Here is a 144,179-nt window from a genome sequence, read left to right as displayed (position 1 = left end):
ATTGGATTAAAACATATATATATATATATATATATATATATATATATATATAATGTGAGTAACTAAAATCCTACAATGTGTTTCTGTAAAATTCTTATTTCAGACAAATTAAGAAAAATGAGTTATATCCCTAACGTATGAAATTAAAAAAGATCCTCCCTTTCCCATTAATGACATAAAAATAGAGCTGTGTAGAATATAATAACTCTTTAAAAGATCTTTAACAACCTTGTTACTATATAACTGTAAGGAAAATTTTCCCCAAACCGAGAGAATATGATCAGAAAAACAGTATTAAATCATTTAGTTCAAATATATAGAGAAAAAAACCAATGACAAAAAAATAAAAAAATTAAAAAAAAATAAATAAATAAAATAACACTGCAATTTACCTTTCTAATTTCGATCCAAAAGATAATCAACTACTCGTCGTATCTCTTCTGTTATCACGTGACTTCGATTTCAGGTGTTAATAGAGAAAAAGACAACAAACGTTTCTCAGTATGTTGACCGTAAGTGAGTACATCGCATTTATTTGAACCAATGAATGCAATGATTTCTGTGGCTTATTTGGTTATATGTTATCAGTACGGATTTAAGGATAACAGGTCAAAGTAGATATAAATATAACAAATACACAACCGTTCAAAATTAAACCTTTTAATCAAACTAGCAAATGAATTTTCGATGCTAATGAAACAGCACCTGTCTGCCTGGTAAGTGAAACTTTTATATAATGTTTGTCAAAATTATATAACTAGTGGCATGACGGATGGTAGACAACCTATCTAGTTTTGCTGACTTTGATTAACAAAGTTATCTTTCTTGACACCCACCGGGGAATGTACATAACCTGTTCGGAATGAAGAGTAACATCTAATTATTTGTCTTTTACTTTATACAGACCGCAGGTCCGGTTTGTCAAATCAAAATAACTGGCTAGGTTAATAACTAACTGGCTCGGTAAGTTAAATAACTGGCTACGTTCTTACACTGAACATCAGCTTATGTTTAAAGCAAGAATTACAGTGAGATGACGGTGTTGGGCTTTGTTGGTCCAAGACGCAGCTTAGAGAAATATGCCTGGCCATATTCGACTAGATGCTACTAATAAAATCTGTGAAAAGATCCTTTGGAAGCAAAGAATGCAACCAAACAGAATAATAGCAGACTCGGTTTGACTGAGTTCATGAGAGGCAATTAAATATGTAGCACCTCTCACGCCCCCTAGCAACGGCTTAAGCGGAACTCTATTATATATCAACTGAATGGACTCCAGTATGATCTTCCAGTCTGTCTTCGTACTACTGAAACCAGGTCTGTGCAGTCCATCTGGGCGAAATGCGTTAGCACTGGTATCCGGCATTAGGGGTAAGGTAGCCGCTGTTATGCGTCTTCGTTTCCATATGTCCTGATTTGTGCATTCCATCTCTGTGAACGCCACATTGCATCAGTGTGTACTGTTATTCTTCCCATTCATGAGTTCTAAGACATTGTATGTTCCATGAAAATTTTTCACAATTATCTGTTAAATTTCTATACATTAAATGTTTTTTTTTTTGTTTTTTTTTTTTTCAGACAGTATATGACAGTAAGTTCGAATATACAGGTCAAAATGAAGTGGCCTTACTCAAATGAGAAACGCTGTTAAACAAATCCATTAATATGATTTTCCGTGTTTTATTTCACCAGTTCTATGTCTACGTCACACTCGGTTTTACGTATAGCCTTTGTTCAAAGGAGATAACTCCTAAGGCTATTCAAATTTTGTATAAATAAAATTATGTCCCTTGTCTTCCCAAAACATACGAGGTCAGAATTTTTTACAGAATTATTTTTTTTCTAAAAAAACAACAAAAAACAAAGATTATCTAGTCGGTAGCTAGACTAGGTTTTACGTCTGAGCGTCGTAGATTTTGAATTGAAGAAGTTGTTAAAGGTTCAAAATGGCAATGTCCACGTTTTGATATTTGAACACGCTCTTTCTTGTTGGCTTTTATATTCTTATGACGAAACTAGCCAGTTTTGGGGCCGATACAAAACAACCGTGAAGATTTGTTTTAAATAAAAGTTTGGTTCTACAAGAGATAACATAAATATCCCAGAGGGTTATGCTGTTTATTGATATTCAGTAAACGACGATTTCCCTAAAGTAAGGTAAAATTCAATTTGGGTCAGCAAGATTACAGCTCTTGCAAGCCCGTCGGCAGGATAATGAAAAAGGGCTACCAAAGAGAGTCTTAAAGAGGGGAAGAGATTGGGTGCAAGTGTGGTTTTGAAAATTTAGACTTCGATCAATCTGACGAGCTCTAGGTGCAATATTTACCTTCTGTTCTGAAGTCTCTTTTCTCTGGTTACTTTATAGTTTTTTGAAGATCAGTGTAATATGTGGTAGGGGTTTGAATATTGTGTGTATTAGCATTTTGTATATCTCGAACAATAATATAACTAAACTGAAACCGAGCAATCTGTAAGTTCTTGACGAATTTTTAGTCCCAGTACTAGATTCCCTTTTCCATGGACACAACATTTTAATAGAAGTATTTTAGATGAAGTTAAAGAAATGAGTCTATGAAAATAATTAGTTGAGCGGTTGGAAGATGGTCGATAAAGGGCAATACATACGTTTAACACGTCTAGTGTACATACGCAGGTGTAAATATTTCACACGTTCTAGGTGCGGTGCAGCCAATAAGGCACAGCGCCACCATATTTTACATAAAAGACATTTTACAATCAAACTAATATATCGCAAACGCGTGTTTTGATTTCAAGAGGTCTTAAATCGTTGCGTATTATGTTACTTTCTTTTCGTGTTATTTTTCAGGCAAAAATGTAAGATTCAGATAACGATACCTCTAGAGATGGAAATTCTCCTCTGGAATGAGGCAATGACGCGAAAAGATATTCCGTTCCCTGATGGGCAAAGCCACGCATGGATCTGACAAAATGTCCTCCCATGAAACTTTGGCTTGTCCAGAAGAATTGAGATGTTTCTTCAGAATACCTCATTTTAGAAGTCGTTTTGCAGTCGTAACATTGTAATGTAGAATGTTTGTATAATACTAGTATTTCCCATCCCGTATTAAACGTGTCAAATGCGAAGTCTCATTGATTTCGTCTATAGTCCGTTGATATTCTTCAATGCTTATCATCGCCGGTAAATGTATGATTCCTTGCTGAAGGTATACGATCAGTTGTTACAAGCTGTTCATCTTTGATCTTATTTGAACGATTTTCTTCCCAACATTTAAACTTTTTCCTTTGTTTCCACTGATTCCTCTTTATTGCTTCCACGTAATGTTTGGACAGTCCATCGTATATTTTTTTAAACATTTTCGTTTAGTAGATTATAATGGCGATATTAAAAAGTCATGTGCAGACAAAAATCTGCATTTTATAAACCTTGAAGTGGAAATAGTGCATCTTTTTTTAAAACTATGCATGTCCAGCACGTCTTCATCGCTCCGTTTATTGCATTCGCTTGCTTTTCGTTTGCTAAATTTAAGGAAGTAGGTGTGCAACCACTTCACGTACTGTCCATTGTTTCTGAGGCATATAGAGTTCAAGCCACAGTGTGGACTTCGCTCTAAAGCGCTGTGTATATTTGACATCCAACATTTAAAGAAGTTGTTTGAAACAGTCTCTTTCGACGATATTTATCATTTTCAAAACAGACAGGCGTTCATAAAAAATGAACATGATTTTTTTTATTGATATCAATTTGTTGTTGCTTTTGACAATTGATATTTTCAACTATATATATATATATATATATATATATATATATATATATATATATATATATATATATATATATATATATATATATATATAGAGAGAGAGAGAGAGAGAGAGAGAGAGAGAGAGAGAGAGAGAGAGAGGTTTTATATAAATAATAAACAGTCTCTTTCGACGATATTTATCATTTTCAAAACAGACAGGCGTTCATAAAAAATGAACATGATTTTTTTTATTGATATCAATTTGTTGTTGCTTTTGACAATTGATATTTTCAACGCTATATATATATATATAGAGAGAGAGAGAGAGAGAGAGAGAGAGAGAGAGGTTTTATATAAATAATGTTTTAAATTTACATTTCAAATTTAACTTTCTCTTGGCAATTATGACCTGTCTGCCTCGATTTGCTGTAACATCCGACTAACAAGCCCTTCTCTGATTAGCATGTGAGGAAACTACCTGACGGGCTTCAGGAATGTTGTTAATCCTACTGAGAGGCCTATCTGAGGCCTGTTTAATATCCCAAGCAGCACTTTGTTCTAACTACACCATTAAATGTTGGAAATTCGCCACATGATTGGAAACTTGTTCAAATAACTAGTACAAACTAGTAAACACAACAAAGTAAAATAAAAACAAACAACAAAAAAAAAACATGATGATTTCTTGAAAAGGAATGACTTCTTAATACTTTTCTAAACAACTTGTATCAGAGAAAAGGTGATTTTCCCCCAAAAAAGTGGATCACTGCATTTTTGCATTCCATCTTCAATATGATCATGCGTGCAAAAATATTCTCAGTCGTTACAGAGAAAAACAGTTAACTATTAATGGACACTGCAATAAAGAAAACCATTGTCGATACAGTGAGAACCAAGAAAAACATTACAAAGAAAATTCTGTCAAATATATTCACAACTTGTTTCCAAGAATAGTCCGAGTACATAACTTGTCTAGGTATTTCATCGGCACGTGTTGATTTCTTCTTGTGTTCATTTAATTCTACATCATGTTCAAAATCTGTAATTTTGTTGCGTTCTTGACGTTCACGACACGGTTGGCAACTGATGGTTCGGAGAACAGCATTTATACATCGTGGTACTGGCGTCTTGTCGTCGTCAAAAGAGGTGCATCGTATGAGTACAAGGGCCAGTAACGAGATTATTGTGCTCTGTAGGGTTTGAATAATTAGATAAATGGAGAATATGGCTATCACCTCGGAGTTCTCTGGAAACGTTGAAGAAATGATAGACAAAAATACGGCGAAAGCCAAGAACACCGTTATTGCATAACCCGCCTTCTCGCCACTCTCGCTTGGGAGAACAAACACGAAAATGTTCAAAGTAGCCAACATTATTATTGGCATTATCACCGACAGAAGAACGTATAAAGGCTTCCTCTTTACTTTGACACTGAAGACTACTGACGCCTCACCAGAATCCCAGTCTACGAAGTAACTTGTATCAGTGACATCCCATTCCGAGTTGGTTTCAAATTCTTCCATTTCTATACCCTTCTCTCCGCTCACCATAGTGACCTAGGTGTTATGGAAATATAAGTTTACGTATAAGCTGCTTAAAAAAGGAATTTACGTTAGGTTATTGAATACAGCGAGGAACTAGATTTCAAACTAGATAAACACATGTAGCATGGAAGCAACTGAAATGACATTAGAATGATACCTCGGCTTTTGAATAACTCCAAGCAACGAATTTCAACTTGCATTCTTGAACATCAAAAGGAAAATAGGTTATATCCACAGAACATGTAGACTGGAAAACCTGAAATATATTTGATTGCCGTAAATGATAGACATTTTATTATTTTATTTTTATTTGAAAGATTAGTTACGTAAATGTATTTTAGAAGGCCACGCTTTCTATTAATATTAGTGAGTTACGCACCTAAAATGGAATGATCCCTTCAATTAGACAGTGTTGACGGACGTTCCATTATATATAACGGAGTTGCTAATGAGTATGAGATGATAAGAATTAATAATTTCTACGCATTCTGCTTTTACTGCAGATACATTATGTGGATCTTTAGGTTACCTTACTGTAACTGTTTTGATAAGTATAATAATTTTATGTTATCGAAATAAACTGATTGTGAATGTCTCCAATTTTTGCACAGTTTGGCGGAAGAAACAACACAAAACCAAAGGTGAGGTTAGAAAAGGTTTCAAGTTAATATTGATTATACAGAATGGAACTGGTATTTCAATGTCTAATTATCCCTGTTTAAACGAAACATCAGACTAGTTATTGAACTGAAGTTTTTTCAGACGACAACTGTTTACTCTATCCATGCTTTTCTTAATCATGTTCCAGTTAGATCAAACAGTACATTTATCATATAAAGTTTAATTAGTTCTCAAAGGGGGAAGTACGGTTCTACTTTTGAATTGGATGTGGTCTCAACAAACATAAATAGCTTGTAAAATTACGGTGCTCCTTTTAAAACTTTAAATAACGGAGGTCGGACGGTAACTTCCATGTCGAAAACATAAGCTCCCTGTAACATCCTATATAGCTCCCTTCGGATATAGCTCCTCGGGGAGCCCATACGTACGAACGGCTCGAGAAATCAAATTTATGAATCACCACCTCCGAATGACACAGCAAAATAACCATGTTTTGTGTTACTCGAACAGTACTGTTATAGTATTTTAATTTTATTTGTTTCATGTATAGGCGGTCATATTCGGGTTTGTACATGATTGCGTTCGTTACAGCTCCTCTGTCCCAAGGAGCTATATACGAAAACGTGTTCCGAATACAGCTCCCCGGGGAGCTATATCCGAATGGAGCTATATAGGGTGTGACAGCGCCCTCTTGTGCAATAATTTGGTAACATGCCGCATATAGAGCTCTGTTTTTACATTGCTAAGTGAATTATGTATCGTTCAACAATGATAAACAATGAACACATTCGACTGAGCACATAAGTCGCATACACCCGAGAGTAAACGAATGGAGTTGATGTAACATATTAATTTTCAATTTAACGACGCAGCATGTAAGATTTCAGTGTACATGTTTTTCAAATCGGAATATGAGATGTAATTTTAAAAATCATGACATCAACTTGGCCGGTGGCGACAAAGATATGGAAAGATAAAGCAAGATGTAGGCTTTAAGCCATCATAATTCCTATCCTTTGAAAATGACTAACCTGAAATGGATACCATTCGACAGAGCCAGTACTGTCGACATACTCCCAGTTCCTTGTTCTCCAGATAGGAGTTTTTCAAAGCTACGTCTGGTTTCCATACATCTCCCTTAAATATAATTAATAGCTAATGTTCAGGAATCAATGAAAAGCTTTAAATAAGTTTATTATTATATAATTCTACAAAGTCATCGATTTTTCCCCAACGGATAATGTTTTGTATCAGGTATCTGTCTGGTTCACGTATATTTCATAATCGTTTCTCTAGAAACAAATCAATAATGGCATATTAAATTGATTGTTAATCGAGGTTCTCATTAAGGTTAAAATAAATGCGTTTAAACCACTTTAGCAGATATATCAATACATTTGATAATTTTTTTTCTTCCAGTTACAGATATTCGAATTTTACATTAATTTGATTAAAAAAATTCCTAGAAAAGTGAAATATCACAATATATATTCTAATTCAGTTGGATGTGATGTGATGTTGAAAATGTGTTTTATTAAACTTTTAACTTACTGGGGTTTTGTTACAAGAAATCCCGTTATACATTTCCTTAAGTCACCTTGTAGGTACCGTAATACATGAAACAGGTACTCACTAAAATTTCACGGCATTCTCTGACACTGAAATATTTCAATCAAGATTTACAGATGTCCAGTTATAATATCTACACATTACCTGTGGCCAATGATAATAGTCGAAATCACCGTAATCTGAAGGTGTCCATTTTAGAAACTCGTCGTACCATGTTATCCAAAGGTATCCTGTAGTCTTTAGCGTCTCTGTTGTTTCACTTAACTCATTGATGTTCGACAAGTACAGGCTGACGTACACCTCTAGCAAGTTTAAAGAGATAAAGAACTGTGTAGAGATAAAGAAATGTGTATACTATCTACTAAATGATAAGAATCAATATGCAATTTAAAGTATATGTGAATTTATCAGCAGTATATTTCGATAAAACGATCTTAACCAAGCGGAATCATAGCAGACTGGGTATGACTGAGTCTTTTCTTAAGATGAAATGAACACAAGAAGCGTACCCTAGCACTGGCTTGAGCGGAACTGAGTCATTCAGAAACATTAAATGGATTTATCCTTCCCAAATGATCAGAAAATATAACAATTCTGAGGGGAAATCACGGCACTTAAAGCCTGCTGTAAGGAGATCATTCGAAAGCATAGAACACAGCCATGCAAAATGTTTGACCGAGTCTGTTCACGCAAGATAATCGAATGTGCACCCCCACCCCCACGCCAACTAGCCCTGTCTTTAGCTGATCTCAATCATACAGATAATCTAATAAACTCCATAATTCCAAGAAACCAGAAATAGAACAATAAAACATGTGCAAAGATCCTTTGGAAGCATACAACTCGACCAAGCAACATAATAGCAGACTCGTTTTGATTTAGTTTGTTCTTGAGAGGAAATGAAATGTGCAACACAACCTCGCTCCCAACCCCCACCCTACTACGGGTAAAGCGGAATTCTGTTAAAGCGTAAATGAATGTACTTCATGATCTCAAAAGAACCAAAAAATATAATATCACCGAATCCAAGTACGGGTAGACCTTTTAAATTCGCCACACGGCACTTAGATATTACTGTTGTGATAGTTGGTTTTGTTTGAGTCAATGGAATCTGCAACACCCAACAAACCCCCTAGCATCGGTTTAAACGGAATTCTATTAAAGGAAAATTAAATGTACTCCACGATACCAAAGAACCAGAAAATATAGCCCCAGTCTGTAGTTTAATTATTTTTTAGTTATAAATACAACCATAATTTATTATTTTCAATGGGAATCATGCAGACCTGGTTGCATTGTGAATTAAAAGAAACCGAAATAAATCGACATTTGGGAAGTTGGATGTCATCATGCATGTCTAAAAGTTATCAAAATGAATGCAAAATCTCGAAATGAAACCTTTCATTTATAACATGTTTTTCTGTAAATTATTGCAAGACGGTTTCCTGTTATCTCGAAGTAATACGCTCGATCTCTTGGAATTTGAGATACCGATTTCAATTATATATCTGGTATTTTACAGAGAAAAGCATCAAATATAGTTCCGCAGATATAAGCAAACTGGTAAGAACCTATAAATATGTACAATTAGTTAGAACAGGCAATATTTTCGTTTTTTATTATATATTTGAATTTAGAAAAAGATAGTGTTTTTTTTCTAGGGAGTGTTTTCTTTCGGTACCTTCGATCAATAAGAAGTATTCAAAACGACAGACAGTTGGCCATAGTTGAACAGAACATAATCTAATAACATTTACCAATGTAAATTTCAAGAAACTGCTTGATGTAAAACTTTCAAATAACATGAAAATAAAATAGAAATAAGATACAAAATAAGAAAGAAATTCCTTACCTATAGGGTCAGACTGGTTATTTGTTGGTCTCACTTTCTTGTCATACCCGTCTGTGACAAACAATTTTGTTCTTAGATTCTTAGCGTCTGTGCCGTCAGCGCAAAACCCGTATTCTATACTAAGCAGAGCCAGTATACCGAATAGACAAAGGAATGTCCAGTCCATATTAATTTTTTTTATATTCCTATGCCTTATTATTCTGCCTTTTGAAATATTAATGAAACAATCCTTCTAAAAGACTATATCAAACATTAAATCAATTTACTATTTATGGAACTATTAGGACGTAATTATTTTATTTGAAACTCTTCACATGCTGCGTCTAATATTTATCTTACAGGGGTAAGTTTCAAGTTTTCTTTATACCTACATTTTATAAAATTAAAAAGTAAGAAAGGAATATGAAAATTTAAAACTGTATTCCTTTATAGGTCTCACAACCGATTTTTTCAAAAAATAGGTAAAAGAAAATTTGTATAAGCAATACAATTATTTTATGTCCATATTTGATATTAACAGCTGAATAAGATTTGTCCGATCACAATTCATCTATCATTGTTAAGTTCACTGTATGAAACAAACAGAAAGTTACGGGAAAGGTAGTTACAATATCAAAAAGCACCGATTTCTATGAGAAAAAAATATTCCCTTTTTGTCCTTTTTATCTGTAAGCACAGAATAACGAATGTACACTGACGAGATATGAAAACGCAACAAACATATACCTGTATATATTTTTTACTATAAAAGCATCACCTTGAAATGTTCAACACATACATATCTCGAAACTCTATACCCATTGTGTTAATTTTACGGTCTGTTATGCTGATTAAATTTGAACTCAATGGCTATAAAGTATCGAGATGTATATGTGTTGAACATTTCAAGGTGATGGTTTTTGTAGTAAAAATATATTCAGCCATATGTTTGTTGCGTTTTCATATCTCGTCAGTGTAAGTTAGCAATTATAGGTGATCATCAACACTGATTGATATCCGAGTGAATCAGTTTCAAGTAATCAATGTATTTGTTACCCGCTGAATGACTTCCAATCAAGTTCATATCAAATTTATAAAAACTGATTGTATACAGGACAGATAAATCTGCCAAATAAATACAGAAGAATCAGTAATCCAAACAATTAAAATATATATAAATAGTTGAGCAAAATTTTCAGTAATTTGATGCAAGTTATGTTGGTACGAATAATAAATATTTAATACCTATGTACCATACAGTAACAAAATCAAAGCGCTCAAAGCGCTGATGGTGGCTGCTAATCAATGTGTAAAATATTCTTAAGAAAGCGACATCTGAGGAATTGTTAATATAAACCAGAAGAACTCTTTTTTCAAAATAGCCTTGGTTATAAAATTAATCCTTTTTCACTGCCAGTCATTGTTTATACACACACTGATTCAGTCTTTAACGAATAGTTTTGATCCTTTTTGATTATTTGTGACGAAAACTACAACATAAATTACATCGACGATGTTTTGCTATAAATAAATAATAAGCTTTTTCTCCAAATCATTCAGCTTTTAAGATTTCTTTCTAAAGCTTTTGGACATTGCCTGTCATGAATTATATACACACTGATTTTGTCCTTATCAAATATCTGTGAGATTTTTGTGAATGAAAACAACACAAACATACACCACAAATGCACCTCAGAATGTCAGTTCTGCAACCAGTGTATTTTAGAGGTGCATCAATTATCACTCCATCCGTTATACTAAAAAGTCCGCTATACATAACAGGCTTCGCAAAAATGTTTGATATTAAGTCAGACAAACTTACAACTGAACTTTAGTCAGACCGAGAAAAAATCGAAAAATATGTAACTGGCGAAACGAAACCGTTTTAATTTTTATACATATATTTGTATCAAATCAGATATATTGAGCCGCACCATAAGAAAACCAACATAGTGCGTTTGCGATCATCATGGATCAAGACCAGCTTGTGTATCCACGTAGTCTGGTCAGGATCCATGCTGTTAGCTTCCAAAGCCTATGAGAAACCGTTAGCGAACAGCATTGATCCTGACCAGACTGTGCGGATCCTCAGCTTGATACCTGGGTATCTGCTGGTCACAAATGCACTATGTTGGTTTTCTCATGGTGCGACTCAAATGAATTTAGCTGAAGTGAACAGAATATAAAACAATTTAATTTTTAAGGTGGTCAAATCTGTTATCCGACGACTTGCTATAGACTGCCATTTCAAAAAGGCGAGTATTAATATCATCGGTAATTGGCAGTATCAACGCCTGGGGAAATCCATATCACTGCTGATTGTCGATTTTCTATAAATAGCCTAATTAACATTTGGTCATATTTTCGCGTGTTTGAAACGAAAACGAGACAATGTTGATATTCTTAGATCACTAGGGTTGCATTAATATATCTTACAAGTTGATAGCTATGACGAACATTTAAGTTTATTCTGACATATTTGAAAATTGTTACAACTTGCTAGAAAACTTATGGAAGGTACAAACTGGTGTTGTCTATGGACCGGAAATGTTCGGAAACTTTTCCGTTGAAATTCCGTTTCTATTTTTAGCCGTGGATTATTGCTAGCAGAAGTCATCGTTCTTTATCAAATACAGCCTTATATTTCGGGAGTTATACATGTGACACTGCGGTTAGGAAACATAGATTCCCAGGCTAGATTTCTACCTTTTCTACGTTATAAGCTACATGAACTCTAGGGCAGTACTATGCAATAGCTAATCAATATCATGACATGAGGTCATCGTTTATTCACGTGACCATAAATTTGCATATTTGTATTCATACACGTGGTTGTTTTAATTAAAACGTTGACTTCAGTTTGTATTGATTTTAGTCGCCGAATTTACATTAAAAATGATATTAAGGCATATATTGTAACATTGCATATTATGCACGTTGTGTAGATAATTGTTTCCCTGAAAAGCCTGGAATTATTTTTGGTTGTGTTATTAGGATGGTCTTAAGAACTGACAAGATTTCTCTAACTGAGTATTCTTTTTGACACTGGTGTCAGCAGCCACCAAAAATGGAATTGGCTAGGCAGCATTATAAGCCAAGTTCAGCGAGTATGCATTGTTACCATAAAAATCCGCTGAACATTTTAATATGAAGTTAGGAACGACTTGAAAACATAACATTACAGATATAAGTATATGTAGATTTTGTGTTATTGTTGACCATTTGCTTAGAAATATAACACACATTAACAGCAAAACAGTTTCCTATCATGTCTATCAGCTCCCTTTTATTTCAAATTTTAATAATGTCTTAAATGACAATGAATTTTTACCATATAAGAAAACTAAACAATGATTTTCAACTAACTATAGTCTTTGAATGTAGCTTTCGTGTTAGACTTTTGTCCTTGTTATTTTTTCTTTATACACACAACATCTCTATATCATAATGAGGTAGTTTGAATGGCGTCAAGTATTCACAAAACGGTTCAATATTAAAACTGGTTCGATAAAATTCAGTCAATTTTAATAGTTGCCTGCTGATAAATTAAGATATGTGTTTTAGAGATATTAATGCTTGATAATCCTGCGCCATAACAGGATGATTGTTGTAGGTCATTATGCAATTCTTCAGCAATTATCTCGTAATGGCACAGGGCAAAGTGATAATCAAGTTTAAAATTCCTAATAGCAGAGCCGACAGCATCGCATTACGGATAGACGTGTAAAAAATGAAAATGAACATCGTGTATACTATCGAGCTGAAAATTCGAGGTATTTTTGGAATCGGTGTTGTTCGGTTTTCTTCCATGGCGTACACTATGCTCATTTTTGGTCAGATGGAAGTAACTAACAATGCTTCTGAATGGTTGAAAAAGTATATGGTATTCCGCGGTGTATATTTACCATGTAAACTGATCTCCCATTGGTGTCAAATCTGTTGGATGTACATGTTTCAAAACTATCTTATTTCATAAAATAATATTGTAATCCATGATTACTGGCTAAAATGCATTTTTTGTGTGAGAAATATGTATGTTTTATCAGTAGAGCATTTTCATGAAAAATAAAAAAAATCACTGCCGGACTATGGGTAACCGGGTTCAAAGAGAAAAAAGTGCCCAAAAGTGATGGTCAAGATGTACATTTCTTGCAGTTTTTCGATAGTTCTTGGATAGTTCTTTCATCCTGAGTAGGTGGCATCACAAGTTTAAATGTTAGGAAAGGCCCATGACCGGAAACATTACAATATGGGCCTATGGAAATTGAGTTGGTTCCATATGACCTAAAGGGCTCCCTGAATTGCTATATCGCCATGTTATCTGGGTTGCTGTAAACAGAGAAATACACGCTGAATGTATTTTATTTGCATATTAGTGGCTGTTTTAAAACTTTTAAAACATAAATCTTCACATAGATTTTTTAATGATTATTTTTTATCATAAAAATGGGATTACTACTGGCACTGGTGTGACGGAGAGGTACTTTTCCGCCTCAGAAATCTATATTGCAGCATAGATGCCGTTCTATGCATATTTATACGATTCCTACTGAATTTCAATCTTATATATGCACAATTGTGAATACAGTAAGCAGTAACTGGTACCAGATAACTCAGTGTAAATCGGAAATCCGATAAATGAATATTATTTGGCAAAAAGAATTAAAAAAGCGTACTTTTTTTTTATAAAAAGTGTAAGCCCAGTGAATGTCTGAAATGACACAGCTGGACCTTGATCTTGTTCATTCTCATATATTTTTAATTCATTTGTATAAAATTTAAACAAATCTGTATTTGAAACAGTCGCTGGTGTCAATTTTACTTTATTTTCTGTACTATTTTCGAAAAATGAAAAAAGTATCTCTTTCAAAGGTTTATTTCAGTGGTAAATAGCGGGCTTTATAGTTAACATAACTGCTGATTTATTGAAATATAGTCACGTAATTGCGTTAGCATATCGCTAATTATGTGAGAAATACGGAATGAACGATATTTCACACTAAAGGGAAACAATTTACCATTCGAGATTGACAATAGATGACAAAACGAATCTGAATTACCTCCCTTTAATAATGAAGTACCTATTTTTTGCTTATTGTTATGGTGTCCCGTTTTTTTTTTTTTGGTGTGACTTAAATGACACATTTCGTTAAACTGTGTTGATACATTGTTAAAAATGCATGGTACTTACCCTGTAATGCATTTTTTCTTTTACGGAAACTAAAGAAGGCATTAAAAATAGTGTGCATATGAGAATTTTCCTACTTTTATGCTTTATTTTCGGGACTGCATGAAGATTTATGTGTCATTTTTTGTGAGTCTGGTAAAACGTAAATATCTAATGGTGACATTACTCTTTTAACATGTTCTGCACGTCATATTTTCTAATACAGGCTGTAGAATGTAGCATCAGCAGTCAAATTCCTACAATTTCTGGACGTCAAATTCTTATTTTGACTGCTCCCCGGGTTCCATTTAATGTATATATAGATTTCAATTAATTAATTTTCTTGGTTGTACTACTTATTGCTATATATTTATTCAGTTTCAAGTACACTGTTGCATCCTAATAATGTCTGATAGGCGCATAAGCTGCAAAAAGTATGAAAACACGCGATTTTGGTGGTGGGTGGGGTAAGAAATAGATCCAACGTCGACAGAAATATAAGCGTATTCATAAAATATACACGCAAGCAATTAGACGGGACATTTATAAGTACGCTTTTCTGATTTGAACCATATGAGTAAAATAATAGGAGTATGGTGACTGATATATCATGTTTGTCTTGATTCATTTGAAATATTATCTCTATCTCAGAATACAGGCAGGTCCCGCCACCAAAATGTCAGCATATGGGTATCCGAGTAAACGAGTAAAAAAAGTAATCATATCTCAGTTCGTAAATGTTTATTTTATCATTTTGAGCAGTATTTTGTTCATATAAAAAGATTTAAAAAAATCTATTTAGGTCAGATGGAAGTAACTAACAATGGTTTTGATTGGTTGAAAAAGTATATGGTATTCCGCGGTGTATATTTACCATGTAAAGATATCTCCCATTGGTGTCAAATCTGTTGGATGTGTTTGAAAACTATGTTATTTTATAAAATAAAACTGTAATCCATGATTATTATTCAACTTTACAATATTACACACTGTATTAGATCAATTGCAAACATCATATGAAACAGACAGAGCTAATACAAAACGTAACTGAACCAATATGAGAAAAACAGGGCCAATACGAGAAAAACAGGGCCAATACGGAATTCAAGCATTTTGATTGGTTCAAAAGAGAGGGCCAATACGGAGAAGCCACTTCCGTTAGATTTTTAAATGACGCCATTTTGTTTTACATCAGAGTTATAGATTACATTTTTTTTCACATTTTGACAAAAAAAAATCATCCAACATGTTCATTTAATAACCGAGTATGACTGAGCGGGATGTACGTCTTCAGAGATTACAACGGTACTTTCGCTTATTCGGTAGTGTGTAAAATGCAAGTGTTTCCTGTCAGAAATTCTGACAGTTGTCAAGGAAAATAATATTAGGCTGATATTAGGGTTGAGGCAAGGAGAGAATTAATAGAAGTTTTCAGCCAATATATTCAAAATTCTGGTCGCTTCAGCAGCGAATCGGAATAAACTTCTTCCCAATATTGACATATAATTAAATAAGCAAATGAGTTTAAGCACCAGTTTAAAAAGTACCAAGGATGACAATGATGTGGCAACACATTCGCACTAGAGTTAACAGCTACACGATAGCGAACTAGAACAACAACAACAAGAAAATATGGAAACTCAGATTAATTAAAAGGATGGGACTTATCTTTAACAGACATTTTGATAGTGTTGACTATTTGTGCAATGATAAATAGCGATTCAAGTGCTGAAAAGTGGATGAATAAATTGGCGACCAAGAGTGTCAGTTGTGAACTGCAAACAATTTCGGATAAGAATTAAACGAGGCATGGGACTATATAATATGTGCTTGGTTGGTTGTTTTATCTTGATCAACACATATGTGTATAATTTTGTGTCTCGTTGCTTGCAGCCTAAAAGGAAATGACTTTTAAAGCAGTTTTAATCACAGTTCAAATGATAAGATACTCCCTAAGGAAAATAAATAGGAATTCCAAAAAATAAGGTAAGTTCTAATTACTCTTGATTTTGTCGCATTAAAAATATCTCTTAAAATTATTCTCATGTACCTACATACAACTCATTCTGTTTTACTGGTGAAAATGATCATGATTTCTAAAATACGTCTAAACAACTTGTCAAGATTTTTCACCTGAACGTGCATAGCTGTCATAAGGTAACTCACAGAGTTCTTATACTGTTACCGCCAACAGTTGAAAGTTGAATAATAATAGTATCATTAATCAAGCGATTTCATATTGGCCTAGTTATTTGTCCTCGGGCAGTCGTATTGGCCCTCGGCCTACGGCCTCGGGCCAATACGACAACCCTTGGACAAATAACAAGGCCAATATGAAATTGCTTGATTAATAACATTATATTACTGGCTAAAATAATATGGAATGATGCATTTTGTGTGAGAAATATGCATGTTTTATCAGTAGAGCATTTTCATGAAAAATAAAAAAAATCACTGCCGTGCTATGGGTAACCGGGTTCAAAGAGAAAAAAGTGCCCAAACGTGATGGTCAACATGTACATTTTTTGCAGTTTTTCAATAGTTCTGGGAAAGTTCTTTCATCCTGAGTAGGTGGCATCACAAGTTTAAATGTTAGGAAAGGCCCATGACCAGAAACATTACAATGTGGGCCTATGGAAATTGAGTTGGTTCCACATGACCATAGTAATTATCGGAGTCAGTAGACGCTTGGCGTTTACGGATGTCAAAAGCGTCTCGCTTACTACTTTGAACAATGAATAACAATGTAAATTAGCTTTTGATAATAAAAAATTAGCGCTTAATATATTTTCTTCGTAGAAATAAAAACCCAATAATATAACGATTTTTGTCACGCTGCCGTAACTGAAATGTTATTTGTTATGACGTCATAGTTCCACTGTGGCCTAATGGTTGGCGTGTTCGCTTTGCAATCCAGAGGTCGGGAGTTCGATCCTCTTTACTAGTTTTTTATTGGGTTTATCATAAACTTTGAAAATATTGTAACAAAGGTCATTCATGTGAAAATTTAAAAAGCGTTTTGTTTTGATGATAGGTTCCAATGCACTGCCTGTAGGCTACAGTGATAAGCTTTAAAAAAGTTTTGGGGTAAAAACTAAAAGGCGTTGAACTTTGAAAAGCAGATACATGTATTGCTCTTCTCCCCTTCACATATATTTCATCCACTATTTTTAAAACACTAGGAAAAGAACTATTGGCTATACAATATAATGAGAATTATCAATTATCAATAAACATTAAAAAGGTTCCTACTACCATCCCTACTCTAAAGAGCTAAACGATTAACCTTAAAAATTCTATAGATTGTTAACTTAGCAGTTCAGTAAATTAAACAGGGGTTTTCTGTGAGTAAAATTCTGATCATTAGCTTTTAAAAACGGAATTCAAAAGAACGTAATTTGACAAAGAATTACATTAGTCATGGCATGGCTTCACCAATACTGGCACCACCGGCACCGGTCTAAAAATAGATTTATTTACATAAAGTCCTCATTTCCAAACATTCACACGAAAAGAGACACACTTTCTTAGGCTATAGGCCTAATGAGATTCTGTTAGGTTTAAAAATTTCACAGTCCAAACTTTTCAATTTGAAGCAGTTATCATTTTTGAATGGTTTCTATGATAATAATTTATGTCAAATTGTTGATGCAGTTCGTGTTAATATGAATAACAGAAATTATTCAAGTACGTTTTTCTCTTCATCTTGTTGCAGGCGTAATTCTATACCGAACGTTCTTTTGTTTAGAATATTTGTCGAGTTTTCACATGTCGAGATTTAATCTAATACAGTCTAAGACATAACAAACTTATATTACATTAAGAAATCATGAATTATCATTAATACAAATAATTGTAATAGATCTAATAGAACATAAACTTCCTAAAACGGATCCATAATCCCAGATATTTGCAGCCATTGCAATAACACCACTTCTTTATTTTTTCATGGGGCACTGGTGAATTTTCAAGGGAGCTCTGCCTTTTAGGTAGGACCTACTTTCATATTATTTGATTAAAGGGTAGGGATAGCTTGTTAGTTTTTTACAAAGTTAACATTTTAAATCATATTTCGGGACACTAAACATTACATGTTACATTTATGAATGAAAAGATGTGGCATATTGATCAGCTAACGGGTGGAAAATAGCAGGTCTACATATTAAACTAGTCATTTGATACAACTGACACTGGACTTACAATAGATGATGAGGAAATTTCGTTACTTTTGCATGACAATAAAATATATAACAAAAGATAAAACTTCCCGGAAGCACATAACACCACAAACACAGCCATAGAGCCATGTATCGCAAAGTAGGCCCACAACAAAAAGAAGCTGTAACGGAAATATATTGTAGACGGGTTGCTTCAAAAATCTAACAATATGTACATTATAAATATATGCAAAATACAGAAAAATGGGGGTGGGTGGGTGCGGGGGTTGGGATTGGGGTTGGGGTTGGGGGGAGGCGGGGTTGATAAAAGGATCGGATGTAGGGGGAATGTTGAGCAAGTATGAATATTCAACAGGGAAAGCCACATTCCTTAAATGCAGTATTCCTACAATGTCGCAGACACGCATGTACACACACACACACACACACACACATAAGAAGGAAAAAAACAGCAGTAGAAAAAAAAATAAATACAACAACAAATTATCGCTCAAGCTTAACAAATTATCAACAATATTACGGAGACTACGCATTTTTATATCATACCTATTTAGTCATTAGCATTTGTACCGTCGACCGACAAAATCCTCATCAACACACGCTTAACCCGATGTGTCTGTATACGTTTGAAGGACACAATCGTTTGCTGAAAAAAATAAGCATAGAATAGAATATCATTCAACCTAATTTTAGCAGACGAGATATGTTTGGATGAGTACCCATCCGAAAACAAAACATAATTATGGACAAGCTAATATATGTTGGACGAGCTGATCAAATTTTTTTCCCGAATGGGTACTCGCTGAAATATATCCTAAATGAAATAACCTGATAATAATGAAATTTAATGTTTTTACGAAAGTATGAAATATCTTCGTATCCGTCATGTTACCATTTATATTGTCACAAGTGAGGAATACTTCAGATAGAGTGCCTATAACAAAAAGAAAAAAATGCATCCAATTACAATAATACTAAACCTAGTTTTTAAATGTAAAGAAATTAAAACACCGACGTTTTGACTGAAGTCTCAAAATGACCATTTCAAGCCTATTATGAATAATATCAACTGTTTTCAGTGTCGACAACATATATGAAAGAGATGTACATACATGTGTACACGCGTGGGCTTGAAATTCCAAAGACTTTACGACAACCATGCTCAATAATTATATTATATTATATTAATACAACCGTGTGTTGCTACACTTTCTACAAGAGACCAGTTTCGTTACAAACATCTAAAGCCACTACACTCTGCATCAGCGTATCAAGAACGTTTTCATATCAATGGTTTTATACAAAACATGCTTTGAAGAAACGCATGTATGAGATTTTTGCACATTTTATATGGAAACAAAGAAGGGAAAAAATGACGAAATGATGGCATCAAACTTCATGCGAAGAACGAATCAAAAATTAAGATAAAATTTAATTAAAAAAAACCTTGTGATGAATCAAATGTTGAACTTTGGTAATATGTTTGCACCTAAGGTTTCTTATTTTTAGTAATTTTGTTATTAAGTAAAATGTGTACATGCCCTTCTTATTTCTATATAGAAAATCTGACCGCTATCGATTATTGGCCGGAGGAATATTCTTCGGTATGCTTGAAAATGCAATTGTAAACAGTGTGTTGTGCAATATTACAACCATGTTCTGATTAGATTCTCGACCCTCTATCTTTGCTACTTCGTTACTTCAACTAAACTTCACTGCCGTTACCGCTGCATCGGGAATATTTTGGTTCAGTGTTTTGCCCTGGAGTTATGGCCTTGAAGTTGTGGCATTTTACAGTTTCTGCATGGTAAGTGGTGGGGACATACGTTTTTGTTTTTAAAAAAAAGGTTTTTCTTTACATTGTACACCGCGTTCAATATTTATCACGGGTATAGTTGTATTTGGATACAACAAGGTTACAAGTTACGACAACCTAGGCTGTATTCTCATAGTACTGCAAACGATTTATTCTGTTATAAAGAGGTTACAGAGTTCAAAAATAACTTATGTCCAAAATATGTATAAAGTATGTTCGTGACACCTCATTTCCTTTCACCAAGGTAATACTGCTGTCAGATGATGATAAAATGAAATGAATCGAAAGTTACGGGAATGGCATCATTGATCGCTCATCAATTTGTATGATTAAAAATATTCCATTTTTATTCTCGTTTTTGAAAGCACTGGAATTGCTGAATACAGAATGAAAACTTGCCATTCTAGATATTCATCCCAACTGATTAATATGCGGATACTGCTTCGAAATAAATAAATGTATTAATTACTTGCTGAATGGCCTCTAATCGCACTGTTAAATTCATAAATAACGGACATAACTGTCCATCGCGCGGCCTCCTAACCATGCCCGTGCAGGGATTGTGGCATGCCACCTGCGACATGTCTACGGGCTATTGGCTTACGATTTTTCAAATTTGTGTAACTTTTCTTTAAACAAAATCGTAGAAGTTGAGGAGCCCGTGAATCCGTACTAAAATCGCCCTACCGCCTCCTGCCTCCGCTTTCAAAAGATCTTCTTATAAAGTTAATGTATGATCCGCAAGATCTGTATAGATTTAACAAAAATCATTTAAAAGGGCATTGTATATTCTATGAGCAAGTAGTAAGTTATAACGTGAAAGGCCTCCGTGGCCGAGTGGTCGCTGACCTCGAATCATTTGCCCTCTCAACCATGTGCTTGAAATTTTGCTTTGGGTGTGGGATTCTCTCATGTAAGAAAGCCATCCAGTCGGATTGCGTTAGGTCGTTTGCTCTACCTAGGTGCCCGTCCGTATATAAAATAATGTTCAAAGGGACACCTAGGGTTTCCGTACCACGAAAAGCTCAAAAGTCGCCTTATTATCTTTGATTGTCTCGGAGTGACGTTAACCCTTCATTAATGTTACTAAGTGGGCTCAATATAGCTTACTTACGCACAGGTAATAAATAATACGTGTGCACGTAATAGCTAATACGTGAACACGTAATAACTGATACAAGCGTACGCCAATAATCAATATTGCATAGATAATCCAGGTCGTGAAGCATTACTTTCAGAACTTTGCACAGAAATTAGCTATTGCGTACACATGTTTTTGTTATTACGTGCAGGCGTATCACTCATTTCGTCCGCACGTTATACTTATTACTTAGGAATATATTAGTAAGAACGTGTAAACGTATTAGCTATTATTACATTACTATTAATTACACATTCCGTTAAATTACAGTGGAACCTGAGATTTCAATATTTTTCCAGATTGACGTTCCAGTTTCATATCGGGTGCGACGTGAATTTATTTTAAGTTTTACTCAGGCTAAAGAACAAATTTATATCATTTATATAATGATTACAAGTGTAGTATGTGTATGTAATAAAGAAATCATTAGATTTGCATCGAGAAACATGTACTCGTTCTTTCGCGGAAGAATATTGCGCTCCTAAAGTCGCGCTGAACTCGTGCATATTTCTCGATACAAATCTAATAATCTATAATTACTTGCTCATTTTATGTTGCTTATTTGCATCCTGTGCTTTAAATATTATAATTAAGATGTGAGCACGCAATAGTATAAGTCAACTCTGTGCCACCGTACATATTGCTTTCATTTTGACTAAGATATCTTGGGAAAACCGTCTAATGGAAAAACGAGATCAAATAAACTACTACACACTTTGAACAAATTCACATTTAGACTTGCTGGCATGTTTTACTCAAATATAATTAATGTGTTTAGTCGCAATACTTCGATTAATGTCAGTAACGCTTGCCTGTGTCTTCGTTTAGAGCTGTAACATCATCGGTTAGAGTGAGGAACATGATATTAGATACATATTGAGTGTTTTTGGATAAAGCAGTTGCAGAAATATATTTCTGAGATTAAAACTGGCACTGCATTTAATTTATTATTGACTGTCCATAACCATTGTTTATGAAAACGTGTAATATAAATTTTTATTCTGGAAAAATAGCAAAATACTTCTATTTACTCAATAAAAGACGAATGCTTTTAAAATTTAAATGTTTTAATCAATTTGTGCGATTACTTTTAGAATCTGAATACATGTGTAACAAGACGTCGTTGAGATGTTGTCACATGATATCGTTGAGACATGACTCACGTTGGAACGTACGTCTCACGGAGTGTGTCTGTGTTGTTTTAACGCTCCCTATTTAGTGGTAATTGGCAAGTTTTATTACAGGTCCAATAAAAAGGATATTAACGTGATACATAAAACATTTCATTATTTCGATCAGATTTAATTTGATAAGCTGACAGTCTAGAAATGGGTTTCATGTAAAATAATTTTTAATTTTATATACAATAATTGATTTGTACAATCATTCATGAAAACGTCATAAAAATTATCTCTGTATTAAATCAACACACTTTATAAACATTTTTCGTGACAGATCGTTTTTGTTGTTTTTATCCTTTTCCCCTATCTTATGTTTATCTGTCATCATGATATTGTTTAGTTTTCATGAAATCCCTTATTATTGTTGCGAAAGTGTAAGTTTCAGGTATTGAATTAAAAATCAATTCTTTTTTAAATGCGGATATTGTATTTACATTACAAAAACATTCTTGTGCATCAAAATCCTCCGGACATAATTTTTACCTTTACTAAATAAAAATTCTACATGCAAATAGTAACCTTTCGTTCCTTATTTTAATTTTATTTATAGTCAGTATCACAACGTGGTCGCAACGAAGACGCCATTTCATACAGACATGTGTTATTTGATGACACACCTGATTTCTTTTTGTCTGTTTTACCTTTTTGTACTGTAATTGATCCAAGGGCTACGGAAGAGCATTAGTGCCAGGTGTATGTTATTTATTAACTCGAAATTTCGAGTTACTAACTCGAAATTTCTAGTTAATATCTCGAAATTTCTAGTTACGTATCTCGAAATTTCGAAATACTAAGTCGAAATTTAGTATCTCGAAATTTCGAGTTACTAACTACACTAGTTTACGTTGATGTATAGGTCCTGGCCAGGATTAGGTACCTGGTGTATCCATCGGGTAGCCCTACACGTGGGTTATTGCAGAATGACCCGAGATAGACTTTGCTCTACATGTATGTAGGTTATTTGCTGGTCGTGTTAGAATTAAGAACCATAACAATGTCCGACACCTACAGTCCAGAAGGTCATATCTTTCTCATATTGGACTAGAATCCAAAATATCCATATCTTTTTCGTATTGGACGGGACAACTCTTCCTAAATGCAAGAAGTCGATCGGAATTACTTCCCTTGTGAGCAGACACAGATTAAAATAAGAACGAAATATATAAGTGTGAGCATTCGTTTTGTAAGTTAGATAATTTCTTATCCAATGATCATGATGAACAGTTGTTTTCATTTTTTCGGTGCCGCCGTTTGTTTTCACTGAATATGCAAATTAAGCAAGTCTCCCTGGACCAATGAAAACTCGCCTTATTGTGTTTGGAAAAAACGGGTGGGAAAGCCGGTAAAAAAATCACATGTTATGTCTGTGCCGATTAGTCGAAACATAAAATTCCCCGGTATTTCAGGTTCATATTTCCATATGCAAAATAGTGTTTGGTTCACATGCAAGCTATTTCTTCTTCTTTTTTTAAAGTTCTGAATCTAATACAAGAGATTAAAGGTGTGTGTTGCTCATTTATTGTTAGAATTCTGCCTTAACTGATCGGCAAAAATATTGTTTAAATTATTTTTGGCCACGGTCGAAACACGAAAACCTCGTGACCTGACATAAAATGACACAACAATAAACACAACAAAAGCGTTGATAATTTGAGGCCAGTCTGCTAAAATAACATAAAAGCGCACCAGAGTATTGTGTTGTGACTTTTCAACTGCATAGAAAATCAAGGCTTTATTGTAAAGACACAACTGAAGAAGTGGGCCTCAAATCCTAACAGTAAATATCACGCCTGCACAGGGCGGGCAAGTAAAGCATGTATAAGTAGCACTGTGTTTTTTTTTTAAATATACCAAACTGATGTCTTTAATGTAAATGCGCCGTTTATCTTTTTTTAAAGATATTTCTTGTTTGCGCCTTTTTGGTACAATACTAATTGTATTGAACGAGTACACAGCAGAGTTAACCCATATTTGGACGAGGCGAATAACCATAATATCTACGTTGTTTCAGTCGTGCATTCGGGTGTCCGTATCTGGAGTATGTGTTGCACGCGCCATACCGTATTGAGACGGTGTGTTTGTACTACACGTGCAATACTGTATTGTGGTGGTGTGTTTGTGCTGCACGTGCAATGCTGTGTTCTGACGGAGTTCTGATGGAGGGTCTGTCCTCATGGCCCCTGCAATAATGTACTGTGCCAGTGTGTCTGTGCTGCACGTGCAGTACTGTGTTGTGACGGGGTATAATTGCTGTTTGATCGTAACAACATGATATGATCACATTTTAATGTACTTTTATTGTTGTATATATTACATTAGGATATAAAACAAAAGTCTTAATGTGACAAATGAAATAACCCATATGAAAACAGTGGACGGTTTTGTAAGACCTTTCAATTTCTAATTCATGACAATTGTGTTCATCAAAGATTCAATTCTATACTGCCCGGGGACTGGAAAAATGCCTACCAATTGAAAACACAAACACATCAACTCGATAGATTGCGTCAGTGCGTACATTCAATATAACTTGGAACTAACGAAATTTCCCTCGATACTTTTGTTACCAGCTTTTAAATGAAACTAAACGTACATGTATAAAATACTTCATACACTTAAAAAGACATGTTGTTAATGGCATACAAACATTTCAACAAAATTGATTAGATTGCGAATTCAGTTATGAGGAAGGTAAATCGTAATCTAAATACCAGGGAACATTAGCCTATAGTTATATATTTGCGAACTAAACGAAGTGTTTTAATCTAGTTTAATTTTTCTTATGGTCAACTAAATGTTTGTCTAAATTTCGGAGAAATTTTATAAATCTGCTGTTTGTATTGTTAAAGATATTGCCAAGAATATTGAAGAGGTGTTTGAAATTTCAATTAGTATATATACACGTACATGTGCATATATAGAACAAGAAATATCTTTAAAAATGATGGTCGGGGAATTGAAATAAGGATAGAAGTTTATGAATTTTTCATCTAACATTTTTCAAATTGCTAAACTAAACACCGCACTTTAACAATTTAAATGGTTCTATTTTAATTTTTCGCAAAGGTTTCGTAGGGTTGCAATTTTGTTTCGTTTATCCTTAGGCGAATAATTACAGCAGTAGTTTGATGAAGATTCATGATGCGAGGTCATTAAACGTGTTTATATTTTTAGCCAAATTGGCCCCTATCCCCATTTGTAACAAAATAGCAGGAGACCTTACGATATTGTTACACATCGAGTTTGATAAAAATCAATTACATTTTAGTGGTTAATACGAAGAAAGGCATATCTACTTTTAGCTATAGTGGTCCCTAATAGGGCCCAAGTTCCTATAAAAATCAATTTGGAAGAGGACCTTATAATGATGATCCAGACAAAGTATGACAAAGATCCACCAAGCTGTTCATGAGATCATGAGACGCTGTATAAAGGCATTTCTAGTTTTAGCTCTAGCAGCCCCTAAAAGGGGTCAAATGTCCCAGCTGAACAAAGTTGGCTACAAATCAAATTTGATTAGAATACATGAGAAAAAAATCAATTAAAGGATTTTTTTATTTATTATTTTTATTTATTTCTAAAACAGGCCAACTGATCCCGCTTTAACAAAAGCATATTCGCTATTCACGAATCTTTGGACAATGACGTCACACCTATAAAAAAGTGAAGGTCAAGCAAATCATACAATTGTAATTATTTCAATATTTCTGTTTCATAAGCAAAGTTTGACCATAGTCATATCACATAGATAAACTGTATGCAGCGTACCTTCATTTCAGTGTAATGAGATTCAGTCATTATATAGCATATATATAATAAAACAGATTTCAACTGAGTTCAATATTTGCATACCATACTAAAGAAAAATATTCATATATAATAAATCAGTTAAATAATTTATAAAAAGGAAACAAGTACTCATTTTAATATGCAATCTGAATAAGTCACAGAAGCAATAAACCTTTTCATATACAGACGACAATTGTAACAAGGAAAATCTTTTAAAAAGCACTTCTCTACATAAAAGACTCTTATCACACCCTTATTCATGTGATACGCAGACCGTATTCAGCTCTTTCTTTAATTCGACATATGTTGGTATTTGAACAGGTTTTTATCATATTTATTAAACTTACTTATCATTTTGAGATATATCAATATTCTTGCTAAATAAACTTAGCCAATGTTAGCTTTAAAACTGTGAACAGCGTCGTTTAGGATAAACGCTTTGTCTACATTTCACTCAGCGTAGCACAATCAACAGAGTGAAAGAAATTGACACTCTCGTCCAATCAGGCAGAGTGTTACATAAATCTTCCATTTTGATCAATTTTCTATAAAGCGTTATCAAGTAGTTTGATTTGCAAACTGAAGTCACGTGGCATAGGAAACGAAAACGAATTTAGACGGCGTTCGCCGAAAAACATGGTATTGAAAGTTTAAGTGAGTAAAATCATATGTTTCTGTGGTTTTCTTGGCATTGCAATATCGAATTTCTTCTAATCGTCATCCGATGGAATATCATTCTGCTTTTAATAGTATATTCATAGGCACACCGTAATTATAACGAACAGCACACATTTCAAATTCAGTTAACTCTTATATATTTCCCCATTTTAAGTTTAAGTTATACCCAACATGTGTCGAAATAACGTACATCTGTTTGATTTTACTGTAATTATGGACGCTTCTACGAAAGTGTCCATGGAAGTTTATGACTGTATGTTTTCAAACTACTGTTTACTGAACTAGAACTGTGTAAAGTCCTCCGGATTTTCGTACGCGCCTTTCCATTCCGGTGATGCCATGGAGTCTGCAAGTTGTCCATTCGTTGCCATTTGCACGTCGTTACTTACTGAATATGGTTCCCCGGTCTTTCTTTGTCGGCGTTTTGCTTCCATTTCCGGTGTAACATACTGATAGTGGCAGACGAGACAAATGGTTAATATCTTAACGAAAAATGCCATTGATGCTATGATAGCCACGTTGATTTGGCTTTTGTATTTGTCCAGCATGTTGTGATATTTTGCCTCATGGATATTCAGTCCGTATATCGTTTGACCCCTGGCAAGTCCTTGGTTATCGTAGACTTTACAAAAGTACACCCCATGTACATTCGGATGGATCTTTTTTATCAAAAGTTCAAAGCCGTTTACATTGTCTTTGCTTATTACTTCGTACTCTGTGTCGTTATAAAGGTTTGGTAGAATCCTTTGATCCGGTGTTTGCCAGGTTACATAGTCCGTTTGACTGACATTAAGACCTGAAATATGACACTGAAACCGGAAGGATTCATCCGAGTACCACTGATAAGCCCAGTCCTCCGTGTTAGACAAACCTTCCATTGATGCAGCAAAGCCGATACATATCCAACACATCGTAGCCCAGATAATCATCTTGTTGAGACCTATAAAATACGCAAAAAACCGTTAATGTTACTGTATTTCACTGACTCAGACTTCGAATCTCCTTACAAACACGAACAAAGCATTTCCCCTAAATATCGTATGTGACGAAGAAATACACATAATAAAACTTTCCCTAACATTTTAAAGAGCCCAAAGAAAAAGATGTGAGTATTCAAGAGGTATTTGAAGTGCTAAATCGTTGAAAAAAAGGTGAATATCTCTAATTGTCTATATTGTCAAAATGGTAAAATTTTCATTTAGAGGATTGTATTATATCCACCCAGTTTCACTAAAACAGAATATTCATTCAAAGAATACCTTAACTACACACACGTTAACAACCATATCGTCACATTAGGACGTGATGTGATATTCTTATCAAGATAAAAGTTAAAAGTTTGTGATGTCGTCTGTTTTGGTTTTCTATTCTGTATCTGCTGCTTATCTGCATTTTTCCATATGACATATCACCATGCAGACTATCACCAAAAACGACTTTGGTTTAAGAGAGAGAGAGAGAGAGAGAGAGAGAGAGAGAGCTTATTTCCTGCAGCAATGAATAAGATTATTTCCTACCGTAATGGATAGCAATAAATATACATGAATATACATGTAGTCATCAGGAAAGTTAATTGATGCTTTGTGTAAACAACAGCTGTCGCAGTGCGCTCGACTATTTCGATGCTGAATAGTGAAACTAGGCACATCTGAAGAAGCTGGAGCTGTCACTGGAGTGTTTAATGACTCCAACGTGGATGTATTATTGTATGATAGCTTGAGTCTGTGTCAAAAGTATTAAGTTATAAGAGAGATGAGGATCGCGTGTATCTAAACAGTAAATATTAATTATAATTTTTAGCAAAAAGGGGATAATTCATGAAAAATTAATGCAACAGTGATGTCCCTTGTGTCATGTTGAATCAAATTCATTTTGTAAACACTTGAGATATAGTGAAACTGCATCAAAATTAACCTTTCATTCTAAGTAAAAGGGCCATAATTCATAAAATATTGGTACCAGAGTTGTGGACATTGTGTCATATGATGTGGGTGATAAGTTGGAACAATATTTTAAGTTTGAATCAATTCCATTCAGTAATAACTGAGTTAGAGTGAAAGTGCATCAAAACTTTAACCTGAAATTGTAAGTAAAAATGGGTGATAATTCATGAAATAATGGTGCAAGAGTTATGGCCCTTGTGTCATATGATGTGAGTGATGATGTTGAACAACTACATTAAGTTTGAATCAAATTCAATTAGTAATAACTGAGATAGAGTGAAAGTGCACCAAAAAATTAATCTGAAATTCTAAGTAAAAGGGGGAATAATTCACGAAGTACCGGGACAAAAGTTATGGCTCTTGTGTCAAATGATGTAAGAGATGATGTTGAACAGCTATTTTAAGTTTGAATCAAATCCACTCGGTAATAATTGAGATAAAGTGAAAGTGCACCAAAATTTTAACCTGAAATTCTTAGTGAAAAGTGGGGGATAATTCATGAAATATTGGTGCCAGCATTATGACCTTTGTGCCATATTATGTGGGTGATGATGTTGAACAACTATTTTAAGTTTGAATCGAATTCATTTGGTAATAACTGAGAATGAGTGAAAGTGCACCAAAACTTTATCCTGAAATTATAAGTAGAAGGGGGATAATTCATAAAATATTGGTGCTTGTGCCATATGATGTGGGTGATGATGAGGAACAAATATTCTAACTTTGAAGTCAATCCATCAAGTAATTACAAAGTTAAAGTGAAAGTGCATCTAAACTTTAACCGAAGTGCGGACGCGGAAGGAAGCCGACGCCGACGCCTGGTCGAGTAGGATAGCTCTCCATACTTCGTATAGTCGGGGTTAAAATACATGAATTACAATATAAAAACATTTCATAAAATATAATACAAAGAACAGTTAAGGGTCTGCAAAACAGTATAATAAATGCACTCTCAGAATGTTGACCGAACCGACACTACCTAAACAGCCCGTCAACGATACATTCCATAGAAGAGCTACTGTTACTATATTACTAAATTGTTATACAAAAGGAGTATTGGACTTTCGGCTGGCTGTTACTGCCGTCGATTGCAACGTAAAATTTCATATGAAGGACTTGGACTGAAAGCTCCTCATCTAAATGTACAATTAGCAATATATAAGGTCAAACTATACAGAAGGTAAATATATCTACACATTCAAATAATAAACAAATAATAAATAATTAGGCCTTTCAATAAGTACCCATGGATTTTAGAACAGCTTTCACAGATACCCTTAGGACACCGGGCACGTTTCTGACAACACAAAAAATGACGTCACACGACATTCGCTGTTTTCGAAAGTAAAGAAAATGAAAGTAGACAGGTTAAACTTGAAAAGGAAAGTCGCATTTGCTTTGGTCGATATCTGAGGGTCACGCGCAGGAGTCATCCCGTCTAAATGTATGCGAATTTACTCCTTCTTTTTTTCTCTAATAGGGAGTCAATTGTCAGCATTTTCTAACGATTTGAAAATACCTGGGCTCGGCTTTAGCACGACATGTCAGCTTTTCGTCTACGAACAAATATTTGAACTCGGAATGACAACAAAAATCCCATCCGGGTTTGTTACGGAGCAAGGGTATATGGCGAATTTTACTAATTCGTCAAATCGTTCAAAAGGTCCTTTTTAATGTTGTTTGAAAGTATCAGTATATGCCTCGGGTGTAAAATATTTCCTTATTTGAGAGCTGTAGACCTAGACATTTCAAAAATATTTTCAAAATGAATTTCGTGTCATAAATGTTAACTCTACGGACGCGTGTAAGGGCCATCTGACGCTAATACAGCTCTCTGATAGTGGCATATCTTGCGGCCCAACCCATTTGTAAATATTACATCTTAGCATACACTTTGAGGAAGTTCACATGGAAGCTTTTGAGAAGGGTAGGCTGTTGTATAAATTTTACTTACTCGTACCACTCAAGTAACCGACCAATCAAAAGTTGGGCCCTGGAATACTTTTTTTTCCCTGCACATTGAGCGCTGTAATGTAAAGCAAAGAACCAGTAAACCCTACCACGCCATGGTGTTTACAGAGTTCAGCTCTTCAACAGGGAAGATATGATTGGTCTACTAACTAATACCGTTTAAATGGGTTATCAAGTATAGAGTCAGTGTCTACTCTACCCTAGAGCTTCCATGTGAACTTACCCATAGAGTCTACTAATGAAATACTAAAAATATTGATGAAATGTAATTCATATTTCCATTTTATTTATTTTTCACTGCAGTGAAAAATATTTTCTGTATTTTCATTGGTTTTCCATATTACGTTAGTATTCTTGGGCAGTGACGTTTGTAGACCTACCATTTGAAGTGACAAAAATGTAACAATCTGACAAAAGTACATTTCTTACTATGCTACGCATAGAATCTGAAGACGAGCTATTGATAGCCTCATTCTGATGACCCTGCCGCTAGCCAGTAAGAGCTTAACTTATTTTGCAAATCTATATTTAGCCTGGATTTTCATGTTTACTATTCATATGAAGTAAAGTGTCAGATAGCCGGTTAGCTCAGTCGGTAGGGCACTTGCTCTGTAAGCGAAGTGTCTCGAGCCCCAGTCTGACTGCACATTTTTCTTACTCTGACATTCGAACAAGTCGTCTGATTGGTTCAAATGATAACAGATTTGCGAAAATAAAAATAGCAATATTGGAAATCCAAAATATACAGAAGACGAATGTGAATGGATCATTCTCAGATCGTCGTTTAGAAGATCAAGTACTTTAGTCAGATTGAAAAATGTATATGGATAGTAAAGCAAACTATTTCAAGTCAAAATATAGAATTTAAAATGATCGCAGCTCGCCTATTGTACATTTTATCCGGTATTTGAACAAGTACGCGATATTTAACCTTCCGCGAAGGGACATTACTCGGGAGAATGTGAAACGCCAGAAAAGAAAACCACATCAACATGTTGTACGCAACTCGTACAACTACACTTTCATATTTAATGTCTTTGCGGTTGATGTAAAGGAACCGTTTTTTTGTTTATTCCTAAAATAAGACTAAATTTCGGCTGTACGGAAAATGCATTGTTGGTGTTGTCGCTCATTTACAGTGTAAACAAACGACGTTTTAAATCATTTGTGTAGATCTATACAATAAACAGAAAATTCAGAAGTTTCAAGTCGGTAGGGCACTTGTTCTGTAAACGAGGTGCATGGATATGGTTTTTATTTTCATTTCGACGTACGAAAAAGAAAAAAAACATTGTGAAATACCACTCGATGAAAATAAAAAATATATTCATGGAAAAAAAATGAATATCCTTATTGTTGTTACATGTATATGCATTGTAATATTAACAATGGATTATTATTAAAAGCATGTTACGTCCAGATGATGATGAAATCTAAAGGCAAATATTGGATTTTTAAAGATTTTTACACCCCATCCCCCCCACCCCCCGAGGAAAGAAAGAAAACACACACAAAAAATAAAACTGAATGTGAGTAATCCAAAATCCCATAATGTCATATTCCTGTTTCAGACAAGTTAAGAAAAAGAGTTATGTGCCTAAAGCATAAAATTAAAAAAGATACTTGCTTTCGATGTCTATTAATGACATAAAAAGAACGCTATGAAGAAAATAATGCCTCTTTAAATAGAACTTTAACAAACACGTTATCATATAACAAGTCATGTAAAGAATTCATTTCACTTTACCTTTCTTATTTTATTTCTATCCAAAACTATAAAAAAGATAATCAACTACTGGTCGTTGTCTCTTCTGTCTTCGCGTGACTTCTGTTTCAGGTGTAAACAGAAAAAAACAGGCTTACATCGCATTTTTTTAACCAATGAATGCAATGATTTCTGCGGCTTATTTGGATATATGTTATCATTACGGATGTAAGGATAACAGACCAAAGGAGATATAAATATATCAAATATACAGCTATTAAAAAATAAACATTTTAATTAAACTAGTAAATACAATTGCGATGCTAATGAAAAAGCTGCAGTCCGTCTAGTAAATGGTAACTTAAATATACTGTTTGTCAAAAATACTTTAACTAGGACAAAACTCGGTGATTGCAAATTTTGTCAGTGGTATTAAATCAGTCTCCATACACATGACAGATAGCAGACAACTTATTCAATTATGCTTAACTTGATTAAGAATGTTATATTTCTTGGCACCTGGGAACTCTGTTTGAGATTAACTGAAGTTCTTTTTGTTGTTACATAACCTTTGTCCAGCTATGTATTCGGAATTAAGTGCAACTTCTAATTATTTATTTTTCTTTATATAGAAAATCGGTTCGGTTTGTAACCTCAATATAACTGGCTAAGTTCTTACGCTAACCACTAGCTCATGTACATCAAGAATTACAGTGGAAATGACGATGTGGTGCTTCTTTGGTCAAATTGTATCTATCAAACAGAACCCAAGTGATAAAAGTGAGAAACACCAAATCTAAACTTGTAACCTCTGAAGTACCCTCAAGGTTCTATTCTCGGCCCTCTTTTATTTTTATGATATATTAATGATATCGCTTTGGCTTCAACGAGTGGCAACATAGAGCTCTATGCTGATGACTCTACTTTGTATGAATCGGATTATGATTTAGATAAAGTGCAAACTGAACTCCAACACAATTTAGATGCTATGCAACAATGTTGCAATTTAAACAGTATGTCACTTCATCCAAAGAAGACAAAATGCATATGGTTTTATGTATAAAACAAAAAGTAAAATTTCTAAAAACAAAACTATTTTTAATTATTTTCAAGCAAGTAACTGAAAATGCCAAGGTGCAAAAGTTATTAGATGTTTAAATAGACAACACATTGTCGTGGAATATTCAAACTGAAACATTTTGAACTAAATTTAACTCAAAAATAGTATTGTTGAGACGTATATCGTACTATTTCACAGATGAAATAAAACAGTTATTCTATAATGCATATATAATGTCAATATTTGATTATTATTGTACTGTATGGTGTCAAGGAAATATGTGTTGTTATATTTTTTGGTCCTTCGGGATCATTGATTTCAACTCATTTAGATTTGAAGATTGAATACTGCTTAAGCCGGTGCTAGGGGGCGTGGGCAGTGTTGCATTTTCCATTACTGCTCATGAACAGACTCAATCAAACCGAGTTTGCAATTTTCACTGTTTACATTGTTCTCGGTGCTTCCGAGGGATCTACTTTTCAGATTATATTTACTTCACAACAGCGGGTGTTAAGTGCTGTGTGGCGGCCGTAAAATGTCGCCCCGACTTCATCTCAGTGTTGTTATATTTTCTGGTCCTTCGGGATCATTGATTTCAACTCATTCAGATTTGAAGATTGAATACTGCTTTAGCCAGTGCTAGGGGGCGTGGGCAGTGTTGCATTTTCCATTACTGCTCATGAACACACTCAATCAAACCGAGTCTGCAATTTTCACTGTTTGCATTGTTCTCGGTGCTTCCGAGGGATCTACTTTGCAGATTATATTCTTTAACAAAATGGAAATTCAAGGTAGAGCTGCAAGAATAATAGAATTATTTTTAACAAACCGTTCTAAACAAGAAAAAAATATATGCTAAAAGAACTTGGTTGGATGTCATTTAATGAATGATGTAACTTGCAAACGGGCTGTCTTATTTACAAAGCTTGCAACAGTATCGCACCTCATATATCTCAGAAAGTTTTATCTTTTACAGCAATGAAACATATAATCTAAGATCTGCTCTCATAATGATATAATTAAACCTAAACATGGTACAAATTAAAACTTAATGTTTCTAAATTTGAATTTCTGTGGCACACAGAGTTCGAGCCACTGTGTAGACTTCGCTCTACAGTGCCGTTCAATCTTTGAAGAAGTTGTTTGAAACAGTTTCTGTCCACAAGATTTCACCCTTTTCAAAATAGACATAAAGTTGAACATGAAAACACTGCATTCATATCTGTTGTGTTGTTGCTGTTTAAATTTGATATTTTCAACACTATATCTGCTTTTATATGAAAGATGTTTTTAATTTACATTTATAATCTAACTTCTTCTTGGCGATATATGACCTTTTGCGCCGATTTTCCATAAAATGTGACTCACTCACTTACTCAATCTCTTATTCTGTGAAGAAGCTACCTGACGGGCTCCCAGAATGCTGTTTGTCCTACACAGAGGCCTGCATGTGACCTGTTTAATATCCCAAGTAGCACTTGGTTCTAATTAGACTAGCCACTAGACTGATAATAACTAGTCTAGGTTCTAATTACACTATTAAAAACTGGAAATATGTCACATAATCTAAAACTTTGTTTGAGTAACTCGTTAAATTAATAAACACAACAATGTAAAACTGGTTGATTTCTTGAAAAACGATGACTTCTTGATATTTTTCTAAACTGCAATAGATTGCTAATTTGTATCAGTCAAAAAGTGTTGTACTTAGTGGAAGCTGTTCATTAATATCATTTATCAAACAGTGTAAAAATCCAGTTTAAACTCTTGTATTACACCTAACATTTTGGTACGAAAAAACAATTGAAAACGATTTTACAAGAGATACAAGCTGAAAAGTTCATTTCCACTTCTTACACCCTGCACATGAAATATGTTTTAAAAGTGAGACAGTTCATTAGTAGTATTTTTGTTTTTGTTTGTTTTTGGTTGGATTTAACGTCGCATTAGTAGTATTATTACAGTTCACCATAGTAGTAAGCCGCCTGTTCTTATTTACAAATCTGTTTTCCCCAACACTGGTAAGTCAACTTACATTCTGTACTCCGATTAATCTGATGGAAGGGGCGTGGCGTGTATTGCACCTTCCAAACAGAGTCAGCTATTATTTCGCTTGGTTGCTTTTTATACTTCCAAAAGATCTTCATAGACATTGTCGAGTCTATTTACTTCAGTGTTTCGAGGAAATGTTATTTTACACCGAGTAATTATTTCTTGTATTGTATTTTAACAGGATTATTTTGAATGTCATACTGCCCCTTTTACTGGAAGTGTATTGTATAAACATAAAAAAATAGACAACAAGTGATTTTCCCAAAAAAAAACAAAAAAAAATAAAAGGAAAAAAGAATGAATCACTGCAGTATTGCGATCTACCCTCGATATGATTATGCGTCCTGTGCCAAAATGTTCTCTGTCGTTACAGAGAAAAACAGTTAACTATTAGTGGTCACTGCAAGAAAGAAACCCATTGTCGATACAATGAGTACCAAGGAAAATATTACAAAGAAAATTCTGTCAAACATATTCACAACTTGTTTCCAAGAATAGTCCGAGTACATGACTTGTTTAGGTATTTCATTAGTATCACCCTTTTCGTCGGCACGCATTGATTTCTTCTTGTGTTCATTTAATTCTACGTCATGTTCAGAATCTGTAATTTTGTTGCGTTCTTGACGTTCACGGCACGGTCGGCAACTGATGGTTCGGAGAACAGCATTTATACATCGTGGTACTGGCGTCTTTTCGTCGTCAAAGGAGGTGCATCGTATAAGTACAAGGGCCAGTAACGAGATTATTGTGCTCTGTAGGGTTTGAATAATAAGATAAATGGAGAATACGGCTATCACCTCGGAGTTCTCTGGAAACGTTGAAGAAATGATAGACAAAAATACGGCGAAAGCCAAGAACACCGTTATTGCATAACTCGCCTTCTCGCCGCTCTCACATGGGAGAACAAACACAAAAATGTTCAAAGTGGCCAACATTATTATTGGCATAATTACAGACAGAAGAACGTATAAAGGCTTCCTCTTTATTTTGACACTGAAGACTACTGACGCCTCACCAGATTCCCAGTCTACGGAGTAACTTGTATCAATGACATCCCATTCAGAGTTGGTTTCGAATTCTTCCATTTCTATACCCTTTTCTCCGCTGACCATAGTGACCTAGGTGTTATAGAAATATGTTTACGTATAAGCTACTTAAAAAAAGGAATTTACATTAGGTTATTCAATACAGCGAGGAACTTGATTTCAAGCTAGATAAACACATGTAGCATGTAAACAACTTAAAAATGGAATTTACATTAGGTTATTCAATACAGCGAGGAACTTGATTTCAAACTAGATAAACACATGTAGCATGTAAACAACTTAAAAATGGAATTTACATTAGGTTATTCAATACAGCGAGGAACTTGATTTCAAACTAGATAAACACATGTAGCATGTAAACAACTTAAAAATAACATTAGAATGATACCTCGGCCTTTGAATAACTCCAAGCAACGAATTTCAACTTGCATTCTTGAACATCAAAAGGAAAATAGGTTATATCCACAGAACATGTAGACTGGAAAACCTGAAAGGCATGAAGCGTTTAATTAGTTACATATGATGCATGTATGATTGGAAACTTGATGTATCTTTTAAAAAATCGGGGTGGGTCGTAATGAGTATGGTGGTAAAAGAGGAACGAAATATTGTGAAATCAGTTCTAAGGGTTCTACTAAAAAATGAAAAATAGTTTGAAATACCAGATACATTTTGTATCTTGTTCATTACTTGCAATATTTGACCCAATTGACCTTAACTTTTGTGGTGATATCTGACCTATAACAGGCTAGAAATATTTGATTGCCGTAAATTTTGCCTGAATGATTATTATTATTTTGCCTGAATGAAATGGAAGATTAGTTACATACATGTATTTTAGAAGGCCACGCTTTCTATTATCATTAGTGAGTTACGCATCTAAAATGAAATGATCCTTTCAATTAAACAGTGTTGACGGATGTTCCATTGTATATCACGGAGTTGAACATGAGTACGAGATTATATGAACTGATAATTTCCATGCATTCTGCTGTTACATTATATGGATCTTAAGGTTACCTTACTGTAACTGTGCTGATTAGTATGATATATTCATGCCATCGAAATAAACTGATTGCGATTGTCTTCAATGTTCGCACAGTTTGGCGGAAGAAACAACATGAAACCAAAGGTGATGCTAGAAAAGGTTTTAAGTTAGTATCGATTATACAGAATAGAAGTGGTATTTAAATGTCTAATCATCCTTGTTTAAACGAAACATCAGACTAATTTTTGAACTGAAGTAATTTCAGACGACAACTGTTTACTCTATCAATGCTTTTATTAATCATGTTCCAGTTAGATCAAACAATACATTTATTATATAAAGTTTAATTAGTTCTGAAAGGGAGGAAGCACGGTTCTACCTTTGAATAGGATTTGCTTTCAACGAACATGAAAATTTTGTAAAGTTACGGTGTCCCTTTTTAAATTCTATAAAACGGTGGTCAGACGGAAACTTCCAATTCCTAACCATAAGCTTCTTGTCACACCCTACATAGCTCCTTTTGAATATAACTCCTCGGGAAGCTATATTCGGGGCACCTTTTTGTATATAGCTAATGCGGAGCTGCATTCTCCGTATACAACTGGAGCTATACTTTCTTTCGTATATAGCTTCTCGATGTTTTAATGCAACATAGACCACGTGGCTTATTGTTTCAATTTTAATGTTTTGATAGTGTCAAAATACTTCATACATGATGCCTTAACTCTAATGCAAGGCTGGTAACAAGTACAAAATCATTATTTGCCAGTAGACAGTTTTGTGAATTTGGGGCAAATACCTTGTTTCGTCAAGTCCGACAAAATCTAAAATCATTTTGTCTGTATGATTTGAACTCGAGGGTCATAACTTGCTAGACTAGATGCAAATTTTTAAACCCATGTTTCTAACTTCAGTTGGCAGTCACTATTTTTTGTACAGGTTGGTGATTCTTTGGGGCTTTGTATCTACGCACTATTGTTCTCTAGCTCATACGTACGAACGGCTCGATAAATCAAATCCTCTCTCCCAGATAATATCGGAAATTGTATATCCAAATGACACTACGCCAAAAAATCATGTTTTGTATAACTCGAACAGTATTGTTATAGTTTTTAATTTTTCCATGTATAGGCGGTCAACTTCGGGTTTGTGCATGCTTGTCCGAAGGAGCTGTGTACGAAAACGTTTTCCGAATACAGTTTCCCCGGGGAGCTATATCTGAAGGAAGCTATGTACGTTCTAACAGCGTCCTCTTGTTAAATAATTTGGTAACATGCCGCATACAGAGCTCTGTTTTTATATTCATTTGCTAAATGGATTGTGCATCGTTCAACAATGTAAACAATGGAAACATTCGATTAAGCACATAGGTCGCATACATCCGAACGTAAATGCATCGAGTTGATGTAACATATCAATTTTCAATTTAACGACGCAGCAAGTAAGATGGCAGTATACACGTTTTTCAAATCAGAATATGGGATGTAGTTTTAAGAAGTCATGACACCAACTGGACCAGTAGCTACAAAGATATAGAAAGATAAAGCAAGATGCAGGATTTAATCATCATAAATTCTGTCCTTTTGAAATGACTAACCTGAAAAGGGTACCATTCAACATGGCCAGTACTGTCGACATACACATTGAGTGAGGATACTCCAAGTTCCTTGTACTCCAAAAAGGAGTTTTTCAAAGCTACGTCTGGTTTCCATATATCTCCCTTAAATATAATTAGAAGCTAATATTCAGGAATCAATAAAAAGGTTTAAATAATTTTGTTTATTACTATATAATTCTACAAAGGAAGGTCATCGATTCATTTTTCCTCAAAGGAATATATTTTGTATCATTTATCTGTCTAGTTCACGTATATTTAATGACCGTCTCTCTAGAAACAAATCAATAATGGCATGTTAAATTGATTGTTAATTAAGGTTCTTTTTAATATAAATGTGCTGAAACCGCTTTAGTAGAATTGTCAATACATTTCAGAAATTTTAGCATTTGATAATATATATTAAAATTTTACAATAATCTGATTAAAGTACTTCCTAGAAAAGTAAAATATCCAAATATACATTCTAATCTAATAGCATATCTGATCATATTCGTTTTGTTAAAGTTTTAACTTGTTGCCATATGTGACTAGATGCTACAAGATTGATGTATATGTCCAGTTATAACATCAACATATTACCTGCGGCCAATGGTAATAGTCGATATCACCATAATCTGAAGGTGTCCACTTTAGAAATTCGTCGTACCATGTTATCCACAGGTATCCTGTTGTCTTCAGGGTCTCGGTTGTTTCACTTAACTCATTGATGTTCAACAAGTACAAGCTGACGTGCACCTCTAGAAAAATCAGAGAGAAAAAGAAATGTGTGTATTCTACCTATAAAAATTTATGAAAATACCTAAATGCTATTTTAAGCCGCATGAATTTATCGGCAATAAATTTCGGAACAAAGCTCACAACGAACTGAAAACATAAAAACACAACAGACTCGGTATGGTATGACCAATGATATGAACACCATACGCATCTTCTAGCACTGGCTGGAGCGGAACTGCATCATTCAGGATTATAGAATAAGTTTTTTATTCCCAAATGATCAGAGAATATAACATTACTGAATGAAATACCCCAAGAAATTTTACTCCCGCTAATACTGCACACAAAAGTGATACAAAAAGGTCTTTCGAAAGCACAGATCACAACCAAGCGAAAGATTTTACCATGTCTGTTCACGCAAAATAATGAAATGTGCAAAACCCCTCACAAGCTCGGTCTTAAGCTCGCCTCCATCTTACAGATGATTGAAGTGACTCTATAATTCCAGGGGACCAGAAATAGAGAACAATAAAACTTAAGAGTAGATCCTTTGAATGAATAAAACACAACCAAGCACTGTTGCAGACTCGTTTCGATTAAGTCTGTTCATGAAGGGAAAAATAAAGTGCAACACAACTCACGTCCCCTAGCACCCGCTTACCTGGAATTCTAGTACAGATAAAATGAATGTAATCTATGATCCCAAAAGAACCAGAACATGTGCACTCCATCTGGTTTTAAATTTTTTTTAGTTGAGACTACAAACATACCCTTTTATGCAAATTATCCGGACTTCGTTGAATAGAGAACAAAAGACAAAATAAATCGTCATTCGGGTAGGCGGAGGTCAATGATGCATGTCTACAACCTATTAAAATTAGTGTAAATTCACGAAAAAAGACCCTTCATTTAATATGCGTTTTTGAGTAAAATTAGTTTTAGTCAAATTTCTCTTACCTAGAAGAAAAACGTTCGTTGAGATACCGAGTTTCAAATGTATATCTGGTATTTCACGAAGAAAATCATCAAATATAGTTTCAAAAGTCTTCTTAAATAAATATGTACAATTTCGTTAAAAAAAAGGCTTCGCTTTTCGTTAAGTATTTTAATTTAGGGAATATTTAAGAGACTATGTCCTTTCGGTACATTTGATCAATAATCTAAGAAGCTGAACATAATAGAAAATTATAACATTTAACAATGCAAGTGTCAAGAAATAGCTTAAAATTCAAGTCTTGATGTAAACTATTCATATAACAAGAAATAAGATAAAAAATAAAAGACAAAAGAATAAAGACATTCCTTACCTATAGGATCCGACTGGTTATTTGTTGGCCTCACTTTCTTGTCATACCCATCTGTCACAAAGAGTTTTGTCCTTAGGTTTTTGGCGTCAGCGCCGTTAGCACAAAAACCGTACTCTATCTGTGCACTTAGCACAGCCAGTATACCGAATAGACAAAGGAATGTCCAATCCATATTAAAATTTTTTATATTCCTATGCCTTATTATTCTGCCTTTTGAAATATTAATGAAACAATCCTTCTAAAAGACTATATCAAACATTAAATCAATTTACTATTTATGGAAATATTAGGACGTAATTATCTTATTTGAAACTCTACACATGCTGCGTATAATATTTATCTTTCACGGGTAGTTTTCAAGTTTTCTTTATCCGTACCTATATTAAAAATAAATGTAAGAAAGGAATATGAAACTCTAAAGCTGTTTTTCTTTAGTGTCATAATCGATTTTTCAATAAAATTGGTAAAGAAAAAGATGTATAAGCGTTAAAAATTATTTTATGTTCATATTTGATATTAACAGTTGAATAAAATTGGTCCGATCACAATTCATCTATCATTGTTAAGTTCACTGTATGAAATAAACAGAAAGTTACGAGATTGGTAATTATAATATAAAAAAGCACCGCTTTCTATGAGAAAAATATTCCATTTTTGTCCTTTTTATCTGTAAGCTCAGGATATAGAATGTTATTGGTCAGCAATTAAAGGTGTTCATCACCACTGTTGGATATCAAAGTGAATCAATTGCAAGTAATCAATGTTTTTGTTACATGCTGAGCGACTTCTAATGAAGTTCAATATAATTTATAAAATACTGATTATAGAAGGACAGCTAAATCTGCCAAATCAATACAGAAACATTAGTAATCCAAACAATTAAAAATAATCAATGTCAAAATTTTCAGTAATTTTTCGCATGTTATGTTTGTACGAATAATAAACGTGCAGAAAAAGTAAACGCTTAAGAGACACTTTTCTTCCCACCACCATAGTCGCCTGGTTACATGCTTTGAACATATACATGTGTTTTAGGTCAGTCATTTGCAGATAATACGGTACAGGTCGCGCAAGGTGTGCATTTTGACCCATTTGTGCCCCAAAATTTAGTGTCCTAAAACCGTAGTTTTAGTAATTTTTATCACAGAAGCAAAAGAATAAGCAGACTGAAAATGTCACACAAATAAATGCTAAGTATATACAATACATCTGCTCAAAACTTGCCATGATTTTATCAAAATTGGATTTTTTATATTTTTTTCGCACTGGTACCAGCGCAGACATGTGGAATTTTAAAGTCTACTGTCCCGTGCCCCATAAGTATTTCATTGAAGTTAAAAAAATTATACTTGTCGCAATTTGCAGTTTCTCGGTTACGACTCATATTAGTTTGTGTAGTTAGAGATTCATTGAAGTTCAGAGTTGGGTATATGCACGTGTATTTAATATGTAGACCAGTAAGTAGTGATATATTTTCACGGCTATTTAAAACTTGACATAATAATACAAACAATTTTACTAAGCTTAGCAGGTTCTAATTCATAGTGGCTCGATAGTATTCTCGGAGACAACCACTGTTGGTAATGGGTAACCGGCATTGCGATGTCGATATCTGTTGCATCCGGGTATTATAACCTGGATGTTTATTTCAATTTCAAGAGGTTTTCCATATTAAACTAACATGCACTTTTAGTTACAAAGTATGTAAAAGAAGGGACTTTTCGTAAGAAATTAAAAAAGTCATTTTACCATAACAATATTTAATATGTAGTTTCTTAAAGTGGAATTATATGCATTTTTCAAGTAAAAATCAAGTTTAAATAGATGTGCATGTGAAAAGGATGGAGGAAATTGTAGCTTTTATCCCAACGTACCAAACTCTTCCTGTTACCAGTACAAAATAATAAGTTTCCAAATATGACTTTTCTTATTTTGATTGGGGCAGTCTTTTTAAAAAACGTCAAACTGCTAGCAGGAGTTGCTTCCCTTCTACTTCAGAAATTTCCATTTTGAGGTAAGGGAGATCATTGCGCAGAAGATTGAAAAAATATCTATTATTTTCTCCGTCCGATTTCTTTATTTTTAAAGCATCAACTTCAAATACTAATGCGGCATTATCGTTAATTTAATACATCTAATGCACAGCAAACGAAAATTGCTTTTATAGAACACTCACCCAAAACACACTATATGCAGTATTAGATGCGCATAATGCCACTTTAATTATTATTTTGTATTTTTGTCGTTCAAGTCACAAAATATCGATAGATAAAACAAAAAATATTAGAATTGACATTGTAAGATCATGTCGATTTATAATAGTTAATACTGCTCTTCCTTTTCTGTGTGGTATCAAATGTTTCAGATCCCAGGTTGATATCCTGATAATGACCTTGTTAGATTTTTTTACAACCACGTTCATTTTTAAGTCACAAAAATACATATAAAAGTTGTGTATTTTGAAAACTGTTGATTACAGTTTATACTATTACATGTGTAGATTTTATTTCATCTTTTTTTTTTTTACTATGAAATGGTTAAATATCATATGGTTAAATATCGTATGTATATCAATTAAGTAATTCTTTATATATCGGGAAAGTAAGAAATTAAATGAATTGAAAATTATGGCAAGAATAAATAAAAAGGGAGACTTGTGTCGCCCTTGGTTAAATTGATCATTTTCTCTCTCCTTTCACAAATATTGACAATCAGCGTGGTACGGGTATTCTGCTATATTCAATGTGAATATATCTATACAAATTTTACCAAACTGTTGCAAAATAATAATTTAAAAAATGACGCGAAAAAATAAAATGGCATTATAATTTTATTCAAAACGCATTTATAGCCTTATCAGTGTTGTATGTCTGTGTTGTTTTAACGCTCCTTATTTAGTGGTAATTGGGGCCAATAAAACGGTAATTTAAGCGTGATGAACAGAACAGAACAGAACAGACTTTTATTAAGACTTATACATAAGTACATCGTCTAAACACATCTTTAAACATTTTTAACATGTCACGTGTATATACATGGTAATAGTGTAACATACAAATGAAACATTTAGTAATATGATAGAGGAAATATGGATTGAACATGTACATACTTATGATAATAATATGAAGCTAGAAGTATATGATATGGTAACAGAGGATGAACATATTAAGCAGAATTATTTAAAATAGCATTACGAATACATAATGCTTCCTTGGCATAATTACACAGCTTTATCAATTCAAACTTATTATCAGAGTTTAAAAGTTGATGGTATTTGAACACAGATGGGTGAATATAGTAATAACGCTTAATGTATTTTTGTCTAATAAGAGTATAACATGGGCATATACAAACAAAATGATACTCGTCTTCAATATCAAGTTGGTTACAAAATATACAGTAACGTTCATTACGTGGGGTATTGTTTCTTGCATATCTGCCCGTTTGGATCCTTAAAGGATGGGCAGACATACGCAGCTTACAAAAATATATACGATTCTTCTTTGGTAACATGTTCAAATAGTTTTCGTACTGAAATTCGTTTTTAAATATTTTATACATATCAAGAACAGTACTATTGCTTAAGGATGCAAACCATTCCTGTTTAAATGTATCTATAACTCTACATTTAAATACTTGCACAAATACATTAATGTTTACATTTTGTGCATCGTTAAAGATATCTGCAAATCCATAATCAGTTAAAAGTTTTCTAACATTAGTAACCCAATTACAATATCCTTTATTACTATCTTCAAGTGCTTGCATATACGCAACTTTTAACAATATATTATTTGTTCTTGATAATTTTAACCAGTACTTTATTATCCGTACATATCTATTAATATATAAAGGATATCTACCGAGTTCCCCATATACAAAAGCTGAGCACGTGTTAATTTTAACTTGTAATAACCGTTTGCAAAATTTCAGATGTATTCGTTCTATTTCTTTTGATTTTGTATAGCCCCATACTTCACATGAGTAACATAATATAGAACCTACAAAGGCATCAAATAATTGGCACATAATGTGTGGTTTTAGATCGTAATCTTTACACTTAATTAACAATGTATTTAAAGCTTTAAGTGCTCTACCGACTAAATATTCTTGGTTTAGTGCATAATTACCAGTGTAATTAAACACTGTGCCTAAATAATTAAAATCATCTACAACCTCGATATGCTGTCCATCATTGGTCCACTTTTCATTAGGCAACAAACGCCCTCGCTTACGAAAAACCATGATTTTAGTTTTTTCTGTGTTAACTTTAAGTCCCCAAGTATTGCAGTAAGAATAAAGCAGGTCCAAATGATTTTGTACTTCTGCAGGTGACTTTCCTATGATGGCCATATCATCGGCAAATAACATCATTATAAAAATTATATCATCTATATTTAAACCGGAATTTAAGCTATCTTGTAAATACAGTTCTAGGTCTTCGACAAATAGAGAAAACAATATCGGGGACATTACCTCCCCTTGACGTAGGCCAATAGCATATCGGAAATAATCAGAGTATGATGAACATTGTTTCACACATGATTTGACATTTTGGTACATATCTTTAATAATACTTAATATTTTACCTTGAATACCAGATTTATACAACTTTAAATATAGCGCATTTCTATAAATAGTATCAAAACATTTCATCATATCGACGTACACAACATACAATCTTTTATTTTCGTTTATATGTTTTTGAACCAATGACATCAATAAAAATATAGCGTCAACTGTTGAACGACCCTTTCTAAATCCGAATTGGGCGTCCGAAATAATATTATTACTCTCACATATAAGCTCGATGCGTCTATTTAATATAGTCGTGAACAATTTTGAAAAACAGCTAACTAAAGTAATCCCCCTATAATTGTTAACATCATTCGCACAGCCTTTTTTATGCAGAGGTACAATAATGCCTTCTGTCCATTTATCAGGGTAATATCCAGAGTTCAAAATACAATTAAATACATCACAAATATGTGAAGTTAAAATATCTGCACATTCAATAAAATATTCATTCAACATACAATCATTTCCAATTGTTTTGCCACGCTTTAATGACTTAATAGCATGTCTCACCTCATCGATACTAATCGGATTATCTAATTCAGGATATACAGTATTAGGCTGACTAAAGTCGTTATTATCACAAAATGATTCAGCCTCATCATTGGTACAGTCAACAATATTGTTACTAATATTTTCAAAAAACAGTTTAAACTCATCTAGTGAAATATCATTTTTTACAGTTTTTGTTTTTGATTTGAAATATTTCCAGAAATCTTTTGGTTTCTGCTTTCTAAGATTTTCAATTTCCTGCATTTTAATTCTATAACGTTGATTTTTCTTTTTGCGTACTAAATCCTTATACACTTTTTTCTTATGGCATAACTCAGTACGACTATTGTCATTTTTGCAAACATTATATAAATTCAAGGCATCTAAAATATGAGTTCGAGCATTAGCACAATCTGCATCAAACCACTCAGCATTTTTTATACAAGAATCATTGTCAAATATGGGTACATCTTTAAAAGTACAATGTTTAGAGAATAAAGGGTCCGCTACATTGCGTACAATATTTGTAAAAGAATTTACAACCTCGTTAACGGATTCTTTATTAGTACAATCAATATAATTTACAATAGTATTAAAATGTGGTAACATAGATATAATTCCAGCCCTAAATTGGGCTTTAAAATTATTATCCCATTTATATTTGACTTCAGAATAACTATACGGGTCAGGTGTTTTATTATTACAATATAATGAAAAATGTAACGGAGCGTGATCACTCCACTCATTAAATGACCCGATTGTAAAATATTTTAACAATGAAAAACTGCGCTCATGCGCTAATAGGTAGTCAATAACCGATGATCCGTTATCGGAAAAATAAGTGTATTTATCAGTATTACCTACTCGACCATTCACAATACGTAAACATGTAGATTTACAAATATCTAGTAATTTAATACCATGATTATTTAATCTAGTGTCTACTGAGGCCCTGACAGAGGAAATATCTGGCTCATAATCTGCATCATCAGTTAAAGAATTAAAATTATCATGCGTTATAAAATCGCGCTTACTGCCAACACGACTATTTAAATCACCAAAAACAAGTACTTTCCCAAGTTCTTCAAAAGTAGATATATCAGTTTCCAACAAATCAAATAGATCAACATTGAAAGTATTGTATGCGGGGGAATCCTCACCCCAAATATAAGCACCACACAGGTATATATCATTTTCAATATGAAAGAAATTTTTGTCTAACTTAAGCCAAATAATGGTGTCAAAATCATTTTTAACAATTGTTATACCATCTTTTAAATGTTCTTTATAACAAATTAAAACACCACCACTATTTCTACGGGCATTTCTATGCTGAAACTTTCTATACATATTATGTGAAATGTAACCATTTAGGTTGATATTACTTTTAGAACAAGACCAGGTTTCAAAGAGAAAACAAATATCATGGGATGAAATAATATTTACAAAATTGGCACACTGCTGTTTATGAGCAGAAAGTCCCTGTACATTCCAAGAAAGCACAGATAGCTCACCCTCAACGTGTCCCTATTCCTTCACGGCCACACCATCGATGTAGAGCGTATCATACGCAATCCACGCCTTCTTGTCTTGCCTCCGTGCTTCTTTCATCTTTGGAAGTAGCCTCCGTCGTTTTGCAACCACTTCCGGGGGAAACTGTTCAAATACATTATACTTAGTATTTATAAGTTCCTTATACTGCCTACGCACAAGCTCCCTATCCTGAAAATAAGTGAACTTGGCCACAATAGATCTGGTCTTTCCCGGAGTCGGCGCGCTCGGGGAGCGATGGACCCGCTCAAACCGGATACCTTGAGCGGTTTCCTTAGCAACCTTCATCACCGTATGAAGGTGGTCCCGTAGTTTTCTCTCCGTTACCTCGAATGACTCATGGTCCCCGTCTTCCGGTATCCCGGTAAATACAAGATTTTTGCGCATTGATTGCGACTTCAAATAAACAACATCGTCCCTTAAAGAGTCCCTCTCCTTTTCAAGATCCGAAATCCGGTTAGCCATCAGCCCCGCCCCGATATCCATCCCGTCCACCTTGTCTTCCACCTTGGCCACACGCTCGTCCACCCGCTTGCTCCTCTCGTCTATCGCGACCCACAGGCTCCTCATATCTTTTTCAAACGTATCCATCCGTTTCTCTAACTTATCAAGTCCATCAAGTTTTTGCTCAACAGCTCCTAATCTATTATTAATGTTTTCAAGAATTTTGACAATGTCAGCGTTAGTAGGCTCTTTATTACTTTCCGCCATTTTGTTGGTGTTGTGTGGAGTAGGATTATTCCCAGAGTCCTCGAATACACTTATGTCCGCACAAGTACTAGCACTAGCACTGGCACTAGCACAATCACCCTCTTGTAAATGACTTACACTGTCTTCCCCATATAACACTGTGTTAGTTTTCCCTAAAATCTCACTTACAGAAACGCATACCTCCTGCTCCACAGACGGGCCTCTTTGTTTAGGTATTTTGCTATTGTTCGCTTCGCCATCACTACTATTCCTTTCTTTTCGTTTCTTATTTGTCTTTTTAGTCATATTAATAAGTGCACTAACATAATGCTTATTATTCCGACTTCTTTTTCACTGATAATAACTTATATTAACACTAAAATATCCAAATTATCAAGTTTCACTATCAGTTTTTTAAAAGACGACCATTACCGCTTACATCACGTGATGGATCAACAATTTCTATCAGCTTTCATTACAGTATAGAAATGACATTCATGTAAAATCATTTACAATCAGTTATGAAAGTTTCATACTGACGATTTTCATGATAACTAAAAAAAAAAATAATAATAAAATAAAACCCAGTTCAAATTGTCACGAAAGTAAGATTATATTTCCACATAATGAAAAAAAAAAATGATCAGGATCATTGTTTTCTCATTTCATAAAAAGTTAGTTGATATCATGAAAACACTGACCTGAAAATATTTTTATATTTATCTTGCATTCATGGAAAAATTATCTGTTATCATCCTTATATCATACATTGTAATTGGCATAACTGACACTGATGTTTAAACGAAAATTTAAAAAAGGTAAGAAAAACAACATAAGAAGAAATGCGCATCTCTTTCTTTTTAGAACTAGGATATTAACTGCAATATTTAATTGATATTCTCATGTTGTAAAATTTGTGAAATTTACACAGAAGGAATTATTCGCAAAACAAAATTGATTTAAAACTTACACTCATTGTGTCGAATAAAAAATTCAACTACAAATTTACCAAATACTATAACCTATTAATCACGATACCGCAGTTCATGCGACATTGATATGTCGTCTGCACATAACGCTACAACAACAACTTCGTACTGAAGTTAAATATTCTTCAAAATCAGTGAACATTATCCGTCTGAGAACGAATCAAATTTTTATTTAACAAAAATGAAATAGATATCATTCAAAAGATAAATTTATTGAGAGTAGGAAATCATTTGCCCCTAAGCTTACATATCAATGGTTTTATCCAAAAAAAACTACTTTTAAGAAACGCATGTATGAGATTTTTACACATTTTATATGGAAAATAGAAGGAAAAAAATGAAGAAATGATGGCATTAAACATCAGGAACGAATCAAAAATAAAAATAAAGTTTAATTAAAACATACCGTGTGATGAATCAAGTGTTGAACTTTAGAAATATTTTTGCACCTAAGGTTTCTTAGTTTTAGTAATTTTGTTATTAAGTGAAATGTGTACGTGCCCTTCTTATTTCTATATAGAAAATCTTGCCGCTATGGATTATTGGCTGCTTCTTTCCCTAGTAAAATTGGTACATTTTCGTAAATAGTGTTGCTCAGAGCATGTTCTTCAGAACCGCAGAGCCTGCACGTGTTATCTAGGTGCACATTTCCAAGACTCCAACGTGCTATTTCAATTGGGAGACGGTTATTGCAAGTAAGATATCTAAACAGATAAATATTTTCCGCTTTTGGAAGAATATTTACTTGTATTAAATAATTTAAATTACAGGCGGGCAATAGCAAAAATTCGCTTAGGATCGCACGATTAACTGATTGAGAAATCCAGATATGGCAACGAAGCAGTGCCAAGAGAACAAAGGCAAAGTGTCCTCTGTGACCTCAATGACATTGAGGACGAATTTCATTTTATCATAAAATGCAAATTATACAGTGATCTAAGGAGGATTTATATTAATACTTACTACTATAGACATCCGAGTGTTATGAAATTCATTGAATTACTAAACTCAAAAAATAAAAATGTCCTTATTAAATTAGCAGTGTTTATCATTAAAGCGTTTAAATTGAGACAGTTTCAGTTTCGAGAGAATGTACAGTAACTCTCACCTTTACCTGTATTATTATGTGGATTCTCGCTTTTGTGCTTTTTGTGCTCGTTGTGCTTTTGGTGTTTGTTTATTTGTGTATGTATTATGTTTTGTTTTGAATTCCATGAAAATGTATGATTTGTCAATGTATTACGCATGCCATGCACTATATAATTGTTTACGTATATGTCGATAAGCTGTTATATGCTTAAGACTAATAAATACATGTTCTGTTCTGTTCTGTTCAAATATTAAAATATCTCCGTATTTTTAAGTTTAATGTTTAAAAGTACAATAGATTCTGCCCTTATTGGATTGTTGTAACTGCTTGTACCAGTGCTGTTTATATCGATCTATCAAAATGTTTTACAAGTTTACGAGTATTTCAGTGCAGTAAGATATGCTGATGCAGATTTCGGGTCTCTCAACAGTTTCAAGAATTTCTTTAATCTTACCAATCCATTTAAAGTTGACATTTGTCTGGTTAAGCATATATACTAATGTAGTTTACCGCAATTTGTTTTCTTTACCGCGCAGCAAACGTGACTTTCGTATAAACATTTATATAAATCGGACTTTTCCAAAGCTCTCCATTGAGCACATATTTCGGAATGCTTTTTCTTGCAGTGGTAATTCGTCTCATAAAAACATTTTGGACTTTTTCAAGAAGATCTAGATTTTCAAAACCAAACATTTCCAAGCCGTATGTTAAAATGGCAAAACGGTATGATCAAATAACTTAATGGATAACTCTGGTGGTAAACCTGCGTTGTTTGATTTTGTGAATAAGAGATGCATGGCCTTATTTACTTGTTGGCTTTCAATTTGTCTTGCTTTAAGAAAAGAACCAGATGCAGAAAAAGTTAAACCTAGGTAGTGATAATGGTCAGTTATTTCAAGCTGACGTTATGTACAAAATATTTTACTGTGTAAAAAAACATCAAAAACGTTCAGACTCGTTACGTGACACAACCTCTAACATTTCTGGAGCCGCAGACAGGATGTCGAATTTCAAAATGGGTTGTTGCAACATTACGAAGTGAAGTACTCCTGCCATTACGATACGCTGCCGAGCCGAAAGAAGACAAACTGTGAGTTACCTAAGATCATTAGTAAAAGCAGATTAAGGCTTTAAAAGGTCGATTTGGCCTCGACACCAAAACCAAAAACCAAATCAACCTTTGTAACTTTTTTTTAAATCTTTCAAAACTATGTAACAATTTCTTTAAAATCTTACACAAAACAATGTGAGATGAAACATTCAGTATGTAGTAGGCCCAATATTTTCCAAATGTCAAGAAATCTAACTGATTCACTTAAGAGTATTGAGTGTGCACTTGAAAATAATTGGGCCAGGCTATCAGCATACACGTGTCTACAATAGCACCTTGGTCATACACGCGTGTGCTTGAAATTCAAAAACTTTCAACTATGTATACTTATATAACTGTACGTTGTTACACTTTCCAGAAGATACCAGTGTCATTACAAACATCTGAAACCACAACATTCTGCACCAGCGTATCAAGAACATTAAAACTTGAACTATAATGACAAACATTGTGTTGTGCAATATTACCGCCATGTTCTGATTAAATAATTTTCAGTGGATTCATGACCCTTTGTCTGTGCTACCTCTCTTAAACCACTGGTTGGAAGTCAACTAAACCCCACAACCGTTACCGCTGCCAAGCCTAGGGACTGTTATGGTTCTAGAGGTATGGTCGTGAATTTGTGGAATTTTCTGCATGGTAGGTTCGCGGGGACATACTTCTTTTGAAAAAAAAAACAGTTTTCTCTTACATTGTACACCGCGTTCAATATTCATCACGAGTATAGTTTTTTTTGATAGTTTGGATACAACAACTGAAGGTTTAAACGTTTGAAAAACTAAGCTGTATTATTATAGGCTTGTTATCGATTCTATTCTGTTTTAAAGACGTTACAGAGTTAGAAAATCTTATGACGAAAATATGAATAATGTCTGTTTGCGACCCCTCATTTCCTTTCACAAATGTAATGCCAGATGATGATAAAATGAAATGAACCGAATGATATCATTGATTGCTCATCAATTTGTTTGATTAGAAATATTCTACTTTTGTTATCTTTTCTGAAAGCACTAGGAGTGCTGAATATAGAATTAAAATTTGCAATTTTAGATATTCATCCCAAATGATTAATATGCAGATACTGCTTTGAAATAAATCAATGTATTAATTACTTGCTGAATGGCTTCTAATCGCACTGATATTATATTCATGAACGGGTGATTAACTGGACATAACTGTTTATCGAATCAATAGTGATCTCCGTGGCCAAGTGGATACGGTCGCTAACTTTTTTTCACTTGCCCTTTGAAACCTCGCTCAATCAAACCGAGCCTGCAAAATTTTCGTTTTTGTTGTGTTGAGCGACCTGTGGAGTTTCCACTTTTTCTATTTTATGTGTAAAATTCTCTCAATATGACCAAACCATCTAGTTTACGAAAGGACTCTGAAAGTAGACCACTGAAGGAATATTTCTGTGGCAATTGGTCGACATTTGCATCGTTGTTTGGAAGGAGATTTTCTTAAAACATATGGACGACAGACGGTCAACGGAAGGACGGACGACCGACGTTTGACAGACATCAAATGACCCTAATATCTCACTATTTGTACTTCGTGCTCAGGAGGGATGAAAATCACTACCGCCATTTATTATTATTATACCAGATTTATATAGCGCCCTTTTCATGATCAATTTCACGTTCAAAAGCGCTTTACATAGTTCAAATGCAGCCACACAGGGCGCATAATTCATCCTCTACTAGTACAGACACAGAGCGATCTGACCAGAGGGACAGAGTGAGACAAAGCCCCCACGACAGAGAGATCAGAAATCAGATACAGGCTTGTCCGGCTAACTTAGCCTAGCTCATTGCGAATAGACAGCCTGGTTCTTTAACGTGCCCAGTGTATAGCACTGATACACGCAAGGATTGCCTGGGTTTCTGACCAGTACACCTCTAGTTGGGTGGGAAACACTGAAAAGCGTTTCTGAAAATTCCCGAGTAGCTGCCGGGGATCGAACCCCAGACCTCAGGATTGGAAGGCCAGTGTGCAAACCATTTACAACACATTGAAAGCACACTTCTCACATGATACGAATTACCAAACCAGAGACGTGTTTACAGTTAAAGTTTCTTTGTAACGCTTGTATATGTTAAAACAAATTAAGAATTTTTGTTGTCAAGAGCATGAACAGAGTCAATACAGCATGTATAGAGTACTATACGATATAAAATGAATAGCCTTATTTTTCAAACTTCCATTCCAAGGTACATATCATACTATATTTTACTTCATCTATTTGAGAAGTGTAGTCGGGCTAATTCGCAAATAAAACCAAAGTTTAATAACACTTATGATATGAATTATAAAACTGACCACGACAGTTAGATGCAGCTCATACTTCATCAAATATTTTTTTCCATAGAAAACAGGTACGCAAGAAGAAGTTATATTGTTCGTCAATAAGATGCAGTGATCGTTCTCAATTTTCAGCGATTTGACCTGAAGGAGAAAGCTGAACAGAGAGGATGAATTTACACCTGAAAGAAGATACACCTAAAAACGTCTTCCCTAGGAAGAACGGATCTGGCCTTCTAGTTAGGTGAGAGATACTTAACAGTATCTTAGAAAAGTTCAATACCTGCCTCCGTTGGAAAAAGAAGTTTGTTACACCGTCAGTGTTTCCCTTCTTTACCACGATAAATGATGGACTATTTTTCAAGATTATTAAACAGATGTTGGTCAAATAAATAAAGATGCTTGAAACTGTAGCAGCTGACCAATTCAAACCTATTTGTGTTTAATACAAGTTAGATTTCCGCTGCAGTTTATAAATATATTATGTATTAGATTACTATAAAATTCAATCGAATCACTTAAGATAAAACCAGAAATTAGCCAAAATAATTTTTTTTCACTCTGGAATGTTTACGAAGAAGGTAGATACCGTTTCCCGATTGGTTCAACGGTATCACGTAATAAAAGGAGCTCCCTGATTGACTTTTACCGTAGTACATAAATAAACATAATTCAGAATGGGACCAATTCGCCCAAATGTACAACAATGACATAAATAATTATATCTACCCATAAAATTCATTTGCCTAAGAAACGGTTTGTTCTTTAAAGGAAAAACTTGTATACACTCTAGAGGCCACTATTTTGCTTCAACCCTCCCCTGGGTTAAATGTCAATCTGGGTCATTTGGGGTCAAAAACTAGGTTACGTGGTCAAATCAAAGAAAATGCTTGTTTACATTCAAGAGGCCACACCGTTGGTCCAATCTTGATGAAAATAGGTCAGAATATTTGTCTCCATGAAATCACTGGGTCAGATATGCTTACACTGTTAGGGTGTGTTACCCAGGTTAGCGACCTAGGGCCATCTTGGCCCTCATGTTAAATATTTTCATGTAAAAGAGAGTTATTACAAAATCTAAAAAAGAGTAATTAATCGTATAGGTCTAATAATGATCTTACTCTCTATAAATTGGTCTATTTATTCCTTAGATAAGCCTTTAAACCGCAAATGTCATAAAATATTGCTTACATGAGAGTGATCACCTTTGGATATCAATAATTTCCATAATTGGAAATTAACATTGCCATCATAAGTGAAACTTATAACTGCAGCACGAGAAGGGGTATCGGAGACTTTTTTCATGCTCTACGTCAACGATAACAGAACAAAGGCCAAAAGCACATTTAATGTAGAATGCGAAATATTAAATGCAAGCCAAGTAAGGCATTCGATTATCTTTCTCGCTGGATGATGTCTATACTCAATACATCTGTCCAGTGGGTGGATACCTGATTAATGCAGTTAAGGCATATGTTTTTACTTTGTTTGACAGTGTGGTGGGGAGAGTAAATTTGAAAATTCCACAAATTGTGTTGATACTATGCGAGAAAATAAAACCAATGAAATACAATTTTTTGAAAAATGTCAGGGAAAAGCAGAGCAAACGAATGTATTACATATACTTAGCAAGACATTTGAAGTCTACCAAACCGTTGTTATTATGATAAAAACGAGTAAAATTTCAAGATACGGATAACTTAACACAAAAATGGCCCTAATTACACACGTAGCGCGAGACCTGTGTACCATATTACCTGTAAATGACTGATCAAAGTCGCATGTATACTTTCATAGAATCACGGCTACTAAACGCTAGCGCCACCACCAAATTGTGGTGATAAGGAAAAGAGCTATCGACATTTCCGTGGTGCAGCTATCGCCCGTTTCTACTTTTAAACATATGAGTAAAATGTATATTTTATCTTGTATTTTTATTGATAGAACTTTTTTCGAAAATCGGAGAATGTAGTTCCGTGTAACGAAACTTTAACTACAGGTTGGCGGTAATTTCATTAAAATATTATGCAATTTGTGGTGCCAGGAGCTTTTCTCCCGAATCTGACAGTGGCATATTTTCATATCTGCCAGTATTCGAATACCATTCCGAGGAATGGACACACTGTAAGAATATACCTGCGCATGCAAATGGTGTAGAAATGAATTACACGTATTCCCATACACCAAAGAATTACGAAAAACACAGTAAAAAGTTAAAACACGACTATTTTTTAAAGTGATGGCGGTATACAGTAGTGGTTGCGCTGTTGTATATGATTAGTGGCTAATATATTCAATTTTATTATATGAAAATGTCTGTCTGCAAGCCACGGAAATTTCTACAATAATCGATGTTATCAGCCTATCCCACACTATACCCAAAATACGTTGCTCAAAAAAAAATACATGTAGTAACCTCTACATGATCGCAAAATAATCTACAAGTATAACATTATGGAATGTTTCATAAAGGTAAATAAACTATAATCGTGTTTTTTTTTCTTTAATAACATAATTCCTTGCAGGAAAATTATCAATTAGAAAAAATTAGTGTTCGTTTTGTTCCGGATGTGTCAGCAGTTCGTATTATTGAATGCCTTAACAGCGCCACCACTACTGTATAGCGCCATCACTAGAGTTATAGCGCCACCAATTTTAAAAATCCTGGTAAATTTCTTCTAACCCGAGATTCTATTATTCATGGTGTGTGCTTATATAATTATTTATCATTTCTACACAATTTGCATGCACAGGAATGTTCTTACAGTGTGCCTATTCATCGGAATGGTGTTCGAATACTGGCCGATTTGAAAATGTTCCACTGTCAGATTCGGGAGAAAAGCTCCTGACACCACAATTTGCATATTATTTTAATGAAATTACAGCCAACCTGTAGTAAAAGTGTTGTTACTCGGAACTACATTCTCCGATTTTCGAAAAAAGTTCTATCAATAAAAGTATAAGATAAAATAGACATTTTACTCGCGTGTTTAAAAGTAGAAACGGGCGATAGCTGCACCACGGAAATGTCGATAGCTCTTTTATTTATCACCACAATTTGGTGGCGGCGCTAGCGTTTAGTAGCCGTGTAGAATGTGACTAGACGAAAACAACTGTGGTCAGAAAAATGTCTCCTAACCATTTTACTTTTTTGTGAGCTGATGTAGATGGAAAGATGACCGTTCTAGTTTCTCTGACTACCGTTACCTCCTTAAGATTTTGGACTCGACCGTCTACACGGAGCTAAGAAACCGATTCAAGCATTCATTAATTTAAAGAATAATGTTCGGGAATAGGGAATCCTTATTTCTTTAGACGAAAATAGCCAGTTAAATATAATGTCTTAGAAATATATCTACCTATTTCATTCAGAAAACGTACCTCCGGAAGGCAATTTGAATCTAGTTAGTTCGTTTTAACTTTTAACTACAAAATTTAAGCATAGTGTTTCAGTTTTAGTGCATTATTAGTTACACTGCTTGTTGGTGACAGGATAAGGGATATACGCTGTCGAGGAAATCCATGATATGGACAAGCAGTGTAACGATTTTATCTTGCCGACTACCTTTTATATCCTCGCTGCAATTGACATAATTTTTATATTAATAAAGCTACTTACAGTTACAGTACAGACTGGAATCCTGAAATCTTCTTTGGTCATCGTGCTTTCATTATAGTTTACAACCGCCATAAACTGTAAAATGAACTGTATTTTGACTGAATCACAAAAACACAGAACCTCATTTACACAGGTTATGAACTGGTTTTGAATAACTTTTATGTTCCATCCTTTCGAAAAATCATCAGATTACACGATGTCAGAAATGTCTTAAAACTTCGGCTTTCGTCCCGTTTCCTGTTAATTCCTTTATCTTGCAGGTAGATTAAATGATCCTACAGCAAACTACTGTCTTACAAATGTGTTAATTCCTTTGCTTTACGATGATTTAACTAAAACAACATTTCAACCTGGCAATCGCGGCCGTCCCATACAGAGTTACTGTTCTTCTATTGCCACTAACTTCACGAACCTAATTTAGATAGGAAAAAAATAGAATGGCAAAAAAACAGTAAACGATATCTATAGCTGGAGCTTATAATCTGACTTGATTCAATTACGCTAGCGATGCGGCAGCCATTTTGTTTTTAGTCAAAATTCACATCTGAAATGTACTAGCAGGATATGGAATATATCCTGTCTCCACGTGACGTCTATTGACCAATAGAAATGCAAAAATTTTGTAGGAGGCAAGATAAAGAAAGATACTGGTAGATCCTACTTGGATTCTTGCTAGTTCATGTCTCTACAATACTACACTTGCGAGTTTATGAGAATCAAGTCACACACTGTTTTTGAGGCTTGTTCTTTTACTTCTTCTTTTGTTTGTTTGATGTATAAATAATGTAATACTTAATTACAGATAGTGATGACTCTCTTTGCTATACTGTTGTTTATTTGCTGTTTATAATAAAATATTGGTTCCTCCTGGTTTAGTTAGGTCAATTACAGTCAGTCATAGCTGGATCGAGTTATTACGCATTACATTATATACATTAGGGAACCAACCATTTGTTAGAGCAAGGATTCGTTACTGAACACTTCGTATGAATTTAGATTAATAAGAAGCGACATCTTTTAATATCACCCGTCAGAGTGCACATATATAGAAAGCACTGGAGTACTAAGGTACAAATATATGGCGTACCATTTGGGACCGAAGTACACAGACACCATAGTAGTAATAAAATTATACCTGCGGGTATAATTCTATACATGCAGGTATAAAATTATACCTGCAGGTATAAACTGGAAATGTACCTGCGAGTATGATTTTATATAGTGTGTACACATTCTAATCACTTTTATACCCGCATGTACAATTTTTATATCTGCAGGTAATTTTTTATACCTGCAGGTATACTTTTATACCCGCGGATGTAAAATTATACCTGCAGGTACAAAATTAATACTGCAGGTATAAAACTTATATCTTGTAAAAATTGTACCTGCGGGTATAAAAATGATTAAAAGTTCCCAGATACCACCAGTAGTAATAAAATTATACATGCAGGTGCAATTTTTATACCTGTAGGTATAAAATTTTATCTCGCCTCCTACAAGATTCTTGCATTTCTATTGGTCAACAGACCTCACGTGGAGACAGGATATATTCCATATCCTGCTAGTACATTACAGATATGAATTTTGATTAAAAACAAAATGGCTGCCGCATCGCTAGGGTAATTGAAACAAGACAGATTATAAGCCCAAGCTATAGATATCATTTCCGAGATAAAAAAAGATAGTGTTTTCTTGCCCCTCTCATTTTTCCTATCTAATTTAGTTTCGTGAAGTTAGTGGAAATTATATATAAGAACATATAGTATTATATAATAAGCACGGCCGCGATGTTGTTTTAGTTACATCATCGAAAAGCAAAGGAATTAACACATTTGTAAGACAACAGTTTGTTGTAGGGTCATTTAATCTACCTGCAAGATAAAGGAATTAACAGGAAACGGGACTAAAGCCGAAGTTTTAAGACATTTTTGACACCGTGTTTACAAGCTGATGATTTTTCGAAAGGATGGAACGTAAATTTTTTTTCAAAACCAGTTCATAACCTGTATAAATGAGCTTCTGTGTTTTGTGATTCTGTCAAAATACAGTTCATTTTGCATTTTATGGCTGGTGTTAATCAACTATAATCAAAGCATGAAAACCAGAGAAGATTTCAGGATTCCAGTCTGCACTGTCACTGTAAGTAGCTTTATTAATATAAAAATTGTGTCAATCAGTACAGCGAGGATGTAAAAGGTAGTCGGCAAGATAAAATCGACACTGCTTGTTGGTGACAGGATACGGGATATACGCTGTCGAGGAAATCCATATCAGGCGAGAGCGAAGCTCGAGCCTGATATGGATTTTCGAGACAGAGTATATCCCGTATCCTGTCACCAACAAGCAGTGTAACTAATAATACCCGCAGGTACAATTTCCAGTTTATTGTTATTGTATTGCTACTGGTGGTATCTGGGACATTTTGACCTAAACAGTTCGCCATACAAATAGGTAGACAAATGGCAGTTAGGTTATTCTGCGAATCCCAGTACCTTGATAAAGAAGATATTTTAGCTACACATTCAAGGCGGATTAATAATTTTTAGAATAAACGTTTGACCTTCCTAAACAGAAGAAGGGTTGCAGTACCATAACTAGGAGTTGAGCTTTAAGGCCAGTGAAAAGAAGTTATACTTTTAAGGAAGTTTAGACAATATCATATATAGACTGTGCATCCACGTAAGAGTTTGTGTTACAAATATGTACAATTGGTTCCCCTGTCTCTGCGTTATCGATACGGTATGTCAGCCGAGCGCCACGGACACATTCAACTGAAAGTTGATGTGGCTAGCGCTAAATCACTGGCATGAGAGAAATAACGGCCGTGACAGGTAATATTATATACCAGGATGGAAAGATTTATAAGGGCTGAATCGATGGGCACCAATAGCATGTGTATTTGTGTTGGATAAAGTTAAATAAAATTGTCCGGAACAAAGTCACTGTATGTAAACAACGAGCCATTATGAGGAGAATTTTGGAATCTTGAGTATTTTTAGGCCCGATAGTAAAATACTTTAGGGTATTTTCAAAATGCTACCAGATGCTTGGGAAACTTGTTCGTCAGATATGTCTGTGTGATGGTAATATGCGGAAAATAGATGACCAATACTAAGATAAGCTTGTCAAAGCCACAAGTGTCTGTGTGTGCATCGTGAAGCTTTGATAGAGAAAAATAATTTGGTAATATACCGAGTGAGTAGGAAAGTTAAAGCTTACAGACGAGGTAAAGCGTATTGTCGAAGAATAGCCAAGGCATCGTGGTAGTTCATGCGCTGAACATAAAGAGACAGGGCAAATACATATTGAGTTGCAGTTTCAATCAAGGAGACAAAGGCTAAACATGTGTTTGACAGGACCCGTATGTTGTTTATTCAAAGACCTCATCTGACTGGATCTTCAACAAAAATACAAGTCAAGTATAGTATTTCAAAGCTTTAGGAGTTTAAGCCGAACAACATTAGTTGTATATTTTTTCTTTAAACATTAAGTCACTTGCTTGATCCTTGAACTTAATGAGCTCGCAATTCAACTTGTTTTAAAAGTATGACAAAAAACATTCAACTTAGCGATTTGGCCCATTTTATTGCTAAACACATTAAAGGAGGCTTAGGCACTTCCATGGTCTATATAAAAATATCTTGATAAAGTAGTTCTGCACGTTTGATAAACCGAAAGTAAACTTGTAACGGATAACGTAAACTATAACCAGGACTCGACACATTGAAACAAAAAATAATTTTATGAAATAATCTGTGAGTATATTTACAAAAACACGGAATCTTACCATCTTTCTAATTAAAAGCTAAAATGTGACATTAAAATTTTGACATGTTAAATAATTCCAGATAATGTCTTAAAATCAGCTTGAAATGTGTGGAACTCATATAATGGGCAAATATCTAAAAGAAAAAAGAAACAAGCACACGGACCTATACATTTTATTTTGCCATATTAAATAAATATGTTTATTTACATAGGCGAGAAGTTTCAGTAAAGGTGGTTAATCAGATTTTGGTTAGCCAATAGATTTGTTCGAAACTTAACTAACTGATCATCTACACTAATTTGCGTTCTCCGAGTTCTCAATACACGTCAGAGTTTCACTCAAAGTATTTTAAACTTTTATTTTCCTATCCTGGTTGCACAACCAAGATAGCGTTATTTAAACATAAATATGAATTTACTAAACATGTTTTGTCTAAGGAATATGAATAAGAGCACTATTATAATTACGATGTCAAAGATTTGCATTGACAAGTACACATGTTGCCAAAATTCATCAGAAATGCAAGTTTATAAAATTATTTTTACCTCCCTTTGTCTATCTTGGTTGCGCAAAATAAATAAATTCTGAAGCTACACGTTGTTTTAAAACTTACCTTTTGTTTCAGGTAGTTGAACATTTCCAATATTTATCAAATGCAAATGTAAAAATAGAAAATATATTGAAATGAAACAAAGAACACCTTTGTATTAAAGGGAGATAATTACAATAAAAAGTAACAAATTATACATTTGTAACTTGGATCTAACTCTAGTTAACGGGGGTCTTTTTGTTCCTTAAACAAATCTCAAACGAATATACGAAAACTGAAATGTCCGAAATTGTTGCTCAAATGTGATTGACCACCTTTAAAATCTATAAAAAATCTTCAGTTCATGAAAATGCTATCGAAATTAAGATTTCCCAAAAAATTCTATACATAATGAAAACTTGTGTGATGTCCAAATTTTCAAGTTAGCCTAGCAAAACCGAAGCACACGCACCTAAATTTTAGTATAATCTGAAGTTCTCAACATATAGAGTTGAATCAGATCCTACATTAAAGAAATTTAAAGAAAAAAAATAATCCGATCATGCAGTATTACATTGACATTAATTTAACAAGTTTATATTCAAACAAATAACAGTCTTTATATTCTTTAAAATTTAAGAACTCTTATTAATTTATATAAAATGAATAGATAATATGCATGTATCAGTAGAACTTTCTTGGTCAAACGTAGCATCAAAAATATTGTTTTGACTTCAGTGTTGCATTTTCCATTACTGCCCATGAACAGACTCAATCAAACCGAGTCTGCAATTTTCACTGTTTGCCTTGTTCTCGATGCTTCCGAGGGATCTAATTTCCGGATTTTATTTATACTAAGCCGTCACGACATTATGCGTAACTTCTAGTACAATATTCGATCTCTTTTTTAATTAGTATCGAACTGATATGTAACAACATTTTGTTTTGATTAATAAATACACGACGAAGAAGTTTTACATCCTTCGGAAAGGTAAATGTTACGAAGGTGTACCTAATTCATTCCGCGGAACGTATCGTGTATGATAAAATCTGTTAGAAGGTATTATGGAAGCAGAGAACGAATGCAAGCAAAATAATGCAAGACTCGGTTTACGTTCGATAATGTAAATTACAACACACTTTACATATACCCAGCGGAATTTCGCAGTTATAGATTTGAACATTTCAATTTCACTTTTCCCAGTGTCGTGTATGAATCAGTATAAACACTTTCATGCTATATATTATTTCATTAATATTATACTGAAAGAATAAAAGAAAATGGTTGAAATAAAACACTTAAAGACCTGCTCAAGTTCTACCTTTTAACCTTAAATTGTCACGGAAAAAGCATGAAAGTCCAGGCTATGAACAGTGGCACCTGTCAAAATAGTCTATTTTATATCCTTTCCGCAGCCTTAACGTACTAAAACGTATTAGCGTCTGATGGCCCTTTCACGCTTCCGTAGAAACAACATTTATTACACGAAACTTGTTTTGAAAATATTTCTGAAATGTCTAGGTCTGCTGCTCTCAAATACGGTTATATCTTACATCTGATGCATATACTGACATTCTCAGACAACATCAAAAATGACATTTTGAGCGATTTGATGAAGTTCCAAAATTATCAATGTACACTTGGTCCGTTACGGACCACTGTGGGATTTGTGCTTATCCAGAGCTCAAATATCTTTTCGTGGATTAAAAGCTGACATGCTGTACTAAAGCCCAGGTAATTTCAATTCGTAACAAAGTGCTGAAAATTGGCTCCCCAATAGCAAAAAGAAAAAAAAGAAGAAGTCCACGCGCATACATTTAGACGGGGTGACGCCTGCGCGTGACCCCTGACTATCTACGAATCAAAATGCGGCTTTCATTTTCAAATTTAGCATTTCTACTTTCATTTTATTTACTTCCGAAAATAGCTGAAGGTCGAGTGACGTCATTTTCTGTGTTGTCAAAAACATATATATGCCTGGCGAGATTGCATAAATACGTGCTGTCCTAATGTTATACCATTCTATGTAAAATCCCTATGGTTTTGCGTGCTGAAGTGTGACGCGTGGCCATTAACTGTTACCTATTGTAATCATGGGTTGCATACACACAATATAATTTAAATAGCTGCGGAGCAGGGTTTTAAACCAATATCACCAAGGTTACAGTGCTAATATACAAACATCTGCATGTAACTAAACTTCTACAAGAGTTATGTGACTGTGTTCCTTGCATCAGTACTTGTTATTCAACATCTAGAAGAAAGTGTAGTTTTATATCAAATGAAAATCTTTGATTTTAGTTCTTTGTATCATCCAACAACTGTTTATGTGTTCCTGGTTGCAGTAGTGGTGAAAAAGACCAAAGTTGAGACAACTAGAACGAGAGTGAAGAACACAAAGAACAATATGTCAAGCCTGTTGACAACATTCTTCCATGTGTTGAAAGGAGATACCAGAGACCCTTGCTCATTCGGAACATCTTCTTTTTCCTTAGAAAAGGCAAATCTTGTCTTCGCAATTTCTTTCATTTTACTAATTCCTTTGGAATCAGATTCCAGATCTACCACTTGATTCTTTCTTATACGTCTTCTGCAGCCGCATTGACAGCTCATCACTGTGAGTATGCCCTGTAACCAGTGAGGTACTGGTGTGTCGTCGGCATCAAATGAGGCGCACCGAGCAAGCACGAGTGCAATCAGTGTAATTACTGTGCTCTGTAATGTCTGCACGATCAGATAGATAGAGAATAAAGCTATCACTTCCGAATTCTCCGGGAATGTTGCAGAAATTATCGACAGAAACACAGCAAATGCCAAAAATACCGTAATGGAATAGCTCGCTTTCTCCCCACTGTCGCAAGGAAGAACAAAAACAAAAATGTTTAGGGCCGACAACATGATAATTGGCATGATCACTGATAGAAGGACATACAGTGGCTTCCTTTTTATTTTGACACTAAAGATTACAGATGCTTCGCCAGATTCCCAGTCGACAGTGTAGTTTGTATCAATGACATCCCATTCCGAGTTGGTTTCGAACTCCTCCATTTCTATACCCTTTGCTCCACTATACATAGTGACCTAAAATGTATGGAAGAATGAATGAGTTTCACAATTATCAGTTTTCTAAAACAGAACGGCAAATTTCCAGTTTTGAGGTTACGTAAAAGCAATAAACCTCATCTTTCTTCAAAGCATATTCTAAAGTTACAGGGCAGTGAAAACAATCATATAGAGTGAACTGGACGGAACTACAGAAACAAAGTACTTTTATATCCTTACCTCGTCTTTCGAATAGCTCCAGGCAACAAACTTCAACTTGCATTCTTGGACATCAAACGGAAAATATGTAATATCTATGGAACAGGTAGACTGGAACACCTGAAGAGTAACACATCATTTACTAAAATATAATCCATACTACCAGATTAATCTGATGCTGAATAGTTGAACATGAACGATGTTGCTAACATAATTATCGTAAGGGAGCTTGAGTGTTTAGACATGATGTTTTGAAAATGTTTTTACAAATATGTTCAGGTTAAATAATTTCATTTTATGATATTTATTGAATGAAGTAAAATCAAAACTGCTGAAACTTCGAACTTGATAGCAATTCTGCATCTAATCACTTTCCTTTCTTGCTTAAAACTTTGGCAGCATTGTGGATATTGATGTGATACCTTTTCTTCAGTTAAAACTGTACACCGAGCGTTGTGAAATCTATAGCCGGTTATGACGAATGTCAAAATACCTATATGTATCATGTTTAAAATTTTCGATTTTATAGCACTGGTAGGTCTAGTAAAATGATAGTTATTTATTTATTTTGTTGGGTTTAACGTCGCACCGACACAATTATAGGTCATATGGCGACTTTCCAGCTTTGATGGTGGAGGAAGACCCCAGGTGCCCCTCCGTGCATTATTTCATCACGAGCGGGCACCTGGTAGAGCTATGTGTGAATTCTGTCACTTTTTCATCATTTCATTTTTGTATTATGGTTTTTGTTTGTTTGTTTTGGGTTTAACGCCGTTTCTAACAGTATTTCAGTTATGTAACGGCGGTCAGTTACCCTAACTAGTGTTCCTGGATTCTGTACCAGTACAAACCTGTTCTCCGCAAGTAAATGCCAGCTTCCCAACATGAATAACCAGAGGTGGAGGACGAATGATTTCAGACACAATGTCTTTCATATTATGGTATGAAATAAAGAGGTGATTTAACAGTGTTGAGTAGAAAACTAAATTCTATTGAACTCGTAAAAGGTAGTAATATGAGATAAGTTAACAGTTGTGTACAATACTGTGTACAATACTGACCGAATTTTATTGAACAATTAAACAGCAGTATTAACCCATATTTGAACGAAGCGAGTGCAACTGAATTCAGTATTGTACACATCACTGTTAAATCATGCCATATTAAAAAAATGAGATGGCAAAAATTTTTCACACATTTTATACGACAGTGTTGTAAAAACGGACGTATTTTTTGATTGCTCGTGTGTTTGTCTGTCCGTCTGTCCGTCATATTTTGTGTCCGGAGCATAGTTCAATAACCATTTAAGATATTGAATGAAAAAAGTTGCTTATAGGAAGATGGCAATGGGACAATGTGCAGAACGCATGAACCAGTTCTGTAAGTCAAAGGTATAGGTCAAATATGAGCTCAAAGGTTAAAATCAACAACATTCTGTATGCGATTGTCGGCAAATTAGTTTCTCAGTAATTTCAGGTCATGGGTCATTGATACTTTTCGTTTGTCTTTGTCAATAAAAGTCCAAAAGTATGACTTGAGCTCCATAACTAGTGATGTCATTTTGATAGAATTATCTCCTTTTTTACATTTAAACATTTTTAAAACAAATTTGATATGATTTTTTAAAAAAGTATGATATGTTTCTTGTGTCTATCTTGAATAAATTTTGCCTTAAACCAAACTGGTAGAAATACTGTTCATACATCTGCGTGTCAATCTATCTACATGCCCCTAATTCCCCCCCCCCCAAACCCCCACCACCAAAAACAATCAAATATATTTATTTTACTGTTACTTTCATGTTATTGTTTTTTGGTACAGTCTCTTGGTAACCATTTAAACCCTGTCCACATTCATACCAGCCCACGACGTATAACACCACGCGATTTCTTTTTTCAAAACTTAGTTTCTTGTTTTTCTTAATATTGTCTCATGTATCTCGTCGATAAAGTCTCTCTAACCCCAACCCGATAAACAATTAAGCTTTTTTTTGTGTGTGTGTTTCTTGAAAGTGTCTCTTAGTAGCCCGTCATCTCCCTTGCTCACATTAATCCCGCATAACACCACGTAACCCCCTCCACTCTGAAAAAAAAATAATTTCAGTTTTTTTTTAACTTGGTTTCTTAATAAATTTTTGCGTTCGGTAGTATATTTCATCCCTTCTCCTGTCTTACCCTATGCACACATCACCCAACCCCAACCAAACCGTTTTTTTTTATTTTCATTTTTTTTACATATCTTGATATTGTTTAATATGTTACTCTTAGTATCCATAAGCCCTCACCCGACAACCTCTACCATCACACATTTCCCCCATCTAATCTTATTCATTTTAGTTTCTTATGCTTGTGATCTGCACCTGTTAAACTTTATATCTTTGCGGCGAACTCCGCTGTCTGTTAATATGTATGCTTTTGTAAGTCGTGGTATTATTTACGTAAACAGTTACACTTTAAAATATTGTGACAAAATTGTTTTTCGCTGTCATAATATTTGAACCTCATCTGCCAGGGGCACCTTAAAACATGAACCATGTTATACTTTTCTATAACACCTGATATTTGTTATCACCACCTGTCTTGTTTCCAACATAATATTTGCTATTCATTATATGAAAGAATAATAAGATATCATCGGGTGAATGAATAATTTACAACGTCTTTATCTAAAATTAATTAAACTCACTGTAATTATCCGCCGAGTAATCATTGTCAAAAGGATTAAGCTATCATATTCGACGATTGTAATACGTATACATGACAGGTCATATTGCAAGGTGACGAAAGAAAGGGGAACATTGATTTGTTCTATCATTTCGTACACAAAAGATGTCTTGATTAAAGTCTGAAAATACGGTATTTATACTCAACAAATGTCATTAAATAGTACAGCTAGTACTACAATTAAAACGTAATTGTTAGAAATAAGAATAATTAATTTCATGACGTTTTGTCTTGTTACATTGAACGTACTTATAAATATATTTAGCGAAGCTAATAGTATCCCATATAGCCTAACGTACATCCAAGAAAAGACATTTGTAAACGAAATTTCATTATCTTGTTGATGATCAGAGTTAGTAGATATATGGGTTTGGCTGCCAGGCAATTACTTCTGCCTTCTGACTTATAAATGACTATACAGAGTACTAAGCACTGTATTAGCTCCTGAAGAGTGACATACCTGGAAAGGGTACCATTCCACATAACCATCTGAATAAACCAGCACGTTTAGAGATGATACTCCCAGTTCTTTGTAATCTAAGTATGAGTTCTTCAGTGCTACATCCGGTTTCCATACATCTCCCTTAAAATAGATATTTCACTCATAAATATACATATGGGTTTTGCTGCCAGGCAATTACTTATGCCTTCTGACTTATAAATGACTATATAGAGCACTAAGCATTGTATTAGCTCCTGAAGTGTAACAAATTGAAATGACTGTTATTTTATACAGTCAATGAGTAAAACAAATAATCGCTGCAGGTACAGTGTAAAATACCTTCTTTTGCCAGATACTGTAAGTATAACATGTTTCCTCCGTTAAAAATACAGTAGTGCTATTTGATCGTTTGTTCTGCAGTTCATCGATATTATTTGAGCCGCGCCATGGGAAAATCAACATAGTGGCTTTGCGACCAGAATGGATCCAGACCAGCCTGCGCATCCGCGCAGTCTGGTCAGGATCCATGCTGTTCGCTTTCAAAGTCTATTGCAATTAGAGAAACAGTTAGCAAACAGCATGGCTCCTGACCAGACTGCGCGGATGCAGGTCGCAAAGCTACTATGTTATTTATTTTAGCATAATGATGTACCTGTGGCCAGTGGTAATATTCGAGTCCACCATAGTCTGCAGGTGTCCATTGTAGAAACTCGTCATACCATATAATCCACAGGTATCCCGTAGTCTTCAGCGTCTCGGTTGTCTCACTCAACTCATTGATGGACAATAAATAAAAACTCACGTACACCTCTAAATCAAAAGAATGGTGAATAAATATGTGAAGAACCCTATTCAAATGAAATTTTAGTTTAGCTTTCAAATTTTTAACGTAAAACTGAAGTTAATTTAAATTAGTGCTGAAAAGTAAAACAACTTTTCCTTTTAGAAAGAGATAAAAAAAACAAGGACAAAAGTTTACTGGAAAGGCCACATTTAGGGGAAAACTTTCAAAGGAAAATAATCATTTAAATACCCTATAGGGATGGCAATTTTAGTGAAACTCTCAAATGTAAAATTTATTAACTTTAATGTAGACTTTTATTTTAGAAAGAGATAGGAAGCAAGAACGAAAGTCCAACAGGAAAGCCACATTTAGAAGTTTCGTGAGTTTTAGACAGGTTTGACATGGAACAAAATCATCAATAATTTTTATATAAGTACAGTAAATAGACAAGAGTATAGGTTAGTTTTTTTTTAAATTATGATACGACCTATATTTCCAGATCAATTTCATTGACAGACACTATATTTACCAATCATCTTCTTTATCCTCAACATTAAAACCTTATCCAAAGCTTTCTATTTCCTTTCATGATATATATTTTTAATGCTTATATAATTTTGATATTAGTACTAGATAAGCTTACCTATAGGATCAGACTGGTTGTTCGAAGGTCTTATTCTCTTATCGTATCCGTCCGTTACAAACAATTGTGTTCTAAGATTCTTAGCATCATTTCCGTCCGCACATAACCCAAGGTGTATCTGTGCACTCAGTGTTGTCAATAACACACACAGTCGTAGATACTTCACAAACATACTAATATAAAAAGAACGGTAATATGAGCCGCGTAATGAGAAAACCAACGTAGTGCTTTTGCGACCAGCATGGATCCAGACAGGATCCATGCTGTTCGCTTTCAAAGCCTATTGCAGTTAGAGAAAACATTAGCGAACAGCATGGATCCTGACCAGACTGCGCGGACGCACAGGCTGGTCTGGATCCATATTGGTCACAAACGCACTATGTTGGTTTTCTTATGGCGCGGATATAGTCAGTTATATCTTTACTCTGCCATTACAACAACCACAAACAATAAAACTCAAACCTACTGCCTCTTAAGTAGTTATAAACGATTAATACTATTATCATACTTATTATTTTTATCATTATTATTATTACTACTACTGCTACTGCTTCTACTTCTACTGCTACTACTTTGTATTATCATTATTATTATTATTATTATTATTATTATTATTATTATATGAAATTGAATATGAAATATATTTTGAATCTTACTTTTTGCGTAAACCGTATGATAATAAACGAAATTGTCAACTTTAACACATGTTCAGTATTATTATAGATTTATTGATGTCACACTTATAATATAATTTTCGAATCCAAATATTAGAAATAATACATACGTTAGATAAGTATTTTGATCTGCTTAGTCTTAACTATACAGCTTTTGTGTAATGTATATATAAAAATATACAGTTAAAGTAGAATGATAAGAAATGAAGGCGTTACTAAACTATAAACCCGTGACTAGTCAAACAAAAATATTGTAATTAAAATCAATTAAAACACGCACACGCAATATGAACACGAAACAATTGTAATGCATTTGCACTAACCCCGAATGTCAGTTTGGTTTGAAGAAACGTGTCATATACACGATATTAAAGGAACATGCCCCTAAATGAACAAGGGGATTTTTAAAACAGAAATGAACGTATATTAAATATAAGTGAAACAGAAAGCAATTTATCAAAGTTGAAATTTTTAAGTATATATGATAGAGTAAATAAAATCTAAAAGAAGATCCTTTGGAAGCACAATAGACTGCAACCAAGTAAAATAAGAGCTGACTCGGTTTGATTGAGTAAGTTCATGAGAGGTAATGGAAAGTGCAATTCCCCTCATGCCCCGAGCACCGGCTTATGCGGAATTCTATTCCTGGTATATTGAATGAACTCCATGATCCTAAAGGAACAGAAAATATAAAAGCACTTACAGTCTTTGTATTGGTACTGCGAAAGACACACTTTCCACAAATGTCTAAACAGAAAATGTGACGACAGCCTTAGACACGTTTTCCAAATATTTCTATACAGACAGGGTGACTAAAGCTTAATAGATATTTTTCACAAATTTCTATATAGACACCCTGACGGAAGCTTTAGATATAAAATCCACAATGTTCTATATAGACACTGTGACGAAAGCTTTGGAAATATTTTCCACACTTTTCTACATAGACGCTGTGAAGAAATTTTCGACAAATATTTATATAGAAAATGTGACACAAGCTTTAGAAAAACATTTATACAGCAGCTTTGGCGAAAGGTTTAGAGACATCTGTAGTAGGGTATAGTATAAGGGTGTACCTATACTTCCTTGCTATAGAGTTAGCTTTTATAGCGACGTGGTAGAGTGTCCGCCTTAGGTGTGAGAGGTCCCGGTTTCGATTCCCGGTCAGACCTGAAGTGTTTTCAGCCTGTTACATTTTGCGCCCAACGTAAATAATCACGAGTAGATATGAATGGACACCTCGGAACGTTAGAGGAGACATTTTCCACATATTTCTAATAGAGTTGGTGACTAACACTTTAGAGAAATTTTCCACATATTTTACCAATCACGCGAGTGCTCACTATCTAGAACTCACCGAATCAGATTATTTTCATTTTTTTGTTTGTACATGTACTATGAAAATAAAATTACTTTTGTGAACAATATGCTTAAACTTGAGGTGTATCCCTTTTACAAGTAATTAAACTTTGCATGAACAAGCAATGCTTATCAGTGGTGAATTATTGTTTTCTGAACATGTTATTGTCCTAAATATTTTAGTTCGAAAGTTTTAAAAATGTGACTGATTAAAAGCGCTAAGTGATTAATAATGCATTTGCATTGTTCACTGAAATACGAAGAACATAAATCCTAGCTTACATTAAATAATTTGTTGTAATCACGATCCAGGGTAATGAATAAATGCTAAAACAAGGATGAATATCCAACAGGGAAAACCGCGTCTCCACAAACCACAACTAAGCTTTTTTTCAACTAATATAGCATCAGACCTTATCTGTTGCGTCAATAGTGACGAACCTGCGAATTCAGAAACACCTTTTCAAATGGTATTATGTTGCCAATTACCCAGATATATCCCTATTATTGATCATGGCTGGTTCTCTCTTATTGACATAGCAAATTAGCAGTTTCAATAATTATTCGGATTGATAAAGCAAGTAGTTTTAATATTTCGACAATTAACAGCAACCGATAGAATTTATGTAGTGAATTCTTCGTGAAAAAGAAACCGATAGGGAAGGGAAGGAAACGGAGCGTTTCCTTTTCTCCAAGAATTCTCTTCATGGACTCTATCTGACATAGTGTGAAAGCTACGTTAGACCAATCAGAATTGCAGAGTCAGTCGTGTTCATTATAATAGGGAAAAGTTCAATTTAACAAGCAAGTGAATACTAGGTTTTCATAGAAAGTTCTACCTACCTTCCCTTGAAATGTAGGATCTGAGACAGAAAAGGTTTTAAATGTGTTCTTATCATCAGTTAAACTATCCGCCATGCGTAATTAACAACGAAATTTGAGAACACCTTACACGAAAAAAATGTCTATGCGTTAATAAGAAGACATATTTCAGCTAAATATCGTTCAATCGCAATGCCGGTTTGGCGATTACTTCTTTCAGTATTACCAGGGTTACTGGACAGAGTTCGGTAACATAACTTTAAAAAGATGTATGAAATATCTTCAAAAACTTATATGATGTTCTATTGTTTTTTTGGTTTTGAACGGTCATATTGGAGAGATCCAAACACATGGCTACCGTTGTAAAACATTGTTCTTTTACAGATGTTTAAAAAAGAAAATCGAAATATTTGTCATTAAGAGTGGTAATGTGGTGGAACGACTACATTTTTTCTGATTTCTGCACATTCCATTTCATTACGGCATACAATTGTGTCAAGTTATTTAAAATTTTGATGTGCCCAAGGCCGTGTCATTCTAAACAGGAAGGTAAATAAGAAAGGTAAATGTTATCTGCTACGTTAACGAAACCATAAATCAAGTGCCTCTGTGATCAAAGGCAAAGGTATCGGACCTGGGATTAAAACTATGACCAGATATATAAAAACTGTGGTTTTTATCCTATATCAAGCCAAAATGAAAATATGTTGTACAATATGAGCCCATTTCAAATGATATATATCTTTCGATCTCTTTTTCGCTATTAAAAGGGATATGATAATATCCCAGAAATCCCGTGCGAAATGAGGCAGTTCCACTGGGAGTGTGTCGCTATTGGCCAATCAGAAATCACGTTCCAAAATACCGAAGAGCTGCTGTTCAATGGACGAGAACGGGGGATTTTATTTGTCTGGTCATAATTTTTTCATCCAAGGTTCGATACTCGTGCCTGTGTCTGCGATAAATATTACTAGTGCACGATGGAAGATAAATTACCACTTGTTCAATATGCATAGAACCATTTGCCGAAGTGCTCGTCTTTGGTGAGAATATTGAATTGGACTAGTATATTGTCCCGATGGGTACCATGTCAAATATGACAAAAATATGTGAGCGTTAATGATACACGGTAACGCTGAAGTCGCGTTGTCCTACTTTTAGCGACCAAGAAATCCAGATATAATGATTATAATTATTATTAAAATGATATTAATAGCACTTATATTTAAAGAAGGTAATACCTTAATATATATACAAACAATTATATACATTTTATTCTAAATGTGACATACATATACAATCAAAAATGAAATATCTATTAATTCAAAAATAGGTAGAGCAACTAACATACCACTGACATATTATATAATATAATTACATGATTGGTTCATTCATACATTTTACAATAGACATAACATTATATTTTCATGCTATTCATATCCACATTCTGTCTATCAAAATGTGTTCGTGTATATCCGTGATAAGTTAAACGCCCTGGAAAAACATTCCTCTTATAAAGCACGACTTTAACAAAATTCTCCCAAAAGTCGGTTTCGTTTAATTTCCACAAAGATTAACTAGAATGCCATATTCGAGGGGATACCAGTTCAAATTATTTATTGAGGAATAAAATCATTGTAAAAGTTCCTGTTCATCAGAGGTTGTGGTTTGATGGAAGGAATTCTTATAAAAACAATAGGCAAGTTCTCGTTTAAATGTATACGCCTTCTTGATAAAACACAAATGACCTCCTTTTCATTAGAATTTATAATGGTATATTTTTTAAATATCAATAGCAATTTTTAACAATTGCCATAGTTTCAATAATTTTCATCATAAATGAAACAAATTATCCCAGTATAAGTGAAATTATCGCACGTCAAAGTAAACAAAACCAAAGGCAAACGTACATTTAACGTAAACGCCCCTACCTTAGCTTCGAAGAAAGAAAATGCTGGATCAATTAAGGCACTCGATTATCTTTTTCGCTGGATAATGTCTACTTCTTGCCAGGAGGTAGAAACCTAATTCACCCAGTAGTCGTTTGCTTTTTCTTTGTTCGACAAAGGCACAAGATCACAGATATTTGCTTTGGTTGACAACAATAGTGAAGAAGTTACCTCTATTTGATTGACGAAGTTCTGAGTGAACGACGCAATAAATAGCACAATTAAAAAGGGGATATACAAATATTGGGTACATGTAAAATCTGACAGAATTAGAATTTCAGAATACGTATACTGTGCATTTTTTGATATGACCATTGCCGTCCCTGTGGCCATTTAGAAACTATGCTTCATACGCGTGTGATTTGAAAAACAGACGGTAAACACTATCACCATTGTTGCTGCATTTTTCCCTCTTGAAAAGTGTTATGATATTTGAAACTTGACATTTAAAGACATATTATAATCTAAATAATATATAGTAGCATTTTGTTTTGCCGAACTTAAACACTACAATGAAGTCATACGTCCCGCGAAAAGTTTTACGAGGCGTACCGAAATCATTCCGCGGCAGGTAAAATACGATGTATAGGAGAATCCTTTTGACGCATAGATTTTAGCCAATCGGTTTGATTGTAATAATGGAAAGTGCAATACCACAGCAACACCGTAAAATTAGATATGCAACATGATCTAAACCTCTGCGTCATGCTTGACTAATGACAACACAACCACTCTATATATCATTAACATACCCGAGAGAATATACCAGTTGATTATGTTAGTCAAGCACTGAATCATCATTTAATTTACAATGATATCATGCAAACAAGTAAATGTAGAGAAACTTGCACAAGGATAGTTATCTCTAGAATGCATCTTGTGATTTAACATCTTGATAAAGTTATAGTCGAGACTAAAATGAATCTGTGATTTCTTTAGTTCGTTTTATTATTTTAAAGACCATAGTTTATATGCTCCTTGTTGCGGTGAAAAAGACAAGTGTTGAGACAACCAGTACGAGAGTGAAGAACACAAAGAATACTATGTCAAGCTTATTGACAACATTTTTCCATGTGTTGTAAGGAGATATAACAGATTCTTGGTTCTTTCTTGTACGTCTTCTGCAGCAGCACTGACAGCTCACCGCCGTGAGTAGGCATCGTAACCAGCGTGGCACTGGCGTGTCGTCGGCATCAAATGAGGCGCATCGGGCAAGTACAAGTGCAATCAGGGTAATTACTGTGCTCTGTAATGTCAGTACAATTAGATAGATAGAAAATAAAGCTATTGCTTCCGAATTCTCGGGGAATGTTGCTGAAATTATCGACAGAAACACAGCGAATGCCAAAAATACCGTAATGGAATAGCTCGCTTTCTCTCCACTATCGCAAGGAAGAACAAAAACAGAAATATTCAGTATTGATAACATGATAATTGGCATGATCACTGATAGAAGAACATAGAGTGGCTTTCTTTTTATTTTGACACTGAAGATTACAGATGCTTCACCAGAATCCCAGTCGACAGTGTAGTTTGTATCAATGACATCCCATTCCGAGTTGGTTTCGAACCCTTCTATAACTATACCCTTTTCTCCACTAATCATAGTGACCTAAAATGTATGAAAGAGTGAATGAGTTTAACAATTATCTGTTTTCTAAAAAGGAACGGCAAATTAACAGTTTTAAGGTTTCGTAAAAGCAATAAACCTCATCTTTCTTCCAAAGCATATTCTAAAGTTACAGGGCAGTGAAAACAATCATATAGTGAATTGGAAAGAACTGAGAATAAGTTTACAATTTATCTACTATCTAACAAGAGGCCCAAATGGGCCTAAGCCGCTCACCTGAAGAGGATCTTGACCATCTGACCATAAATGGGGCAAAACACCCAACACTGAATAAATTTATGAGAGGACTTTATATTGATGCATCAGACCAGGTTTAATGAAGATCCACTGAGTGGTTCACGATAAGTAGTCATTAAAATGTAGTTTTACTTTTAGCCCTAGCAACCCCTAAAAGGGGACACATTTGAGAATTTGAGAGAGGACCTTATAATAATCCTACAAACCAAGTCTGATGAAAATCCATCTAGCCATTCTAGATTAGAAGAAGTGGTTTGAAGTATTTCTTGTTTTAGCTCTAGCAGCCCCTAAAAGAAGCCAGGTGCCCGCAATTGAACAAACGTTTGAGATGCTAAAGACCACGTTTGATGAAGATCCTTCTAGCAGTTCATGAGAAGGAGACATTTAAAGATATTTCTAATTTTATGCTCTAGCGGCCCCTAAAAAGGGCCAAGTGCCCAAATGTGAACAAAATTGGGAGAGGACCTCATAATGATGCTACAGACCAAGCTTGATGAAAATCCTTCTAGCGGTTCATGAGAAGAGGTCGTTTAAGGATATTTATAATTTTGGCTCTAGCGGCCCCTAAAAGGGGCAAGGTGCCCCCGTTTGAACAAAAGTTAGAGAGGACATTATAATGATGCTACAGATCAAGTTTGATGAAAATCCTTCAATCGGTTTATGAGAAGAAGTCGTATAAAGATATTTCTAATTTTGGCTCTAGGGGCTGCTAAAACTTTTGACAGGACTTTATAATGATTCTACAGACCAAGTTTGATGAAGATCCTTCAAGCGGTTCATGAGAAGAAGTTTTTTTAAAAGTGTTTTCTATTTTTAGATCTGGCGGCCCCTAAAAGGGGCTAAGTTGAACCATTTGAACAAAATTGATACAGGGTCATGCCAGTATGCTACTGACCAAGTTTGTTGTAATTCTGATCAGTAGTTTCAGAGGAGAAGCTGTTTAAGTGAAACTGTGGACGACGGACAACGGACGGACAACGGACCATCCACCTACACTTACAGCTCATCCTGAACCCGCGGTTCAGGTGAGCTAAAAAGCAATGAAAAATATCTAGTTGAAACACGAAACGAAACCGTATAAATATGTGTGCACGGACGCGCAATTAACCTCACCTTTAACCCCTATCATATCCTAATGCTCACCACAAAGCTACTAAATGACCCCACCTGATGTAAAATAATATAGTGTGAACTGGACTAATTACAGAAACAAAGTATTTTGTACGCTGACCTCGTTTTTTGTATAACTCCAGGCAACAAACTCCAACTTGCATTCTTGAACATCAAACGGAAAATATGTAATATCTATAGCACAGGTAGAGTGGAACACCTAAAGAAAAAAAATTACTGGGATGTTTTGAATACAAGTGTGATCAAGTTAAATATATTCAGTCTAGGAAGTTGAAAAAAACAACAGCAGACACATCAGTCAGTATCAGCTTGCACCGTATCATTGGTCAGTGAATATCTTAAAGCTTCTGACTAGTTGTATAATTTCATATTTGTTAACGATTTTCCTTTCTTACTTACTTAAAACTTTGACAACGCTGTAATCATTTATGTGATCAATAACTTTTTGAAATTGTTTTATCTGAAATAAAAACTTACACCTATCGTTGTTTAGTTTTTATCTCGCCGTGATCAATGTCACAATACCTGTTTTTACATACTCAGTAATAAACTCTGTTTAGTGAAAATTTAATATTTATAGGTTATTAGCTTTGTATCGGGAAATATGCACGAGTTCTTTAGCGGAAATATTGCGCGACTTTAGGAGCGCAATATTCTTCCGCTGAAGAACGAGTGCATAATTCCCGATGCAAAGATAATAACCTTTTTATTACATACGCATCTACACATATAAATACGATGTAAATATCATAAATATGTTCAATAGTCAGAATAGGATTGACAATACTGAACTAAATAGAAAAAAATAGTGCAACAACACACACTGAATTACGCCACGCACCCGATATGAAATTCAGGCGTCAGAGTATGGGAAAATATTGACGTTTCCGGTACCAGTGTAACTTAACGGGGAATAGAAACAAGTATGTAATAATTTTCCATATTGGCGTTCAAATTTTATATCGGGTGCATGACGTCATTTATGACTTCAGTTTCATGCGGGTCGACGCGTTCAAAAGTTCTTTACCGACGATACCTTCCTTATTTTCTCAGGTTAAAGCACAAAGTTATATATTTTATATAATAGTTATAAGTGCAGCATGTTTATATATTAAAAATATTGTTAGATTTACATCGAGAAATAGAATCTACATAGCTTCTACTCGTTCTTTCGCGGAAGAGTATTGCGCTCTAATATTTCCGCTGCATAACTTGTGCATATTTCTCGATACAAATCTAATAACCTATAATTTCTACACCCCCAGTATCGGGGTCATTACCATGTGTAGACACATTATTTAGCTATCTCAGCAAGCCTATATCTCCGTTATTACTCTGTTTCTCATCACAACTGAATGAATCGTCACATATGCCTTTCCGTGATAAAACCGGCTGAATATCAGGGGTTCCATAATTTTTGCTATCATTTTGATGAAGACATATCCCTTTTTAGACATAGCATTTTTTTTTCAAAAAAAATCTTTTTGTGATTATCAGCCAGTTAGTGTACATCACAACTGAATCAGATTTCACACATTCTTTCTTCCTGGCATAGGTTCCATAGCTCTTACGGTCATTTTGATGAAAGTATGCACATTTTTATATTATAGTTCGTGAATAAATTCTATTATTTCATTTTCCCTGCTGTAAAGTCGGAGAGGGGATATAGAAATATTGTTCATATATTTGTGTGTCCATCCATCTACCTACAACCCAGCCCCATAAACTCCGCCAACCCAAAAGCATGTTTTACTTATAGTTTCTTGTGTTTTATGATATCGTCTATTAAAATCCTGCGATTTTCCGTTACGCAACACCACCCACAACCATGATTTTATTTTGTTATCTGAATTTCTTGTACTTCTTGATATTATCTTTTAGTATCTATCATCTTCCCGCCAACATTACTCCTGAAATAAGCCACATAAATCCCTCTCCAATGTTACTGGTGTTTGTGTCCCCCACATCCCCCAACACACACACCCCACCAAATCCCGCAAACTCTGCTAAATAGTTGTTTTTACTTTCAGTTTGTTTATGTAACTTTATATTGTTAATGTTATTCGTAGTACAGTGTAACTTCTGAAAACCAGACCTTTTAAAAAGCGGAAACCTTTGAAAACCGCACAAAACTCAAAGTCCCGTTATTTTCCTTCTTATTTCTATATATTTTTAACTTCTGAAAACCGGAACTTCCGAATTCTGAAAACCGAATGATTTTTTAAGAACCGTTTATATTTTAACACTAAAATTGACTTCTGAAAACCGAACAGCAAAATATTTGCCAGTCTGTCTTTAACATGTTTTTAATCCGAAAACTCCCATGGCAAGTTGTTAACATGTTCTTTTGTTTATCTATTAGCGACGCGCGTTTGTGTTGATACACATTATAATCACAATGATCATTTGATGCAAAAGTAAAGAATTAATCAGCGATTACTTTAATTTGTTTTCAATATATAAAAAATGATTTATTAAATGTCTCACTTGTGGAAAACTTTTGTAATGTTTGAATGAAAGAATATGTTTTAATTGATTTAGTTACATCGATTAAACTATGCTTTATCAACATCAATTAAATATTGATGAACTCGGGACTTCAAAGATGGTAAAATATAAGCGGAAATGTTTGAGTAAATGCTATTATTGTTTTATATACAAAAAAAAGGAAATTTATTTTACGTAATTGATTATCCTTAATGTTTGTAACATATTAATTCAATAATTATTAAATCAACTAATAAATCACTTTATACAAATTTGTACGGTTAAAAAGGATAATAATCTCCTTCATCCAACGTGTAAGAAAACATAACTCTAGTGCATAATGTCTACTTTGCCTGCAAACTTCCAAACTTCTGAATTCCGGAAACTTCCAAATACCGAACTTTTAGGCTGGTCCGGAGGTCGTTCGGTTTTCGGAAGTTACACTGTACTTATTCATCATCTGCCCACACACCCCACAATCACACTCACACATTCTCAGTCATGTGGAAAGGGGAGAAGGGGAGGGGTGGGTAGAAGGTATACTTTGAATCAAAAAATCAATATGAAGAAATTGAGACTTAAAAACAAATATTTGAGGGACTAAGATTTTTACTGGTTTTATCATTTCATTTTTGTCAATAGCGTTTTTTTTCTTATTTACTTAAAACTTTGACAACTCTGCAAATATGTAAATCATGTGATAACTTATTTCTTTCAATCGTTTTATCAGAAACAAAATTGTACACTGGGCTTAGTTTAGTATTTATTTATCTTGCCATCACGAATATCGTTGTTTACCTTTCTAAGCAAACTCATATCTCCGTTATTACTCTGTTACTCATCATAAATAAACGAATCCTAACAAGTGCCCTACCAAGACGATAAGGGCTTTATCTCTCCCCCAATATGCCCCCCCCCCCCCCCCCCCCCCCCACACACACACATAAATACTCATTACTCCCTCTCCTCTATTACATGTCTTTCTTTCTGTACTTTCGTGCTTGGTAGTATATCTTCATCTTACCCAGTGCACACAATACCCCGACTCCCTCCCCAAGATAAAGATGTAATATGAAACGAAATATCGATAGTAACAATAATTGAAGGGGAATAATAAATATGTATGTTCGGGTGTCGGAGGGGGTACAAAGGAGAGTTTGAAGCAAAACAAAACTAAATCAAGACACAAAAGTTACAGAAACTAACAAGAAATAAAAATGTAAGATCGGGTTCTTCACACACCCTTACTTTTTTACGATAGTTTTTATATACACTTTATTGTGTTTCATAGTATTGCTTTTCGTTCAACACCCCGACCCAATCTACCAAATATTACACCTTAAAATATATCACTTCTCCCCTTTTCAGAATGTGCTCTTGATAAAAAAAACATCATTTTTTTGGCGGCGACAAACTTCGTTTTCTGCTGATAACCCTTATGAACATGTATACCTTAGTTAGCCGTGATATTATTTATGCAAACAGTTGTCTTTTAAAACATTGTTACTAAAGAAACTATATAAACTCAGTGTTATAACATTTTAACATAACCTGCCAAATTTGCCGCAAAATATGATCCTTTTTTTTTTTTGGTTTCGTTTTTTTTTCTGAAACAAGTGACATTGTTTTGATCACCTGTCTTGTTTTCAGCATATTATTTGCTAATCATTGTGTGAAAGAATAATAAGATATCATCGGTTGAATGGATAATTTACCACGTCTTTATTTGGAATTAATTAAACTCCCTTTGATCATCCACTGAGTGATTATAGGCAAAAGGATTAAGCTATCATATTCGAAGAATGTAATACGTATACATGGCAGGTCATATTGCAAACAGGGTGAAGGAAAGGAACATTATTTTGTTCTATCATTTCGTACATAATAGATATCTTTATAAAAAGGCTGAAATATTAATTTCATTTTTATCAATGCTTAACGAATGTCATTAAATACTAAATATATCATTACATTTAAAGTGAAGTTACGGATATAACGATCTTTCATTTTTATTGCATTGAGCGTATTTTTATATTAGCGAGGCCAGTAGAATATCCGATAATAAAAATAAACCCCATAAAAATGATCTTCTTTTCACACAGAGAATTGTAACCCGAATATCGTTAACTTCATTATTTTGTCATTTAGAGTAAGTATAAATGATGATACTCCCAGTTCTTTGTAATCTAAGTAAGAGTTCTTCAGTGCTACGTCTGGTTTCCAAACATCTCCCTTGAAATTAGAGATTTTACTCACGATTATGTCTAAATTGAAATTACTGCTATTTTATAAAGTGGATGAGTTTGAGATTTTAATCGCTGCTGGTCGAGTGTGAAAGAAATTTTGCCTGACAATGTTGTAATAACACCCTCCATTGCACATGGTGCTATTTGGTATTTCATTCTGGAGTTTATCAATACTATTTGTATTTATTATAACATAATGATGTACCTGTGGCCAGTGATAATATTTGAGTCCACCATAGTCTTCAGGTGTCCACTGTAAAAACTCATCATGCCATAATAACCACAGGTATCCTGTTGTCTTCAGCGTCTCGGTTGTCTCACTCAACTCATTGATGGACAGTAAATAGAGGTTCACGTACTCCACTAAATCAAAACAAAGACGATTTAATATATTAGGTATCCTATGTTAAAACATTACTAATACTAATTACTAATGGACTGAGTAGACTTATTGACTCTTATATAAGCCGAGCAGTTGATTTCGACTCCTACATATTTTACTGAACACTCTTCATGACATCATGTTTGTCAAGAACCCTGGTCACATTCTTTCTATCTTTTCGTTGATCCCTTTATTCCGGATCTATCTCGTTTTCACTACCCTATTGTTACTGTTTTCAAATTCCACAAACCCAAACAGTCAACATATAAACGTCACATATGGTTATATGATAAAGAGGACTATCATGAATATAGAAACACCTTAAACACAACAGACTGAAACTCCATCTTAAATTGCGATAATCCTCATGAAACTGCCGATAAGATAGCTGATACTATTCTTAAAGCAGCTGTTGATAGCTTCCCGAACAAATCGATCACATTTAGACCTTACGACGTCCCATGGATTAATAAAGATGTTCGCATGATGATTTCTAATAACGAAAGAGCATGGGCAAACTTTTGCAGAATTAGAAATGATACTATCAAACTTATCCGAAAAAAAAAGAATGAATACACAGAAACATTAATAGATGAAATTAATTCCAAAAAGATTAATGTTAAAAAATGGTATAAATTTGCTAAAACGTTCTCAAACAAAATATTTTCTCCAATTCCTACATTAATACACAATGGTGCTGAAATATCATTAGACAAAGATAAAGCTGAAGTACTTAAAACTTTTTTGTAATCAGTCTGCTTTAGATGACAGCAATCACACACCTCCTATTATACCTAATTCTACCCATTCCGTCTTGTCAAATATTTCTGTAACTGCCCAAGATATTCGAGAGGCGGTTTCAATAATTGATCCTCAAAGCAAGTGACCCAGATCTTGTCAGCCCAAGAATGATCAAAGAAGGCATTCAGGAACTAGCTGGTCCATTGTCATCATTTTTAACACACATCTCTAACACAGTTTCCCATCTTCTTGAAAATGTGCAAACGTTTCTCTAATATCTAAAAAGTCTGATCCATCAAAACCAGCTCACTAACGACCAAGATCTCTTCTCAGTTGCCTAGGAAAACTAATGGAGCGTTGTATCCATAAACATTTCAACAACTACCTTATTTCTAACAATTTCATCACACCATTCCAGTCTTGATTCGTTAAAGGCGAGTCTACAACAAATCAGTTATCGTATCTCTACAATGATATTATAAAAGCTTTAGACGAGGGCAAAGAAGTCCGTGCTGTCTTCTGTGACATCTCTAAAGCATTTGATCGGGTATGGCATCGGGGACTCTTACCTAAACTATCATCTATTGGAGTACAAGGTAATCTTTTGAACTGGTCTGAATCTTATTTATCAGAAAGAAAGCAATGAGTAGTTCTTGCTAATGCTTCATCTAATTGTCTTCAATAAATGCCGGTGTCCCACAAGGATATATCTTAGGTCCTCTTCTCGTCTTGCTCTACATAAACGACATTGTTGTTGACACAAAATCCAATATTCGCCTATTCTCCGACGACACAAGTCTTTAAATTGTCTTGGAAGATCCTTTCACCTCTGCTGCTGTTCTAAATTAAGACTTTATAGTTAAAGTCAAAGTTATGGCTTGATTCTTTTAATCCAGTCAAAACAGAATCTATTGTTTTCTCACGGAAATGAAACAAACCTTTCCTTCCAACCCTTTGTATGGACCTAACCCCAGTAAACATGGTAAAAACACACAAACATCTTGGTCTTACTTTGTCTGACGACGCCAAATGGTCTTCCCATCTTTCATTGTGTCTTAACACGGCCTGGCAGAGAATTGGAGTTCTCCGGTCGCTTAAATCTAACTTGTCGAGAGCTAGTCTTGAGAAAATGTATATATCATTTATAAGACCACTCTTGGAATACGGAGACATCGTTTGGGATTACTGCACGAACGAGCTTAAAAACGATCTAGAAGAGGTACAAATAGCAGCAGAAAGAATTGTAACAGGGGCAACGCAATAGTGCAACTCAGATCGTCTCTTGAAAGATTTAAACAAGGAAACTTTGTCTGAACGGAGGAGAAAACATCGGCTAATACAGTTATATCAGATGAAAAACAATCTTACTCCTACGTATCTACGAAATCTCATTCCTAGCCATAATAATCTGCCTTACCAACTCCGTTCTATTCACAGCATACCTCTGATCCATACAAACACCCAGTCTTATGCAAGTTCTTTTTTGCCCATATCAATCCGTCAGTGGAACGACTCGGTTGCAGTTCTCTAAATGTTGAGTTTCGCCGTAGAAATATTGTTGAATCTCCTCTCTGAATGGGGTACAGTCGAAACACCGCTTCACTTTCTCCTTCGGTGTCCGAGGTTTCACCTCGCACGTCAAAGGTATCTGTCTGATCTCCCATGTGGTATCACACTTAAAAACTTCTCCATGGAGACGAGCATGTTGCATACGAAAAGAACAAACTAATCTTCCTAAGTGTCCAGAGCTACATAGCGGCAACTAAGAGATTTTACACATGACGTGAACATTTTGGTGGTATTCTCCACCCTCTTTTATCCCTTCGTGACATCATAACCCATACCAAATCACAATTTGTTTCTTTTTTATTTCATATATACCCAAGTTCTTAGTTTATATACTATTACATACTTTACACACTTGAATAACAACGATTAAGTTATTAATATAATAACTTTTGCGGCAAAATGTAAACGTAATGATCTAAAGTTTTGCAAAAGGTTCAATTAATTACTTCTCTCACTAATTTACATTTACATTTACTTTTCGGTCGAATAAGTGCAATGGTAATTAGCCCAACTCCATCATAGACTGGAATTAATGTAAGTATTTACTTGCTTGTATTCTGATTCAACATTTCATTAATGTAGTTTGCACTTTGTGATTGAATGAAATAAAAATATGTTCAAACTAAAACATTACATTACATTACTGGCATACACTACATTTACCAGTCATCTTTTTATGGAGCTTCCTATTTCAATTCATGATATTTTATCTGATTTTTGCATACTTACATAATTTTAGTGATGTTAGTAGAAAATCGTACCTATAGGATCGGACTGGTTGTTTGAAGGTCTAATTCTCTTATCGTACCCATCCGTTACGAACAATTTTGTTCTAAGATTCTTCGCATCATTTCTGTCCGCACATAATCCATGATGTATCTTTGCACTCAGTATTGTCAGTAACATACACCTTCGTAGATACTTTAGAAACATTCTAATGAAGAAATAGTAATAATAACGTCATAATGATAATCACCAAAGTCAGTAATATTATCCTGACTGCCACTATAACTACAACATAACTAAAACTAAAATCTATTGCCACTAACGTAATTATACGAAGTAGTGCTGTATCTTTCGCGATTATTATTATTATTATTATCATCATCATCATCATCGTCATTATTATTATTATTATTATTATCATCATCTGAAAATGAATATAAATATATCTTGAATCTTACTTTCTGCATGGGACGTACAATAATACACGTAAACATCGACTTTAATACATGTCCAACATTTTATTACAGCCCCATTGTTGTCGCACTTGTTACATTCAATTTTCGAATCCAAATATTTTTAATAGCTTAATGGTCAAACGATATTTCTAATACGACCATTTATACCAAACATGTTACACGTTAGATAAATACAGACTTAACTATATAGCTTTTGTGTTATATATATAAAGTATGCAATACGAAATGAAGGTGCTACTAAACTATAAGCCCGTGACTTGTGAGACAAAAGTACTGTAATTTAAATTAATCAAAACAGGTGCAATACGAACGCATACTTATAGTTTCTTTCATATAACGATTTTAAAGGGACCTGCATCTAGACTAACATTAAAAATTTCGATTTTTCAAGAAAAATGTCAAAGCAAATTAAACACAGATAAAACAGAAATCAGCCTAATCAAAGTTGATATTTTGTGAGTATATATGAAACAGATTACAGGCAAAATGCTTGTTTTGACACTGTGACAAAAGCTTTAGAGATTATGTCCACAAATTTTCTATACATACCCTGGGACGAAACCTTAAGAGACATTTTCCACAAATGTCTATACAGACACTGTGACGAAAGCTGTAGAGACATTTTTCTAGAAATTGTGACGAAAGCTTGAGAGACATTTATCACAACTTTCTATATCGTCACTGCGTCGAAATATATAGAGATATTTACAAATTTCTGTAGATATAGAGATATTTAGAAATTTCTGTATCGTCACTGTGACGACAGCTTCCGAGACATTTATCACAATTTTTTATATCGTCACTGCGAGGAAAGCTTTAGAGATATTTATCACCAATTTCTATATCGTCGCTGCTACGAAAGCTTTAGAGATTTTTATCACAAATTTCTATATCGTCACTGCGACGAAAGCTTTAGAGACATTTATCACGAATTACTGGATCATCACTGCGACGAAAGCTTTAGAGATATTTATCACAAATTTCTATATCGTCACTGCTACGAAAGCTTTAGAGATATTTATCACAAATGTCTATATCGTCACTGCGACGAAAGCTTTGGAAATATTTATCACAAATTTCTATATCGTCACTGCTACGAAAGCTTTAGAGACATTTATCACAAATTTCTATATCGTCACTGCTACGAAAGTTTTGGAAATATTTATCAAAAATTTCTATATCGTCACTGCTACGAAAGCTTTAGAGACATTTATCACAAATTTCTATATCGTCACTGCTACGAAAGTTTGAAAATATTTATCAAAAATTTCTATAATCGTACTGCGACGAAAGCTTTGGAATATTCAACAAATTTCTTACTCCACTGGACGAAACTTAGAGACATTTTCACAAATGTTTTATACAGACACTGTGACGAAAGCTTAGAGATTTCAATTTGACGAAACGAAGAATTATCACTTTTATCGTCACTGCGTCGAAATATTTAGAGACATTTACATCTAGAATAGAATATTTAAATATCGTCACTGGACGAAGCTTAGAGACATTTATCACAATTTTTTATATCGTCACTGCGACGAAACTTTAGAGATATTTATCACAATTTTTATATCGTCGCTGTACGAAAACTTTAGAGATTTTATCAAAAATTTTCTATATCGTCATTGCTGACGAAAGATTTGGGAAATTTATCACAAATTTCTATATCGTCACTGCACGAAAGCTTTAGAACATTTATCAGAATTCTGATCATCACTGCACAAAAGCTTTAGAGAATTTATCACAAATTTCTATATCGTCACTGCTACGAAAGCTTTAGAATATTTATCAAAAATTTCTATATCGTCACTGCGACGAAAGCTTTGGAAATATTTATAACAAATTTCTGTATCGTCACTGTGACGAAAGCTTTCGAGACATTTATCACAATTTTTTATATCATCACTGCGACGAAAGCTTTAGAGACATTTATCACGAATTACTTAATCGTCACTGCGACGAAAGCTTTAGAAATTTATCACAAATTTTATATCGTCACTGTGACGAAGTTTTGAGACATTTATCACAATTTTTTATATCATCACTGCGACGAAAGCTTTAGAGACATTTATCACGAATTACTGTATCGTCACTGCGACGAAAACTTTAGAGACATTTATCACAATTTTTTATATCGTCACTGTGACGAAAGCTTTAGAGACATTTATTACAATTTTTTATATCGTCACTGCGACGAAAGCTTTAGAGACATTTATCACAAATTTCTATATCGTCACTGCGACGAAAGCTTTGGAAATATTTTCCATACATGTCTACTTAGACACTGTAACGGAAGATTTAGAAACATCATCCACATATTTTTATGTAAAGATAGTGACTTGAACTTTATAGATATATTCCGCAAATATCTGTGACACTGCGACGAAAGCTTTAGAGATATGTTAAATAAATTTCAATATAGACACTGTGGTTAAAGCATGAGAACTATTTCCCACAAAGACGAAAGCTTTCGATACATTTTCCACACATTTTAATATAAAAACTGTGTGAAGAGGCTTTAGAGACATTTCTCACAATTTTCTATGTAGGCTTTAAAACATTTTCCACACATTTCTTTAATGATACTATGACGAAATCGTTTGAGATATTTACCTTATTAACCCTTTAATAAGTATATAAACTTGGAATGAAACAAGTAATGTCTTATCATTAGTGAAATACAATTTGTAAACATTTTATTGTTTGTTTAGTTTTAAAGGTTAAATTTGAAATTTTAAAACAATCAGGTTATTGATTAACAGCTTTATGTAATTATTAATGTATAAATTTTGTATTGCTCATTCAGAGTCACCTACAAAATTAATATTTACGAAAAATGTAAAAATTCCTTGTGGAAATTAAATCAACTCTCTCAAACACCATCCCGAGTAAGAAATAAATACTCAAGCTTTTTTCGAAGCAAATATAGCATCAGACCAATCTCCCATAATCTTATCTGCTAAAAAAGATGTACTTGCGAATTCGAAGCACCTTTACAAAATATATTACGTTGTTCCGTTTGCACAGGAATAGCCTTGCTCTTTCACGCAGCTGGTGTGCCGTTATTTACACAGGAAATCAGCTGCTTAATTAATAATTAAAAGCTATTTTGGAGCGTTTATTAGGGTATTTACCACATTTGGACTTCTTGCAAATCCATCATTCGCGCTTAGATGATTTGCAATAATTCCAATGTGGTCTATATCCGTATACACGCATATAAATAACATTCAATCCTTGTATTTCATGGCCGTAGAGAGCGACTAAAATGTTACCGAGGCAAATGAGTATACTCATTTGTTTGTGGATGTTAAGCAAATTTGAATGGTAAAGGCATAGCGCCAAAGGAGATAATTGTGGAAGGGTGTACCCCACCCTCTCCCACAGGTGGGGGTTTTAGGGGGTCTTCACCAAGAAAAGGCATAATGTGACATTAAAGAACACATTCTGGTGCGCTGTTTTTATATAAAAGAGAAAAGTTTCCTTTTCATTCCACGATCTACTATATTGTGTTCATTCAAAGATCTTCCATAGGGAAGTAGATATAATAATTCATTAAAAATCACTCTTTTATTGAATTTTCGGCCACCTGGCCTTTATCAAAACATGAAAAGTCATTGATACAGCTATTTATTTTATGTTTACCAGTGAATTATAGAGTTTTCTCAGTGAAATAAAAGTGATAATCCACAGTTTTGAAACAGTAGATTATCATTTTTATTTTCACTGTTTTTGCCGAACTAGTTCCGGTCCTCCGTCGCGATTGAAGTCAAATTGTATACCGAGCGTTATGAATACCGGGGACCATAATGACGATGACGTCGTTAAAATGACGTCATTTGCGTTATGCTTTCTGTTGATCTTTCGCGCGATTTTCGACATTTTATAAATTTCGCGACAAAAGTAGAGTTTTACACATGAAATAAAAAGAAAATTTGTTTGTGTCAGGGAAATATCAATTTTATTTCACTCGTGAGCACCAAAAAAAGTCATTTTCACTCGTGGCTACGCCACTTGTGAAAATATCAGTTTTTGATGCTCACTTGTGAAATAAAATTGATATTTCACTGAAACAAACAAATATCCTCTATGTAACATCCATTTTATAATACTTGTTTTGTCTCAATGACGTGACGTCATTTCCTGTAAACACGACGTCAAACGACGTAACGTCACTTCCCGTATTATTTAACATGTGTCTGTCACTCAATTTATGTGTTATATTTAACATTGCAACCATGTGGAAATTTCGTTGCAAGCTTCTTCATCCATTTCTCCTCTATTATCTGTCTGTAAAGGCGGCCTTCATGTCATTGAGACAAAACAAGTATTATAAAATGAATGTTACATAGCTGTATCAAAGACTTTTCATGTTTTGATAAAGGCCAGGTGGCCGAAAATTCAATAAAAGAGTGATATTTAATGAATTATATCTGATTTTCTTAGTCCAAAAGGGGCCATAATTCTTGCAAAAAGCAATGCAAAGTTACAGTACTTGCTGTGCAGAGTCAACTTTTAATGGCAAATAACTGCAAATAACTGCTCCAAGTTTTAAAGCAATCGCTTTGACTGTTAAGGAGAAAAGTTGACCTAAACGCAAAACTTAACCAAGAAATCTGAGATTTTCTAAGTCCTAAAGGGGCCATAATTCTTGCAAAAAGCAGGATGGAATTACGTTTTTTGCTGCACAAAGTCAGCTATTGATGATGAACAAGTGTTGCGAGTTTTAAAGCAATAGTTTTGATAGTTTAGGAGAAAAGCTGACCTTAACACAAAACTTAACCAGGCAACGCTAACGCCGAAGCCGACGCCGATCAAGTGATGACAATGACTCATCAATTTTTTTCTAAAAAAATCTTATGAGCTGAAAATGAAGGAATAATTACATGTAGCTGTTCCTTTAATTTTTTATCGCAATTGAAATACATGTGTCTAGAATTGAGAAAGAGCAAGTCTATTCCTGTGTCATTAGTGAATTATATTATTTCTGGTGTTTATGTTAATGTAAACCCTGCCGAATAAAGCACACATGAAATAAAATCCCGAATGTGCTTTATCTTTAGCCCCGAGTGGGCTTATCTTTGATGCAGAAAAAACCCAATGACAAATGAAACCAGAAAGAAAAAAACCTTACAATGCCAAATAAAGCTATTTCAGTACATATTCTACTTAGAATGATTTTGCTGTTGGCATCAAAAATTTTAAAATCAATTTTTCATCGAATTTTGAATCTTAACCATTCTTTGAAATAGGTAAATTTTGAAAATAAAACTGAAGGATGGACGTTTTGAATCGTAGGAAATTACACATAAAATAACAAAAAAACAAAAAAAAAAATAAAAAACGTACGTATTTAAATGTAGGTATGAAAGCTTTTCTTGGAGAGTATGCAACCAACCACACCACTCGGATTCAACACCTCTTACTGAAAGAGTTTAGCAGCTTAAGTCTATAATTTCCATAGAAGAATTTTGACAGGCGATTTAAGTAATCTGCTACTTAAAGCAGCTAACAGCTTCTCCCTGGTATAAGACGCAGTTTTCTCTGCAATCTGATGCATTTTTTACCTGAAAAGGCTAAGATTTCATTACATTCACAGCATTAAGGTCACTGTCTGTTTATATTGTCGTCAAGAGCTTTTTCCCCCAAGTTTGTTTACAAATTCAATCTCACTGCAACATATGCCCATTTTACCATGTAATGAGATCCGAGCGACTAAAACGTAAATAGACTTACATTGCAGCGATCATTTATGATATATACACCTTAAAAGCTGTTTCATTGAATCATATTCCACAGTATGGTAGATACTTTTTATATTTAGCAATGTGTAGATTACGATACAAATGTATGTGATTACCTGAACTGTCAACTTAATACAATAAGCATTTTTTGATCGCCAAACGATTACTCAAATTTCCTAACTGATGTGTCTGAATCATGAAATGATATCAAAATATGTGAATATGACATCCATGCATTGTAATAGTGATAAAACATTTATTGATAATTTACGATGATATAAATCAGTACCATATCAGGTTATTAATTCATTTATAATAGTGAAATGAAAATGCACATCTGCAGAAGCTTATATCATATGAATGACAATTGTGTAATATTTACAAAGCTGTAGGATACCTGATTATGTTACAAAAGTCTGCATTAGACAGTTCTGAAATCCATATTTATGTACATTATAATTGCACTGGATCCTAGAGTTTCCAATATGCGTATGCAACAGAAATGTTGTTTTTTCTCACTCACAGTACTAATAAACTTCATTTAAAATGTGGAACATCTTATCTGGACGATTGACGAGATCTGACATTTCTTCAAACATGTCCTTGTAGCAAGGAGCCGAATTAGATGTAATCTAATGCATTTACGCAATGACTTTTAACAGTTTATTTATTGGGTTAGGAGGAGGAAGCCTTAAGTGTTATAAACAGATTCTCAATTTCTAGTACATTTATGTTGTTTTTAAGACCAAACATCACGTCTATTTAGTTTGGAAGAAGTAATCCTGAAATGACCTCTAAACATAGGTACACATACAAAATCATTCCCCATGCAGTATTTTATGAAAATCATGGTAGCACAATCACTAATATTTCATCATTTCATCATTACAGTCATCATACACCAAATACTGGAAATCAGCCAAGCTACGGCCCTGTTTTTTTTTCTTCTAAAATTTACAAACTACAAAACAAAAACAACAAAACCACAGTTTACTAATATGCGCAAACATAGTTTTAACCCTCGTACCCTCTCCTGATCTGTTTTATTGCTTGATTGATTTTTTCTGATACTTAAAAGGCTAAATAAACGGGTAAGTTACATGTAATTTGTTGATATTTTCCTCTTTAGAAGCAAAACAATTTTGCCGAAAAAAAAGATTGTTTTTATACAATATTAATTTATTCCGTGGTTACTTTCTTGTCATCGATGTAAATATAGAAACAATCTTTAAAAACCGGATAATTACATTAACGTGGTGTGAAGTTGTATGTTTGTTTCTTAAATTATATAAATTGCGTTTATTCATCGCACCAAGGAGTGCAACGCTTAAAATCTATTAACTATACCGACATCAGATGAAGTTCAACAAATAAATTCCCGCACAAGTTTTCAACTAAAATAAAAATGTGGAAACTCAACTGGTTTGCTCAACACGACAGAAATGGCAAGCTTGGTTTGATTGAGTCTGTTCAAGGACAATGCTAGCGATCGTTAGTTTATAAAATATCTGCAATGGTCAATATTTCATATTGTTCATATACAAACATAACGACAAAAACAGACATTACATTATATCACAGTGACTTAAACATCTATCTGACTAAATGTTGCATACAATTTCAAACTTTACGTCTTCTACAATTTTCATTAATACTTGTTAAAATCGCTACGCATCTTTTGTAAGTAGATGTAGTTTATGTTAAACACATTATACATATATAAAACACATTTTCCTGTTAGTATATATCTCTATCAGGAATAATCTTTGAAACAGACTATGGTAACAATAACCTGTGTTAATTGATTTTTGATTTTAACATGATTTGTTAGCATACATGTTTTAATGCCAGAGAATTAGAATAGAATGAGAAATTGTAAACTCCACAGGAACTATGTAAAACAAATGTTGCAGGCTAGTGGAAATTCACGTTACCGTCCATGCACTCTAGCTCCAGGTTGAGCAGAACTCAACATTTGCGCGTGTTACAAGCACCAAATTACAATTTAAAACATCCAAACATGGAAGCTTCAATGATACACTAGAGTGCATTTCCTTGAAACCAAGTTAAAATATAGATCTCGGTGTTTATCAAGTGCATTTAATACAAATACAATACGTATCTTCTTATAAAATATGAAAACACTGTAGATGCTTCTTAAAGAAAGTTTGTCAAATGTGAAAGGGTCTGTGCATTATAACTTTCTTTCTAATATATTAATTAATATGTTCTCATTATTTCAAGTCTACGACTGATATTTCAGTTCAGGTGAAGAACAGATATTCGCATCAAAATTGTTAAATAAGACTGATCAAAACGTTAACCTAAACAATTAACAAAAACAAAACGTTATAAAGATCAACATCATTTCACGATTTATTTTTGACATGTGGGACCTCGAAAAGCGATTCAGATACGTTCTCCTAAATCTGGAATGATCTATCGCCTAGATCTTTAAAAGTGAGTATTTTGTAACTAATAGTGAGCTTTTTTACTTTTTACCATTTTGAAATACTGATATTAATTAATTAGAATATAAAATCTGTCTTCTACCAAATGCAAAAACATTTTAATTGATCTAATATGTATAATTATCTACATGTACTAGTTAGTTATACACAATATTGTCACCTCAGTCATGTTTACAACATATTTATTATGTCCATAAACGGTAATGTGGAATGAGATTTTTTCACATGACGTGTGCAATTTTACAAGTACAGTTTATTTCACTATCAATCGCATTTTAAAATGAACCTGGTACAATTATAGTGGCAACGTAAATGATTTAACGACTGTCAAGAAACTAATCTGCAAATTTTGTTTCTGACATTTTCTGGAATGTTAAAATGATCTGAAAAACTGAAAATTACCTGAGTCGCGACTAGTGAAATTTTCGTAAATCACTTTAGAACATAATCTGGATATGAAACGTGTTGCACTTAAATGGAAATCGAACCGTCTGACATACACAAGTGGTAAAACAGTACATGAAGGCGGCACATCGCATAAACTATTTATCATATTGCATCAAACACGTATAAATTTTATATTGGGTAAACAAGGTTTGGCGTTGGCGTATGGTGGGATATTTCTGCCACGAGATAGCTAGGTACCTATCGCGATACTTAAAAATGTTATCTTGATAAAGCGAAGTTTTCTGAAAAGATTATGTTACCAGGAAATATTATTGCGATAATTTACCTTAGTATCTAGATATTTTTGTGTAATCTCATTTTGTGCTATCTCATGGCAGAAATATGCCACCATATTGGCGTTATCATTTACATTACCTTTGAGCTTATATTACTCACATAAACAATCCTTGAATTTATAATTAATCATAGCCCTGTTTCCATATAGAATGCTGTATTTATGGCTATGTTCTTTAAGTGTAGCTTTTCCTGTTGGATTTTTGACCTCGTTTCTTTATATCATTTAGGATTCTTAGCTTCTATACTTGATGCATTTTGTCTATTGACAACATGTAGGGTGACAATATTCTAAGCTAATGACAGTTCACATATTAATAAAATCATTGTGGTTTTATTCAGTTCATAGAAAATCAATTGACTGAAGAAAAAAATATGAAAAAAAGGAATGTGTGACTTTGAGGTTTAAGAGGAGTGAGGTTTCGTTAGCACTATTAACAAGTTTCAATTCCCCAATGCTGTTGTTGCAATGACCGATCCACAACAGGGCCTCAATTTGTTCCTTGGTCGTTTTATTTGGTGTTTGTTGTCTATATGTTTTAGCTTGTTTATGTTGTTTTTGTAAATGTCAGTCGTGAACACATTCATACGTGCACTGGTACAGAATTTCGTTTTTTTGGAGACTGTGTTCTTGGAATACGGTTATTCGTATTGGATCTTTATTCTTGCGCATGTTTGCAATGACAATCTCATCAGCAGCGGAATAAGGGTGTACCAAGTTGAGTTTTCTGACCAGGATTAATTCGAAAGAGTACCACAGACCGCAATCCCGACTGTGTATGGCTTGCAGTGGCCTTTTAACTTCGAGATGACAGCAAATCAATTCCACTTCTGGCGGGAAGGGACATCGAATTGATAGCAAGTGACATTTTGTCTCCAATAATGGTTCTTGGATATGACATTTCCTTCCTTTCATGTCGTTATAAAAGTGTGATAATAATAGTTTGATGTTATTTGCCATTCAGGTAGTGTTGGTATAGGGAACAACAAGTAGTATCACAGCCTGATTAGAAAAAAACGGCGTTCGTAAAAGTGTTTATAAATCAAGAAATACAAGCAGATATCGTAATTTGGCATGATTTCTTATTTCTACACTTGGAAGTATTTTGTGCCCTGTCTCACAACTTGCATGCTTAATACTGGAAGGTACATTCAATGTACATATTTTGCTAGTCTGAGTACAACCACTAAGATTTGAGAGTAGAAGTAATTTTCTTGTAATTTTCGTATACCGTGAAAAAAAACTCTTCAGTGTATAAGGTCATATGCCCTTACCATGGCTTGCCTGCAAGTGAGATACAGTTTCTTGGCCAAGGCTGTCATCACAGTACTTCCAGACCTTACACAGACAAATTAAAAGACAAAAGAAACCTAAGACTAAATATAAATTAAAAGAAATACCATAAGGTTAGTCCAACCTATGACGTAATTAGCACATTTGTTTCATTTCAGTCTTTGGACGAACCGTCAGTGGATGTATCTGGAGACACGATTTCGGACTACCGTAAGGTTTACCAGTACAGTATATCTAAATATATAAGAAATTAGTCTGCTCTTCAAGAATAACCTAACACGATTTACATCACCAAACTTGAGTTGAAAAGTTTCAATTTTTTTCATTAATGGATCTTACTTTAAGGACTTAAGTTCTGATACTATCAAGCTTTTCATCTTCTGTACCTTCACAATTACTGGACATTTCTTTTATTTACAAGCAACATTTCATATCTTAGACTATAAGTTTCAAATCTTATTGGGGTTACTTCTCACATGAGTTTTGAAAGGGTTGCTAAGTGTCTATATGGCATAATATGCTTAACGTATGGCTTAGTTTAAAGGTCTGTATGTTCTCAGCTAGTTCCCCCCCTCCACTGAGGCTTAAACTATATCACCATACAAAGGCTTTCACTCCACTGATCAAGAAAGTCATAATTGAGCCGTGCCATGAGAAAACCAACATAGTGGCTTTGCGACCAGCATGAATCCAGACCAGCCTGCGCATCCGCGCAGTCTGGTCAGGATCCATGCTGTTCGCTTTCAAAGTCTTTTGCAATTAGAGAAACTGTTAGTGAACAGCATGGATCCTGACCAGATTGCGCGGATGCGCAGGCTGGTCTGGATCCATGCTGGTCGCAAACTCACTAAGTTTGTTTTCTCATGGCATGGTTTATATGTTAACTTATACAAAAATATCCTTCCTCATCATATGAGTGTCAGTGTTTAAACATTCTGCACAATTGTACTTCCTTAATATATCCAGCACCATAAGGAAGATGTGCTCATTTGTTTTAAACCAAAACATATTTACCATTTAATTAACCCTTACCATGCTAAATTTCTATAATGGACTGGTCCATCTTCCAATATGGGCAGTACCATTTATCATCTGAAGGGGTGTTTACTAAAAATTTACTGACTGAATAGCGAACAGTGCAGACCATGATCAGACTGCACGGATGTGCAGGCTGATCTTGGTCTGCACTGGTCGCAAAGGCAGAATCACTTGCCGCCAGCAGGCTAAGGGTTAATAATTACAGTTCTGCACATCAGAGAGGCTACGCCAGTTACTAGCTATACATTTTAACTTCTTAACTTAATTTCCCTTCGAACTACAATGGCAGGGTTTAGTGTATATCTGCTTATACCAAAATAAAATATGATACGACACTAAACAGTTTCCAGTATATTTGGCAGTATTTGACCTAAATTATGACCAATAAATAATATCTAAGATGCATTTAAAGTAAACAAGCAAAATGGTGGCTAATTCGGGTTGACCGAGTCTGTCTATGCGAGGTAATGAAATGCCGCCTAGCACCGGCTTAAGTGAAGCTCTATTGTACATAAACATTAAATGGACTCAATCATACCAAAGGACCAGTAAATATATAACAACACTAAATCAAAGTACTGTTAGAGAAATTTTACAATCACAACACGGTACTGAAAGACTATTTTTGTAATTTATGAAACCCATTACGCAACCTAGCAAAATAATACCAAACAAGATTTGCTTAAATCTATTTATGACAGTTGCTTGTCTGTCTGAAATTTTCTTGTTTAAATGTTCAAGTGTTTAATAACATCCTTAAATTGCATACTCAAGAAATTAATACCATGACTTTACCTTAAATTAGGCAAAATGTTTCATTATATCACTATTTTGATACTTGAATTAGTGCTGAATTTTGTGACTGGATATCACTACATCCAGTGAAATAAGTTAATTGACACTTAACCGGTTGTAAGTTACGCATAGTACGACGGTAGCAAATTCGGCAACCATGATCCCGCTATTTATCAGTTTATAGGAAAACAAAATTTATGGCCAAAAGCCAAATTCTATGGTGGTGGATTTAAATTATTTAAAAGAATACCTGATTACGAAAAAGTAAATTTCATCTTATTCAAAGCAATCCTGCACTACATTTCCTGAACAAGTCTGCAATTTATGATCTTCTCTGTCCATAAAAGGCAAAATTAACTACAGTGTAATTCACAATTGCATTTTAAACCTTCCTCATCCACATAAAGTGGCAATGTAAATAATTGTACTATCTTTACGACTGATAAACAAAGACATGATTTAGATCTAACATCATTTCTGGCGTAGTAGATTTATAGCTATGGACTGTTAACTGTGAAATAATTTATAATTAATTTCTAACGAACAAAAATCGTATGCAAGATGAAATCGACAAATTCCTCTCGAAATAGCAGTTTAGCCCAAAACCGCGTAATTGCATGCCTACGAAATTAAATGATGTTGATTGACCAAAGAACAAATTGATGGCGTTAATTGTTGAAATTGTTTAACAGTCTGTGCTGATTAGCCATACATTAAAGTCTAGACATATCTTTCCTTATAATGCTGTTAAGAGGCAACGATTTCACTACCGCTCAAGTGGTCGCCTACGCATTAACTTACGGAAGTTTACAATGTACAGGACTGTCTTTATCAAATTACATCAAACACGTTTCATTACGTTCGATAAAGAAAGTCATAAATCATTTACTATTATCGTGTCTCATCCTAATTCTTATATTACTCATATATGGAATCTTTGAATCTATATAAGCGACCATGGATGCAAGTATATCATTTTAAACACTTAAAATGGCACTACTATTAAAGCCTTCGGAAATATATTATTCCCAGAACAGTATCAGCTGTTATTTTCAAACACCTAGAAAACGAATAGGCGAAACATTAGATGATTTATATGAAGGAAGGTTAGAACTAATGAATATTGGTCATGTTGCCTTTGACCCAATATAACGAAAACGATGTAACATTTTGGTAAAAGTTGCTGTTGGACGTTTGAATCATCTATACCAATAAAATGAAAATACTTTAACATAAGTATTTTGTTTATGGGAAATTGTTATTAGTAAAGGTAATATAGTTTTTATAATTCAATTCTTTTACAGGATTTCCGTTTCGGATATCAAACGTATATCTGTCTCGAGAGTTAAAGGTCGATGGATTTCGTGGGCCAACAGAAGACTGTGGGTCTTTCGGCAGCTTGAAAGGTTGGGAAAATGTGACCGGATATTCTGTAGAGAGGAGAAAACCATTAATTACTCAAAAATGACTTCTAAATGTGAAGGAACTAAAATAAAGGTAAGGGGCAAACCTGGCGGTCACTGTCAGTTGCCCGAATTACAGGGTGCTACGGGGGCAGAGTGCGGAGAGGTTGGTACATGAAAACTTTGGTTTGACACTGGTATCTGCTAGCTACTGGTATGACGTGGATGTGATGGGTGATCCTGGAGGCCGGTGGCACGAGGAGGACTCTCGGGCCCGGAAACTCTGTTGATTGTTGCCAGATGTTATTTGGCAATTTGAACTTGTTCATGATTGTTACAACGAAAACGTAAAATAAGTAAAAAGTTTCAATTGTAACCGGAACATGAAAATAAATTCATCTTGGTTGAATACAGTTGTACATTTAGTGTGTGATACAACATAAAATGGCGCATTATTTTTGTATATCGAAGTAATTATTGCTTCCTTTATTTGTTTTTCATTTTACTGTTGTAAAATAGAATACCTGAGAAATAAATTTTATTGTAATAAATGTATGAATGCTTGTTATATATAACCTAGTCCCATTGGAAAGAAGCATTTATTTGAAAGTTCTAGAATATTCTTAGCACACTTAGTCAAACGATTACTAAAACTAACATACGTTACCCCCATTACAATATACAAGCTAAACAAAACCAACTCTCATAAATTTGTGAAGTAAGACATACAACTTCCCAATAGATTTACATACATAACAGGGTGAACGTGCAAGTCCTCATGTCACTTGATATCACCTCCAATTCATACATGCAGTTAATACTATTTGTATGCATGCAAGGACATTGACCCTGTTAAAGATTTTGGTGCCATCAATTTGTCCGTTATTGTTGAAAATAATGCACAACCATTGATTAAGTTTATACTGCATATCGATGATAAATCAATGCTTACAAGAGGCGTAAGAGCCTATATACCAAACGTTGAAGGTGATTGATTGAATTTTGGTCAGCTAATGCATTTCAAAAGGTCATTTACACGTGTTTGTGTTCACTGAGTTCTTAATACATGTAAGTTTTTGAAGTTTGATTTTCCTATCCTGTTTGCCCAACCAACATAACATTATTCATTTAATAAACATGCATTGCCTAAGGAATGATATGAATATTATTATAAGAGTTTTTTTTGTTATATTTGTCAAACATATGCATTAGCAAATACATACTTTGCCTAAATTCATTAGAAATGCAAGTCTGTAAAATTATTATTACCTCCTTTTACCTATCTTGATTGAAAGTCTAACATAGATTGAAAATAAATGAATTCGGAAGCTACACCTTGTTTTTATGTTTTTCTTTTGTTTCAAATTATTGAAATACCACGATATCCTTCATATACTGAAATCAAAAGAAAACGTACGCCTTTTTAAATATCTATATATTTAAGGGAGGTAATTACAAAATGTCAGAAAAAATAATAAAACATACATATCAAATAGGGATCTTACGTTGTGTAATGTATATTTTTGTTCCTTAAATAAGTCTCTTACAGAATATACAAAAACCGAAATGCCACGATATCCTTCATATACTGAAATCAAAAGAAAACGTACGCCTTTTAAATATCTATATATTTAAGGGAGGTAATTACAAAATGTCAGAAAGAATAATAAAACATACATTTCAAATAGGGATCTTACGTTGTGTAATGTATATTTTTGTACCTTAAATAAGTCTCTAACAGAATATACAAAAACCGAAAAAAGGCATAAATGTTGTTTAAATGTAGAGCTGTCATCGATAGAAACGATATCGATGTATCAACGATATTTTTTGTCGATTGATTATCGATTCCCATTTTCAAAAATCGATATTTTACAGAGAGAAAAACTACCCAAATAAACACTAGCTCAGACCCTAAAAAACTACTTAATTTCACAAAGTTGTAAATTTGGATGAATGCAAAAAAAGGAGTGAAGGCAAAATAAAAATGAAAGATGTTATTAACTTTTATTTATTTCTTTTATTTCATAAATACAAATACAACACAATCAAACAGAAATATGAAAAGTAGGCAGTAAAACTAAAAATAACATTTACAGGAAGGTATATAGTATGCATATGAATAAACGGGTCGTTAATCTAACTTAATAATCGATGTATCGATGTATCGCTGTATCGCCGATATTTGTCTTCTGATATATCGGTATCGTCGATATGCCGAAGGCCCAATTAATGTCAGCCCTATTTAAATGTGATTAATAACCTTTAAATATAACAGTCTTACACATTGTTAACTTTATTTCAGCTTTATTTTTGAACATATAAAAAACTAGGCAGGTGTTATCAACATAAAAGAAATTAATGGATTCGACCGATAAAATACTAAGTCAATAAACTCGACAATGGAATCGACATATAAAAGCTAAGTGAATAAGTTATGTCACTTTCACATTTGCATTTTAAGCATTAGTAAGACATTGTTACGGCTAGCTCTTTCGTGCGTTATTGTGAAATAAAACGGGTAATGGATTGAAATGTATTAGATTTTTTTTCACCAAGATTTTCCCTGAAACACTTTTCCAGGAATTTGTTCAGTTTTAATACATCTTACGGTTGTATATCTCCAAAACTGGCATTGCCGCAGGTAACGTCAATGGTTAGATTTTCTGTTAAGATTATCATGTATAATTATAAATGAACTACGTCAGTTAAGTAAACACAACTGTTTATAATGTAAATTGGGACTGTCTCTACTTACATGACTTAATATTACGGAAGTGAGCAATGCACAGGACTGTCAATATCAGATAGTATCAATACATATGGTACTTAGTCACATTAGTATTTATTTCTTCTATATTACTCACATATTAAACGATGAATCTATATAAGAGTCCGCTGATGTTACCAATACCATATATTCTAAAATGGCACTACAACTAAAACCTTCGGAAATATATTATTCTCAGAACAGTATCAGCTGCTCGTTTACACACAATAACAAGCTAATAGGTGAAACACTGGATGATCTTTGTGAAAGGAGGTATGTATTTCTTTTTGATATTTTACTTGGTGCAAATGATAATCACAAAAAGACAACTCGTAACGTGTAGGTTCTCCAACTTTAGTCAACTTTCGAAATAACTATAATTGTATGTTTAATTAAAGTATTATTTTTATTTATTCCTTTACAGGATTTCTATTTCGCATATACCTCCTATATCTGTAACATTAATCAATGGTCGGTGGGTTTCGGCTGATAACAGACGACTTTGGGTCTTCCGACAACTTGAGATATTAGGGAAATGTACGAGGATACCTGTTATACAAAAGGAAAACATTAGAAAATCAAAGCAGACGTCGACATGCGGTGGAACTGACATACGGTTGAGAGGTCATTCTGGTAGTCACTATAATCAGTGGCAGAGCAAGAGCTTTGAAATGAATACTGATTCATATCTGGTGTCTACAAGTTACTGGTACGATGTGGACGTGGACGGTGACCCTGGCGGTCGATGGTACAAGACAGACAAGGAGGAATCTTCCCCGGGATCGGATACTATGCAGATCATTGCAAAGTGTAGCTTGGCAATAGGAACATTGTTAATGATGGTTGCAACGAAACAATTAATTGATAACAATCGCTTTAACAAAAGCAAATAGAACATGTCCTGTTAGACATTATTTTTAAGGTGGATGAAGTATATTATTCATATTGAAAATAACTGTGAAATAAGTAGTAGTAGTAGTAGTAGTAGTAGTAGTAATAGTAGTAGTAGTAGTAATATAGTAGTAGTTAGTAGTAGTAGTAGTAGTTGTAGGTGGTAGTAGTAGTCAGTAGTAGTAGTAGTAGTAGTAGTAGGGTGGTAGTAGTAGTTAGTAGTAGTAATAGTAGTAGTAGGTGGTAGTAGTAGTTAGTAGTAGTCGTTCAACAATAGGCACAAGACCTCAGCTCTTTGTCCTTGGTTGACAATAATAAGGAAAGGACTACCTCTACTTTGTCGTGAATGTTTTTCAAGTTTTGAGTGAACGACATGCAATAAACGGCATAATGTGAGAGAGAAATATATGAAATATATATGAAATAGTATGTACATGTAAAATTTGATAGATTCAGATTGTTAAAATATGCATAACATGCCTCTTTGATATGGTCAGTTTCCAATTAAATTGGATGTACACCATGATCCCAATCTCTGCGTCATGTTTGAGTTAATGAAAACTCTTACAATATATATATTATTGATACACCCGAGGCAATATACCAGCTGATGATGTAAGTCAAGCACTGCCACCTGTATCGCCACAATTACAATAACGTTATACAAACAAATAAATGTAGAAGAAAATGTGTAACGAAACTTGCTAGTTCTCGAATGCATCTTGCGATTCAAAATATTCATAAAATTACAGTCGGGACTAAAATGGATCTGTAATTTTCTTAGTTCGTTGTATCAGTTTAAAGACCATAGTTTATGGACTCCTTGTTGCAGTGGCGGTGAAAAAAGCAATTGTTGAGACAACCAGTACGAGAGTGAAGAACACAAAGAATACTATGTCAAGCTTGTTGACAACGGTTTTCCATGTGTTGTATGGTGATATAGCAGACTCATTCTCATTTGAAACTTCATCGTCTTTTGCTTTAGAAAATGCGGATCTTGTTTTTGCAATTTCTTTTATTTTACTAATTCCTTTGGAATCAGATTCCATATCTGCCACTTGATTCTTTCTTATACGTCTTCTGCAGCAGCACTGACAGCTCAGCACTGTGAGTAGGCACTGTAACCAGAGTGGCACTGGCGTTTTATCGGCATCAAATGAGGCACATCGAGCAAGTACAAGTGCAATCAGTGTAATTACTGTGCTCTGTAATGTCTGCACGATAAGATAGATAGAGAATAAAGCTATCACTTCCGAATTCTCGGGGAATGTTGCTGAAATTATCGACAGAAACACAGCGAAAGCCAAAAATACCGTAATGGAATAGCTCGCTTTCTCTCCACTGTCGCAAGGAAGAACAAAAACAAAAATGTTCAGTGCTGACAACATGATTATTGGCATGATCACTGAAAGAAGGACATACAGTGGCTTCCTTTTAATTTTGACACTGAATATTACAGATGCTTCGCCAGATTCCCAGTCGACAGTGTAGTTTGTATCAATGACATCCCATTCAGAGTTGGTTTCAAACTCCTCCATTTCTATACCCTTTGCTCCACTATGCATAGTGACCTAAAAGGAATGTAAGAATAGGTTTAAATCCATCCATTATCGAAACATAAAAGATAAATATCCAGTAAGAATACAAAACAAAACTCTATAAATGTATGTGTAATCAACCTCACCTTAAACATCTACCATATTTTAAAGTTCAATGTAAATCAAAGCCACCACCAGATATTCATTATTATTATATTCTGATTTATACCGAACTACAGAAAACAATTATTTTGATAGATTACCTCGTCTTTTGAATAGCTCCAGGCAACAAACTTCAACTTGCATTCTTGGACATCAAACGGAAAATACGTAATATCTATAGAACAGGTAGACTGGAACACCTGAAGAGTAGCATATTATTTAAGATATAACACATGCTAGCAGATTAATTTGATGTTAGTCAGTAGGGCAGAAGCGACGCTACTTAATGATCGTAAGGAACCTAGAGAGCTTAGACATGACGTTTTGAATACAAGTGTGATCAGGTTAAATATTTTCATTGTAGAAAGTTGAAAAATCAAAGCAGCAGACGCTTCAAAGCTAATATCAAGGTTACATCATATCATTGGTCAGTAAAATATTTTCAATATTTTTACTGGTTTTATCATTTCATTTAGTTATTTCATTTCATTTTATTACCACGTCTTTATTTGAAATTAATTAAACTCCCCTTGATCATCCGCTGAGTGATTATTGTCAAAAGGTTTAAGCTATCATATTTGAAGATTGTAATACGTATACATGGCAGGTCATATTGCAAACAGGGTGAAAGAAAGGAACATTATTTTGTTCTATCATTTCGTACATAATAGATATCTTTATAAAAAGGCTGAAATATTAATTTCACTTTTACTAATACTTAACGAATGTCATTAAATACTAAATATATCATTACATTTCAAGTGAAGTTACGAATATAACGATCTTTCATTTAAAGATGTTATTGCATTGAACGTATTTACATATTAGCGAGTCCAGTAGAATCTCTGATACCCAAAACTTAAAAATCATCTTCTTCACACAGAGAATTGTAACCTGAAGACCGTTAACTTCATTATTTTGTTATTCACAGTAGGTATACATCCAGGTTGACTAAGTAGAGTACTGAAAATTGCATAAGCTCTCGATTAGTAACATACCTGGAATTGATACCATTCCACATTACCACCTGAATAAACCAGCATATTTAGAGATGATACACCCAGTTCTTTGTAATCTAAGTATGAGTTCTTCAGTGCTACATCCGGTTTCCATGCATCTCCCTTGAAATAAGAAATTGATATATATTATTTGTCTTGATTGAAATATTGGTATTTTGTAAAGTGAATGATTTTAAGATTTTAATCTCTGCTGGTCGAGCGTGAAAAATTGTTACAACATCAGGTTTCCTCCATTAAAACACATAGTGCTGTTTGATATTTTTCGGGAGTTTATCTATACTGTTTGTATTTAAGAACATAATGATGTACCTGCGGCCAGTGGTAATGTTCGAGTCCACCATAGTCTTCAGGTGCCCACTGTAGAAATTCATCATACCATATAATCCACAGGTATCCTGTAATCTTCAGAGTATCGGTTGTCTCACTCAACTCATTGATGGACAGTAAATAAAAACTCACGTACACCTCTAAATCAAATGAAAGACGATTTAATATATTGAGAAACCTAGTCAGATGAATTTTTTGTGGAGTTTTCATTTGTAAAAGTAATAGAGGTCAGGTTAGATTAGTGTTCAAAACTTGAGCAATATTTCATTTGCAAAGAGACATATAGCAAGGACAAGGGTCCACCAGGAAAAGCCACATATAGAGCCGTAAGGTTCTAGACAGATTTGATATGGCAAATTTTCCCTGGAAAGTAATCATTCTTATAACAAATTTCATACAGAAATAAAAGTAATTAAATAAAGACTATAGATAAGATAGGCTAGTACTTTTGAAAATACAACTTATACTTCTAGATTAAATTCATTGAGATATATATTATATTTACCTGTCAGTTATTTCCCTTAACATTAATAATGGTCCATTTCATGTCAGCAACATCTTACGACAATTTTCACTTTTCGTATATTTCGTTCAGATTTTTTTGAGCAATAAAAACGTAAAATATATAAAGCAAGATTTCTGTTAGAAATGTATGATTTATTGACTTAAAACTTAATAAACATTCTCCTTATCAAATAATTTTAAAAGCGGGTTATCTTTTTCGTTTTCAAATTAATGTTTAGTTTTACATTACCCTTTAATACATACATACATCAAGATATTTCAACAGCATGGACTATACGGCAAGTTAAAGGCAAGTGCAGCTTCAGATTTCATTAATTTCCAATCTAAATTTTCAGAGCAAATCTTTATCAGATGTATAATAATTGTACCTTTAGTCATACAAGTAACTTTCCTGATGCAAAGTAACTTTTTATCAAATTTACACTTTCGCTAAAATCATTCTGGTTTGGTAAAATATCCGTCCGTTACAAACAACTGTGTTCTAAGATTCTTAGCATCGTTGCCGTCCGCACATAACCCATGATGTATCTGTGCACTCAGTATTGTCAATAACACATGCAGCCGTAGATACTTAACAAACATTCTAATGTAAAAAAATACAAGTGGGTATTATTGCAAAAAAACAAAAAAACAAACAACAACATGTCACAGAAAAGCCAGAATTATTGTTCCTACTATTGCTCTTAAATTACTGCTGCTGAAGGTACCTCATATACTTCAAGTAAACTCTACTTTCACTAATATTGTTATAACCATTTGCATTAACTGTTATAGTCATCTTATTCGCTTTTATCATTTTCATTATTATAACAGTTATTATTATTAACATAATTATTGTGACTATAAATTTCTGAAGTAGAATATAAAATATAATGTGATTCTTACTTTATCTTTATAACAATTATCATTATTAATATAACTCTTATTTTTGTAAATGAATATAAAAATAACGTGATTCTTACTTTTTATTGCTTTAACTTTAACACAGATAAATTTCACCCATACTCAATAGTATTTTCGCCTCAATTTTATAATGGCACATTTATAATACAATTAATTTTTCTAATCCAAATATTTTCAAAACAGCTATAGAGTAAAACAATCAAGTTATTCCAAAAATGCTGTAGAAATAATACACGCGATAGGAAAGTATTTTGTTCTTTTCGAACTGAAATATAAAGCTTTCGAGTTTAAAGAGAATGCAATAAAAGCAGAATAATACGAACGAAGGTGTTACCAAACTATAAACGCGCGACTAGCGAAGGAAAATAATTTTATTCAAACCAATTAAAACAAATGGAATATGAATAGGAAATGATTGTATTGTATTATAATTCACCTAAGACAACTTGAGTTTATTGCTTCTTTTATACAAAAGAAATGTAAAGGGGCATGCCTCTAAATTAACATTAACATTTTGAAATGTTTAAACAGATAGAAACAAGTATGATATATCAACAAAACAAATCTTATCAAATCTGGTGCTTCATTCTTCAAATGTTTGTGTACAGACTAATTGCTTTAAAGACTTTAATTTACAAATCGCACAAGTATTTTAGGCCTAGAATGCATTTAAGCATTTCATTTTTACTTTTATAGTTTAATTATTAGCTAATAAATAAAATCTTTTGAATATGATAAAAATTATAACTGTTACAGTAATAACTTTATTTGAAGAGGATAACACATTTGGCTATATTCAGTCTAACATATGGTCCTCTAACATAATAAGATAAAAAGTCTATTTTACTATGTAACATAGGCATTGACGTAAAAGACATGAATTAAAATAACTTATTGAGTACAAATTAATAGTTAGTGGTATAAACATAAAGCAGTACAATGAAACTGGTTATTGATTTAGGCAATATAAGAAGATGAATTATGTACAAATGGTAAAAGAATAAAAGTCATCTTCAATCCACGCACCAACAAGGTAAAACACTTACGTGAGAAAAGTATGAGAAAGCGGTGGTTTATATTTAAAGATGTATAGTCTTATTAGTATGTCTACGTGAAATTAAACACATGCATTAACAGAAATAGTCTAAAGAAAATATAACAACACATCATATAATATGTGGACACTTCAAGACAATTACACTTTGAGATAAGAAAATAAATAAGAATGAAGCAACTAAAAATAAAGAAATGAATATGAGTTAAATACAGACAAAAAGAAAATAATTGCGGTCACAAAACTGTCAAAACTGAGAAGATAAGAAGAAAGCATAGAACACAATGAAGCAAAATAATAGCAGACATAATTAAATCAAGTCAGTTCACGGGAGGAAATGAAGCGTGCTTTACTCTTCACGCGACCTTGCACTTCTTTAAACAGATTTAAAACCGTACCAATTTGATAAAAATATAAACTTAGCCAGGCTCAAGCAAAGCCTTACCGTTGGTTAATACATATTTATGTTTTCATTGTTTTAACTTCAAAATTACGTTTTAGTTAAAAAGGTTTGAACACAACAGTTACTGTTATCGCATTTGCATTGTTCAATTTATTTTTTCTTTGACTGGGTTTAGAGCGACATCGACACATTTCAAGTCATATGACATCTTGCTAAGCTTTTAATGGTGGAAGAAAGTCCCAGTTGTTCCTCCGGGCATTTTTCAGGCATGAGCGGACACCTGGATTGAACCACCAACATTCCATAAGCCATCTGGATAGCTTCTTCACGTGAGAATTCTACATCTCAAGCGAGGATAGCTTCTTCATATGAAGAATTCTGCATCTCAAGCGAGGATAGCTTCTTCATATGAAGAATTCTGCATCTCAAGCGAGGTTCCCAATACTCATCACTCGCTGAGTGACGAAAGACCACGGAGGTTCCCTTGTTCAATTTGATAAAGTAACTTACTTATGCAGAACTTTAACAATACATGTGCAAATTGAATACACCTCCGATCCAGAGCAATAAAGAAGTAATCAGACTTCCTATATTAGACCTATCTTTCCTCGACATAACCATTGTGTTGATATTGATGACTTTTGAATTCATTAGCACCTTTCTAAAACGTATTAGGTTGCCGTTTACACATGAATATCCTTGGATGTGTTGTTATATTTTCTTGTCCTTCAGGATCATGGACAACATTCCATTTTACTATTATAGAATTCCGCTCAAGCCAGAGGCGTGAGGGCTGTTTCACATTTCATTTTTGCTCATGAACAGACTCATTTAAACCTAATCTGCTATTATCTTGTAATTCCAGGAGCTGGTATTTAAATAGAGAAATAACAGTTTCAACAATTATTATTGCAATTGTTTTAAATTGTGCCATCCAAATTGGCTTATAAAATATATTTTAGAGGTACAATGGATGATACATAGTTCCGATTGAGGTACATATACAATATAGTGACATCTGTTTTGTGCTCCCTTTAGTATATAAATGAAATGAAATAATTCAGAAAACTTCTAAAACGTAGTCTGTTCTAGCAAGGACCATGGACCAAATTTAAGGCCACTAAATTCTTCAGTGTTTAAAAAAGAGGTACAAATTGAAAAATGTGAATATTTTTTTCAACAACTATGGCTTAGAGGAATGAAGTTGTGCGTGAAGAAGCGGTTAGAGGAGTGGCATCCTATAAAATTTGTCAAGTCTGATTCAACCACCGAACTTGACGAGGGCGTATTTGTATGACAAAATCCTATTCAAGTCGTTGCTAATAAGCTTTAGGGGCGATGCACATTTTATGGCCTCTCATAAAAAGATCAATAAAGCCGAGCCTGCTAGTAATTTGCTTTTTTCTTTGTTACGGTCCATGTTTCCACATGCTCTCCTTAAAGACCCGTAAAAGATTTGAATGCAACCTGACTAGTGGTCCTCTACAACGTGTTTGTTCAAGCCGGCTTTCTTTAGCTAACTTTTAGGGTCATAACACGTGTCAGCATTTTATGTACACTTATATAGCTATTTAAGGGCAACTTCTTCGTCAGACAGGTAAGACACTTAACATGTAATAATGACCCACAGCGTCGTAACAAGTTTGTTCCCGACGAAAAGATATTTGTGAACGACACGGGAGTCTGTGCTTTTCTTTAAATATATTGAATCTGAAAATAGGTTACAATGTTTAGAGATGCGTTATTTTACATGAAGAAATTAGCTGGTTGTTTCCCTTTACAGATTTTTCCAACCGAGTCTCTGGAACTTAATTCAGGGCTGCAACATGGGATCAAAGAGTCAGAGAGAGCTCACATAAGGATAAATCTTTAACAATCTTTTTCACTTAACGTGAAAGCCATAGCCAAGTATTTTATGTATAGGATTAGCTGGTGATACACTACCAGATCTGTTCAACCTAGTACCATATGGCTAAATATTTTCAAAAAGATCTCCTGTAAAAGCACATGATTTAGAGGGTTGAAAAGACTCAGTCAAACCGAATCTACTATTATTCTTCTTGGTTGCATTCTTTGCTTCCAAAGGATCTATTTTATTTTTACAGATTTTATTGATATTTTGCGTTGTTGTATTTCTAATCCTCTGGGATCATGTGATACTTTCAATGTTCTATTATAATAGAGTTTTATTTGAGCTTGCACTCTTGAACAGACACAATCTATTAATTTGTTTGCTTCCAAAGGAATTGCATAAGGGATTATCGAGTTGAATCTTCTGGTCGTACAGGAATCACATAATGTAGCAATACCTAGAGGTCTCCTCATATGTCTTTTTGTACTCTTTGTTTATGTTGGACAAATAGCTTTGACATTGATGAAATTGTGACACAATTTCCATTTACTTTGTTACCGTTGGCTTTTAAAAGGGACAATCCTTTTCTGTTAGAAAAGAAATTAGTGTAAAAATAATCATTCGATCTCTTGTATGAAGAATGTAGCCACATGTAATTAAATTATATGTAGTAAAACGTGCACGTTCTTGATTTGACCTTTCTGAGAAAAACGATTGTTCTTGGTATGTTTATATATTATAAAAAGTGGGAAAACAGAGTAAACTGACTATTTTCTTTCTGCTACATTGTTACAGGGATAAGAGATACTTTCTAAAAACGTTCATAATGCTGGTCTGATCTTAGAACTACTTATTTTAATTTTGTAGTTGTCAGCTTTTGAATGGTGTTTTAATTTATTATATTTTTACCTGAAGTATTGTTGTTTTAGTCACATAGCATTATCTTTTCCTGATGGATTTCTTTTTTTTTAAATTTGTTTTAACGATTTCTTTACAGTGGTTTATACGCTTCTACTAATTGTTTGTTATAAAGGATGTCATTAGCAGTTAAACCTGTGATGTTTACTGTAAAAATCATCTATACCGAGCCAAAACAGAAACTAGAGACTTTATAATTTATCATGTCTATTTTGTTTGTGGATAACATTTGAACCACTATGCCACACACCAATGATTTATCGGTACACAACTTGTGTGTAACTTCTGGCTTCATTCAAATTCGGTTTATCTCAAAGTTGCCCTGTATGTACGTCAACCTAGTGTACAGTGAATGGTGTCCGATAAAGCTTGAAAGATTTGCGCATTACCTCACCGACCGCATACTTCAATTCACAACTGAAATCATAAGGTCTCACAATAACGCGTTTGTAAGAGGCTGAGAGAAACCTAGCAATGGGCATGTTACAAGCAGGTTTATCTGCCGTTGACGTCTGTAGTATGAACTTGTTAGATGCTTTAGGCTGACAGGTGATGTGCACGATCGTCCTAGGTCAGGTAAACCAAAAGCACCTAGCCAACGGGACGATTATGCCATCGCCTTGACGCACTTGCGAAACAAGTTCAGACCTGCGACTTTGACGACACCTGCATATGTTTTTTCACAGACTATACGTAATCGATTAAGTGCACAAAATCGCCGTTCATGTACCGGTGGTATAATGGCTTTACGCCATCGTCAGGCATGTTTACGATGGGCAATTGCGCACCATCTCTGGAGTCTAGGTTCAATCTGTCACGCCGATGGTCGTCATCGTGTTTACCGTCGTCAAGGTGAACGTTTTGCCCCTGTCTGTTATGAATGATCGTTCGAAGGCGGTAGTGTTGTGGTGTGGGATTGGACAATAAGAGTTGGTGGGGGCAAAAGACAAGACTCATTATCCGTCGAGGTGACTTGAGTGATCAGAGGTACATCAACGATGTTTTAAATGCAGATTGAACCATTCCATTTATGCGAAGGAATGCTCCCGCATTTTGTCAACAGGACAATGACTATCCGAATATTGCCAGAGATACTCATGTTCGCTTAGCAGCCGCCAACGTTAACGTAATGAAATGCCCAGCAACGTACATGAATCCACTGTAGCACATCTGAAACTAGATCTTGAGACGCGTCCGCCGTCATTAACTGCCGCGTAACATCAATGCATTGAGTAATGTCCTTGTGACGAAATGGAACAACTTGCCGAATAGTCTGATACATACAAGGTTACGTAATCTTCTCTCATTAAAGCCATAGACAGTCATAATCGATATTAATTTCAAACAAAACACTAATTCGATTAGGCAGAATTGCGAGAAAAATTAAGATATCCAATCACAAAACAATCACAAGGCCACTGACACGTAAGTGACAAAAAGAATTTGACATTCACCTTAAAAATGATGCCATTTAATAATGACAAAAATGCCTGAGAAAAACTAAAATGCACATCTGTGTTATAAAAACGTTATTGATGTCCAACCGTTGTTTATACTGTATCTTGATCCTCTTCCTGGAAAATTCATAAACTATACAGTGTTGTTGTTGCCATTTACGCGAAGTGTTTGATACCGTCTGAAAATAATTTAATTTTCTATTTAACGAAAACACAGAATATATAAGTAATTGACAGGCCGCTTTGTCATAGGTTGCGCCGAAACAATTGCCGGAAATGCGCTTAATTTATGTATGATTGTTTTCTGAAACTCATGCTATAGATGATTTGTAACCGAAACTGCGAACTGCTTAATGAAGCTTTATTGTCTTACTATTTTACTACATCCAATCTATAAATGCGATGTATTCTTTCTAAATTACAGCATTAAAACGTTTCTTATTTGATTTCTCTTTTTAACATGTCAAACAATGCGCCCCTGTCTTATTAATACATTCGCTTTCAATGCCAGAGATTGAGATTCTAAAAACTTTAGAGAAACTGACAGAAGTCCTAAGTTATATCCTAAGTCAGAAAACCATTTCCGAAAAGTCATATCTGATGTTATATTAATTGTTTTTCCTGAAAATTAAACTATGATTCATTTTCACTTCCTTGTGTAAATCATTAAGCGAATGCTCTCACTGATATTAAGACACCATTCTAAGTAAAACTTAGTACAAGTTCTGTATCATTTTTAGAGATGGCTCTTAAGTTAAGGCTGTCGGAAATTAATTATTCTCAAAACAGTATTAGCTGCTATTTTACTTCTCCTTATAGGCTAATAGGTGAAACATTGGATGACTTATGTGAAGGAAGGTAAGTCTTCTTTTTATACTGTGTGTCATTAAATTTTAATATTTAATTCAAACTATTTCAAAAACTGTATTACAATAATACTTCATAAATGTGAAAAAGATACCGAAAAAGTCTGGACATATAAAGAGTAGTAGTTTTTTGAAATAGAAAAGTGGAAACTCCACAGGTAGCTCAACACGACAAAAACGAAAATGTTGCAGGCTCGGTTTGATTGAGCCTGTTCATGGACGCTAAATCTTAACACGTCGTTGTGTGTCCTTACAATTCAGCGTCATTGCATGTTTTGTTTTACTTACACTACAAAGTCAGCAATATTATTAATTATTTTATTTGTTAGATATACCTCTTCAAAGAATTTGAAGTAGGAAATAGGTCACGTTTACCTGATTTACTGACAATAGCACAGGATTATCTGAAATATTGTAGTCTGTTTCATTTCTTTCACAGGATTTCTGTTTCGGATATCAGTCCTATATCAGTAGCTAAAGTCAAAGGTCAGTGGGTCACATGGGACAACAGGCGATTTTGGGTATTCCGTCACATAGAGAGACTGGATAAATGTAAAAAAATTCCTGTAAGACAGACGGACACCATACCATCCTTTCGAATTACGACTAAGTGTGATGGTCAAGAAGTCGATGTGAGAAGAGAACCCGGAGGCCGCTGGTATAAAGAGTCACCGTCGTCTATACTAGTACCAATATTGTAATAGACTCAGAATTTCAATACCAAATTTAACCTCAAGCTTACATATTGCTATTTTTATAAATAAACAATCTAGACAGTATATCTTAAATGAAACATAATATATAAACTTTGGATGACAATGTAGGATACTTTACTAACAGAATAAATTGATAATGAAGCTTATATTTGGAGGTATTTAAGGCACTTACCTGCCAGGATTTCTGAACTTCTCGAGACTGTGACATTTTTCCACTATTTTATGTATACTAAGAGAATATCTCACAAATTAAGATATTAATACAATGTTATAGGACATCTTGAACATATAGGACTTTATAGGACATTTATTAAGCGGTTATATTTGAAGAAAGCATTGATTTTCTTACCTTTTTGTAAACTGGCTTCAAAATGGCCGACAAGAGTTGTCTACCTTGGGTCAAATTTCCAAGGCCTCTTTATAAATAATTAGTTGCTAGTTCTTCACATATTATGTGTCACATGAAACCTTTTAATGTTTTCTCATCTAGAAACTATGTAACTTTTCTATCTTTCAGCTATTCTTGCAGTATTTTGTAATAATGATTTGTCCAGCTATGACCTCTAAGTTTGGCAGGCGGGAATATTCAAAATCCTTGCAGCTAGGAATTTATATTCCTTAATAATTCTTTCCTTTTATGAGTTTTTATTAAAGCTTTGGTTAAACATTTGAAATGACTAGTAAGGCTTGTATTTTAAGTGTTTTTAGCATATTATCATTCATATTATTTATGTAAATTCACTTTTTCTAAAATATTCCTGGCAATATGGCCGCCATTCCAATAAAAATCCTGTCATCCTGCCAGACTTACAGGACAAATGGAACCATATGATTGGTCAATTCTGACAGTCCTGGCACTTTCAGAGCTTATATAAGTGGCCAAGCTGGTCATTTGGGACACTTTTCAACTTGGTTGACAAACAAGGTCGTGAAAACTTGTGACAAATCTCTGGTAAATGATTTTAGACTATTATTGACATTTAATTCTCCCTGGTGTTCTGCTGAAATAAACAACTAAAACTGTTGAATTTCTTAACCTTATTTGATATAAAACATGCTCTGTTTACAAATGGTGTCAGGAACAGTGGAATAAAAAAACTTACAGTAATGTTTACATTTGCCTGGAACTGACCTTGAACTTTATGACACAAAATAAATTACCAAAAAGGACTTGGAAATAAACACAATTTTTGTCAACCTCCACAGTTTCAATAAAAAAAAAAAAAAATAAAAATAAAAAAAATGTCAGACTCGGAAAGTGAAGTTGTATTTTCTCACACAGTAAGACAAAATATGGCCAACATAAACAGTACTCCACAGGATGATGACATTAGGCATGTTAGAGTTATTGATCAAATTGACAACAGTGACTCTGAAGCAGGTGGTGATAGGGCAAATAAAAGTCGTAGTCCCACACCCAGGCAAAGGCTAAATTACCTTGGAATTCCTACAAATACTAACAGTTATGTAAACTCCCCCGTGCATAACAGACAGGTGCCAGAGTCAAATACAATCAGTATGAAACCTGATATTTATACTGGTGAAGGAGATTGGGAAGTGTTTGAAACCCAGTTTGAGGTCTGCGCTAAGTTAGGCAATTGGAATCAACGCACTAAGGCACTTGTCCTGGCTGGATCACTGAGAGGGAAGGCACTGGAGTATTACACACATCTAGCTACTGAAATAAGGGAGCGCTATGATCTGCTAGTAACCAGACTTGAACAGAGGTTTGGTGGTGGAAATCAAAGGTCCAAATGGTTGTCCCTATTAGAGGCTCGTTCCAGACTCCCAGGTGAAAGTGCATCTCAGTTTGCAGACGATGTTCAGCAGATGATTAGAAAGGCTTACCCTCATCTGGATCCTACTGCCCAAGAACTTATGACACTCCATACAATTTATCGAGGTTTGAGCCAAGATCTGAAATACAAATGTATTGTGGAAAACTGCAAGACCGTCGTACATGCAGTTGAAATAATTGAAACATACGAAGGTATCTTTGGGACTGGCCCAGACAGAAAAAGGGTCCGAATGACACAAGGGCAAGGCAGTGATTATACAGTTGATCAGGACGTCAGAATGACATTAAAGCAAATACTGGATCGCATTGACCAACTTGAACGTGCAAAACACATGCAGCCATGGCGGATCCGACAAGATGCTAGACCAAAGCTCAACCAGGTCAGGACAGGAGATGCTATATTTGTAACTCTCCTAGTCATTTTAGGAAAAATTGTCCTAGGTTACACAATCCTGCATCAACTGACAGGAACTCGGAAAACTCAAGACCATCTACTCAGTAGGCCAGGGGTTGATGGGCACTGACAGGCCTGAACAAGATCAACAGGCCCACTGCTTGGACAACAATGAACAAATGAAACATGACTGTTTTGACAATGGTTTTTATGCATATTTAACTGTTGAGAATTCACAAATTGAGTGCCTTATTGACAATGGCTCAACATCTTCTATACTGTCATTAAAAACATTTGAAACTCTAGAAAACTGTAAATTCTTAGTCAAGTGAACCATACAGTAACAGATGTGAATGGTAGACAAATGAATATCCATGGTAAAGCTAATTTTCTAATACATTTTGACAATGGTCCAAAGTACAATATATCCATGCTGGTTTGTGACATTGACACTGACTGTATTCTGGGTCAAGACTTTTTGTGTAGTAATGCCAAGTCTATTGATTATGCAAACCAGCAATTAGTTCTGAGAAGTGGTTCTATCATGTTACACCATGGAAAGGGACCAAACCGCACCTGTAGAATAATGGTTAAAGAGACAATTACTTTACCAGCTAATACTAGTTCTTGGGTAGATGTTAAAATTCCAAGGAAAGAGAACTTTTCAGAAAATCTGTTGATTGAAAATGTAGCAGAAACATACAATAAGAATTTCACTGTTGTCCAAGGAGTTTTCAGTAAAGACAATTCTGAGGCAGTCAATGTTATAAACTTTGGTAATGCTCCTGTTGTTTTGAATACGAATACAGTTGTAGGCTACTGTTCATCTGTTGATGATACTAAGAAAACTGAAAGTTCAAATATTTGCAGACACGTGTCTTTGAAGGTCAATGACGATCTCCCAGAACATCTACAGGACTGTTTTAATAGAAGTTCAGTTAATCTCAATGATGAGCAAAAGCAGTCCTTCAAGAAATTGCTCATTAGGTATCAGTCCGTCTTTGCAAAAACCTCTACCGATCTTGGTTATACTGATCGTGTTCAACATCATATAGACACTCAAGGTGCAAAACCGGTAAAACAGCCAATGAGGAAAGTTCCTCTGTCACAACAGGAAGCTGAGAGAGCAGAGGTCCAAAAACTTTTAGATCACAGTATCATTGAACCCTCTATATCTCCCTGGAGTAGTAATACAGTTCTTGTTCGCAAGAAGTCAGGGGACTGGAGACTGTGTGTAGACTTTCGCGCCGTCAATGCCCTCTGTAAACGTGATGCATATCCCCTGCCGGACATTAGACAGTGTCTAGACGGGTTGGCTAACAATTCATGGTTTTCCACAATGGATCTGAACATGGGATTCCACCAGATGAGCATTGCACCTGAAGACAGAGAAAAAACAGCATTTTCTACTAGTTTAGGTTTATTTCAATACACAAGATTACCTATGGGACTAGCAGCCGCCCCGTCAGAATTTTCACGTCTTATGGGAGATGTTCTGCGTGGTATGCAATACAAGGAATGTTGTCTTTATATGGATGACATTATCTGTCCAAGTAAAACATTTGAAGAACAGATTACTAGGCTAGAACATATCTTTCAACGCCTTCTTGATGCAAATCTTAAGCTCAAGCCTTCTAAGAGTCTATTCTTTCAAAAGTCATGTAGTTTCTTGGGGCATGTAGTGAGTGAAAAGGGAGTTGAGACAGACCCTGAAAAAGTATCAGTCATTAAAAGCTGGCCTCAACCAAACAGTAAAAAAGATGTGAAAAGTTTTTTAGGGCTAACTTCATATTATTCTAGGTTTGTCAAAAACTATGGGCAAATTGCAAAGCCACTGTATGCTTTAACAAACAAGTATTGCGCTTTCAAATGGACAGCAGAATGTCAGCAAGCTTTTGAAAATCTTAGAACATGTCTTGTGTCTAGTCCAATTCTAGCTTACCCTAAAATAGGTGAAACAATGATTCTTGATACCGACAGTTCAGGTTATGCATCAGGAGCTGTATTATCACAGGTTCAGGATAGACATGAACGTGTACTTGCATACTACAGTAAAACTATGAATAAACATGAAATGAATTATTGCACTATGCGGAAAGAACTTCTTGCTGTAGTTGTAGCATTGAAGCATTTTCATCACTATCTCTTTGGTCATAAGGTTATACTTAGAACTGACAATTCGGCAGTTAGCTGGTTAAAGAAACTAAAAAATCCTACTGGTCAGATTTCTAGGTGGTTACAGACAGTTGAAACTTATGACATTACAATAACACATCGCCCTGGTACCCAACACCGTAATGCCGATTTTGTCAGCCGACCTTTGTGTAAAGTTTGTGGTAAACAGGAGCTCAATGGAACCATCACTGATGATGACCCAAAGCATCAAAACCACTCCAATGAAAAAACTGACAGTGAGAAAACCTTACCTGTTTGTGAAGCTTTACAATCAGACATTGTGTCAAATAACAAGCACATTTCAGGTCATCCAAACGCCGTGTCTGAAAAACAAGTAGAAGACACTTCATCCAAATCTGACATGATCCGCTCTATCACACGGAGCAAAATTAATGTCCACAGAAATCAGCAGTTTATGTTGGAAGGTTGGTCAGCTTCAGATATAAGGATGAAGCAATTACAAGATGATGATATTGGTATTATATTACTTTCTGTCGAAGATGATAATGACTTACAGTGGAAAGATATTTCTGATCATTCATCTGTTACTAAAAAACTGTGGTCAATGAGAAATAGGCTACTGTGTAAGAATGGTATGCTTTTCAGAAAATGGTCCGAAAATGATACAGAAATTAGTCACCTTATTGTCCCAAAAGAACTGCAAGGTAAAGTACTTGAAATTTATCACGACATCCCTTCAGCAGCCCATTTGGGAACTGACAAATGCTGAGTCGTATTCGTCAAACTTTCTACTGGCCTGGAATGACAGAAACAATTAAAAGCTATGTTAAAAACTGTGATCTCTGTACAGCACGGAAAAAGTCAACAGCAACTAGGGCACCTTTAGGTCAAAACCATGTCGGTGAACCAATGGAAAAGGTATCTCTGGATGTGATGGGACCTTTACCTGTATCAGAAAATGGTAATAGATACATTCTAGTTATAAATGACTGCTTTACAAAATGGTGTGAAGCTATAGCCATACCAGACCAAGAAGCAAAGACAATAGCTGACGTATTTATAAATGACTTTGTTGTAAGGTTTGGTACACCTATGACAGTTCTTACAGATGGTGGTTCAAATTTTGACTCAAAATTGTTCAAGGAAGTTTGTGAACTTCTTCAAATTCACAAAGTCAAGACCTCAGTGTCTAGGCCCCAGGCAAATGGAGTTACAGAGCGCATGAATCGTTGTCTCGCAGACATGCTATCTATGTACTGCACAAAAAGTCAAAAGCACTGGGATAGATATTTAGGACAAGTTATGATGGCTTACCGCGCTTCGGTTCACTCTAGTACTGGGAAGACTCCAAATATGATGACTTTAGGTAGGGAGATCCAGTTACCTATGACCGCAATAATTGGACTTCCTCAAATGGAACAAGCATCATCTGCAGACGACCATGTTCAGAAACTGCAGAATCAACTGGTTCTTGCACATGAAATGGCCCGTAAGTTCCTGAAAAAGAATTCAATATACAGGAAACAGTACTATGACCAAAAATCAGACAAAAGGACATTTCAACAAAATGACTTAGATTGGTTGTACAACCGCACACGCAAAGTAGGTTTTTGTACAAAGCTTGCACCAAAATGGATTGGTCCATGTTTAGTTGTTAAGAAAATTGACAGTATGGTGTATGTCATTAAGAAATCAGCCAGATCTGTTCCGAAGGTTTATCACATTGATAAGGTTCAGCCATACCATGGGAACACACTACCAGTTTGGATAAGAAATCATCTAAACAAATAGCTAAAGTGGGTCCACTTACTTAAGAAAAACTGCTGTACTGATATTGTTTTGAGGAAAAAGTTATCTGTTCAATGTGTTACGAGTTACTGTTAAAATTTTTAATTTGTGAAGCAGAGCACCAGGGAACTGTGTAATTAGATTGCTACAACAATGCTATAAATACTTTAAAAATGAGTAATGGGATTGATACTGAAATGACAAGATTAAATAATGAATTATGGTGGAGAATTACCAGGTAAATCACAGAGCTCTGTGTGTGTATGAATTTCATAGTAGGAAATGGACTGATCACCCATGTTTCACTATGTTGGTTGTACAAATCAGATGGTTATTTTGCGTACGTTTTAGCAATTATGCATTGCTTCGCATTAACCAACAATCTTATAAAAATATTACCATTGACAGTAATGGCTGACTTTGATTTTAGCGTGGTTTCAGTATCTTTCTCCGAATGTTCTGTGGAACTTTGCCTGAAAACATAAAAGTAATTATCAGTACTAGGTTTTCTTTAGGAAGACAATTACAATTAAAGCATTTGCTAGATTTTAGCATTTTACGTTAACTAAGTTTATTCAACAAGTAGCCAATGAACACTGAAAATAACTATGGTGAATTTTAAGCATCCCAGTTAAAGTAATTACTTCTATAATTACAGACTATGGCTCATCAGTGCTGGACCTGCGGCATGTATAACGACTCACGGAAGAGTCACAAGAATCATTGCGCATCAGAGCACAGACACCTTGCGGTTATATGTATGTACTGTTACCCGAAAGAGCGTACCTTTGGCAGAATAAATGACTTGAAAAAACATGTTCAAACCAAACATGAGAGTTTGGCTCAGACACATCAAATGGCATTTTACACTGAAAGTTATGGTTTTTATTTGGCAATGGACCCATATAACTATGTAAGGCATGCCAAACCAACACCTATTGACTCTGAATGTGCAAAACAAGCAATGAATGCTGTCCGCATCCTTATACCAGCTTTGAAAAATGCTACACGTACCTTACCACAGTGGGAGTCAGGATGGTTGCAGGCCATTGGGACACCTGTACGTGATGATACCCCTTCCTTCTCTGGTGCTGCCCCAAGAAGACTTGATGTTCTCAAGTTGGCAGCTATGTCATCTTCATTGATGGTACCCCCCATGTCACCACTAGGGTCACCATTAACTCCTCTGCCACAGACTCCAATTAAGTCATCATCGTATAGTCAAGACACGCAGTACTCACCTTCTCATCCGGAAATGATCTCAGCTGATACCCCTGAATATTATGCAACGAAACTCCATGAAGATAGTACTAGTAACCATTACTCGCCCTCACATCCAGAAATGACTTTACCACCTGCAGACATCTTTTTCCTAAACAAAGATAAATGTGAAGTAATGTTCAAGGCTGAGAATAAATGCTATTCAGCAAGACTTCTTAAATCTCCAGCAAGGTACTTCAACGTCGAAAATCAAGATGCACAGCTCTACACTGAAATACACAGGAAACCTGTCCTAGGGAGGGAGTATTATGAACTAAGTAAGACACTTTGTCAGTTGTTGGGAATAGAAGAGCCAGATATCGCAGAAATATCATTAATTAATGACTTAGTAATTAATGCTGTGAAAAGCCTGACAACCGGACATATGCCACTCTTCCCTCCAGCACTAAGAAATTGGAAAAAGGTAGAATCTCCATTAAAATTCACAAACGTAACAACCGGAAGGACAGTCAGATGGCCCCCTGTAGACTGGGAAAAACATTCTCCAGCACACAAACGCCTAAATTTTATGTCGGCTTGTTTTAGACTTGATGAAGACGACGATGGGTTATCAATGTCTAGTGAGGAGATATTTGACAAATATAACTTTCTTCTGTTGAATGGATCGGAGCCAGTGGAACAAAAATCTGAAAGTGCAAGAAGACGTTTCTTGAACTTCAAAGCAATACGAAATTTCATCAAAAATGGTACAGATGCTGACCTTGTGTCTATGCTTCTTAGCAGTAAATGTCCCTCTAAATTGTCAGTTCCTGCAGAAATGGGAAATGTGCCACTGCGGATTTAACTCTGATACCTGTAAAACAGAATATCTAGATAACCTTGTAAAGACAGTGTTTAATATCTTTTAAGTGGGGGAGAGTGTAATAGACTCAGAATTTCAATACCAAATTTAACCTCAAGCTTACATATTGCTATTTTTATAAATAAACAATCTAGACAGTATATCTTAAATGAAACATAATATATAAACTTTGGATGACAATGTAGGATACTTTACTAACAGAATAAATTGATAATGAAGCTTATATTTGGAGGTATTTAAGGCACTTACCTGCCAGGATTTCTGAACTTCTCGAGACTGTGACATTTTTCCACTATTTTATGTATACTAAGAGAATATCTCACAAATTAAGATATTAATACAATGTTATAGGACATCTTGAACATATAGGACTTTATAGGACATTTATTAAGCGGTTATATTTGAAGAAAGCATTGATTTTCTTACCTTTTTGTAAACTGGCTTCAAAATGGCCGACAAGAGTTGTCTACCTTGGGTCAAATTTCCAAGGCCTCTTTATAAATAATTAGTTGCTAGTTCTTCACATATTATGTGTCACATGAAACCTTTTAATGTTTTCTCATCTAGAAACTATGTAACTTTTCTATCTTTCAGCTATTCTTGCAGTATTTTGTAATAATGATTTGTCCAGCTATGACCTCTAAGTTTGGCAGGCGGGAATATTCAAAATCCTTGCAGCTAGGAATTTATATTCCTTAATAATTCTTTCCTTTAATGAGTTTTTATTAAAGCTTTTGGTTAAACATTTGAAATGACTAGTAAGGCTTGTATTTTAAGTGTTTTTAGCATATTATCATTCATATTATTTATGTAAATTCACTTTTTCTAAAATATTCCTGGCAATATGGCCGCCATTCCAATAAAAATCCTGTCATCCTGCCAGACTTACAGGACAAATGGAACCATATGATTGGTCAATTCTGACAGTCCTGGCACTTTCAGAGCTTATATAAGTGGCCAAGCTGGTCATTTGGGACACTTTTCAACTTGGTTGACAAACAAGGTCGTGAAAACTTGTGACAAATCTCTGGTAAATGATTTTAGACTATTATTGACATTTAATTCTCCCTGGTGTTCTGCTGAAATAAACAACTAAAACTGTTGAATTTCTTAACCTTATTTGATATAAAACATGCTCTGTTTACAATATTGACTGGACTGGGCATTGGAGCTTTGTTACTGATGGCAGCTGCCAAAGAAATAAAATAAAAACTCTCTTCTAAATTTGAGATTTAAACGTAATAAATGAGTATTTATTTTATTAAAGACTTGAATAACTTCTGATAAATTATCATGATTAAAGTGACTCATGAGAGAATCATTATCTATAGACCGGGTGGGCCCGTGGTCTAGTGGTAACACGCTTGACTGTCAATCCAGAGGTCCGGGGTTCGAATCCCGGTCCAGACACTGGAAATTTCTGAGATGCTTTTGAGTGTCTCTCACCTAACTTAGAGGCCTGTACTGGTTCAGACTGTCTATTCGCAAAGAGCTAGGCTAAGTTAGCCGGACAAGTCTGTATCTAAAAAGGGTTTCTCTCTATCTGTTCTGGGGGCTTTATCTCACTCTGTCCCTCTGGTCAGATCGCTCTGTGTCTGTACAAGTAGAGGATGTATTTCGCGCCCTGTGTGGCTGTGTTTGCTATATGTAAAGCGCCTTTGAACGTGTTTATCATGAAAAGGGCGCTATATAAATCTGGTATAATAATAATAATAATAGATCGCTTGTTTCGTTTCCGATTTTCAAAAATCTTCTAAACATTGCCTTCTCGGTGCGTTTTAATCTCAAGGATGTATTATTTGATTTATTGTGAAATGTAATTTGAAATGTAAATGTAATTTTAGAAAGGAAGTATGAAAAGTACAGTTACTTTCTTCAGGTTCAAATGAATTTTCTATGATATCATGTTGTGTTGGCCTGCATTACCATGGTAATAGATGGGTAAGATATTTGTTCACAGTTCACCAACTAGAACAGCATTCTGGCCATGCATTGTGCAATCACAAGCTTAACGTGTTATCAACGCCCATGCTGTATAAGATACAAAAGTAAATAACTTAAAAAAACAGGCCATCAATACAATCATATTGTTCTGTCGTAACTTTATACAAAACCCATAAATGTCTTTCATACAAACGATATTTTATACTGCAGAAGATCACAATAAAACTTAGTCTTCTCTTCTTTTTATCTTTGAGAGGTTAGAAATAAAATGAATCACTACATTTATCATCAAAATAATAATAAAAATATAACAGAGCTTAGTGTTGGTTAAAGTTCCTCATGGTTACCCTTACAGAGCTGCGGATAAAATGATATTGTTACAATACCAAATCTTATGTACTTTTCATCACTTGTCATTGTTATCAAATCAATTTGAATTCCAAAGCATCTAATGCAGTTTCATCAGGCTATTATGTTAAGAAATAAATTGTATGACGTTTTTACTAAATGATCACTCAACTTTGCCAATTGTACATTTCTGATCGCACTCATCTTTCATACAACACCTAATACCGAGTTTGTAGTTTCATGTTTGAATTTCTATGTAAACAACGGTTTTGTTTGGTTCTTCTTTGAGATCATTCTCGAATACCGGAAGTTTATCGCGGTCTATCTCATGGACAGCTGGATGAAAATGCCTTGTAACTACTATTATTGTAAATGAAATAAGATGCAATATGAAAAATGAATACCTAAAACAAATATAATCTAAATGTATCTTATATCCGTTCAATGACATCTTCACTGGTCCTTATATCTTAACTTTCTCATAATGTACACACACTTCGTATGAACACTGATATGAACGTACATGTATATTATCTAACAACACGGCAACATTTAATTGCCATATTTTCCTTACGGAGTAAATCTTATTCTGGTGAAAATCTTCTAAACACTGGTGAAACGTAACCTGTACTACATATACTTTTTGCCATTGTCTTTGTCAATGAACTAGGTAGTCTATAGCTTCTAGGAAGTTCTGATATTTTGTAAAATAAGACATGCAACTTCACAATTAACACACATTTATAACAGCATGAACATGTAAGTCCTCGTGTCGTTTGCTAACACCTTCAATTTATTCATGCAGTTAGTATTATTTGTTTGCAGGCAGCAAAGATTCCCCCGTTTCTTAAAAGATTTTTCTTCTAATGCCATAAATATGTCTATAATTGTTGAAAAGAAGGAAACGATACTTTTTTCAATATTGCACTTTAACATGTACTTTCAGTAAGTCAAATATCTAAACCTATGACAAATATGTGAGAAAAAACAATTATTGAAAATAGGAATTTATCAGGAAAGATATATAACGAACATATGGCAGCCAGATTATAAACGAAGGCATTCTGGCCCTTTAAGGTCACCTGTTTGAATTCATTTTTTTTCAAAGACCACTTGCAAATAATGACCAGTGCTTTGGCTGTCCAAAGAATACGGTTTTACACAGTTTTGACTGTGATTAAATAAAGATTGATAATTCTATCTAGCATTGATCATGCTTATTTGATTAAAAAAAAAAGACATTATTAAATTACCGGTACTTTGAAACCGCAAGTAGAAGAAAATGCAAAGGGCTTGGAATGGACTCCTTAAAAATAATAGCTTCATTTTGTTGAAGTACCGGATGTTTTCAGTAACTTTTATAATATATTAGTTGTTCTAGTTGTTTCCCTGTTATATAATGATGTATCCTGGGTCCGGCTTAATTGCTAATTCAGATAGGAAGTTTTGATATATGTCAGATACATACGTCTATTGCAAAATTACACATTTCTGTCAAAGAATGTTCCTATAATGTCTATGTAAGGACACCATTTATTAAGTACGTTTTTCATATTAGACACATTTATCAATCAATTTATTTGTCCTAGCCACCGACAATTATCTCTAAATAAGTTTTATGGCAGCGTTTTTTTAACTGGTTAACTAAAAACCAAATTGCAACGGATAAGTAAGAAAACAATAAAAGACAATGTTAGCTGTAAACAGTTATATTTAATTTCATCTTCAAAATCCGAAATGAATTCACCATACCCTGATGTCAAGCTTACTATTTTGTTTCAATTTTAATTCATTCCCAAATTGCTTAGTGGTCAATAATTATTATACAGGAAACATATATAGAAGACATTTATAGTTATAATATCATTTGCACTGTAATCATTATAACCTTCTTCATATTATCAGTATAATCGTTTATATCTCTTGTTTTTCCCTATCTAAAATGACTTTCATTAGCAGTAGAAACAAAGCAGTATAGATTTCAGTAGTATTCCTATAATTCAAATATACAATGTTAAAAGTGTCTTATGATAGCATGTTATTTATTTAATGAAATCCGTATGTCCTTTATATATTAATAACTTTAGTTTCATTTTCATTTCCATGATATGTTTGTTATTTTCAATTCTTTGAAAACTGTACCTCCTCCTCAGTGAAGTGTAACTTATGTTCAGTCGACATGCGATCACATGATTAACCAAGTGGGCGAGATAAAGTAAGATAATAATAAGCGATATCTTCAAACTTGATCTTTCTCCCATTACATACTCAAAATGGCTTTACAGTTATGGCCGTCTGAAATAAATTATTCCCAAGACAGCATCAGCTGTCACTTTTCAAATTATAAACTTATAGGTGAAACATTGGACGATTTATGTGAAAGCAGGTACGTTGATTTTTTTCAATCGCTCAGTTAGAATATTTATTTATTTTGTTGGGTTTAACGTCGCATCGACACAATTATAGGTCATTTGGCGACTTTCCAGCTTTTATGGTGGAGGAAGACCCCAGGTGCCCCTCCGTGCATTATTTCATCACAAGCGGGCACCTGGGTATAATCAGTTAGAATAAATAATAAAGAAAGATTGTGTGTGAGAGAGAGAGCGTTTCAAAGTGTAAATTATACCAGGAGTCCAAAGAATCACGTTTTCTGTATTTCTGCATTTTCTGTTTTTATTTACTGAGCATTATTAAGAAGAATTTGCCAAAGTGCTGATGGAAAAGTAATGTACTTTTCAATTTTATTTATTTTGTAATTTTATTTTTACAGGCTATCTGTATCTGACATCGTTCCGATATCTGTAAAAAAGATCAATGGCCGATGGGTTACTTGGGACAACCGAAGGTTGTGGGTGTTCCGCCATCTTGAAAGGCTTGGTAAATGTAAGAAAATTCCAGTGAACAATATGGCTTATATCCCTGAATCCCATATGACTTCTAAATGTGGCGGACGCGATGTGGAAGTAAGAGGAGATCCTGGTGGTCGATGGCATAAACAAAGTTCGTTCTCATTACTCGGTACACTGTGGACTGCCACAAAAATTGTTGGAGTTGGGGCGATAATACTGTTGACACTTGGCAAACGATAAGAAGGGACCAGCACCAATGAACGTTAACCAAGGGACGCATAAGCAGAGCAATATATATTCTTTAAATGGACACAGAAATTTACATTTCGGTTTAAACAATATTATTTCCGAATCTATTGGCATGTTCATTTTTACATTCAGTCACACTAAGTTATAAACTTGAATATAAAACCTTCCTGGAGGTAATATTGGTAGTTATTTCCACCTTTTCTATTTCTTCGCTTTGCACATTGATTTTCATTATAAACTTTTAATGGAATCTTGAAAAATATTGGCCGAGTACAATGCTTATGTTATAGATTTTCACGTTATCATTTGAACACTACAGCAAAATCTAGTGTTGACACAAGGATCGAAACTACTTCCTTATCCTTTGGCAGTAACTTCGGTTGTATGCACATGGATTGTAAACAAAATTTTATCCCTGAACGAGTACACGGCCTACAGTTTTACAGTACAAGTGACACTTCTATAATCATATAAATAAGGCCCATGCCAGAAATTCTAGGGCTTATTTTTTAACGTTTAACAGGTATACACCAAAGAAATTGTGATCTGGGAACGTAATGACATGTTACCTTTAAGGTAGTTCTGCACGTTCGGATCAAAATGTTTTCTACTACGTAAAATTTGATTAAACCCTGATTTTTCAAAACTTCAGAATATCCTTAGAAAATTCAGCAAATAAAAAAGATAGGGTCGTGTGCTAGATTTTTTGCTAGACTGATTTGAAAAAGTTGGACCCCATTAAAGTTTTCATAATGGGAGTCTACGGGAAAATCACGATTTTCATAACATTTTCGCGAATAGAAGTTTTTCTACAATGCAGATTTTAATGAACTTCTCACAGTTGTGAATAAACATATGGCCTATAATATTGTGAAATAAAATGTATAGGTTCGTGTGCTTGTTTTTTTAGGTGTTTGCCCATGATTAAAGTGATCTGGTTTAAGACATTATTTTGAATTATTCAACGTGTCAGATGTTTTAGTATCATATTTTAACTTTAGAAAGGTAGTAACATTGCCATTGTACTAAATTTACTCACAGGTTGCCATTAATTCATAAAATGATTTTCATGCCCGTACGCCGCATCCAGGCTTTATTCTATGTTATCCGAATAAATGACGTTAGGCCATCACTTCCGGTTTCTCAAACCTGCAGAACTACCTTAATAAAGATATGAATGGCCGACCATTCCGTGCGATCTTTACAATTGAGAATGTACTTCTTCCTTTGTATTCGTAGTGTCACCTTGTCTGTTTTGTTTGTCTTAACTAAAGAGGACAAACCAAATATATCTATCCGGAATAACTACCTCCTTAAAGCGTAACATTGCCTTGAAGTTATGCACTTGGTATTTTCTATTTCTTCGCCGCAAAGAATCAGTAGTGACACAATTGAATAATATACTAGTAAATCAATACTACTTAGCATCAAACCCAGATATCCATGTGGTAGAAAATAAAACAACTGAGACTACGGTGTGATGATCAAGTTTCTGTATAAATTGAAATGAACAAATTAGAGATGTGCGTACATGTAGCCAAGCCCTTCCCTGTCATCGGCAAAACATTTTGACAGAGACATGGAACTCTCGTATTTCCTTCTAGTTATGTCTTGAATGAAATCTAACACATCGAATTTATCTTTGTGTACCAGAACTATGTGTCTGAAAAGGGATGTTTTTGTCTTTCCCTCAAAAAGAAAAACAAATCAATAAAAAATGATTTGGCACTTAGGCTTGCCTCTCTTCATAAAATTGTGTGGCACCAACCTCAAAAACTATTCAATCTAGAGTCGTCAAATATTATAGAAATGTTATCCAGCATGTGATGTACGTATGTTGTGCAAAAAGTAGCCAGTTTTAGCCCCTCTTCCCCTAGTGGAAATGCTCGTCTTTAATATATAAAGGGGCCTCCGTGGCTGAGTGGTTAAGGTCGCTGACTTCAAATCACTTGCCCCTCACCGATGTCTGTTCGAGCCTCAATCGGGGTGTTGAATTCTTCATGTGAGGAAGCCATCCAGCTGGCTTTCGGAAGGTCGGTGGTTCTATCCAGGTGCCCGCTCGTGATGAAATAATGCACGGAGGGGCACCTGGGGTCTTCCTCCACCATCAACGCTGGAAAGTTGCCATATGACCTATAATTGTGTCGGTGCGACGTTAAACCCAACAAAAAAATAAATAAATAAATATATGAATCTGTGTTTCCTTATTAGGATCAAAGTAGGCCATGACAGTATCACTGCTGAGAATCGATTTCAGCTTAAGGAATGCTTCTTCTTGTTCATTTTGCCATGTCCATTCTGCGTTTTTCTTTATCAGGCGCCTTAGAGGCTCTGCAATTGTGCTGTAATTTTGAATGAAGCGCGACACATAATTTGTCATAGCTAAAAAGCTTCTCACCTCTGGCACATTCTCGGGTGGTGGTGTGTTCTTGATGGTTTCGACCTTCTTTGGGTCTGCCGACATGCCGTCTTCACCAAATACATATCCAAAGAACTCTAATTTGCTTTGGTTGAATTCACATTTCTTTTTATTTAGCGTAATGTTCATTTGTTGTAGTCGCTTTAAGACTGCTTCAAGCCTTCTGTCATGCTCTGTTTGGTTTCTAGCATATACGATTATGTCATCCGAAATATTTTTCACAACATCTAATCCCTCTAGAGTCGTACTTAAAGCGTTTTGGAAAATTTCCGCCGCACTATTTAAACCAAAGCTTAGGCGTTTGTATCTTCTCACTCCAATATGTGCGGTGAATGTCGTAATGTTTCGTGATTGTTCTGATAGTTCCAGCTGTTGATATCCCTGATTCAAGTCTAATTTAGAGGACACTTTAGCACCGTTTAAGTCCATGATCATATCATCAATATGTGATTTAATTTCTTTGTCTCAGGAAATTCGCAATTCCTGCTTAATGCTCTCAATCGCGTGTGAAAACTGTCTACGTTTTCGCTCGAGTCCTGTTTGTCCATTTTTTCCACCTTGTGTCTATGCCAGGCGTTTTTACACTAAATGCGGGAAAAACTGGTAATCCTTGTACCATATTTATTGTCAAAATATCAGTGTTATTGATAAATTACAGTTATTGTAACAAAGGTGTCCAAAAAAGTGTTCTAAACTTTCAAGTTCCTGCTTATATGTGTAAACATAAATTCCAGCGTTTTGTTGAAAGTACACTTTTTATTTCAATTTATTGTAAGTCAACTTTTTTATCCTCGTCGCCATTGTACTGTATTGAGAAATGAGTAACTCAATAAAACTATTCTACAAGTTTATTAACTAAGGCACTACAAGTGGTCATATCGCATGCATGTATTCAACTAACATATAATGGTATCAGAGAGACATCCTTCTGCTAGGGAGCTAGTGGTAGGAGCTGCTATCACTTGACTGACATTGTATTTAACAGCACTACAAAGCCTGTATCTGATTCCTGACCTCTCTGTCATAGGGGCTTTGTCTCACTCTGTCCCTCTGGTCAGATCGCTCTGTGTCTGTACTAGTAGAGGATGAATTATGCGCCCTGTGTGGCTGCATTTGAACTATGTAAAGCGCCTTTGAACGTGAAATTGATCATGAAAAGGGCGCTATATAAATCTGGTATAATAATAATAATCTGTATAATGATATAAAATAAATTTAAATTAGATATAAAACGAAAAAAATAATATGACTTATTTTCGTAAAAAATCTTATCACCTATACAGTGTTAAGCTCTTTAATATATACATGTATAAACACTGTATATATGGGTAGAGGCATTTCATATACCGGTATATGTACAGCATAAAGTGCTATATCAACATCAGAAGATAGTTAGGGCGTTCCATAGTGCAATATCCATAGGTAGTGTTGATATGAACCTGACCTAATTAGAGCTACTTGTAAACTGAAGCAAAACAGTAACTGCTACCCTCCCTCCCTCTTCTGACGCGTGCAAACAGATCAATAATATGGCGAAGCTAAGTGCACAGCATATCTATATTTATCTTACTGCTGTTATGTAGTTTCATTTTCAATTCTTGTAATGTAGTTGCATTTTCAGTTCCTGTAATGTAGTTTCTTTGCAGTGAAGGGTTCGATATAGATAACAGATATTCAACGTTTAAGCTTAATCTATGAACGTTTTATATAAAGACGATCGGAAATAAACTAGCTAAGAGTGTATAATAATGAAGGATACAGAAAGTGTATACGAGTGGAGAATATAGTAAATAAAGTAACAGTTTCGTATAAACTTTCAGTGACATTTGCGTATATGGGTTTGGACACAGCATCACTGTGTAGATATGACACTCCAGCTAAGGCCTTCCGAAATACATTATTCTCAAGACAGTATAACACGGGTACTAAACAGTGCCTGCGGTACTGACTGTGCCGACGAGGATTGAAGGCACTTCGCTTCCTGTACCGCAGGTACTTCGTCAATGTTTACAAAACGAGCGAGATCGGTGAGTGATTTTTGTCATTTTGTTACTGCATGGAGTATTTTTTCAAAAATCGGGGAATGTAGCGGGGTGTAGATGTATCTTATCTACATATCCATGCTAAAATTTGTGGCAAATGATCAATTTCCTAGAAACGTAAGGACAAATAAGTTGAGAATGAAACGTGATTTTTTCACATCAGTGACTGTTTAGACTCGATTTCTTTTCGCTGACCCAAACGATGTCGTCTCTACCGTCGTAAATTATATTTATAAATGACATGTGATCTGCTAAAACATAAAATGTGTCCAGAAAATTCCGAATTTGAACGTTATGCCACTTTTGGAAAAGTGCCGCAGGCATTTTGACGATGCCGCAGCCCCTTCGAGGTGCCGCAGGCACTTTCAGAAAGTATCGGGACATAAATTTGGCCGAAACTAGACAGATGGAAGAACAGAGAAACAACATTTCCTTCAAGAAAACGAAAAGAAAAAGGGGTGTTGAATAGTATGCAGTGGAATGCAAGTCAACTGGTCAGGTACCTTCATACTGCCGCATTTCAGAAAGCGGTCCGCAGAATAAAAACCCTATTCTGCTCGATATGTTGTTGTTTTTTTTTCAAAGTTTTGTTTGCAGGGAATAAAATAGGTTTTTACGTACATGTAAAAACTATTAAAATTCTCCCGTTTGATCGTTTATGAGCTATACTTATTAAGTTCTCATTTTTTCTGAAAACATTTTTAAAATATTTTTTTTTTTTGTAGATATACTTAATATTTCCAGGAAACGTTAGGCTATTAAAATAACTACAGAAAATTTCAAACATCGATATAGTTTCTGATTTTATACCGTAATAACTGTCTAGCTAGTAAATGTCAGCTGTCCACAATGGGCTCTTACACAAATGGTATCGAGATTATAATGTGAATCATCGCAATAATATTTACAGGAAACTTCTGACTATTGAGACTCTTATTAGAAAACTTCGCTTTATCATGATAATTTCTTGACGTATCCTGACAGCTACCTACCTATCTCGTGGCAGAGGTTATAATGCAGTAATCTGGTCAAAAATGTGCTTCCGTGGTGAAGGTGTAGTCGAAAGAAGTCCCTAATAAATAGATCTTAAGTTTTCTATTTTTCGCGCATTTTCGCATAAATCGGGAGCCAAATGGGCATCATTCCACTCGTGGAATTAATTTTACATAAAATAGGACACTTTTCATGCTAATATTTGCTTGTTTTCGAGTTGTTTTATGTGAAAACGGAAGTAGGGTTTTTATTCTGCGGACCGCTTTCTGAAATGCGACAATATGAGGGTACCTGACTCCAGTTGACTTGCATTCCACTGCATACTATTCCACACCCGTTTTTCTTTCCGTTTTCTTGAAGGAAATGTTGTTTCTCTGTTCTTCCATTTGTCTGTTTGTCTAGTTTCGGCCAAGTTTATGTCCCGATACTTTTTGAAAGTGCCTACGGCACCTCGAAGGGGCTGCGGCATCGTCAAAATGCCTGCGGCACTTTTCCAAAAGTGGCATAACGTTCAAATTCGGAATTTTCTGGACACATTTTATGTTTTAGCAGATCACGTGTCATTTATAAGTACAATTTACGACGGCAGAGACGACATCGTTTGGGTCAGCGAAAAGAAATCGAGTCTAAACAGTCACTGATGTGAAAAAATCACGTTTCATTCCCAACTTATTTGTCCTTACGTTTCTAGGAAATTGTTCATTTGCCACAAATTTTAGCATGGATATGTAGATAAGATACATCTACACCCCGCTACATTCCCCGATTTTTGAAAAAATACTCCATGCAGTAACAAAATGACAAAAATGACAAAAATCACTCGCCGATCACGCTCGTTTTGTAAACATTGACGAAGTACCTGCGGTACAGGAAGCGAGGTGCCTTCAATCCTCGTCGGCACAGTCAGTACCGCAGGCACTGTTTAGTACCCGTGTATAAGCTGTCGTTTTTCGCTCACTGATAAACGGATAGGCGAAACGTTAGATGAACTCTGTGAAGACAGGTATAACTGTTTCATATTGCTTGTGGAGAATCATGGTGCACCGATTTCATAGTATATAATAGTATATAAGAGACTAGGACTGAATGAGTTTGTTCGCAAGAGTAATGAAATTTGCAATAAAACCTCACGCCCCAAGCACCGGCTTAAGCGGTATTCTATTATAGTAGAAATGAATGTTCTCCATATTCCCATAGAACAAGTAACTGAAAGCATAAAAATGAATTGTGCCAGTATGCCGTGCTTTTTCGCTTTGGAAATTATACGCCGCCTATGTTTAACTATTAATTCTTTTTTAAGGATTTCCGTGTCGGATATCAAAAGAATATCTGTAGCGAAAGTTAAAAGTCAGTGGTTTACCTGGGACAACAGACGGTTATGGGTATTTCGTCATCTAGAAAGGCTTGGCAAATGCCATAGAATTCCTGTGAGACATAGTAACCCTATTGCTGACTCAAGACTCACAACAAAATGCGGAGGACACTCTGTGTATGTAAGAGGCGAACCTGGTGGCTTTTGGTATAGACAGGCCTCAAACTCATTCAGTTTACAGCCGACTAGTAGGTCTTCGACCAAGATGTCCTCATCAGGTTCATCCTCATCCGGACGGCCTTTCAACACGTCTTCAAACAGATCGTCCATAACAGGTCCATCCTCAACCAGATGGCCTTCATACAGGCCGTCTTTACCACAGAACAATTGGCCTTCAAGTGATTCGCCTTCATTTACAGATTCTTTATGGAATTTTGCTAAAATTGGTTTGGGAATAGGTGTACTTTAGTTGTTGACGAAATTAAAGTAAGGATAAATTCAGACACAACCTAAACTCTTGTCGTCGAAGGAATATAAACATATTTTATCAGAAGCATATTTCAGTAAAACTGACAGTTAAATAACTTCCGGTAATTGTACGTGAAAACAAATGGATGTGACAAATATAAAATACATATTTTACTAGTATAAGGGCATTGTTACAAGTAAAACAATTGAAAAACTATGGACTGAAACAAGAAAATGTACTTGTTTTCTACGTAAGCTCAAAATATCGTTCACTCAGTCATATAAACAAGCGAGTTAACAGCTCGTGGTGTTCCCTTATTGACAGAAAGATATATTTCCAATGTATTGTAATCATAGTTAAATCAGTTCCAAATGATCGGGCTTTGGTACATAAATAATTCGTTTCAAAACAAATCAGTTAATCTTATATTGTATTTTGACTTAGTTTTTGATTATCATAAATAAATTAAATTTAAAGTACGACTGGATATAGAGAACAAGGAAGGTCGATAACTGTAAACATTTTCTTATTAAAATGCAATGTTTAAAACACACGTCGTGTGAAATTGACACAGAACGCCACCAAGCAATACAACAGCAGACTCGGTTTGATTGAGTCTATTCATGAAAGGTTATGAAATGTGCAACACCCCTCATGCCCCATTGCATCTTCTTAAGCGGAAAGAATGAGTGTACTTCATGATTCCAGAAAATATAACAAAGCATTTTTATCCAAATAGTATTTTTGAGCACGTTCTTCTTACAGTCGACCCGACAACTGCACTAGCCGATTGCCAAGGACATCTACATGTACCTAATTTAAAGACCATTTTTGTTGTGGCATGTATTTTTGTTTGTTTATTTGACACGTTTTTTCATGTATCTCATTTTCAAATGCAAAAGTTTAGACTGCACGTCCAAATAATATCTCATAGCATGTTGTAAACGGAATCAGTATCGTAACGGTACACGTATAATATTCCAGGAGTAGTTTTACAACTTGGTTTAACATTGCTGGTAATGATATCAAACGTGAAAGTACGATTACATATCTGGGTGCATTCCTTGATGAAACTTTGAACTGTAAAGATCATGCAAATCGCAAATGTCGTACAGCCGTGTTGAATTATCTACGAATCAAGAGCATCCGAAAATATTTAACCAAAGCAGCCACTGAAATTTTAATTTTTGTCTCTAGCCATTTCACATATGGTTACTGCCTTGTGTAGCTTACGGTGAGGTGCGGAAGACGCAGCGTATTCAAAACATGTGTGAAAAACTTGTCCTTAATAGGAGGAGATTTGACAGTTCCAAACAAGCATTGTATTACTTACATTTGTTACCGGTGAAGTTTTTGTACTATTGGTCCAAAACTATGGAATGAAATGCCGTTTGCATTACGCAAAAGTAAATCACTTGAAACATTAAAAAAAAATCTTAAGACATCGTATTCTAGAGACTTCATGGCATTGTTTTAATCTTATTGATAATTATTTAATATGTGATAACAGCAGGTGTTAGTTTTTAATCTTATGTGAGTTCTTATATATTATCATTAATATTTTAAGTTTTGTTAATGTACTGTGAACGCTGTTGAATATATCCTTGTATAGAAATAGGCGTTTAATCAAATAGATCAGCAGGTCTCAACATGCTGCTTCTCATTTGGGGTTAAATATAAAGTCCCGTACACTTCGTATTTATCGAAACAAACTAGGTGTGAAAATGTTTTTATGCACCCGAAGGGAGGCATATTAGTTTTCAACTGTCCGTTCGTTCGTTCGTTCGTTCGTTCGTCACAACGTTAACTTTTTGCATGACTTTACTCGTGAACCACTGCATTCAGGACCTTCAAACTTCACGTACTGATAGTACTTATTGAGTACACCACCTCTACTGACTTTGGGGTCACCAGATCAAAGGTCACGGTCACAGTGGCCAACGTTAACTTTTTGCATGAAGGCACTTTACTCGCGAACCACTGCACTCAGGACCTTCAAACTTCACAGGCTGATAGTACTTATTGAGTACACCATCTTTACTGACTTTGGGATTACCAGGTCAAAGGTCAAGGTCACAGGGGCCAACGTTAACTTTTTGCATGAAGGCACTTTATTCGCGAACCACTGCACCCTGGGACTTCAAACTTCACATGCTGATAGTACTTATTGAGTACACGACCCTTACTGACTTTGGGATCACCAGGTCAAAGGTCAAGGTCACAGGGGCCAATGTTAACTTTTTGCATGAAGGTACTTTACTCGTGAACCATTGCACCCAGGACCTTCAAACTTCACCTACTGGTAGTACTTATTGAGTACACCATCTTTACTGACTTTGGGATCACCAGGTCAAAGGTCAAAGCCACAGGGGCCAACGTTAACTTTTTGCATGAAGGCACTTTATTCGCGAACCACTGCACCCTGGACCTTCAAACTTCACATGCTGATAGTACTTATTGAGTACACCATTCCTACTGACTTTGGGATCACCAGGTCAAAGGTCAAGGTCACAGGGGCCAACGTTAACTTTTTGCATGAAGGCACTTTACTCGCGAACCACTGCACCCAGGACCTTCAAACTTCACATGCTGATAGTATTTTATGAGTACACCATCCCTACTGACTTTGGGATCACCAGGTCAAAGGTCAAGGTCACAGGGGCCAACGTTAACTTTTTGCATGAAGGCACTTTACTCGCGAACCACTGCACCCAGGACCTTCAAACTTCACATGCTCATAGTACTTATTGAGTACACCACCCTACTGACTTTGGGGTCACAGGTCAAAGGTCAAGGTGCTGCGGGGGCATTTGTCACCATCAGTGACAGCTCTTGTTTTTTCATTTTTTCAATTAGTGTCTAAAAGAAAGGCAAATGCAATGAAAAAAGAGATGCCTGTTTAGAAGTAAGAAGACGGAAAGTTAAGAAATTGCTGTATATGGTTGTTTATTTTTATGCAAGATGTACTTTGTATGCATGTTATAATGATGGTTTGTTTAAACTGTTGTTATATTGTAGGAAATCATATTCAACTACATAGGCTGCCCAAGATTGGCAAAAGAAATGTTTGATCTAGAAATGAATTATTGCTTGTAAAAATTTGTCTAAATCTGAGATATTAATCTGAATATCTTAGAAAAAGCAGGGGTACATATAACTTCATGGTTTCTTTCTGTTGATGATTAATGATATCTGTCATGTGTTAACGAATCGGATAGAAATATCCGTCCCGATGGCACCTGCGCATTTGGGCGGTAACGAGACTTGCCGAGTTACCGCCCATGCGCAGGTGATCGACGGACGTATATTTCTATCCGATTCGTAAACACCTACTGATATTTGTTCTTGCATATCGTATCTATATAAGCTTTTTATACTGACAGATTATTTTTCTTGCATAGGCATATTTTCAACGAGGCTTATAATTGATAAGACAATATCATTTATCAACTTATTGCATTGTCTCTTACAATTAAAATATGAATGACTATGTATAATATTTCAAATGTTAAATATATCTGTGATAAAGTATAATGCTAATATTTATTAAACTGAATTATATGGTCATTTTTCAGGCGCTAAAGAGAACTTTTAACCTGATGTGCGTTTCTTTTCTCTTGGCATGTTCTTCACTTATTCCGACGAAAATCTTGAATATCATCTATTTATAAAAAGAACACCCCCGTACTTCACCATGTATTTCAGCATGTCATTAACATTGTCATTCAAAATCATATTTCAGAAAAGTTACTACCTGGGTACCAGGACAATGGCTAACGAAACACATTATTGTCTGCAATGTTCGCTAACAGGAGATTCAGTATGATCTTTTAAAGGTTTAATGGATACTATGCTGTAAAAGGTAAAAGATAAGGGAAGACTCCAAGGAAGCATTGAGAACAGCAAACGCAATACATAAACGATGTTTATCTAAAGGAAAGGCCACGTTCCTGAGAACGTAGCCTCCCGAAACCGCAAGAGAGCGATGCACGTCTGATAATGTGTTTGGTAACCTACTTTAAGAATGGACGAGCGGATTTTTTTTCCAGAGTATATATCCTCCATTTTGAAAAATGTTTCTTCGAATATTTCTTTCTAACAAAATTTATGTCAAAAATTTATTCTAAATAATTAAAATATGGCTAATAATGTACCATTTAACCAAACATATTCTACATTTTGCGGGGGGAAAAACATCCTTATTTTTGGCTGGCATTTGTTTAAAATTGATGTAAAATGTACAATGGGGTAGGGGTCGGTAATTTCAAATATCTATAAAAGTAGGTCAGGTTTAGTTTTGATATTTCCTGACTGATATATATATAATGATAAGCTACAACTGAAATAAAGGTTTTCAACATTGCACTTTATATTATCTAGGAAGTATAAAATGAAAAAAAAAAAACTAAAAATATAAAAAATCACCAGTTCTTAAAGGTTTTATTTTAAATATAGCTCTTGGGTGCACGGTGACCCCAACATTTTTTCTTTTAAATGCGTTTTTTCCATTGAAAAATAAGTGGGTGGGATAATTATGCCAACAGGTAAAAATGAAAGACATTTTAATGACATTTATGCATATATAATACTGATATCACCTTGTATTCTTAGTAACCTATAAGGGACATTGTATGTTTTATAAGTACCCCCAATTTTTCAGTTTTACTTAATTTCAGAAATGCTTAAACAGTTGGTGAAAATAATTTCCTATAAAATAAAAACGAGCGCGGTGACCTGTGCTTTGTCTACCCTTATTTGTCTTAGAAACTCATGTTCTTTAAGCTCACGAGTAAGCTAAGAGTATGAAAAGATTCTTAAAGGTAAAAAAAAATTGACCCTACATCCTTAAAACATTGTGACACTTGTACGTACTAGTGAAGATAACGTCCAGAAATTTTCAGATATTTTTTGATATATATTAAATAATCTTGTTAAATATTTAAGGAAAACAGTTCTGATTGCTGGTCTGTCATACAGGTGTGTTTTTCCCGCGGAATGGCCTATATAATATTACGACATTGATGCTACCTAGGAGAACAAAAAAGGAATCAAATATGGAATTGTGTCGAATTAGGACCCTTGTCAGCAAGATGAACGTTTCAAGAAGACTCGGAGAACAATCGACTAAATATTATATAACTGACCAATATCGCACGTTATGCGAAAGATCAAACATATTCATTTTTGTAGTGATGGTTCTGTCCATGTCCCACGGTTCTTTCTATGGTTGAGATCACGACGAATGGTTTTAGAGTTTGATGGGGTTGGTAATAAGGTAAATTGATCATGTATCTGAGAAATCATACTTAATGTGTGTACATAGGACACTTGTGTCCCGAGATCCGTCATATGTTCTTTGACAATGCAAGACTTGAAAATGTTCGCCATTTGGGCGGCTTGATCCGTTCTTTATATTTGTTTTTTTTTCGTGTTGGACTTTCGTCTTTGTTTCGGGTATAACCTTGGTTGGGACTGTGAGTCATCGGGAGGCTAGGGTTGGGGTGAGGAAATGGATACTTAAATACAAATATCATGAAACACAAAATAAAAGAAACTGAAAGAGCAAATATTTTGTGTTAGGGGTGGGTGGGTGGGTGGGGGGGGGGGGTTAATCCCAAACAAAACCCAAGATACATACCTTCACATGCTAAATAAGTGTGACACAAACTTTTAGTTCCGTTATATTTTTGTCTTAGTCAATGGCCATAACTATATATGGTCTGGATGAGTGAAAGCCTAAACAAAACCCTAGGTGCACAAATTAGCATGCTATATAACAATCCTCTAATTTTCATGAGTATGGGTCAAGTACATTTTGAAATACACGCGACAACTTTTAGGCGTCATTAGAAATGCAAGATTAAGAATTGTTATTACCTCCTATTGTCATTTGGTTACACAACCAGGTCAGATTGGAAATAAAAGACAGTTTTATACACAGGTTCAGATTGTTGAAATATCCCGATATCTATCAAATGCAAAAAAAAATATATTGAAATAAAAAGCGCTTTTAAAATAATTTCAAATTAAAGAGAGTAAATTAAAGAGAGTAATTATAAAATTAAAATTAATATAATTTTAAATTATATAAAAATGTATAAAACATTTGTAATAGGGATCTAACACTATGTAATGAGTATTTTGTTCCTCTTGTTCTGTTCTGTTCATAAAATGATGCTTTAAGTATGAGTGATGCACCTTAAAAGGTTTAAGAGGCAACTAATTGAAGAAAGAACGCTTTTCTTCCGCCACTCCATGGTCATATCACGTGAACCGTATCACTATTTATTTATTGATTCTTTAGAAAGTATGTGTTTAGATATGCATGTTTCGATTTCTGGAAGGCCGTTATGAATTGAGGAAAAATCGTGGTCTGATACTCTCAAACGTTTGAAAAGGCATGAAGTAAAAGGAATGTAAGATTAAATTTCACTTGTGAGCACAGGATTTAGTGAATGATATTTCTGTCTTACAGTTACACAAACAAATATCCTCGGTAATCGAACAAGACAGGTTTCCGATCATTTGAAAATTCAGCTGAGTTTTATTTTCAATAATTAATCAGTTCGCAAATTACAGCATGCTTGCGGAAGCGCATGATGCCTACTTTTCAAACGAACGGCGAAATTTATTTTCAGGGTGGGGAAGAGTCTGGATCGTTGAAAACTTCGGCATTCCGCAGAAGGATCAAAATTGCCTCCATGATTCAGTGCCTAATTTCCTTCTAGTTAACTTGATTACAAATGAAATTCAAATGGTGGGAATTAGATAAATATTGTAAGGAGGTTTCATAGCATACTCACCAAAAAAAATAGCAGGTACTGCCTGACTAAATGATAAATTCATTACCCCCAAGGTCATTCAAATTCTGATGTTAAAGATCGTACGACAACAAAAAAGAGAAAAATTTAGGTATCATGAAATTAATGCAATAATTCTTAACAAAGCTTTAAACTTAATTACTGACAGATTATATGTTATGGAAACACATGAGAATTAGTTGCTTTTTTCAGTGACTTATTTTTACATTGAAATTTGAAAAGAGTTTTACCCGAGGTAAACTGCATTAATTATTAATATCTATATTTAATGACCGTTAAATACGTATTTCTGATCGTGGTGTATTGGTTAAGACCGCAGGAAAAGTTTTATTGCCGCGGTGGCCCGGGTTCGATTCACACTTCGGGCATCTTTTTTCCCCTTGATTTGGCATTTTAAGATAGTTTAGAAACAAAAACTCATACTCTAATGCTCATAATATGACCAAACTTCAATTTTAAAGAAAGATCGGTTTTAGCCAAAATCTGGAGATATGATATTTTTATCAAGAAATCAGTAACTCCGTCCGTCCGTCCGTCCGTCCATCTTCCATTACTGTCTAACCCTTTACAGGGACGTAGACATTTCCTTGCGCGTCAAGCCACAAAGATTGTTAGTAGAAAATAAAAGAAAATTAGGCCAAATAAAAGGGAAAGGAAAATTTGTTAGTGATTTTAAAGATAAAAACAGGGGTGAAGAGCAGAGTTATGGTGAAGTATGTTCAATGTTGCCAACAGCGGCATTGAACTGCTAAAGGGTTGGAAGGAAGGGGATGCCAGGTGGAAGATTATTCCATAGGACTACATCCTGCAGGGGGGAAAATGAGTATTTGTAGTAGTCAGTGATTGCAGAGATTAACCTGTAAGACAGTGGATGATAATAGCATGATTGCCTTGTTAGGGGGATGAGATAATCTTCCATAGGGATTGCAACCAGTTGGTTTGAGATTTTATACATAAAGAGAGTCGGGAGTCGTTGCGCCATTTTAGACTGTATCGCA

General features: G+C 34.5%; 9 protein-coding genes, 2 long non-coding RNA genes and 1 pseudogene across 13 annotated transcripts; 5 read left to right on the top strand and 7 right to left on the bottom strand.

Annotated features, from left to right (window-relative positions):
- Window positions 1-4,500: 4,500 nt before the first annotated feature.
- LOC123558265 (neuronal acetylcholine receptor subunit alpha-3-like) lies at window positions 4,501-9,477 on the bottom strand (annotated as a pseudogene).
- A 17,812-nt stretch (window positions 9,478-27,289) lies between these two features.
- Window positions 27,290-33,040, bottom strand: LOC123556788 (uncharacterized). Its single transcript, XM_045347764.2, has 2 exons — window positions 32,902-33,040; window positions 27,290-28,180 (listed from the first exon to the last, which is right to left on the bottom strand). The coding sequence occupies exon 2, from the start codon at window positions 28,167-28,169 to the stop codon at window positions 27,522-27,524; it is 648 nt and encodes a 215-aa protein (XP_045203699.1). The 5' UTR covers window positions 28,170-28,180; window positions 32,902-33,040; the 3' UTR covers window positions 27,290-27,521.
- Window positions 33,041-35,463: 2,423 nt separating this feature from the next.
- Window positions 35,464-42,298, bottom strand: LOC123558266 (neuronal acetylcholine receptor subunit alpha-3-like). The gene is made up of 5 exons (XM_053543170.1): window positions 41,648-42,298; window positions 40,203-40,360; window positions 39,603-39,725; window positions 37,406-37,504; window positions 35,464-37,089 (listed from the first exon to the last, which is right to left on the bottom strand). The coding sequence occupies exons 1-5, from the start codon at window positions 41,817-41,819 to the stop codon at window positions 36,355-36,357; spliced, it is 1,287 nt and encodes a 428-aa protein (XP_053399145.1). The 5' UTR covers window positions 41,820-42,298; the 3' UTR covers window positions 35,464-36,354.
- A 19,699-nt stretch (window positions 42,299-61,997) lies between these two features.
- Window positions 61,998-71,756, bottom strand: LOC123558267 (acetylcholine receptor subunit beta-like 1). Its single transcript, XM_053543166.1, has 6 exons — window positions 71,005-71,756; window positions 70,221-70,393; window positions 69,446-69,603; window positions 68,812-68,934; window positions 65,650-65,748; window positions 61,998-65,448 (listed from the first exon to the last, which is right to left on the bottom strand). The coding sequence occupies exons 2-6, from the start codon at window positions 70,390-70,392 to the stop codon at window positions 64,693-64,695; spliced, it is 1,308 nt and encodes a 435-aa protein (XP_053399141.1). The 5' UTR covers window position 70,393; window positions 71,005-71,756; the 3' UTR covers window positions 61,998-64,692.
- Window positions 71,757-74,321: 2,565 nt separating this feature from the next.
- On the bottom strand, window positions 74,322-99,214 carry LOC123556790 (acetylcholine receptor subunit beta-type unc-29-like). 3 transcript variants are annotated; one of them, XM_053543167.1, is made up of 6 exons: window positions 98,983-99,214; window positions 95,267-96,608; window positions 86,209-86,381; window positions 82,961-83,118; window positions 78,123-78,221; window positions 74,322-76,636 (listed from the first exon to the last, which is right to left on the bottom strand). In XM_053543167.1, the coding sequence occupies exons 3-6, from the start codon at window positions 86,378-86,380 to the stop codon at window positions 75,992-75,994; spliced, it is 1,074 nt and encodes a 357-aa protein (XP_053399142.1). In that variant the 5' UTR covers window position 86,381; window positions 95,267-96,608; window positions 98,983-99,214; the 3' UTR covers window positions 74,322-75,991. The 3 variants fall into 3 exon arrangements, with proteins under 3 accessions (XP_053399142.1, XP_053399143.1, XP_045203704.2); XM_053543168.1 differs by lacking the exon at window positions 95,267-96,608 and adding an exon at window positions 91,999-92,074; XM_045347769.2 differs by lacking the exon at window positions 95,267-96,608 and having other exon boundaries at window positions 98,983-99,211.
- A 494-nt stretch (window positions 99,215-99,708) lies between these two features.
- Window positions 99,709-100,690, top strand: LOC123556792 (uncharacterized). Its single transcript, XR_006687524.2, has 2 exons — window positions 99,709-99,838; window positions 100,037-100,690. It is a non-coding gene; the product is annotated as an uncharacterized LOC123556792 (long non-coding RNA).
- Window positions 100,691-102,980: 2,290 nt separating this feature from the next.
- Window positions 102,981-104,322, top strand: LOC123556791 (uncharacterized). Its single transcript, XM_045347771.2, has 2 exons — window positions 102,981-103,178; window positions 103,330-104,322. Exons 1-2 carry the CDS (start codon window positions 103,063-103,065, stop codon window positions 103,796-103,798), a joined length of 585 nt encoding a protein of 194 aa, XP_045203706.1. The 5' UTR covers window positions 102,981-103,062; the 3' UTR covers window positions 103,799-104,322.
- Window positions 104,323-104,478: 156 nt separating this feature from the next.
- On the bottom strand, window positions 104,479-105,694 carry LOC128546071 (neuronal acetylcholine receptor subunit alpha-6-like). The gene is made up of 2 exons (XM_053543164.1): window positions 105,598-105,694; window positions 104,479-105,367 (listed from the first exon to the last, which is right to left on the bottom strand). Exon 2 carries the CDS (start codon window positions 105,359-105,361, stop codon window positions 104,609-104,611), a length of 753 nt encoding a protein of 250 aa, XP_053399139.1. The 5' UTR covers window positions 105,362-105,367; window positions 105,598-105,694; the 3' UTR covers window positions 104,479-104,608.
- Window positions 105,695-106,503: 809 nt separating this feature from the next.
- On the bottom strand, window positions 106,504-108,516 carry LOC123556789 (uncharacterized). The gene is made up of 3 exons (XR_008370947.1): window positions 108,330-108,516; window positions 106,825-107,950; window positions 106,504-106,617 (listed from the first exon to the last, which is right to left on the bottom strand). It is a non-coding gene; the product is annotated as an uncharacterized LOC123556789 (long non-coding RNA).
- A 6,108-nt stretch (window positions 108,517-114,624) lies between these two features.
- LOC128556964 (uncharacterized) lies at window positions 114,625-117,993 on the top strand. Its single transcript, XM_053543163.1, has 2 exons — window positions 114,625-114,812; window positions 115,260-117,993. Exon 2 carries the CDS (start codon window positions 116,779-116,781, stop codon window positions 117,856-117,858), a length of 1,080 nt encoding a protein of 359 aa, XP_053399138.1. The 5' UTR covers window positions 114,625-114,812; window positions 115,260-116,778; the 3' UTR covers window positions 117,859-117,993.
- A 10,242-nt stretch (window positions 117,994-128,235) lies between these two features.
- LOC123558865 (uncharacterized) lies at window positions 128,236-129,414 on the top strand. The gene is made up of 2 exons (XM_045350709.2): window positions 128,236-128,413; window positions 128,798-129,414. Exons 1-2 carry the CDS (start codon window positions 128,301-128,303, stop codon window positions 129,114-129,116), a joined length of 432 nt encoding a protein of 143 aa, XP_045206644.1. The 5' UTR covers window positions 128,236-128,300; the 3' UTR covers window positions 129,117-129,414.
- A 3,747-nt stretch (window positions 129,415-133,161) lies between these two features.
- Window positions 133,162-139,960, top strand: LOC123556793 (uncharacterized). Its single transcript, XM_045347772.2, has 3 exons — window positions 133,162-133,466; window positions 135,552-135,582; window positions 135,880-139,960. Exons 1-3 carry the CDS (start codon window positions 133,379-133,381, stop codon window positions 136,358-136,360), a joined length of 600 nt encoding a protein of 199 aa, XP_045203707.1. The 5' UTR covers window positions 133,162-133,378; the 3' UTR covers window positions 136,361-139,960.
- Window positions 139,961-144,179: the final 4,219 nt, after the last annotated feature.

Source organism: Mercenaria mercenaria, chromosome 5 (genome assembly GCF_021730395.1).
Source record: "Mercenaria mercenaria strain notata chromosome 5, MADL_Memer_1, whole genome shotgun sequence".
Lineage (NCBI taxonomy): Eukaryota > Metazoa > Mollusca > Bivalvia > Venerida > Veneridae > Mercenaria > Mercenaria mercenaria.
Note: the sequence above shows the minus strand (reverse complement) of the source record. Positions and strands in the feature narration are given on the sequence as shown.

What these genes read in the sequence shown, in the direction of transcription:
- LOC123556788 (XM_045347764.2), bottom strand. Translation starts at nt 28,169, where the DNA reads ATGATTATCTGGGCTACGATGTGTTGGATATGTATCGGCTTTGCTGCA.
- LOC123558267 (XM_053543166.1), bottom strand. Translation starts at nt 70,392, where the DNA reads ATGTTTGTGAAGTATCTACGACTGTGTGTGTTATTGACAACACTGAGT. An exon ending in AATATTACCACTGGCCACAG is followed by an intron (nt 68,935 to 69,445) that starts GTACATCATTAT and finishes ATCTATTTTAAG; the next exon opens with GGAGATGTATGGAAACCGGA. An exon ending in TGGAATGGTACCCTTTCCAG is followed by an intron (nt 65,749 to 68,811) that starts GTATGTCACTCT and finishes GTTACTCTTCAG; the next exon opens with GTGTTCCAGTCTACCTGTTC.
- LOC123556790 (XM_053543167.1), bottom strand. Translation starts at nt 86,380, where the DNA reads ATGTTTCTAAAGTATCTACGAAGGTGTATGTTACTGACAATACTGAGT. An exon ending in CAACCAGTCCGATCCTATAG is followed by an intron (nt 83,119 to 86,208) that starts GTACGATTTTCT and finishes GTTTTGATTTAG; the next exon opens with TGGAGTACGTGAACCTCTAT. An exon ending in GGAGTTATACAAAAAACGAG is followed by an intron (nt 76,637 to 78,122) that starts GTCAGCGTACAA and finishes CATACATTTTAG; the next exon opens with GTCACTATGATTAGTGGAGA.
- LOC128556964 (XM_053543163.1), top strand. Translation starts at nt 116,779, where the DNA reads ATGTCAGACTCGGAAAGTGAAGTTGTATTTTCTCACACAGTAAGACAA.
- LOC123558865 (XM_045350709.2), top strand. Translation starts at nt 128,301, where the DNA reads ATGGCTTTACAGTTATGGCCGTCTGAAATAAATTATTCCCAAGACAGC. An exon ending in GACGATTTATGTGAAAGCAG is followed by an intron (nt 128,414 to 128,797) that starts GTACGTTGATTT and finishes TTATTTTTACAG; the next exon opens with GCTATCTGTATCTGACATCG.
- LOC128546071 (XM_053543164.1), bottom strand. Translation starts at nt 105,361, where the DNA reads ATGCATAGTGGAGCAAAGGGTATAGAAATGGAGGAGTTTGAAACCAAC.
- LOC123556791 (XM_045347771.2), top strand. Translation starts at nt 103,063, where the DNA reads ATGGCACTACAACTAAAACCTTCGGAAATATATTATTCTCAGAACAGT. An exon ending in GATGATCTTTGTGAAAGGAG is followed by an intron (nt 103,179 to 103,329) that starts GTATGTATTTCT and finishes ATTCCTTTACAG; the next exon opens with GATTTCTATTTCGCATATAC.
- LOC123556793 (XM_045347772.2), top strand. Translation starts at nt 133,379, where the DNA reads ATGGGTTTGGACACAGCATCACTGTGTAGATATGACACTCCAGCTAAG. An exon ending in CTCAAGACAGTATAACACGG is followed by an intron (nt 133,467 to 135,551) that starts GTACTAAACAGT and finishes ATAAACGGATAG; the next exon opens with GCGAAACGTTAGATGAACTC. An exon ending in GATGAACTCTGTGAAGACAG is followed by an intron (nt 135,583 to 135,879) that starts GTATAACTGTTT and finishes TTCTTTTTTAAG; the next exon opens with GATTTCCGTGTCGGATATCA.
- LOC123558266 (XM_053543170.1), bottom strand. Translation starts at nt 41,819, where the DNA reads ATGGATTGGACATTCCTTTGTCTATTCGGTATACTGGCTGTGCTAAGT. An exon ending in ACTATTACCATTGGCCGCAG is followed by an intron (nt 39,726 to 40,202) that starts GTAATATGTTGA and finishes ATTATATTTAAG; the next exon opens with GGAGATATATGGAAACCAGA. An exon ending in TTGAATGGTACCCTTTTCAG is followed by an intron (nt 37,505 to 39,602) that starts GTTAGTCATTTC and finishes CATGCCTTTCAG; the next exon opens with GTTTTCCAGTCTACATGTTC.